General features: G+C 42.1%; 1 protein-coding gene and 1 pseudogene across 1 annotated transcript; one reads left to right on the forward strand and one right to left on the reverse strand.

The window, feature by feature from the left end:
- The first annotated feature begins 26793 nt into the window (after positions 1 to 26793).
- On the forward strand, positions 26794 to 114297 carry LOC148115915 (vomeronasal type-2 receptor 26-like; annotated as a pseudogene).
- Positions 114298 to 117860: 3563 nt separating this feature from the next.
- On the reverse strand, positions 117861 to 118757 carry LOC148115916 (vomeronasal type-2 receptor 26-like). Its single transcript, XM_087885115.1, has one exon. The coding sequence runs from the start codon at positions 118699 to 118701 to the stop codon at positions 117877 to 117879; it is 825 nt and encodes a 274-aa protein (XP_087741241.1). The 5' UTR covers positions 118702 to 118757; the 3' UTR covers positions 117861 to 117876.
- Between the last annotated feature and the right edge of the window lie 25422 nt (positions 118758 to 144179).

Raw genomic sequence — 144179 nt, forward strand, 5'->3', positions numbered from 1 at the left:
GAGACAAAGTGGATTAGATTAAAAAACAAATATATTGTTGGTTCTGTTGATGATGATAGAAAAGTGTAGAACAGAGTAGAGTAGAGTAGAGTAGAGTAGAGTAGAGTAGAGTAGAGTAGAGTAGAGTAGAGTAGAGTAGAGTAGAAAAGAATTCTTTATTGGCCAAGTGTGATTGGACACACAAGGAATTTCTCTTTGGTGGATAAGGTCTCAGTGTACATAAAAAGACAAGATACATTCGTCAAGAATCATAAGGTACAACACAATGATAATCATACGGTACAAATAAGCAATCAAATCATATTAGAAAACAGCCAATAAAAATCGTAAGGATACTAGCAACGAGGTTACAGTCATACAGTCATAAGTGGGAGGAGATGGGTGATAAGAATGATGAGAAGATTAATAGTAATGCAGACTTAGTGAGTAGTTTGACAGTGTTGAGGGAATTATTTGTTTAGCAGAGTCATGGCGTTTGGGAAAAAACTGTTCTTGTGTCTCGTTGTTCTGTTCTGCAGTGCTCTATATCATTGTTTTGAGTGTAGGAGTTGAAACAGTTGATATCCAGGATGTGAGGGGTCTGTAAGTTTTTTTACAGCCCTCTTTTTGACTCGTGCAGTATACAAGTCCTCAATGGAAGGCAGGTTGGTAGCCATGGTTTTTTTTCCACTTCTAATTATCCTCTGAAGTCTGAGTCTGTCTCGTTGGATTGCAGAACCAAACCAGACAGTTATAGAGGTGCAGGTGACAGACTCAATAATTCCTTTGTAGAACTGGATCAGCAGCTCCTTGGGCAGTTTGAGCTTTCTGAATTAGCACAGAAAGATCATTCTTTGTTTTGCTTTTTTGATTACGTTTTTGATGTTGGGTGTCCATAGCAATAGCACTTAGACTTATATACCACTTTACAGTGCTTTACAGCCCCCTCTAAGCGGTTTACAGAGTTGGCAGATTGCCTCCAACAATCTGGCTCCTCATTTTACCGACCTTGGAAGGATGGAAGGCTGAGCAACCCTGAGCCGGTGAGACCCGAACTGCCAAACTTCTGGCAGCTGCTGAACAGCAGAAGTGATGATAATAATGTGATCATTTTTTACAGGAGTTTATCTATTGCTCATTCAGAAGTGCAATGCTTCATTTTCACTAGTCAAGCAAAGATATATTAAAAATGTAAAATATATTTTAAGATTGATGATGGTGGTGGTGATGATGATAAAATGAACACTTTTTATACTAGAATATCTTCCGATCAGTCTACAAGCCTACGCTATATTTTCGCTATTCAAATGGTCAGTAAGAATTCCCCGCTTCTACACAATCTCACACTTGGCTACAACATCCATGACAACTATTTCAGCACTCTTGGCACATCAGATGCCTTGCTGGACATCCTCTCTACAGGAGAAGCCAATGTTCCCAACTACGGCTGTGGAAAGAAGGACAACCATTTGGCTCTTTTTGATCAAATTGACATTGAGATCTCCATCCTGATATCAACATTAATAGCCCCCTACAAAATCCCACAGGTTTGTATGTCTGCCTCTCTATCTAGTAAATTGGGTGGATTGGTAGGATGGGTAAGCGATAAATCCAACTATATCTCCTCTGTGGAATTCAATCAATCAATCAATCAGAATAGAGCTGGAAGGGATCTTGGAGATCTGCTAGTCCAATCCTCTTCTCAAGCAGGAGACCCTACACCATTTCAGACAACTGGATGTCCAGTCCCTTCTTAAAAATCTCCAGTGAGATTTTTAAAATTTCCAGAAGCCTCCACAACTTCTGAAAGCAGTTCCGCTGGTTAATTGTTTTCACTGTTAGGAAGTTTCTCCTAAATTCCAGGTTGCTTCTCTCTTTGATTAGTGTCTATGTATTTTTTCTTGCCTTGCCTTCTGTTGCTTTGTAGCACCTTCCCAAATAGTGGAACACTGCTATCATGTCAGCCCTACTCCTTCTTTTCTCTAGACGAGCCATACCCAAGTCCTGCCACCATTCATAAAACTGTATGTTTTAGTCTCAGTCATCTGAGTTGCTCTTCTCTGCATTTTTTCCAAAGTCTCAACATCTTTTTTGTAACATGGTGACCAAAACTGGATGCAGTATTCTAGGTGTGGCCTTACTAAGGATTTGTAAGATCTTACCAATACATCATGTGAATTCAAGAGCTGTTTTTCTCCATGGCCACTCTAGGTGTGTTGTCAAAGGATTAGATTGATATTGTGTGTGTGTGTGTGTGTGTGTGTGTGTGTGTGTGTGTGTGTGTGTAGCACCCAAGCAGCCATATAATTTCATGACAACATCCCAATTGCTTTGGGGGCTCCTCCTGCACACTTGTGAAGCTGAGGAGAGGCTTTGTGTCTTATCAAAGGATTTTCTGTAGAAAAGGAAGCACTGATGGAAAGCTTCTGTTTTCTTTATCAGCTTAGCCAAAATAATATTTTCAATGATGTATACGTTCCTGTTTTGTGAAAAGAATCCCAATGGCTTATATTACCTAAAGCTTATAAGAAATATATGTTTTGGACTTACACTGACCACTCCCATTAATTAATCCAATTTATTTAAAAAGTACAAGCATATTAATCAATATGTCAACTATTTTTTACCCTAATCAGTCTATGATCAAATTCAACACAAAGGACTTGAAGAGCAACAAAGCTCCTGGAAAGGATTTTTTATTGGCTGAACGATTCAAGAAACATCCCAATCTGTGGGACCTGCAATTTACAGGTTGTTCTCCACGAATAAATAATAGATTCGTCTAATAGGTATTATGGCTAAAACCAATATATTGTTCCTCTTGAATAAAGTTCAGAGTGGAAAGATGAAGGAGAGCAAAGAATAAGAAGGATTTAGACACAGATAATCCATTGTTGACAATTGCTTTGTCATGAACAGTGTAATCAGAGGTGCTATTCAGCCGGTTCGGACTGGTTCGGGTGAACCAGTAGTGGAAATCACGGGTGGCCCACCCCCACACTGACTGCATGAAGTCCTATTTAGGCATGTTTTTGAGGCCATGAGCAAATGCTGAAGTGGCATGTGCGCTCATATTTGCGACCCGGTAGGGAAAGTACCACCCCTGCATGTAATCACACAATATGTCAGTCAGGGGGAATAAAGGTTTGTTGTCTCCATAAACCTTATTAATACTTATTAATAAAACAAGCTGAAAACTTATGGTTTTTAGAAATTGACATGGATTGATTGAGTTGGATTTATTGAAAGCTAATAACTGACCCCCAAATACAGCATTCTTCATATTTTTTTCCCAGATGTGTTCAATTGCTGCAGAAGCTCTGGAAGATAAAAGACAATTCCCTTTTTTCTACCAGATGCTCCCCAAATTAGCAATTATCAACCCAGGAATTGTCCAACTGCTCCTCCATTTTGGATGGTCTTTGATTGGTCTCTTTGCTTCAGACACAGAGGATGGAGTGAACTTCATAAGGACTTTGACACCTCTGCTTGTCAGGAATGGGATTTGTATTGTTATATCACAAATTTTATCCACCCTTGCACGTACAGCAGCCCTCAGGGATGCCATCTCCAAGTGGAAACAAGTCAATTTCTTTGTTCACTTCTCAGACTATTTTTCGTTTTCGGAGAGAATTTTTCTTTTCCATTCAATACTTCAAGGTTTGCCAGAACCCATTGAAGGAAAAGTCTGGCTATATGCAGGCTATGGGGAAATGCAAGTAAGAAGCCACACATTTCTCAAATATGTCCATAGTATTTGGTACTACCGTTTTCAATGGAAAAAAACGCCAAATGATGGTTCCTTCGAACCAGATTTCTCTCTGGAACCACAGTTCACCAAACAGTCTTTTCAGTGTTCTTTTTCAAAAGACAACATTTCTGTCAAAGGCCGGACAAGATGCACTCAGACATCCCCACTGAACACCAAAGTGGAAAGGAACAGGATGTGGAACCTGTATAACCGCCATGTTTATGCTATGATGAATACTCTGGCCCACGCCTTGAATGCTGCTTATTCCTCCATATTCAAGAGGAGAAGGAAAGATCGAGAAGAGAGGCTGGGGACTCGAAGACTGAAGCCATGGCAGGTATGGAGTCACGACAAAGATCCATGAAACTTATTTTCTTTGGAGAAGGAATACAAAGGAGGCAGGGAACCATTTCAACTGTTTTGTGCTTCAAAAGGCCAACATGTTTGACCAACCCAATCACTTGTGGATAATTTCCCAAAGAGTGGGTACTGTGACATATACATTTTGATATTAAGACAGTGTTAATTTTACAACGTAAGTATGCATTTTTAAATAAATACCTGTCCTTATGAATTTGCGATTAGCATTTTGGAATTTTATGTTCATAAATTTGAAGGTGTCCCTGAGGCCATCTAGTACAACCCCTCCTGCCTGCCGAAATCCCAGTTAAAGCTTCTTTAAATAATGGCTCCTGGATCTTTGCGTTAAAGCAATCAGTGAAGAGGAAACTTGAACTTCTCTGGTCCACTAGATCAGCTCTAAAATTGTTCCTCCATTTAGGATGCTTTTCATCTCATTCAGCCAGAATCTCTTCTCTTGTGACTGAGCTCATTTTTTCCATGTCCAACACTCTGAGACAGGGCTGTCAAACTCAAGGCCTGTGGGCCAGATCTGGCCTGTGGGGTGTTTAGATCTGGCCTGTGAGGCTGCTCTGGAAATCGTGAAGGACCACTACCAGTGAAAATGGAGCTTGGGAGGGCTGCACTTCTGGGCTCCATTTTGGCCACAATGGCCTCCTACAGCCCTCTGCCACCTCCGTTTTTGGATCCCCCCAGCCCTGCCCAGGCCACCACAGGTGCCCGCAACACAAGTTACATCAAGCTGGCCATGCCCACCCTGGTCACGCCCATGCCCACCCTTGTTCACCCAACCCCCCGAGGTCAAACACAACCCTGATGCAGCCCTCCATGAAATCGAGTTTGACACCCCTGCTCTGGAATAACAGTAAACATCCGTTATTTTTCCTTTGAGGAAAGGAAATGCCCTGGAGTTTGATTTGTGAGGGATGCATTACTTGGAACCTGACAGGTAACATCTTTCAGCTATTAGAAGAGTGCTGTATTCTCCTTATTCCAACCAAGAGATTTTCTCCATTGAAAAAGGTGCTCCCAGATTCCTTCTGATTTTCATCCCCAAAGACCAACATTACTCCTCTCCTTGTTGCCTTTCCTCCAGGCTAAGACCAGCTCCTTTGATCTCTTCCTTAATTTCATTGCCCATCTCTAAATCTGATCCAGTAGTTGTACAATGTCTTCTCAAAGGGGGGTGCCTGCAAGGGGACTTTGTACTTGAGTCAATTTCTCTCCAAACCTGCACATTTACTTCTAAGATTTTTATGGATGCATTTGCCTTCTTTCCATGAGCATCACATGGCCAACTCACATTTGGTTTGCAATCTACTATTTTGAGATCATTTCCACAAATATTCTTATCAAGAGTAGTTAGACAGAGATGTGGACATGGACATAGAATTATAGAGTTGAAATGGACCTTGGAGGTCTTCGAGTCCAACCCCCTACTCAAGCAGGAGACTCTATACCGTTTCAGACATATGGTTTTCCAGTCTCTTTTTGGAAGCCATCAGTGATGGAGCACGTACAACTTTTGAAGGCTACTCCAGACTAGTATTTCTGCTTTTAACATTCCTGGATATTTTTGTTCTAGTTCAATTCATTTTTGAAGAAGAATGAGTTTTGCAATCTTTCCCACATGAAAATATACTTGGACCAAAATGGTGATTTGACAGCAGATCTGGACATCGTAAGCTTGATAGTTCTCTCCAGGGAGGATCCCATTAACGAGCAACTAGGGGTTTTTATAAGACAGAGACTTACTATCGATCAAGATGCTATTTTACAACTAAAGTTGCTCAACAAGGTAAATTAAATATCGGTGTCTTTTCTCTGTTTTCTAAAGCCTTAGGGCACATTTCAAGTAGCTAAGCCTATTCACCAAATAGGCTTCAGTGAAAATTGAATTTGGGGAGTAGAATCCTTCTAATTTTAAAAAAATGTTTTAGGAGGCGTCAATATAATTGGCAAAGTGTCCTTTAGATGCCGTGATATGAAACATGGTTTTAAATTGATTCAGCCATGTCCAACTTGGGATGCTGTGTGTTGATGGCTATTTTGTGTCCCCTGCGCAAACTAGTATCTGGATAAAACTGCTGAAAGGGGACATCAAGTGCTGGGGATTTTAGTGCTCATAGCACCAACTTGTCTTGTTTCCTTGCTTCAAATTAGCAAAATGGAATGCAAGTCTTTTGGCCACTACCCACGTTCCTGGTGGAGTGAAAGAGGCAAGGATAACTCCAATCAAGACTGGATGCAGTTCCTGTTGATACCATTGGGAATTCAGATTTAGCTTGCCATGGTTGGGCAAGCTTATCTTCTTAAACTGACCATATATGTCAGAATTTCCCATACTTGTCTTTCATCCCAGGGGAGCAGACGAATAGGCCTTCTGCTCCTGAGGAGAAGGTCCAAGGCTTTCAGTTCACATGATATCATAATGACTGTTCTGATGTGCCCTGACCCAGAAAACTAAAGCACTGAAACATGACTTGATCCAAAGAAAAACCCTTCTTCATATTGGAAGAAATGAGGGACAAATTGGTTTGTGGGAGGGCATTACTAAGATTGGGTCTTTCCCTTATAACCTAACGGTGGTTTTTCAACAGAAAGGAACTTTTTTTGGATACCTAACTTGACCTTAGAACAGGGGTGTCAAACTCAAGGCCTGGGATCTGGATCCAGTTTATGGGGAGCTTACATCTGTCACATGGGCCCACCCTGGAAACAGCGAGGGACCCGCCCAGCGCACAGCCTTCCTGAGCTCCATTTTCACTGGCAAAGGGCTGCAGGAGACTGTCGCAGCCATAAACAGAGCCCGGGTCGGCCATACACGGCCTCCCTAAACTCCGATTTTGGTGGCAGAGGGTTGCAGGAGGCCATTGCAGCAGAGAAACGGAGCCAGGGTGGGCCACATATGGCAGCCTCCCTGAGCTCTGTTTTCTCTGGCAGAGGGCCATCATGGCTGAAAATGGAGCTTCAGTAAGTGACATTGAGCTGGTTATGCCCCCGGCCACCTCAATGTCACTCATTGTGTTTGTTCCCCGAGATCAAACACAACCCTGATGCATCCCTCAATGAAATAGTGTTTGACACCCCTGCCTTAGAAACATCTCTTTCTGACACAGGGCTCCTAGTCATGTCCCATGTGATGCAGCAAAAAATGAATGACTTACCCTTTTAAGGGCACCTCTCTCTGTCTCATCTCTCTACAGTTCTAAAAACTAGGCAGTCAGTTTAGTCTTTGTTCACCACCATATAAAATTAGCAAATAAATATACAAATAAATAGCAATAGCACTTAGATTTATATACTGCTCCATAGTGCTTTACAGCCCTTTCTAAGCAGTTTACAGAGTCAGCATATTGCCCCCAACAACCTTGTCCTTATTTTACCAATCTCAGAAAGCTGGAAAGCTGAGTTAACCTTGAGATAGTGAGGATCAAACTCCTGGCAGTGAGCAGAGTCAGCCTGCAATTCTGCCTTCTAATCACTGCACCAAATCCAACCCTAATCTGTAACAAAGTTTTCCTTTATATCTTAAATGGAAGGTTGTCCTGGTCCACTTACAAATGGGGGTGGGTTTGCAATGATATAGGTCTTCTTCTTCTTGTGCCATATCCGTCATCGGACTTTGCCAATCACGTTGGCCAATGTCCGATGACGATTATGGCACAAGAAGAATGATGATACAATGATACACGTGGTCTAGAAGAAACCTTCCCAGATCCCATTGGCCAGAAGTTTCTTCATCACATTTTTATTCTCTTTCAATAAATCTAGTAAAATAAAAAATTCACAAAGCTTTCAGAATAAATTTCATTCTAAACTTTAATAGGACTAAAGCATCATACTTTAAATTCATGGATACATGAAGAAAGGAGGAATGCATGCTAATATAACCGTATGGAGGAACCACTAATTGTCACTTCATGCTTCAATCTTTTCTCAATTGTTTCTCTCCAGAATTTATTAAATAGAAGTATCCTGTATTACAATGAGATATTCTGGAAGCCAAAGGGAGGAATTACCATATTTTCCGGCGTATAAGACGACCCCCGAATTTTCCTGTTAAAATATAGGGTTTGGGCTATACTCGCCATATAAGACTACCCCTCTTCCAATGCACACCAAATAAAAATTAAAAAACATCAACTGGCTCACCCACAATGTAAAAGCAGCTGTGCTAGACCCAAAATGGCCCCTGCAACAAGGAGGAACCTCACACAGCCACAAAAAGCCCAAAAAACAACTTTCACACTTTACACACACAAAATTCCACATACAGCTTTGTGAGATTTTGTGTGTTTGTGTAGTTAGAGTGAAACACTACAAAAACACACTAAATCTCAGAAAGCTGCACAAATATTATTTTATTTTATTTTATTTTTATTTTTATATGAAAGCTAAATTTAAAACTTCCTAAACTTTAAATGGTTAGGTCTAAAAAAGAACAACTAAAAAAAAACCCCAATTAACTATTTTTTTTAAAGATCCCAAAGGGGGAAAAAACTTACCCAATAGAACAGGGGTCTCCAACCTTGGCAAATTTAAGACTTGTAGACTTCAACTCCCAGAATTCCTCAGCCAGCTTTGTTTTGCTGGCTAAGGAATTCTGGGAGTTGAAGTCCACAATTCCCTGCCTGCTTGATGGCAGGCAGGGAGTTGCTTGCTGATAGAATGGATTCAGGCAAGCGAAGCAAGGCAAGCGAAGCAAGGCAAGCAGCTAAGGTAAGCAAGCTGGAAGGGGAAAACTTTTTTCCTTCTGCATGGCTCTGGCGATCCCAACTGAGTTGCCTGATTAGCAGATCGTGAGGGCTTGGATCGTCAGAGCCATGTGAAAGGAGAAAAGTTTTTTCCTTCTCCATGGCTCTGGCGATCCCAGCTGAGTTGCCTGATTAGCAGATCATCAGAGCTTGGATCACCAGAACCATTTAAGGCTCGTCAGAGCCTTTCGGGCTGGTCTGCCTGGTTACAAGAGAATGACACCCGGCGTATAAGACGACCCCCGACTTTTGAGAAGATTTTCATGTGCTAAAAAGTCATCTTATACGCCGGAAAATATGGTAAGTGAAGAATTTGCCGGTAGTTAGATCCCTTGCAACATTGAGAGTTAGTTAAAAAATTCTTATTTACCTAAGCAAACTACGTACCCAGGCAACTACTTGACTAATATTCATGTCTAACTCCATTTTTCAATGATGGTTATTTCTAACAAACTATGTTTGGCATTCCTTGTTTTTTCCTTAGTCTCTGCCTCAGTCCAGATGTGTGGAAAATTGTCATCCTGGATTTTTCAAGCATGGTCGAGAAGGAGAGCCAGTTTGCTGCTATGACTGTGTTCCTTGTCCAGAAGGGACTATCTCCACTCAGGAAGGTGGGTCACACCAGAGGAAAGGGTGCTAGATTCATCTAGAGCATTTTGATCAATGTGCATTTTAAAAAAGACACATAGGAGGTTGATAATTTTGTGGTTCTTAATTTTCAAGATGCCCAATTTCTTCCATAATGGGCGGGATAAGAAAAAGATCTCATCTTGAGCGATAACGTAGGAAGAGATAGAAGGACACGGTGGATTGTGCACTTGCATCAGAGGAAACTTCTCTTTTCTTGTCAGTTTGGAACTGCCCATCCATGTTGACCGTTCTTAGGAACATCTGCATTCTTTGAAATTGAGAAATCGTATCAGATCAATGCCCTTTGCTCACCCAAACCAAGTATATGTTACAGCCCAAAAGATATATGAATCAATCAATTCATGAATCAGTCAATCTTTATTAAGATCACAGAACCCCCTAAACAGAAAGATCTAATTTGAGGAACCATGGAGGGAGGGTGTTTGGGTTCAAGGGATGAGAGAAATCCTATTCTCACCTAGGCTTCCTAAAAGCACGAAGCGAATTCCTCTCCAGCAAAGTCCCAGCCAACAGTCTTTCAAGAGATATCACAAGTTCAGACCTTTATCAGGCTTGGAGAGCTACCAGGCCGATATCTTCCAAACGCCACTCTGTAGCAGGCAATACTTGGCAAGAAGTCAGGAACAGATCTCCACTCTAATGAATTGAACTAATTGTCTCCTGCAAACTCCCCTCCCTTTTTGCTCCTCTTTATTCCCTATGGGAGGAGCCATTCACCATCCATCTGTGGCTTTACTCCTGAGTCGACCATTGTTCCTTAGCTGTTCCCTTCTCCTGGCAACTCTGTGCATGCTCACACTGGGAACAGGCTCCGGCTATTCTTCTGCCCCACTGATGTCCGACTTTGAAGGCAGCTGACAACTGTCAGACGGCCCTGACTCCATCTCTGCCTCTGATGCAGAGCACTCGTCAGAGCCTTCCCCAGACTCCAGGACTGGCCCATGCTCCTCTCCAATCTCCTCACTGTCCAAATCTGCTGCCAGATCCGCTGGCGGGCCACAACAAATACACACAGAAGACTTGCCCTAAAGAAGTGGGAGAGGTCATCTGTGTGAAAGAAGGAACATAAATTTACCATTATTAGGGGTAAAAGCTGCCTTTTTTATTGTTAGTGCTTTAATTTTTCATATTATGGATTAAGAGGTAAAACACAAATATTGTTTATAGCCCAGTTTAACATTCCCAGGTTCAGCATAACCACCATCATAGTTTCCTTTGTTGGATTGCTACTGTGACTTCTCTTTTCTTTTTATCTTTCCAATTTTCTTATGAAATTGGAAGTTGAAGTTATGAAATACCAACAGTTACAACAGCAACAAAAAGGGAATACAGTTGTGGTTCTAAAATGAGTGGGGGAAGCCTTACTTCCACTATTGGGATTAAAAGGAATCAGATCTAACAGAAAGCAGGGAGAAAAGAAAACCAACTACTGTATTTTTCGGAGTATAAGATGCACCTTTTCCCCCCTAAGAGAGGGTGAAAATTTGGGTGCATTTTATACACTGAATGTTGCCCTGCTGAAAAAAGCCTCTGAAACCTCCATTCGAGAGGCTGAAAAAAAGGCCTCTGAAACGGTGGTTTTAGAGACTGAAAAAAAACAAAAACAAGGAGCAAAGCTCACAACCAACGAACCTGTTGCTAAAGTTCACCTCTGGGAACAGCTGATTGGAGGTATTCTGGGAGGGTGATCCAACCGCCAATCAGCATTTTTCTAAAACTAAGGTGTGTCTTATAGTCCAAAAAATACCCTAATCAATTATATTTATTTATTTATTTTTGAAAAATATTTTTTATTTTTTTTAAACATCTTAAACATAAAATACATCTTTTGAGAACGAAGGTTTGGTCCAGTCATGAATAGGTACAATTGCTCACACTTCTTTAACAAATTTGATTCCAAGTTTCAACGATTTACATCTTTTAAGATAAAAGTCAAACCACCAATTCTTATCACAAATTCTAACATCTTAATCTAAACATTTAGCATTCTATTGTATCACCATAAATCTTAATTCCCAAATAAACACAGCTCCTTTTTATATACAATCGTTAGTTTCCAATAAACACAATTCTAATTTATATCATTTTATAAATCAAAATTCCATATATATTCCTTAGTCTCAGGACCCATTTCATCAAATCTCTATCTTAACCTCTATTGATTTACATCTAATTTTCTTAGGCTTATCATCAATTACACTTCTCATTTTACATAAAATCATTTCAAAATCAGTTCACATTATTTAATTATCATTCATCATCTTCTTTTTCACCCCAAATGATTTCCAACATTTTTATCTTTAGACTGTTTTCCAGTATATTCTCCTCCACGTCTCCATCTATTGTTTTGTCTGGTTCTCAATATATTTTATTTTAGCTGGTTTCCAGCATATTCTCCTCCATTCCTCCTGCTGATTACCAACATATTCTCCTCCACTCCTAAACCTATTGTTTGGTTGTTTTCCAGCATATTCCCTTCCACTCCATTTTTATTGTTTTGGCTGACTCACAGCATATTGTATAGGCTGCTTTTTAGCATATTCTCCTCCATGTCTCCCACCTGTTTAGAATAGAAACGTGTTACACGAAATATATTCTCCACATATTCTTTCCTGGGCTATAAATTTTTCTTGAATTTATCCCATATACATACATATTCTTATTTTTCTATAAAAACATCATTTTTATCCACTTTAGTATCAGTTTACTTTATTTATTGCTCTATAAGCACCTGCCATGGTTGGTCAGTATCATCTGAAATCCAAAGAAGATATTTCTTGAAAGGTGAAAAGAAAAGAAATATTACTTTTTGTTTTCTCAGATACTGAAAAATGCACCAAGTGCCCAGATGATCAATATCCAACCGAGAACAGAGTCCAATGTATCCCAAAAAGAATAACCTTCCTGTCCTATGAAGAACATCTGGGCATCATCCTGGTCTCTTTTGCCTTACTCTTGTTCCTAACCACAGGATTCATTTTAATCATATTCATTAAATATCTAGAAACTCCCATTGTCAAAGCCAATAACCGGGACCTCTCCTTCATCCTCCTGGTCTCCCTCCTGCTTTGCTTCTTGTCCTCCTTTTTCTTCATTGGCCGACCAAGAAGAGCCACCTGTCTTCTCCAACAAACGGCATTCAGCATTGTCTTCTCAGTAGCCGTGTCTTCTGTGTTGGCCAAAACAATCACAGTGGTATTGGCCTTCCTTGCCACAAAACCAGGGAACAGGGTGAGAAAATGGTTGGGGAAGAGCTTGGCCAACTCCATCATCCTTTCTTGTTCTGCTGGACAAATTATCATCTGTGCCACATGGCTTGGAATCTCTCCCCCATTCCCTGACTCTGACTTGCACACCCTGCCAGGAGAGATCATCCTTCGGTGCAATGAAGGCTCTGTCACCATGTTTTATCTTGTCCCTGGCTATATGTGTTTCCTAGCTATCATTTGCTTCACTGTAGCTTTCCTGGCCAGGAACCTGCCTGGGGCCTTCAATGAGGCCAAGCTGATCACCTTCAGTATGCTGGTCTTCTGCAGCGTCTGGATCTCCTTCCTTCCCACCTATCTGAGCACTAAAGGAAAGTTCATGGTGGTCGTGCAGATCTTCTCCATCTTGGCCTCCAGTGCTGGGCTTCTGGGCTGCATCTTCTTCCCCAAGTGCTACATTATCATCCTGAGACCAGATCTAAACACTAAGGAGCATCTAATGATAAAAGTGGGGAACTGATTGTGAATTGGTTTCATAGGCTTATAACATTTAATTATTCATTGAACTTATTACAGGGTTTGTATGCTTCCTTTGCATCTCTTTGATAATTAAGGTGATTGAATAATGAAAGAATTAAAACTACAAAGTTGAAGACCATTGAAATTAAAATCCCAACTAATAATCAAAGATAAAATATGTGAATTAATAAATAAATGTATGATTCATTTATCCACACTTGTGATCGGTGTTCTTTGCTTCTTGGACACAGAAAATTTGGGAGCTGAAGCTGGTGATTGGCATGGTCATATAAATTCCTTTTGCAAATTTAAGACCAAATAATGTTGCAGGGTAGCTGACTCTGGCTGACATTTGGTATTGCCTCTTGGAAGGAATTTTGGTGCCAGGAACGAGGTTAATGGGAGAATCACAGTCTCCTTGTGAGGATAACTTCCAGTGATGAAGCACCCACTTCTTCTTTTTTTGCAAAAAGTTTTTATAAACTTTTATAAATCATAATCATATATTGTTTCAATTTTCTTTTCTTTCAGTTAGGTAATAAATGTTCAAATTATCACACTTGTTATACATATTTAAACAATATCCCAATTATTATAGCTATCAATTTTCTAATTTGACGTTTTCTTTTATCCTTCCACTGTTGATCCCAATGTACAAAGTACATCTTTGGGTTCTGGGATGACCAGAGTGGGATTGGGGGAGAACCCACAAGGGTCAAGGCTGGGTCCGGCAGAGGGCAGCGGCATTAGGGGTGCAGGACTGAATATCAGGAAGGGGGCTAGAGCTCGATCTAATGAGGGCCACATGATTTATACTGTGGGTGGGAGGGGCTGATATGGTGGAAGCAGAGGGCCATATCATGTTATGGGAGTGCGCTCTCACTATCTTCGAGCGATTGCGCACTCCGGTCCCCAAGGCTTTACTCGTTCCCCAGGTAGCACAGACTCTCAGGGCCTGGGCCATTGGCTGTTGTTGTGCAACGCCAGATCTGTGATAAATAAGCCCCCCCCCATTTACGACCTTATTCAGGAGGGGGGAGTGGATGTGGCGGGTATTACGGAGACCTGGTTGGGCCCAGAAGGGCGGGGTGCCCCTGGTTGAAATGTGCCCGCCAGGTTTCTGGGCATTTCATCAGCTGAGGGCCCAGGGTAGGGGCAGGGGGGTGGCGGTTATTATTTAAAAAAGTCTATGTCCGAGGGAGACCACTGTACCTCAGATAGCTGGATGTGAGTCCCTCCTTGTGAAGTGGAGTCGTGGGGTGCAGATGGGCCTGCTGATTACATACTTGGCTCCCTGCTGCGTGGCAGTGGCCCTGCCCGAGCTGCCTGACGTAGTAGCTGGGGTGGCGGTTGATACCCCCAGGTTTATGGTCATGGGGGATTTCAATCTGCCATCTGTCGGCGAAACGTCTATGGTGGCTCGGGAGTTCTTGGCTTCCTTGACGGCCTTAGACTTGACCCAATTAGTTCAAGGCTCTACTCACATGGGGGGACACACCCTGGACATGATTTTTGTCTCTGGTCAGTGGCAAAGTGATCTGGAAATAGGGGACTTAGTCATCGAGCCCTTGTCATGGTCTGATCACTCCCTCCTTCGCATGGACTTTCAAACCACTATACCTCGCCACAGGGAGACGGAACCGACTAGGTGGTTCCATCCCAGGCGCCTAATGGACCCAGTGTTCTGTCCCCATCTCACACACGCACACAAACAGTCAGCCAGGGGTTAAATAAAACTTGCAGACAACAAATTCCTTCGATAAGAGGATTGGCAGCAACCCAGTAGCTGCTTGCCAAGAACTTTACTCATAGAGGGAGGGGTTGTTCCTCCGCTAGATAAACCAAACAATATACACACAGTCAAAGAATTGTCAAGTCCAGTCCGTATTAAATCCAAGGCAGATAACGTTGTTTCAAAGATACAATGTGACTCACTAGTAGTTTAGTTTTGTCCATCACAGAGTCTGAATGGCCACCACATCCCCTTTTATCCCCCTGTGGGGTGTGGTCCAGTGACTCAGTTTAATATCTGGCACGCCTCCTTTTCTGCTGCGTGTGCTTGTCTCTCCGACGCTGGCATGGATCCAGCCAAGACTTATCTCTGTCACTGTCCAACTGCGAGGAGATACCTGGCTCCTGGCCAATCTCTTCTCCTTTGGGAGACACCTGAGGCATTGCCAGAGAGGAGGGTCCTGGAGAGGGAGGCCTGGCCAACTCCTCTCCTTCATGTTCGGAGCCTTCTCCCTCCGATAAGTCGGCCTCAGGGGTCGGAGTTACAACACTATCCCACACCGCAGGGCCCTTCCCCTGAGTCTGACGGTCGGGATGTGGTCGGGACGGGAACTGGTCATGAAAGGTCCGTACCAGGTCAGGGGCCTGAACGGAAGAAGCATCCTCCCAGGAGAAATCCTCAGGCCCGTATCCCTTCCAAGCGATGAGATATTGAAAACGCCCCTTCAGCCAATGGGAGTCCTGGATGCTGTCCACCTCGTATGTCGTGCAGTCGTCCTCATCGACTGTGGCTGGGGAGGCAGGCATCGTCAGGCATTGGAGATGGCACGATGGGGCCTCAGGAACCAGGGGGGACCAATGGAAAACAGGGTGGAGCCGCATGGAGCATGGTAGAGTCAACCGGTAGGCCACCGGGCTGATGACTGCCTCGATGGGGAAGCAACTGATAAAGCGGTGGTCCAGTTTCTTCACCGGCCGGTCCGTGGGGAGGTCTTTTGTGGACAGCCACACCCGATCTCCAACTTCCAGCGGTGGCATTGCCCGTCGAGAGCGGTTGGCGACCCGTTTATAGTCCTCTTTCACCCGGATCAGCTGCCAATGCACCAGTTGCTGCACTGCCTGCAGTTCTGAGAGGAAGTCCTGGGTCTCGGGAACAGGGGAATCCGAGATCGACAAAGGGAAAAGCCGTGGATGGTATCCTATGTAGGCATGTAATGGGGTCATCTGGGTGGAGGTGTGCTGGGAGTTGTTAATGGCGAACTCCACCAGGGGAAGGTACTCGGCCCAGTTGTCCTGCTGTTGGTTTAGAAAACAGCGGAGGTACTGTTCTAGGATGCCAATGACCTTCTCCATTCCCCCATCAGTCTCCAGATGATGCGCTGATGACAGGCACACCTGCACCTCCAACGTGGCCATCAGGCTTTTCCAGAAGCGGGCCGTGAATTGGGCCCCGCGATCTGAAACCACCTTGTCTGGCAGGCCGTGGAGGTGGAAGATGTGTTGCAGGAACAGATGGGCTGTGGTGCGGGCCGATGGCAGTCCATGGCACAGGATAAAATGTGCCATTTTCGTGAGCATATCCACCACCATGAGGATGGTCGTAAACGTAGCAGACGGTGGCAGGCCCGTCAGGAAGTCCATGGAGATGGCTCTCCACGGTCTCTCTGGTGTCGGCAGTGGCTGGAGGAGTCCAGGAGGTCAGCCAGATGCGGCTTTGGCCTGTTGGCACATCACACAGGATGTCACATACGTGTCTATGTCGTGCCGTACCCGAGGCCACCAAAAAGTCCGTGTCACCAGGTTTAGAGTTTTAAAGAAGCCGAAGGGTCCCGCCACGGGGTTGTCATGGCACTGGTTCATGACGAGGGCTCGGAGCAGACTTGTGGGCACGTACAACCAACGGTGTACTTGAAGTGGCCGTATCAGGTGCCAAACACCATCTTCCACTCGTCCCCCTCTCACACACGCACCAGGTTATAGGCCCCTTAGAGATCGAGCTTGGTGAAGATCGAGGCCTCCTGCAACCTCTCCATCAGCTACGGGATGAGTGGCAGGGGGTAGCGATTCACACCGTGATGGCATTCAAGCGCTGGTAATCACAGCACAGGCGTAAGTCCCCCGTCTTCTTCTTCACAAAGGGGACCGGGGCCAAGAGAGGGGAGGACGAAGGCCAGATGAACCCTCAGGCCAGTTTCCTGTCCAAAAAGGCCCATAGGGCGGCCAACTCAGGCTCCGACATGGAATACAGGCATCCTGCGGGCAGTGGCACATTGGGCAGCAGGTCCATCGGGCAGTCGTAGGGTCGGTGCAGGGGTAATCGGTCCGCCTCCTTTTCACTGAACACATTGGTGAAGGGCGTCAGTTCAGGACGCAAGGAGATGGCCAGGGTGGAGACGTCCTGGCCGGCACAGGTGTGGCGGAGGTGGTCGACACACTGCAGGCTCAGGAACGAGATGGTGTTTCTCGACCATGCCACCTGAGGATCGTGGGCCCAAAGCCAGGCCATCCCCAGGACCAATGGAAAATGAAGGTCTGCTGTCACGTAGAACTGGATCGCCTCCTCATGGGCCTCAATGGCGAGGCACAAGGGCTGGGTAGCGAATTTGATGGGCCCCACCACGAGATCCCACCCATCGATAGTCTTGACCCTCAATGGAGGGTCCACCGGAACCAAGGGGACCTTAAAATGGGCCACAAAGGCCTGGTCCATGAAGTTCATCGTGGCCCCTGAGTCCACCAGCACATGCGCCTGAAGCCCCTCTGACCGGTTGGCCAACAAAACCTGGGTGTCCAGAATCAGGTGCTGAGTGGGCTCACAGTCCACAGCCGCCGATTCCGGCGGGGCATGGCTACGTGCCTGGCCCAGGGTTTCCCCTAGGCCAGGCCTGCCCCGTTTCCCAGCTGGTCATGCCGAGATTCCGGAACAGGCTTGAGCGCCCCACTTTGCTTCCTGGGACACGAGGCAGCAAAATGTCCAGCCTCTCCGCAATAGAGGCACAATCCCCCTTGGCGTCTCCACATCCGCTCCTGGGCCGTCAGGTGAGGTCTGGCTGCTCTGAGCTCCATGGGCTCCTCAGCCATCACCACAAAATGCGGGGTGGCCCGGGGCGCTGTCAGTGCGGGATGCGGGGGTGCAGAACCTGCCGGTGGTTCCTGAAGGGGCTGACGAGGCCATCGCCGTTGGAGGCGGGCATCGATACACAGGCATTGGGTCACCAGATCGTCGAGGGTCTGAGGCACCTCCACCTGAACCAGTTCGTCCTGCAGCTCGTCTGAGAGGCTGTCCTGGAAGGCGTCCATCAGCGCCGCCTCATTCCAAGCAGAGTCCTGGCCTAGAAGTCGGATTTCAGTGATATAGTCCTGCAGGGGGCGTTTCCCTTGACGGAGGTCCTTAATGTGCCTAGCTGCTGTCTGAATCCAAAGGGGGTCCTCATACATAACACACAGGTGTTGCAAAAAGCCCTGATAGTCCAAGAGCAATAGGTTATTTTGAAGCAACAGGGGCATGGCCCATCGGGCAGCAGAGCCAGAAAGGAAGCTAATCACGAATGCCACCCGAGGCCGGTCATCCGGAAAATCCTCTGGTCTCATGGTCATGAATAATTGGCATTGTCCCATGAAGGCCGGGAACATCTCCGGCTGCCCAGAAAACCTATGTGGCACGTTCACTGGACATCTCCGACGGGGAGGAGGAGGAGGGAAGGGGAAAGCTGCAGGAGCATTCCCCAAAGCAAGTTGGGCAGTTAACTGTGCAACTTGTTGCTGCAGGAGCTGATTAGCATCTTGCAGCTGCTGTAGCTGCTGCTACAGCTATTGGTCCATCTTGGTTAAAAGATGGGTTAAATTTCAGGTGACGGACAAGATGTTCTGTCCCTATCTCACATACGCACACAAACAGTCAGCCAGGGGTTAAATAAAACTTGCAGACAACAAATTTCTTCGATAAGAGGATTGGCAGCAACCCAGTAGCTGCTTGCCAAGAACTTTACTCATAGAGGGAGGGTTGTTCCTCCGCCAGATGAACCAAACAATATACACACAGTTAAAGAATTGTCGTCCAGTCCGTATTAAATCCAAGGCAGATAACATTGTTTCAAAGATACAATGTGACTCGCAAGTAGTTTAGTTTTGTCCGTCACAGAGTCTGAATGGCCACCACATCCCCTTTTATCCCCTGTGGGGTGTGGTCCAGTGACTCAGCTTAATCTCTGGCATGCCTCTTTTTCTGCTGTGTGCGCTTGTCTCTCTGACGCTGGCGTGGATTCAGCCAAGACTTATCTCTGTCACTGGTTCCTGACAGAGCTTGGGCCATTCCCTGAGGCTCTGGCTCACGGCGCAACTGAAGAACTGGTGGCCGCCTGCGATAAGGCGGCCACCAGAGCTCTGGATCATGTTGTGCCTTTGCGGCCTCTGACCCGGTGCCAATCTCATCTGGCTCCCTGGTTTTCCGAGGAGCTGAGAGAGATGAAGCACCGGAAAAGATGCCTGGAGAGTGATTGGAGGGCCAGTCGCTCCGAATCTGACCGAACACTGGTGAGGTCTCATATTAAGATCTACCTAGTGGCGATAAAAGCGGCAAAATTTAATTATTTTTCCGCTCTTATCAGGTCTGCAGAGAACCGCCCAGCAGTCCTGTTTAGGGTGACCCACTCCCTCCTTCATCTGGGAGCAAGGGAAGACCCCTTGTAGGGCAGGGCTGAGGATTTTGTACAATTCCTGCATGACAAAGTCACTCAGATTCGGGAAGGTCTGGACTCTGATTGGGTAGATCCGGATGGGGTGATGGAGCGGGGTCTTGAGAATGTTATCTGGGAGCGGTTTGACCTTGTGACTCCCGAGGACATGGACAGGATTCTGGGGAGGCTTAGCGCTGCCACATGTTTATCGGATCCATGTCTCTTCTGGTTGGTGCTGGCCTCCCGGGAGGTTACACGAGGCTGGCTCCAGGGGATTATTAACGCTTCTTTGAGCGAGGGTTACTTCCCCCCCCCTTTGAAATAGGCGGTGGTGAGGCGCCTCCTCAAGAAGCCCTCCCTGGACCCAGCTGTGTTAGCGAATTATCGCCCAGTCTCCACCATTGCTTCGTGGTGAAGGTTGTTGAAAGTGTGGTGGCACGACAACTTCCCCAGTACCTGGATGAAGCCGATTATCTAGATCCGTTCCAGTCAGGCTTCAGGCCAGGGCACAGCACGGAAACAGCATTGGTCGCATTGGTTGATGATCTCTGGAGGGCTCGGGATAGGGGTTGATCCTTTGTCCTGATCCTATTAGATCTCTCAGCGGCTTTTGATACCATCGACCATGGTATCATGCTGTGACAATTGAAGGGGTTGGGAGTGGGGGGCACCATGTTGCGGTGGTTCTCTTCCTACCTCTCTGACCGGTCGCATTCTGTGTTGGCAGGGAGGCAGAGGTCGACCTCGAGGCGCCTCGTATGTGGGGTACCGCAAGGGTCAGTCCTCTTGCCCCTTCTGTTCAACATTTATGTGAAGCCACTGGGCGAGATCATCCGTGGTTTCGGGGTGAGGTTCCACCAGTATGCTGATGATACTCAGCTGTACATCTCCACCTCAGACCACCCCAATGATGCCCTTGACGTGATGTCCCAGTGCCTGGAGGCCGTGTGAATCTGGATGGGGAGAAACAAGCTCAAACTCAACCCCTCCAAGACCGAGTGGCTGTGGCTTCCGGCGTCCCGGTATAGTCAGCTGGTTCCATCGCTGACTATTGGGGGCGAGACCTTGGCCCCCTCAGAGAGGACTCGCAACTTGGGTGTTCTCCTGGATGCATGGCTGTCTTTGGAAGATCACATGACAGCCGTGGCCAGGGGAACTTTCTATCAGGTTCACCAGATGCATCAGTTGCATCCCTTTCTGGACCGGGATGCCCTGCGCATGGTCACTCATGCCCTCGTCACGTCCCATCTGGACTACTGCAATGCTCTCTACATGGGGCTCCCCATGAAGAGCACTTGGTGGCTCCAACTGGTCCAGAATGCGGCCGCACGGGTGGTTATGGGTGCGACTCGGCACACCGACATAACACCCCTCCTGTGTGAGCTGCACTGGCTCCCCGTGGTCTTTCGGGTGCGATTCAAGGTGTTGGTTACCATCTTTAAAGCACTCCATGGCTTAGGATCGGGGTATATACGAGACCGCCTACTGCCATCAACAACCTCCCACTGGCCAATACACTCCCACAGAGGGGGGCTCCTCAGGGTGCCGTCGGCCAAACAATGCCGACTGGCGACACCTAGGGGGAGAGCCTTCTCTGTGGGGCACCAGCCCTCTGGAATGAGCTGCCCCTAGAACTTCGTCTTAGCTCTGACCTGCGTACTTCTCGCCGCGCCCTTAAGACCCTTCTGTTCCAGCAAGCCGGACTGGCCTAGTACGAATTTTATAATGGGTGTATGTGTGTTTTAATTCGCGGGCCAAATTTTATATATTCGATTTTAATTGGTTTTAAATTTTATAAATCTATGTGTTTTAATATGGCTGTACACCGCCTTGAGTCCTTTGGGAGAAGGGCAGTATAGAAATGTAATAAACTTCAAACTTCAAACTTCATCTTTATTCCACTGTTAATCCCAGCGAAATCATCTTTATTTTTCTCACTGCTAATCTCAGTGTAATAATTTTTATTCACTGTTAATCCCAGTGTAATCATCTTTATTTTTCTCACTGTTAATCCCAGTGTACTCATCTTTATTCCACTGTTAACCAAGTGTAATCATCTTTATCTTTCTCATTGTTAATCTCAATGTAATCATGTTTATTCACTGTTAATCCCAGTGTAATCATCTTTATTTTTCTTTTATTTTTTCTAACCATCAACTTCCTCAAGTAGTATCTTTTATTTATTTATTTATTTATTTATTTATTTATTTATTTATTTATTTATTTATTATATTTTTATACCGCCTTTCTCCCGTAGGACTCAAGGTAGTGTACAATCAAGAAAAATATAGACATACAAACATCATAAAATTGCTAATTAAAATTTTTACTTAGTTTGGTCAATTAAATAAAACCCAGAATTAAATGACATTTTAAAAAATCATTCACATGTTCATATGTTTAGCTCCTCCTGTTGGAACATCAGGGTCTTGAGGGCACGGCAGAAAGCACGGAGATCAGGGATATTCCGTATTTCTGGGGGCAGTTCATTCCAAAGGGTTGGAGCCCTCACAGAGAAGGCCCTCCCCCTGGGAGTCGCCAGTCGGCATAATTTGACTGACGGTACCCTGAGTAGTCCCTCCCTGTGAGAATGAACTGGTCGGTGGGAGGCTATTGATGGCAAAAGATGGTCTCGTAGGTACCCAGGTCCTAAGCCATGGAGCGCTTTAAAGGTGATGACTAACACCTCGAATTGCACCCGGAAGACCACCAGGAGCCAGTGCAGCTCACGCAGGAGAGGTGTTACATGGGTGCAACGAGTTGCGCCCATAATCACCCCGCAGCTACATTCTGGACCAGCTGGAGCCTCTGGGTGCTCTTCAAGGGAGCCCCATGTAGAGAGCATTACAGTAGTCCATACGGGAGGTGACTAGGGCATGAGTGACTGTGCGCAAGGCATCCCGATCCAGAAAGGGACGCAACTGGCGGATCAGGCGAACCTGATAAAAGGTCCCCCTGGCCACAGCCATCATGTGCTCTTCTAAAGATAGCCATGAATCCAGGAGGACACCCAAGTTGCGAGCCCTCTCTGTGGGGAGTAAGGTCTCATCCCCAATTGTCAGTGATGGTACCAGCTGACTATACTGGGACGCCGGAAGCCACAGCCACTCAGACTTGGAGGGGTTGAGTCTGAGCTTGTTTCTCCCCATCCAGATCCGCACGGCCTCCAGGCAACGGGACATCACAGTAAGGGCATCATTGGGGTGGTCTGGGGTGGAGATGTATAGCTGTGTGTCATCAGCATATTGATGAACACTCACCCCAAAACAACGGATGATCTCGCCTAGCGGTTTTACATAAATGTTGAACAGAAGGGGTGAGAGGACTGACCCTTGCGGCATCCCACAAATAAGGCACCTCGAGGTCGACCTCTGCCCCCCCGCCAACACAAACTGTGAACAGTCAGAGAGGAAGGAGGAGAACCACCGAAGCACGGTGCCACCTATTCCTAACCCCTCCAGCCAGTGCAGTAAGATACCATGGTCGATGGTATCAAAAGCCGCTGAGAGATCTAATAGGACCAGGACAGAGGAACAACCTCTGTCCCAAGCCCTTCAGAGATCATCAACCAATTTATTAAATTAATTAACAAATTAATAAATCAATTTTTATTAACATCTTAATAAAAAATTAAGAGGAATTAAAAATGAATTAAAAATTGTTTTGTAGTTAGTAAAAAGAACTTGATTCCATTGAAATGTTTGGTTAGGATGATATTAGTTAATATTAATTTCAGAGTGAGTTTAAATCTCGGTTAGTCTTGTTTGTTGTTTGGTTTTAGTCCTGTGTTTAGGTCTTTCTATGTTTTGCTTCCTATATTGCTTTTCAACCATTATTGTGTGTGTTAATTTTATTGTAAATATTTAATAAAGATTATTTTTTTAAAAAAATATGAATTAAAAAGTTCATTATATCTATTGCTATGTTTCTTTTAATATAATCTATTTTCCATATATTTTAGCTTCAATCCCTAGTTCATTTCAAAATATCTGTAACATAGTTCTTCTTATATTTTTTTATCTCAATATAGTCATTTTATAAATCCAGGTCCTGGACTTCTTTAAATTTCTTAATATTTTCCAACCTTTTATTCTTTTATCAGTCAGTATTAATCTCCATATAATCATCATTAGATCAATTATTAATCTCAGTGTAATCATCATTATGTTATTGTTAATCTCAATATAATCTCCAGAGACCTCCTTTTTATTAGAAGTATGCACATATTCAATTATTTGTTCATATTTAATCACAATATCTTTATCTTCTTTATTTTCCACTTCTATGTCTTATTTCTCCATCTTCATTTTCTTGTCCACACATGTATACTCCTTTTCAATTTTTATATCCTCAAATTTTGTCCACTGTGCAATATTATAGTTATTTCTTTTATTTCCATTCTCCAAATCAAATAGTTGCTCCAATTATAAAAGTTCCATTGTACTCCCTTCTATTTCTTTTTTTATTCCTCCAAAAGTCAAGCCTCTTGTAAACAAGAAAATCCTCCTCCACAAGTTCTCACATCTATTATCTGGTGAAGTTCACAATTTTCCAAAACAAAAAACCAAGTTGCAATGTTCCTTTTTACTCCAGATGGTGTCTCTCTGCAATCCACAATTTCCAATTGCTTAATAAGTATCCGTTTTGTTTCCATTACATCACGATCTTACTTGACTTCTCTTTTTTCTTTTTCAATTTAAAAATAATAAATCACATTTAAAGTCCAGTCCAAATTTAAATAGCACTTCTCACTTCTTTTTTTCTTTTTTCCCCTTTATTTATACATACTTTTTTTTCTTCTTAAAGCTTATTATCCATTCTTTTTGTTTTTCTTGCCATTTAAGAAAGAAAAAAAAGGATCTCTTTATTTATTTCCAATCCTTCAACCACATCTAATTATTTGAAGTTTCCATTTAGTTTGTTCAGAAATCAATTTTCAATTGGGTTTTTGTCTCTTCCAAATTATGTTTCAAAATCCTCTTTGCCCCCATGCTCCTTAGCTGCTATTTCACATAAGGGGTCTTATAGTTGTAAGATATTTCTCTTCTTGTTATTCAAGCCTGAGTTGGCTGTCACTCACCTGGCTTCAAAAAGACTCTGTTCTGTTTCTTTCTTCTCTTCAGTTCTATACTTAGCCCGATTGTCCCAGCTTCATGGCAGCCACCATGGCTGCCGCCCGCCACCGACTCCTCACAGAGAATACCCTCTGACCTCCAAGGAACTTGCCTGTTCCTCTTGGTCGTCCGAGGTGCATCTCTTTTTTCCCCATCCCTGCAGGACGGTTCAGGTCTGAAGACCCATCGGCAGTGGTTCGGCAGCCGGGGTTTTTGCGACGCTCATCAGAGAACTTTATTTCTCCGACTGTCTCACCATGATGCTAAACCGGAAGGCTCTAAGCACCCACAACCTCTGAAGGAAAGCTGTTCCACTGGTTAATTGTCCTCACTGTTAGGAAATTTCTGCTTAATTCCAGGTTGCTTCTCTCCTTGATTAGTTTCCACCCATTGTTTCTTGACTTGACTTTTGTCGTTTTGGAAAATAAGTGGATCCCCTCCTCTTTGTGGCAATCCTTCAAATACTGAAAGATTGCTGTCATGTTCCTTCTAGTTCTTCTTTTCAATAGACAGCCTCAGAGATCTGGAGGTCAAAAAGCCCCATCATCATATAGTGCATCCACACAACCAGAAGAAGGGAAATCATGTCTCTTCAAACCAGAGGTGGGCTTCAAACATTTTAGCAAGGGGTTCTCTGCCTGGTTCCTGAGTGGGCATGGCCACGGTGGGCATGGCCTAGTAGGCCTCCTGTATCATGGTGGGGGGGGCATTTTTGCCCTCCCCAGGCTCTGGAGGCTTTTCTCGGGCCTCCAGGAGGGCGAAAACGGCCTCCCCCGGGTCTCGAGGCCCTCTGGAGGCTAGAAACGGGCCCATTTCCAGCCTTCCCAAACTTCCGGTATGCCTGTTTTTTGTTTTCCCCGAGTGTGTGCCCTGCCCTTACCTGCATCCAAAACAGGCTGCATGGGGACTCCTGGGAGGGGTGGGCTGGGCTGGGCCAGCCAGGTGTGGGATTTGGGGGTTCTCTGAACTGCACAGAACCATAGCTGGAGGTTCCCCTGAACCCCTGTGAACCCCCAGCAGCCCACCCCTGCTTCAAACCAGTTTTTTGGTGGGCATGGCAACGAATTGATGTCAAGAAAAAAATTCTATTGGCCCTCTATCTTTCTCCGAGGGGTGAAATGCTACTGGTTCGCTCTGGTTCTGGTAAACTGGTAGTAAAAAAGTCCTTGAAAAAGTTAAAAAAAAAGTTACGACGATCACAACTGTATGTGCGATTTTCGGAACCTTTTTTTTTTTTTTTACTTTTTTAAAGCATTGTTTTTCTACCCGAACTGGTAGTAAAACAATGCTTAAAAAGTAAAAAAAAAAAAAAAAAAGTTGGCCATGGCCACCCAGTCACATAACCCCCCACCAAGTCATGCCCACCAAGCCACATGCACAAGAACCAGTAGCAAAAAAAATTACATTTCATCACTGCTTTCTCCATATTAAAATTTAAAAACATTCCATATTTTCAACCTAGAGTGGCACCAAACTCCATAACTCTGGGTGGCCTTACCCAGAAGCCCCTGGAGGAAAGAAACCATGTTGAAGAGCAGCAGAAGTCAACAACAATACTTTGTCTTACTCCAGCATTATTTTCTGGACATGTCCTGACAGGAAAGACCACAACCGATACAGAATCCTGCCCTCAGGGGCGTATCTGTAATTTTTCACTAACATGCTGTACTCTGGCTTCTTTTCTGCAAATGGAGCCAAGGAAGGAGTTCATCATCCCCAGAGGAAAAGTTGCTTCCCACTGTAATTATCACCATCCTGCTCTTTGAGATGTCTTCTACTTCTCCAGTAACTGATGTAAACAGCAGACTGAAGCAACATGGAGGGAGGTTTCCTCAAGGAAAGAATAAAGGCTTTAGGTCACACTCTGTGTTATCTGAATTTTAGGACAGGTAGGAGCTGTGCTGTTAAATGTACCTTTCTCTCTTTTCCAGGTGAAGCTTGGTTTGTCTCTGTCTGAATCAGGAAAGTCACTGGCTTTTATGAGAGGGCTTTTAATTCTTCCTGTTCTTGCTTAGAAACAGGAAAGTAATTGATTCAGCCCTACGAATGATGGACCTCCTGCTTCTGCTTTTGATGCTGCTGTTGTCCCAGTCTGTCTCGGGGAAGCTGAGAATGAAATGCCCACTGAGTTTAGAGCACCAGGGTGCAAAAAAACCATGGAGTTATTACAGACCAGGAGACCATTTCATTAACATAATCATCGCTGCATCAAAACTGGTGCATATAACGCTCCCTTTCAACGCAGAGCCTTCGAATCAGTTTGACTCGTAAGTCATCCAGGATAATGCAGTTGCATTCCCTCCATTTATAATTTGAACACTCTAATTTTCTTCTCCTTATTCCACTGGCTCCTATATTGTAGCACATGTCCTATTTACTTTCCTGAATCATGTTGATTTCCATGCTTTCTTTGTCTTATTTTGAGTTAAAGACTCAAGTCCAAAGATGGGACAGAAAAAAGTCCACATTATTTTCCTCTCCCCGTTCAGTCTTGATTTTGTGATTTGAATACTGTATTGACTTTTGTTTAAATTAGTGATTATTGTGGTTTCCTCATGCCCAGTTCATTTCAAATAAAACTACTCATTGATATTTACTTCACGATCCTTATAGAAATACAGGATGACTTATTTTTTACAATTGGTTTCTGAGTCACTTTTGAAACATCCTCTTCCTTCTATAGTGATTCCACTTTAATCATTCATTTATTTCTGACCTTGGTTACTGGCCAGATAAAAATTAGTATTGTTAGAAATATTGGTGCATTTGCGATTCTTAACCCAGGAGGGGGGCTGTATCAGTTCCATCTCCCCAACATTCATTAAAATTAAATGGTGATGGGTGAGTATCATTTGTTTCTGGGTTTGGAGTCAGTGTTGTCTTAGGATTCTGTAGGTTTCGAGAGAGAAAGTGGATTACATTAAAAAACAAATGTGTTTTTTAAGTTTTTTAAGACAAGATACATTCATCAAGAATCATAAGGTACAACACAATGATAGTCATAGGGTACAAATAAGCAATCAAATCATATTAGGAAACAGCCAATAAAAATCGTAAGGATACTAGCAACGAGGTTACAGTCATACAGTCATAAGTGGGAGGAGATGGGTGATAGGAATGATGAGAAGATTAATAGTAATGGAGACTTAGTGAATAGTTTGACAGTGTTGAGGGAATTATTTGTTTAGCAGAGTCATGGCGTTTGGGAAAAAACTGTTCTTGTGTCTAGTTGTTCTTTTGTGCAGTGCTCTATAGTGTTGTTTTAAGGGTAGGAGTTTAAACAGTTGATATCGAGGATGTGGGGGGTCTGTAATAATTTTCACAGCCCTCTTTTTGAGTCGTGCAGTATACAGGTCCTCAATGGAAGGCAGGTTGGGAGCCATGGTTTTTTCTGCAATTCTAATTATCCTCTGAAGTCTGAGTCTGTCTTGTTGGGTTGCAGAACCAAACCAGATAGTGACAGAGGTGCAGGTGACGAACTCAATAATTCCTTTGTAGAACTGGATCATCAGCTCCTTGGGCAGTTTGAGCTTTCTGAGTTAGCACAGAAAGAACATTCTTTGTTGTGCTTTTTTGATGACGTTGTTGATGTTGGGTGTCCATAGCAATAGCACTTAGACTTATATACCACTTCACAGTGCCTTACAACCCCCTCTAAACGGTTTACAGAGTTGGCAGATTGCCTCCAACAATCTGGCTCCTCATTTTACCGACCTTGGAAGGATGGAAGGCTGAGCCAACCCTGAGTCAGTGAGACCCGAACTGCCAAACTGCTGGCAGCTGCTGAACAGCAGAAGTGATGATAATAATGTGATCATTTTTACAGGAGTTTATCTATTGCTCATTCAGAAGTGCAATGCTTCATTTTCACTAGTCAAGCAAAGATATATTTAAATATATAACATATATTTTAAGATTGATGGTGGTGGTAGTGATGATGATAAAATGAACATTTTTTACACTAGAATATACTCTGATCAGTCTAGAATCCTACGCCATATTTTCGCTATTCAAATGGTCAATAAGAATTCCCCGCTCCTGCACAATCTCACACTTGGCTACAACGTCCATGACAACTATTTCAGCACTCTTGGCACATCAGATGCCTTGCTGGACATCCTCTCTACAGGAGAAGCCAATATTCCCAACTACGGCTGTGGAAAGAAGGACAACCATTTGGCTCTTTTTGAATCAACTGGCAGTGAGATCTCCATCCAGATATCAACATTAATAGACCCCTACAAAATCCCACAGGTTTGTATGTCTGCCTCTCTATCTAGTAAATTGGGTGGATTGGTAGGATGGGTAAGCGATAAATCCAACTATATTTCCTCTGTGGAATTCAATCAATCAATCAGAATAGAGCTGGAAGGGATCTTGGAGATCTGCTAGTCCAATCCCCTTATCAAGCAGGAGACCCTACACCATGTCAGACAACTGGATGTCCAGTCTCTTCTTAAAAATCTCCAGTGAGATTTTTAAGATTTCCAGAAGCCTCCACAACTTCTGAAAGCAGTTCCGCTGGTTAATTGTTTTCACTGTTAGGAAGTTTCTCCTAAATTCCAGGTTGCTTCTCTCTTTGATTAGTGTCTATGTATTTTTTCTTGCCTTGCCTTCTGTTGCTTTGTAGCACCTTCCCAAATAGTGGAACACTGCTATCATGTCAGCCCTACTCCTTCTTTTCTCTAGACGAGCCATACCCAAGTCCTGCCACCGTTCATAAAACTGTATGTTTTAGTCTCAGTCATCTGAGTTGCTCTTCTCTGAATTTTTTCCAAAGTCTCAACATCTTTTTTGTAACATGGTGACCAAAACTGGATGCAGTATTCTAGGTGTGGCCTTACTAAGGATTTGTAAGACCTTACCAATACGTCATGTGAATTCAAGAGCTGCTTTTCTCCATGGCCACTCTAGGTGTGTTGTCAAGGGATGGGATTGATATTGTGTGTTTGTGTGTGTGTGTAGCACCCAAGCAGCCATATAATTTCATGACAACATCCCCATTGCTTTGGGGGCTTCTCCTGCACACTTGTGAAGGTGAGGAGAGGCTTTGTGTCTTATCAAAGGATCTTCTGTAGAAAAGGAAGCACAGATGGAAAGCTTCCGTTTTCTTTATCAGCTTAGCCAAAATATTATTTTCAATGGTATACAAATTTCAGGTTTGTGAAAAGAATCCCAATGGCTTATATTATCTAAAGTTTATAGGAAATATATCTTTGTGGACTTACACTGACCACTCCCATTAATTGATCCAATTCGTTTAAAAGGTACAAGCATATTAATCAACATGTCAACTACTTTTTACCCTAATCAGTCCATGATCAAATTCAATACAAAGGACTTGAAGAGCAACAAAGCTCCTGGAAAGGATTTTTTTTTAAAATAGTTTTTATTAATAATAAAAAGAAAAAACAAAACCAACATAAATACATTGAAACAACATACAAAACGAACACACATCAATTCAGTCCAATGACTGACTCTTAGAAGATATTACAATGGTGGGTTATTTTTCATATTTCTATTTGTATCAATATTTACAGTCATCTATTTACTTAGTTGTGTATGTACATATATAGTTGACTCCTTATTTACTTCTATGCGTTTCTATTGAGTAATCGAAAATCATCTTTATATTCCTATTTTTGCCTCCAGCCAGTTGTACCATCTTTGCCATACTAAATAGTAATCAGTGTCATCTTTCTCTTGTATTTCTTTTGTGAGCTTATCCAATTCTGCACATTCTGTGATTTTAGCTATTATTTGGTCTTCTGTGGGTAACTGTTCAGATTTCCAATGTTGGGCAAAGAGTATACGTGCTGCTGTGAGGATATGGATGATCAAATATTTTATTTCTTTGGTATATTGTGCTGTGATTATTCCCAATAAAAAGGTTTCCGGCCTCATTTCCAGTTTTTGTTTCGTGATTTCTTCAATCATTGTTTTAATTTGTTGCCAGTATTGTTTTGCCCTTCGGCATAGCCACCAGAGATGATAATATGTCCCTTTCTGTGATTTACATTTCCAGCACATCGGAGATGTATTTGGGAACATCTTGGCTAGGCGCGCCGGTGGGAGGTGCCATCGGTAGAACATTTTGTAAAGGTTTTCCTTGTAGGGTATAGACAATGTCATCTTGTAATTTATCTTCCACAGATTCTCCCACTTATCCAATTCAATAGTATATCCTATATTTTTGGCCCATATTATCATATTCTCTTTGACAACCTCCTCTTCTAATTTGTATTTTAATAGGTACTTATAAATTTTGGTAATCATTTTCTCATCTGTACTTTGTAATATTTTATCCAATTCATTTGGTTCATTTTGGAATCCAAATTGTGCCCGATCAGTTTTATATCTTGATTCTATTTGCATGTATGGCCACCAATCAATGTCTATACCCTGATTTTGTAATTCTTGTCTTGTTTGTAATTCTCCTTCACTGTTCAGTAATTCTTTATAAGTTCTCATTTTCTCTATATCCATGGCGTTGGGATATATTAGTGCTTCCATTGTCGATAGCCATCGTGGGATCTTGGTATAATGTTTCCTAATCTCTTGCCATGATTTGTACAATGATTCTCTGATAATATGTTGCTGAAAGTATCTGTGATGCTTGTCCTTTCCCTCCCACAGAAAGGCGTGCCATCCACGTTGTAATTCAAAGCCCTCTAGTGATAGCATTCTTTTATTCTTAAGGTCTATCCAGTCCCTTATCCAGTTCAGCGACGCTGCTTTATAATATAACTCCCAGTCCGGTAGGCCTAAACCTCCTTTTTCCCGAATATCTTGCATACATTTTATTTTGATTCTGGCCCTTTTCCCATTCCAGATAAATTTTGTTATTATTTTATTAAGGTCCTTAAAAAAGTTCTTTCCTGGCCAGATTGGGGTTACTTGAAAAAGGTAGAGTAATCTAGGCAGTATATTCATTTTTATGGATGCAATTTTCCCTAGGAATGACAGTTGTAATTTGTTCCACGTTTCCAGGTCTTTTCTAATTTGTTTCATTAATTTATTATAATTGTCTTCTCTAATTGTTATTGCTTTAGCAGTAAGCCAGATTCCTAGATATTTTATTCTCTTTACAATTTGTATTCCTAATTTGTCTTCTAGTATTGTCTCTTGTACCTTTGTCAAATTCTTTGTTAATATTTTAGTTTTTTGTTTGTTAATTTTAAGCCCTGCGACTCTTCCATATTCCTCTATCTTCGCTAGAAGTTTGGTTCCTGTTATTTCCGGTTGCTCCATTATAAATACCACGTCGTCAGCGAAGGCTTGCAATTTGTACTCTTCTTTCCGTGTTCTCAAACCTTTTATTTGGGCATCTTTCCTGACTTCATTTAGTAATATTTCCAATGAAATTATGAACAATAGTGGGGATAAAGGGCAGCCCTGTCTCACACCCTTTTGTATATCCAGATTTTCAGTCATATCTCCATTAATCATAATTTTGGCCGTTTGGAGGGAATATACTCTTCTAATCATATGTAAAAATTTAGCACCAAAGTCCATGGTTTCTAGTTGCAATATGAGGAAGTTCCAATTTAGATTATCAAAGGCCTTTTGTGCGTCTAAGAAGATTAAGGCTACTTGTTTATCAATTCTTTTCTCGTAATATTCCAAGACGTTGATAATTGTTCTTATGTTGTTTTTGATCTGTCTTCTTGGAACAAAACCGTTCTGATCTGTATGTATGTATTTATGAATAATTGTTTTCAGTCTTTGCGTTATAACCAACATGAAGAGTTTATAATCTACATTGAGCAATGAGATCGGCCTATAATTTTTAACTTGTGTAGGGTCTGTGTCTTCTTTAGGGATAAGTGTAATAATGGTTTCAGTCCAGGATTTGGGAATTTCTGCTTCTAACAGTGCATCATTGAGGACTTGGAGTAACAGTTCATCGATTGCATTTTGACAGTTTTTATAAAACTCCGTTGGTATTCCATCCGGGCCTGGGACCTTGTTGTTTTTTTGCTTTTTCCTTGCTTCCACCAGCTCAGACATCGTAATTGGTCTATTTAATGCTTCTCTGTGGGACTCCTCTAATTTTGTAATGTTTGTTTTACATAAGTATTCCTTAATGTCTTCATCCCGAATCTCTTCTTTCTTGTAAAGACTTTGAAAAAAGTCTTTCACTATACGTTTTTTGTCTAGGTTGGTATGGTATATTTGTCCTGTTTCGTCTTGCAATTGAAATATTGTTCTCCTTTCTTTTTCTTTTTTCAATTTATACGCTAACCAGCGCCCCGTTTTGTTTGCATGCTCAAAATGTTTCTGTTTTGCTAATTTAATTTTCTGTGCGATTTCTGTCTGGGTAATCAGATTGATTTTATGTTTGGTAAGGTTTAATTTTTCTTTTATTGTTTTGTCATGGGGCTCCTTCTGCAATTCTAATTCATATATTCTAAGTTCTTCTAACAACTTATTCCTTGACTGTCGTTTCTCTTTATTTTTTTTTGCCATATACGCAATTGTAAGACCTCTTATGTATGCTTTAATTGTGTCCCAAAGGTTTTGAAGCGATGTCTGTTCTTTAGTGTTTATTTGTAGGAACATTTTAACCTCTTTCTCAATCATCTGTATATATTCCTTATCTTTTATTATTCCCGTATCCATCATCTACCTCCTTTGCTTTCGATGTCCTTTCCATATTATTTTAATGGGGTTATGATCTGCCCAGGTGTTCGCTGCTATTTCGATATTTTTTACCTCCTCTCTGAGGTCTGAAGTCATCCAGGCCATGTCGATCCTAGACCATGACTGGTGTGGGTTCGAATAATATGTATACTGTTTCGTTTGCATGTTTGCCTCTCTCCATACGTCATGTAGGTGTAGTTCGTTGATCATGTCTTTGAAAGGTTCCGGTAGAGTTTTCTTTCTGGTTTTACTTTGTTTATTACTCCGATAGTCTTTTTCTATGTCCATGATTGCGTTGAAATCTCCTACCATACAGATAGTTTCGTATTCCAGGTCTTTAATTATATTATGTAGCTTTTTAAAAAAGTCATTTTGGTTTCCGTTGGGCGCATATATGGATATTAATAATATTGTTTTGGATCCTGTTTGTATTTCTATTATTAAGAAACGTCCTTCTGTGTCTGTATATATTTGTTTTGTTTTTAGATATTTCTTCACATATATTACGACTCCTCTCTTTTTTTGGTCTCCTAGAGCTGCATATAGACTTCCTAATCTTTGGTTGTCCAATAGTTTTTGATGCTGCCTTTTGATGTGTACCTCTTGGAGTGTTATAATATCTGTTTCTAGCTTTTGAAGTTTTGTAAATGTCTGTTTTCTTTTAGCTGGTGAATTAAGTCCGTTTATATTGATTGAAATGAGTTTTAGCTCTTTTTCCATCTCTCTTTATTTATCTATCCGTTGTTTGCAGTCTTTTTGTGTTTCTAGTAATCATTTGCGTCTTTTCCCTCGCTCCCTCTCTCTCCATTCTTTCTCTTTCCAATCTTCTCCCCTCTTCTTGGTCTCTTTCTTCTTTCTCTGTCCGCTGTTCCTCTTGCCTCTTAAGTTCCTCTTCTTTTCTGCTCTCCTGCTCCTCCTCCAGCACAAAGTGTTGGTCAAAGAAGTCATGTGCTTTTCCTACATTATCGATTCTGTATTTTTTGTCTTCCCAGGAGATTAGTAGACCCTCCGGTATTAGCCAGCGGAACTTAATTTTAAATTTATTCAACTGTGCTGTTAGAAAGTTGTAGTTCCTTCTTTGGTCCCTTGTCCTTTTTGGTATCTGTTTGAGGGTTAAAATTTCTTTTCCTTTATACATAGCTGTATCCTCTCTCATCTTCCTATAGATCTCTTCTTTTAAAGATTTTTTTGTAAATCTGATGTGTATTTCTTTTGGTAACTTATTTCTCCGGGCGTAGTTCGTGTGGACTCTATAGATTTCGTCTATTCCACTTCGTATCTCTTCCTTGTCCCTCTGGGTCACTTCTGAAAGTATCTCGGTCATGATTTCTCCTAGGTCCTCCTCCTTTTGCTCTTCCACGTTCTGAAACCTTAAGTAGAAGGATGCCTTCTCCATCTCAAGATATGATACCGTGTCCTCTAAGTCCTTATTTGTGGCTGCTTGGTTATATTCCATCTTCTCCATTCTCTTATTTGTATGTTCTATTCTCTCCTCCACCTTATAAATCCTCTGTTCATTTTCCTCTATTTTATGTTGTATCTTTCCTATCTTCTCATCCATGTTCCTAATATTATCCTTTATCTCTCCCACATCCATCCTAAGTTCCTCGTGATTTTTCCTTGTCTCCTCATGGTTGTAGGCCATGGTCTCTTGCATTTTATTCATTCCTTCCTGAATCATTGTTAATACGAAGTGAATGTTTTGCATACTAAGGGTGGGAGTTGCTTTATCTTTTTCCGTGGTTTCAACTGTTTTTTGTTGTGCTGGGGAGGCCATGAGTATCATCTGGCTTGATGGTATTTTCTTACTTAACTTAGAGATTGTTGTTGAACTTGTAGTTGCCATTTGTATTTCTTTTATTATCTTCTCCCAGAATTTCATATACTGATTACTATTTGGGCTGTTCTATTTCTTTTGGTATTTGTGTTTGATTGGTGGCTTTCAGTAATCCCAGTAATCCCAGGGAGATAAGTAACCAAAATGAGTTTCCTTGTCACACTATCACTGTCTATATATAAATTGATCTATAAGTTCTATTTTTCACTTTTCAATATTTTACAGAGTTCTTCAATTCATGATGGCTATCTGGCCTATATTACTCTCTAAACATGGGGTGAAATATAAGGGGAGGGAGTGAGGGAAAAGTCTAATACTTCAGCAATTCATCAGTTAGCTATCCTTATAATTAATTACTTACTATCTTATTTAAATTTATTATTAATTACTATTTATCAAATCAATTACCCTTAATTTCTATCCTAGATTCAATTAATCTATCTAATATAATTTTCAAAACTAAACATACAAAACAATATAATATTTAACTACCGAGATAAAATATAGCACTAAGATAAGTATAAATATATATTTAGAATAAATATGAAATTAAGTTAACAGTTATATATATAGTATATAGGATTATATATAAGATTTCACAAACAGTACATTTAATATTAATGCTTTTTATGCTTCTTAATCACTAATTTGTTATCAGCTTTTAATACAATTAATTATACTTTACAGTTGATTCTTCTTCTTCTGGATCACTCTCTTCTCTTTTTTTTTCCCCCAAATTTGTATCCTTCTTATTTATTGTTCAGAGTCTAGTGTCCCAATACTTTTAGATTGAATGTCCAATGTCCACCAAAGCTCCAAGACTCCCGAGTATCCACCTTTCAACAACAACAAAAAAAAGAAAGAAAGAAAGAAAGAAAGAAAGAATAGGGGGTAAAATAATCCAAGTCCCAATGTCTAAGTCCAAACCTCCAAATATCCAAAGTCCAAAAGTCCAAAAGTCCAAAAGTCCAAAAGTCCAAAAAAAAATATTCTGCTTAGGTTGATTTGATTTAGCTCCAAAAGTCACTAGCTTCCACTTTAAACGGAGTTTTTCTCTCTTCCGGTATCAGCTGCTTGTTAATTGTCTCGTTGTCACCTCCACAAAGGGCAAAGTCTATCAAATTAATCCCTTTCTCTCCTTAAATTCCGTCTCTCCTCTGTAGCAAAATATTCAAAATCCAAGTTTCTCTGGGATCACTTTCTCCTCCTGGGTTCTCCCTGGATTTCCTCCGCTTTCGCCGGCTGCTAATTTATGCGCTGTCACTGTCAAAATGGAAGCCGTCTCCACTTATTTCTCAGTCGCCGCTTGTCTAGCGAAGATTCGCTTCTTAGTTGGAGTTTTATCTTCTTCCGCCTTCGATTCTCACGTCGTGGGTTGTGAATGTACCTTTTGAGCTCTTTTTCTTCGCGATCTTTCCACCGAAGTCTTCTTTATTTGATTTTCGCTTCCCTCTTAGTCAGCTGTCAACGTTTCTCCCCGAGGTCCTCGGAGTTTCCCCTTTTTTCTATTGACCTCTCCGAGGTCAATAGTGCCTAAATCGGCTCCTAAATCGGAGATATTAGGGACTTGGAGAACGGAGGTCCATTCCTTTCGTCCCTAACACGCTGACGTCACCGCCGGAAGTCCAGCTCCTGAAAGGATTTTTTATTGGCTGGACGATTCAAGAAATATCCCAATCTGTGGGACCTGCAATTTGCAGGTTCTTCTCCAGAAATAAATAATAGATTCATCTAATAGATATTATGGCTAAAAACAATATCTCGTTTCTCTTGAATAAAGTTTAGAGTGGAAAGATGTAGAACAAAGAATAAGAAGGATTTAGACACAGATAATCCATAGTTGACAATTGCTTTGTCATGAACTGTGTAATCAGAGGTGGTATTCAGCCGGTTCGGACTGGTTCGGGTGAACCAGTAGTGGAAATCGCGGGTGGCCCACCCCCACCCTGGCTGTATGAAGTCCTATTTAGGCATGTTTTTGAGGCCATGAGCATATGCTGAAGTGGCATGTGCGCTCATATTTGTGAACCGGTAAGGAAAGTACCACCCCTGCATGTAATCACACAATATGTCAGTCAGGGGGAATAAAGGTTTGTTGTCTCCGTAAACCTTATAAATACTTATTAATAAAGCAAGCTGAAAAGTTATGGTTTTTAGAAATTGACATCAGTTGGTTGAGTTGGATTTATTGAAAGCCAATAACTGACCCCCAAATACAGCATTCTTCATATTTTTTCCCAGATCTGTTCAATTGCTGCAGAAGTTCTGAATGAAAAAAGACAATTCCCTTTTTTCTACCAGATGCTCCCCAAATTAGCAATTCTCTACCCAAGAATTGTCCAACTGCTCCTCCATTTTGAATGGTCTTTGATTGGTCTCTTTGCTTCAGACACAGAGAGTGGAGTGAACTTCATGAGGACTTTGACACCTCTGCTTGTCAGGAATGGGATTTGTATTGTTATATCACAACTTCTATCAACCTCTGCACATACAGCAGCCCTCAGGGATGCCATCTCCAAGTGGAAACAAGTCAATGTCTTTGTTCACTTCGCAGCCTACTTTTCGCTTTCGGACAGAATTCATCTTTTCCATTCAACACTTCAAGGTTTTCCAGAACCCATTGAAGGAAAAGTCTGGCTATATGCAGGCTATGGGGAAATGCAAATAGGAAGCCACACATTTCTCAAATATGTCCATAGTATTTGGTACTGCAGTTTTAAGTGGAAAAAAATGCCAAATGATGCTTCCTTCGAAACAGATTTCGCTCTGGAACCACAGTTCACAAATCAGTCTTTTCAGTGTTCTTTTTCAAAAGACAACATTTCTGTCAAAGGCCGGACAAGATGCACTCAGACATCCCCACTGAACACCAAAGTGGAAAGGAACAGGACGTGGATCCTGTATAACCGATTTTTTTATTCTATGATGAATATTATGGCCCATGCCTTGAATGCTGCTTATTCCTCCATATTCAAGAGGAGAAGGAAAGAGGGAGAAGAGAGGCTGGGGACTCGAAGACTGAAGCCATGGCAGGTATGGAGTCCCGACAAAGATCCATGAAACTTATTTTCTTTGGAGAAGGAATACAAAGGGGGCAGGGAACCATTTCAACTGTTTTGTGCTTCAAAAGGCCAACATGTTTGACCAAACCAATCACTTGTGGATAATTTCCCAAAGAGTGGGTACTGTGACATATACATTTTGATATTAAGACAGTGTTAATTTTACAACGTAAGTATGCATTTTTAAATAAATTCCTGTCCTTATGAATTTGCGATTAGCATTTTGGAATTTTATGTTCATAAATTTGAAGGTGTCCCTGAGGCCATCTAGTACAACCCCTCCTGCCTGCCGAAATACCAGTTAAAGCTTCTTTAAGTAAGGGCTCCTGGATCTTTGCGTTAAAGCAATCAGTGAAGAGGAAACTTGAACTTCTCTGGTCCACTAGATCAGCTCTAAAATTGTTCCTCCATTTAGGATGCTTTTCATCTCATTCAGCCAGAATCTCTTCTCTTGTGACTGAGCTCATTTTTTCCATGTCTAACACTCTGAGACAGGGGTGTCAAACTCAAGGCCTGTGGGCCAGATCTGGCCTGTGGGGTGTTTAGATCTGGCCTGTGAGGCTGCTCTGGAAATCGTGAAGGACCTCTACCAGTGAAAATGGAGCTTGGGAGGGCTGCACTTCTGGGCTCCATTTTTGGCCACAATGGCCTCCTACAGCCCTCTGCCACCTCCATTTTTGGATCCCCCCAGCCCTGCCCAGGCCACCACAGGTGCCCGCAACACAAGTTACATCAAGCTGGCCATGCCCACCCTTGTCCACCCAGCCCCCCAAGGTCAAACACAACCCTGATGCAGCCCTCCATGAAATCGAGTTTGACACCCCTGCTCTGGAATAACAGTAAACATCTGTTATTTTTCCTTTTGGGAAAGGAAATGCCCTGGACTTTGGTTTGTGAGGGATGCATTACTTGGAACCTGACATGTAACATCTTTCAGCTATTGGAAGAATGCTGTATTCTCCTTATTCCAACCAAGAGATTTTGTCCATTGTAAAAGGTGCTCCCAGATTCCTTCTGATTTTCATCCCCAAAGACCAACATGACCCCTCTCCTTGTTGCCTTTCCTCCAGGCTAAGACCAGCTCCTTTGATCTCTTCCTTAATTTCATTGCCCATCTCTAAATCTGATCCAGTAGTTGTACAATGTCTTCTCAAAGGGGGGTGCCTGCAAGGGGACTTTGTACTTGAGTCAATTTCTCTCCAAACCTGCACATTTACTTCTAAGATTTTTATGGATGCATTTGCCTTCTTTCCATGAACATCACACGGCCAACTCACATTTGGTTTGCAATCTACTATTTTGAGATCCTTTCCACAAATATTCTTATCAAGAGTAGTTAGACAGAGATGTGGACATGGACATAGAATTATAGAGTTGAAATGGACCTTGGAGGTCTTCGAGTCCAACCCCCTACTCAAGCAGGAGACTCTATACCGTTTCAGACATATGGTTTTCCAGTCTCTTTTTGGAAGCCATCAGTGATGGAGCACGTACAACTTTTGAAGGCTACTCCAGACTAGTATTTCTGCTTTTAACATTCCTGGATATTTTTGTTCTAGTTCAATTCATTTTTGAAGAAGAATGAGTTTTGCAATCTTTCCCACATTAAACTATACTTGGACCAAAATGGTGATGTGGCAGCAGATCTGGACATCGTAAGCTTGATAGTTCTCTCCAGGGAGGATCCCGTTGAAGAGCAACTAGGGGTTTTTGAAGGACAGAGACTTACTATCGATCAAGATGCTATTTCACAACTAAAGTTGCTCAACAAGGTGAATTAAATATTGGTGTCTTTTTTCTGTTTTCCAAAGCCTTAGGGCACATTTCAAGTAGCTAAGCCTATTCACCAAATAGGCTTCAGTGAAAATTGAATTTGGGGAGTAGAATCCTTCTAATTTTTAAAAAATGTTTCAGGAGACGTCAATATAATTGGCAAGATGTCCTTTAGATGCCGTGATATGAAACATAGTTTAAAATTGATTCAGTCATGTCCAACTTGGGATGCTGGGTGATGATGGTTATTTTGTGTCCCCTGTGCAAACTAGTATCTGTATAAAACTGCTGAAAGGGGACATCAAGTGCTGGGGATTTTGGTGCTCTTAACACCAACTTGTCTTGTTTCCTTGCTTAAAATTAACAAAATAGAATACAAGTCTTTTGGCCACTACCCACGTTCCTGGTGGAGTGAAAGAGGCAAGGATAACTCCAATCAAGACTGGATGCAATTTCTGTTGATACCATTGGGAATTCAGATTTAGCTTGCCATGGTTGGGCAAGCTTATCTTCTTAAACTGACCATATATGTCAGGAATTTCCATACTTGTCTTTCATGCCATGGGGACAGATGAATAGGCCTTGTGCTCCTGAGGAGAAGGTCCAAGGCTTTCAGTTCACATGATATCATAATGACTGTTCTGATGTGCCCTGACCCAGAAAACTGAAGCTTATAACCTCATAAGGAACATCCTTGAATGCAGTTGTTTGTTTTGATTATTAGCTACCTTAAGTCTCTCTGGGAAAAAGGAGTCTCCAAATGTAACTAATAATCAATGTAGCTCTCTATTTTCATGCCAGTTGGTGTTACCTAATGGTGGGTTTTCAACAGAAAGGAACTTTTTTTGGATACCTAACTTGACCTTAGAACTGGGGTGTTAAACTCAAGTCCCAGGGTCTGGATCCAGTCCATGGGGTGCTTTCACCTGTCACATGGGCCCACCCTGGATAGAGTGAACTGGCCCAGCACACAGCCTTCCTGAGCTCCATTTTCACTGGCAAAGGGCTGAGGAGGCTGTCGCAGCTGCAAACGTAGCCCGGGTGGGCCCTGCACAGCCTCCCTAAGCTCCATTTTTGCTGGCAGAGGGCTGCAGGAGGCCATTGCAGCAGAAAATGGAGTCAGGGTGGGCCACGTGCGGCAGCCACCCTAAGCTCTGTTTTCTCTGGCAGAGGGCTGAAGGAGACCATCATGGCTGAAAACGGAGCCTCAATGAGTCACGTTGAGCTGGCCATGCCCCCTGGCCAGCTCAATGTCACTCATTGTGCTTGTTCCCCGAGATCAAACACAACCCTGATGCGTCCCTCAGTGAAATAGAGTTTGACACCCCTGCCTTAGAAACATCTCTTTCTGACACAGGGCTCATACTCATGTCCCATGTGATGCAGCAAAAAATGAATGACTTACCCTTTTTAAGGGCACCTCATCTCCAGCTCATCTCTCTACAGTTCCAAAAACTAGGCAGTCAGTTTAGTCTTTGTTCACCACCATATAAAATTAGCAAATAAATATACAAATAAATAGCAATAGCACTTAGACTTATATACTGCTGCATAGTGTTTACAGCGCTTGCTAAGCAGTGTAGAGAGTCAGCATATTGCCCCCAACAATCTCGTCCTTATTTTACCAAGCTCGGAAAGCTGGAAAGCTGAGTCAACCTTGAGATAGTGAGGATCAAACTCCTGGCAGTGGACAGAGTCAGCCTGCAATTCTGCCTTCTAATCACTGCACCAAATCCAACCCTAATCTGTAACAAAGTTTTCCTTTGTATCTTAAATGGAAGGTTGTCCTGGTCCACTTACAAATGGGGGTGGGTTTGCAATGATATAGGTCTTCTTCTTTTTGTGCCATATCCGTCATTGGATGTTGGTGATCATGTTGGCCAATGTCCGATGACGATTATGGCACAAGAAGAATGATGATACAATGATACATGTGGTCTAGAAGAAACCTTCCCAGATCCCATTGGCCAGAAGTTTCTTCATCACATTTTTATTCTCTTTCAATAAATTTGGTAAAATAAAAAATTCACAAAGCTTTCAGAATAAATTTCATTCTAAACTTTAATATGACTAAAGCATCATACTTTAAACTCATGGATACATGAAGAAACAAGGAATGCATGCTAATATAACCATATGGAGGAACCACTAATTGTCACTTGATGCTTAAATCTTTTCTCAAATGCTTCTCTCCAGAATTTATTAAATAGAATGATCCTGTATTACAATGTGATATTCTAGAAGCAAAAGGGAGGAACTAAGTCTGTGATAGTGAACCTATGGTGGTGGGCCCATATTGGTGGGCACGCGAGGTCAGCTCCTCCAGCTGATTTTTGGGCCTTCTTGGACCACCGGAAGTCAGCAAACGGCTGTCTCTGGCCCCTGGAGGTCCTCCAGGGGGTGGGGAAGGCCGTTTTTGCCCTCCCCAGGCTCCTAGAAAGGCTGTGGAGCCCAGGGAGAGCGAAAAACGGGCCTACCAGGCCCATCGTGCCAAAGGCGGGGGAGTGCGGGGGGGTCGTGTGCACATGCACGGGGGCAGGACAAATAGAATTATGGGTGTGGGCACGCGCGCGCACAACTTTCCTGGGGCCGCCTCCCATTTTTGGCATGCGATAGCAAAACGGTTAGTCATCACTGAACTAAGTGAAGAATCTGCTGGTAGTTAGATCCCTTGCAACATTGAGAGTTTGTTAAAAATTTCTTATTTACTTAAGCGAACTACGTACCCAGGCAACTTCTTGACTAATATTCATGTCTACCTCCATTTTTCAATGATGGTTATTTCTAAAAAACTTTGTTAGGCATTCCTTGTTTTTTCCTTAGTCTCTGCCTCAGTCCAGATGTGTGGAAAATTGTCATCCTGGATTTTTCAAGCGTGGTCGAGAAGGAGAGCCAGTTTGCTGCTATGACTGTGTTCCTTGTCCAGAAGGGACTATCTCCACTCAGGAAGGTGGGTCACACCAGAGGAAAGGGTGCTAGATTCATCTAGAGCATTTTCATCAATGTGCATTTTAAAAAAGACACATCGAAGGTTGATAATTTTGTGGTTCTTAATTTTCAAGGTGCCCAATTTCTTCCATAATGGGAGGGATAAGAAAAAGATCTTGAGGGATGAGGTAGGAAGAGATACAAGGACATGGTGGATTGTGCAAGATCACTTGCATTAGAGGAAACTTCTCTTTTCTTGTCAGTTTGGAACTGTCCTCCCATGTTGACTGTTCTTAGGAACATCTGCATTCTTTGAAATTGAGAAATGGTTTCAGATCATTGGCCTTTGCTCATCCAAACCAGGTTTATATTACAGCCCAAAAGATATATATAAACAGTTAATCCACTTGAGTATTTGCAACCAGCATCTAAACAGTTAATCCCCTTGCTATTTCCGGCTGGCCATGATGATGTCACCCCCCAGCTATTCCCTCCCATCAATCCTGTCAGTTCTTGGGAGGCTTGACGAAGCAGATGTTGGGCTGAAACAAGGTTTGTGTTTTCCTCCCCCCACGAATGGCAGCTCCATGCCCCACGAATGGCAGCTCCATGCCGACAGCACACTGGAGCTGACATGCGGCCCCTCTACCATGGAGACGCCTTCTGAAATGGAAATGCCATGTTGTGGATTCCCGGGTCCACCCGGCTTCCCTGGGTATTTCCTATGAAACCTATCAATCAATCGGGGAGCTTGTATATCATGTTCGGGTACCCAGGAGGTCTCTGATATCCCTTCCATAAGAGAAGGTATTGGAGCTTACCCCTATGCCATCGGGTATCCAGCATCTTCTTTACTTCGTACTGCTGTTTCCCATCCACCATCAGTGGTGGAGGTGGTTGCAATGGGGTCTCTCTGAGTGTAGATAAGTGGGCTGGGCACAGCAGACTGCAGTGGAACACCGGGTGTGTTTTTCCCAACAGCCTGGGCAGTTGGAGTTTTACAGTTACTGGGTTGATCACCCTTACCACCGGGAAGGGCCCAATATATTTGGGACCTAAGTTCCTACTCGGGAGGCATAGGTTCAGATACTTTGTGGACAGGAATATTTGTTGGCCTACATGAAAGGGTGGTGCTGGCCATCTGGCTTTATTGGCCTGACGTTTGTAATTATCCGATGCCTTCTGTCAGGTTTTTTGGCGATTTGCCATACCTGTTCTGCTTGGGCTAACCACTCTTGTACATCCGTATCCACTGTGGTATTTGATGGACATTCAGGTATGGGCATGGAGTATTGGTGGCTTTCATGTGGGGGTGGATTGGGACCTAGCCCTATCCATAGATGCCGACAACCACCTCCCCACCATATGTTGGGGCCCCACTTATCCAACCAAGCCAAACCGAGGACTATCTCCTCGGTGATTCTGGATACTACAATGAAGCATATTTCCTCCCTGTGTTGACCTATTTCCATTATCATTTTGCTGGTGACATGGGTTGCTGACTGACCCCCCAACAAAGACCCATCCATCTGTTCAAAACGATGGGCTGACCTAATCGATGTAATCTGACTCCTAGCTCAGCAGCCACCCCCATGCTTATTAGATACCATGTGCAACCTGAGTCAATGAGGGCTGCACACCTTCTACGTCACTCAGCCTCTAAGACGACAGGCACCACAAATGGTTTTATGGCCATATGCACCATTGGATCTGTGTCACCCTCACTATCACTGGTCTCCAAGTCCTTGGTGGGAGGGGACCTAAAATCCAAAATCCAAATTCTTTTTTATCCTTCTAGTTGCTTTGCTGGAGTGGTCGCGACGCTTCGGTCTGCTTTAAGCAGACTCGTCCAGGCTCCGGAGTTTTGAACGGCTTTCAGGGAGCTCTCACCCTGAAAACCCCAGGCTTAAAAAAAAAAGCCTGGGGGTCTAGGGGAGCTCTACCCAGACCCTTCTGCTCTTCTCTCTCCCTTTTCCCTGGGGGAGAGTTTTAAAGCCGCTGGACAGCTGGTTTTCACTGTTCTAGCGGCTGTACGGAGTCACAGGGCTGGAGCTCCTAAAAGGAGCTCCGTCGGCGTTACGCGGAGCTACCGGAAGTGTGAACAACCAGTCTCTCAGGCCACCCCCGCACTTTACCAGCCAGCCTTCTGAATTCCCTGATGTATTCTGCTACAGGCCTCCCCCTCTGTTTTATCTTCAGTAGGTTTCCCTCGGCCTGTTGTGCTCCAGTACAGTCTTCAAACCTCTCCTGGAGGCCAGATAGAAACAGGCCTAAATCACCCAACTTGGCTGCATGATCTCTATATAGATCCGCCACCCAACCTGCTGCCTCCCCATCCATGACCGTTGTCACTGCAATAATTTATTTATTTATTTATTTATTTATTTATTTATTTATTTATTTATTTATTTATTTATTTATTGGTTTGATTTATATGCTGCCCTTTTCCGGAGACTCAGGGCGGCTTACAATGCATTAAGCAATAGCCTTCATACTATTGTTTATACCTGCTTAGTAGGGCTTTCGCCCACCCCCTCCAAAGCGGTGTTCTTTTTTATACAAAGTCAGCTTATTGCCCCCACAATCCCACAATCCCACTGGGAGGTGTACCATCTGCCGTAGCCATCAAAGTGATTGAGGACCTGGCCAAGAGACAAAGGCACCTTCTCAGGGCTGCCATCAAATGACGCTCGCAAAGGTTGCGGATCCCACCTGTCCATATATAGAGGGCCTTGCTGGGCTGGTTGGTCAGCCAGGAGGTTGGGCAGTTGGCCCCTGTACTCCTGTACCCCTGGCACCTGCGGTTCATATCGATGTCCTGTTGGCCCAGCATCCTCTGGGATGGGTTTTTGTGGAACCCCTAAAGCCCTTGGGAGGTCATATGGCCTTCCCTTCCCAAGCAGCCTTGATCAATGCCCCACAAATGGCAGCTCCATGCCGACAGCACACTGGAGCTGACACCGTATTTTTCAGAGTATAAGATGCACCTTCCCTCCCCTAAAAGAGGGTGAAAATTTGGGTGCATCTTATACACTGAATGTAGCCCCACTGAAAAAAGGCTCTGAAACCTCCATTCGAGAGGCTGAAAAAAAGGCCTCTGAAATGGGGGTTTCAAAAGTTGAAAAAAAAGCAAGGCACAGAGCTCACAACCAATGAACCTATTGCTAAAATTCACCTCTGGGAACAGCTGATTGGAGGTATTCTGGGAGGGTGATCCACCCGTCAATCAGCTTTTTTCTTATTTTCCTCCCGAAAAATTAAGGTGTGTCTTATACTCTGGTGCGTCTTATAGTCCAAAAAATACGCTAATCAATTATATTTATTTTGTATGGTGTAAAAGAATACAGCATTATTACATAAAATTAGAAGAAACAGGATATAAAAATGTTTATCAAAATATAAAACACCAGAATGGTGAATTATTTCAACAATGCATAATAGAAATGATGGGTACAATTATGAATAAAATTAAATTACGTATGAACAGTTACCAGAGTGACTAAACCTATGGCTGGATATCTAGAATGTTTAGCTATTGGGCAACAATGCCCTCAAGATGGTGTATTTAATGCCGGGATCCAGGGAACCTTCTGAGGGGGCATTTCATTGCAATATGATACTGTATAAAATTTGTGGGATGTTCCCACAGTCACAGTTAGTAATATCAACCAGCCCCCATTTGTATTTTGAATATTGGCACCTGCCATGCTTGGTCAGTATCATCTGAAATCCAAAGAAGATCTTTCTTGAAAGGTGAAAAGAGATATAAAAGAAATATTACCTTTTGGTTTCTCAGATACTGAAAAATGCACAAAGTGCCCATATGATCAATATCCAACCGAGAACAGAGTCCAATGTATCCCAAAAAGAATAACCTTCCTGTCCTATGAAGAACATCTGGGCATCATCCTGGTCTCTTTTGCCTTACTCTTGTTCCTAACCACAGGAATTGTTTTAATCATATTCCTTAAATACCTAGAAACTCCCATTGTCAAAGCCAACAACCGGGACCTCTCCTTCATCCTCCTGGTCTCCCTCCTGCTTTGCTTCTTGTCCTCCTTTTTCTTCATTGGCCGACCAAGGAAAGCCACCTGTCTTCTCCGACAAACTGTGTTCAGCATTGTCTTCTCAGTAGCCGTGTCTTCTGTGTTGGCCAAAACAATCACAGTGGTATTGGCCTTCCTTGCCACAAAACCAGGGAACAGGGTGAGAAAATGGTTGGGGAAGAGCTTGGCCAACTCCATCATCCTTTCTTGTTCTGCTGGACAAATTATCATCTGTGCCACGTGGCTTGGAATCTCTCCTCCATTCCCTGACTCTGACTTGTACACCCTGCCAGGAGAGATCATCCTTCGGTGCAATGAAGGCTCTGTCACCATGTTTTATCTTGTCCTTGGCTATATGTGTTTCCTAGCTATCATTTGCTTCACTGTAGCTTTCCTGGCCAGGAACCTGCCTGGGGCCTTCAATGAGGCCAAGCTGATCACCTTCAGTATGCTGGTTTTCTGCAGCGTCTGGATCTCCTTCCTGCCTACCTACCTGAGCACTAAAGGAAAGTTCATGGTGGTCGTGCAGATCTTCTCCATCTTGGCCTCCAGTGCTGGGCTTCTGGGCTGCATCTTCTTCCCCAAGTGCTACATTATCATCCTGAGACCAGATCTAAACACTAAGGAGCATCTAATGATAAAAGTGGGGAACTGATTGTGAATTGGTTTCATAGGCTTATAACATTTAATTATTCATTGAACTTATTACAGGGTTTGTATGCTTCCTTTGCATCTCTTTGATAATTAAGGTGATTGAATAATGAAAGAATTAAAACTACAAAGTTGAAGACCATTGAAATTAAAATCCCAACTAATAATCAAAGATAAAATATGTGAATTAATAAATAAATGTATGATTCATTTATCCACACTTGTGATCGGTGTTCTTTGCTTCTTGGACACAGAAAATTTGGGAGCTGAAGCTGGTGATTGGCATGGTCATATTTATTATTTATTTATTTATTTATCGAATTTCTATACCGCCCTACTCCCGAAGGACTCAGGGCGGTGTACAGCCATGAAATAAGACACATAAATATACAAAATTTAAAATCGAATAAAAATGAATTAAATAAATTTGGCTGAATTAATACCCATAATTTAAAATACCCATAATTTTAAAATACATTAAAAATTTAAAATTTACATTTAAAAGGGAGCAGATTTAGGAGAGGCCCGCTTGATGAAATAAAAGCGTCTTCAACTCGCGGCGGAAGGTGCGCAGATCCGGGATCCTCCGTATCTCTGGGGGGAGCTCATTCCAGATCGTCGGTGCCCCCACAGAGAAGGCTCTCCCCCTAGGGGCCGACAGCCGACATTGTTTGGCCGACGGCACCTGGAGGAGCCCTTCTCTGTGGGAGCGTACTGGTCGGTGGGAGGCTGTTGGTGGTAGTAGGCGGTCCCGTAGATAACCAGGTCCTAAGCCATGGAGTGCTTTAAAGGTGGTAACCAGAACCTTGAAGCGCACCCGGAAGACCACCGGGAGCCAGTGCAGCTCGCGCAGGAGAGGTGTTACATGGGAGCTCCATGTTGCTCCCATAACCACCCGCGCGGCCGCACTCTGCGCCAGTTGGAGCCTCCGGGTGCACCTCAAGGGGAGCCCCATGTAGAGAGCATTACAATAGTCCAGACGAGAGGTGACGAGGGCATGAGTGACTGTGCGTAACGAGTCCCGATCCAGAAAGGGACGCAACTGGCGAATCAGGCGAACCTGATGAAAAATCCTCCCGGTCACGGCCGTCAAGTGCTCTTCTAAAGACAGCCGTGAATCCAGGAGGACGCCCAAGTTACGAGCCCTTTCCGTGGGGGCCAATGATTCGCCCCCAATAGCCAGCGATGGCGCCAGCTGACTATATCGGGACGTCGGAAACCACAGCCACTCGGTCTTGGATGGGTTGAGCCTGAGCCCGTTTCTCCCCACCCAGATCCGTACGGCCTCCAGGCACTGGGACATCACTTCAAGGGCATCGTTGGGGTGATCCGGGGTGGAGATGTACAGCTGAGTGTCGTCAGCGTACAGATGGTACTTCACCCCGAAACCACGGATGATCTCGCCCAGCGGCTTTACATAAATGTTGAACAGGAGGGGCGAGAGAACCGATCCCTGCGGCACCCCACATATAAGGGGCCTCGGGGTCGATCTCTGCCCCCCTGTCAACACAGACTGCGACCGGTCAGAGAGAAAGGAGGAGAACCATCGTAAAACGGTGCCTCCCACCCCCAACCCTTCCAGCCGGTGCAGCATGATACCATGGTCGATGGTATCAAAAGCCGCTGAGAGGTCTAACAGGACCAGGACAGAGGAGCAACCCCTGTCCCGAGCCCTCCAGAGATCATCAACCAACGCGACCAATGCCGTTTCCGTGCTGTACCCAGGTCTGAAGCCCGACTGGAACGGATCTAGATACGACACTTCATCCAGGTACTGGGGTAGCTGTCGCGCAATCACACTCTCAACAACCTTCGCAACGAAGCAAAGGTTGGAGACTGGACGATAGTTAGCCAATACTGCCGGGTCCAGGGAAGGCTTCTTGAGGAGAGGCCTTACCACCGCCTCTTTCAGGGCGGCGGGGAAGACACCCTCACCCAATGAAGCATTTATAATCCCCTGGAGCCAGCCTCACGTCACCTCCCGGGAAGCCAGCACTAACCAGGAGGGACACGGGTCCAACAAACATGTGGTCGCGTTCAATCTACCCAGAATCCTGTCCACGTCATCTGGGGTCACAGGATCAAACTCATCCCAGATAACAGTCTCAAGACCTGTCTCCATCACCCTCTCTGGATCTATCGCGTCAGAGTCCAGACCTGCCCGAATCTGAGTGATTTTGTCATACAGATACTGAACAAAATCCTCGGCTCTTCCCTCCAAGGGGTCCTCCCGCACTTCCTGGTGGAGCAGGGAGCGGGTCACCCTAAACAGGGCGGCCGGGATATAAATCTCTTTTGCAAATTTAAGAGCAAATAATGTTGAAGGGTGGCTGACTCTGGCTGACATTTGGTACTGCCTCTTGGAAGGAATTTTGGTGCCAGGAACCACGTTAATGGGAGTGTTGTGTTCGGCACGTTGCCTACAATGGAGGCGCTGTTCCCTGATTGGCTGATGCAGAAGCAGCCACAAGGGTGGGAAAAAAGGTGCCAGTTGATTGGTGGTTGGGTTTGACAGCCGGCATATATAAACGCTGTCAGGGTTTTGTTGTTGGTTCGTTCAGTTCTGCCATTTGTTAATAAAATAGTGTTGTACCGCCTCAGCCCATTGTCTCGCCTCAGCCCATATCTGAACCGGGAATTTAGCACTGGCGACGAAGTGTGGACTAAGCAACGAACCCCTTTTCGCTCTCCCCATCTGGCTTGCTGTCACAGGAGTATGGCTCCGCCTACATTTGCCCCGTACGACTCGAATGCCGAGATTTGGGATGCCTATGAGGAGAGGTTTGAATGTTTTCTTGAGGCTAATGACTTTACCGATTTATCTAGCAGCTGTAAGAGGGCTCACTTTCTAAATTCCTGAGGGCCTGAGGTGTTTGCGACTGCTAGGGCCTTAATCACTCCTCAGCCTGTGCATACAGTCGCCTGGGATGTGCTGAGGGAGAAACTTAAAAGCCATTATGCCCCAGCCCCCTCCCGCATTGCCCGCCATTTTAAATTGCGACAAGTGTTACAGGAGGAGGGGGAATCTGTCAATATATACATGGCTCGTCTCCGCACCGCTGTCCTGGACTGTGAGTTTAGAGATCTTGATGATGCCTTGGTGGAGCAGCTGGTGTGTGGGGTCAGAGATGTTAGATTACAGAGACAACTATTGGTGAAGAGAACTTTAGATCTCCCAACTGCTCTTGAAGAAGCCCAAGCATATGAAATGTCTGTCAAGTCCACTGAGGACATACGTAAATTTCATTCCCCCGCTGGCGAGACTGTGGCTGTTCATATGCAGGACGTCACATCCGATGATACCTCTGATGAGGAAGCTGACATCAGTCGCCTGAAGGTATCCTCAGCACGAGCAAAAAGCCTGCCTCTGAAGAAGTGACCTTCGGCATCTTGCCTCAGCTGCGAGGACGCCCATCCTAGGGCGACTTGTCGATTTTGTTCCGTCATCTGTCGCCATTGCGGAAAGCAGGGCCACATTGCAAAGGTCTGCCGTTCCATCCCCAAAGCCACCTCTGGCCCTCAGCCACATCGTTCATCTCCAGAAGATTGTTTCGCTATTTTCTGGGGTCGCCGGATCACGGAAGTGACCACCCGCCCGGCCAGTGCTGAGAGCATCAAACTATTCCTGACCGTCAAGATCGAAGGCTCACAGACTTCCGGTTGGCTCCGCGAGTTTCACTGACACTCCTTCATGGAGTGTAAATGCACTGTAAATGCCGCCAGAACAGCCAAAAAACAGCTGTCTGGAGGCGTGAAACCCTCTCCCTGGGCAAAGGGGAGAGAGAAGAGCCAACAGGTGGAGATCGAGCCCCCCAAGTGCACTAGGAGAAATCCTGGGGCGTGAAGGGTGTGGGCTCCCTATAGAAGCCTGTCAAGCTGCTCCGGACCTGGGACGACTCCGCTAAAGCGGAGCTAGAAGCCGCAACCAAATTCTGCTGATAATAAATGAGGGGACTTTTAACATCTTTAGTTTGATTGCAGACAGAGCAAATTAGGAGAAAAAAGAAAAAAATTGCAAGTAACACTTTAACTCCGTTTTAAAATGCAGAAAATGGCGCCTGAGGGCGTGAGGAGGACGCTATTAGGGAAAGTGCTTGTTAACGCTTGTTAACACTTGTAACATTGATACAGCTACTGGATTACACCTTAAGAGAAAGTTTTAAAGTGGAAGCGGCAAGGAAAAGAATTTGGTACTGATCTCAATTAAGGTTCATTTTTAAACTGTGTGGAAAATAGTTGGAATTGTCATCCTGATAGCTGGATAAATATAAACTGTCTGAAACATGGCTGACAACAAGGCTGGAGGATCACTGTTTGGTGAATCAGCAAATTCTCAAGCTGTGACAGTAAAGGCTTTTCAAAAACTTTTAGACTCTTTCAGCTCTGCTCTTTTGGAAACAGTTTAAAGAGCTTTTCAAAAATATAGCTTGGAAAGTCATAATCATTTGTTGGATGGGAAAAAGGAGGAAATTATTCAGAGGATTCTGATTATGGAGGATCAAGAGGCTGTCAGGATTGAAAGGGAGATTGGCATAAATGGAACAGAGGTCTCGGCAGACGTTTACACTCAATTGATAGAAAAGCAACAAATAGATTCTTTATTGCAAGCTGACAAACTTTATGGCAACAAATTTTGGTTTTATGGACAAAGGAATGAACTGAATGATTACATAAGCAAGAAGAGTCGAAATGGGGACTTTAAATTAGAAAAAGTGATTTCAAGAAGAGAGCGAGTTTTCCAGATACATCAACCTCAAATTAACATTCTTAAATTTTCGAAAATACTTGAGATGTTTCTTCTTCCGTATTCGCTGTTTCGATTTCCTCCTTACTAGTTTGTTCTTCTCCTCCTCCCCTTAATTGATCTAGGAAGTCTTGGGCAGCACTTAAACAGTCGATTTTAATTTTCCTCCCTTGCCATGATATTAACATTCCTTCTGGCAAGAGCCACCTAAATATTATGCTTCTCCTGTTTAATTGATTTGTCAGAAATCTGTAATTTTTTCTCCTTTCCCTCACTCTCCTTGGGATTTGTTTTAAGATATTCACTTCTTTTCCCCCATAGATAATTTTTTCCTCCCGGGCTATATTATACAGAATGTCTCTCACTTTTTTTCTAGCGAACCGAACGTGAACCTCTCTAGGGAGCCTATTTCTTCTCACATAATTTGTTTGAACTCTGTACACCTCGTCAATCTCTGGAATTATTTCCTGTTTGTCTTGTTGAAGGGTCTCTGCGATCAACTCGGCCATCTTGTCTCCTAGGTCCTCTTCTTTGTCTTCCAATATGTTTTGGAATCGAAGGTAAAATGAGGCCTTATCCATCTCGAGTTGTATCAGGGCGTCTTCTGTATCTTTGTTCTGCGCCAACAGAGTTTGATCAACTATGTCCAGTTTCTTCTCGTTTTTTTCAATCCTTTGTTCTGCTTTTTGGATTTTATTCTCATTACTGGCAATGGAAATTTGAATCTCATTCATTTTGGAGTCTAGTGCGTGTATATCTAGTTTTAATTCAGAATGACTGTTCAGAAGTTTCTCTTGCATTGCAAGCATGGTTTCTTGTATTGATAGCAGAGACGATTGTACCGTTTGCAGCGTTGGGGTTACAGGGGGTTTATCTGTTTTCTGGAGACCTTCTACTGATTTCTGGGTGGCTGGGGATGACATTGCTAACGTGGGAATGGATGGGACTTTTTTACCGGTTTTTGCAATTGTTGATGTCAGACTTGCCATTTCTTTCAAAAGCGATTTTTGGTCTCTTATTATATTCTCTATCTTTCTCCAAATAATCATCCAGTGGCACTCACCACTTTTTGCTCAGGGGCCCTATCTTAACCCCTTGTTAACCTCCTTAATTATTTCCCAGTTAACTCTTTTGTTGATGCTTAATTTCTAAGTTAATATAATAAGATAATTCAACGTTTCCAACAAACAACAATCAGTTTTGGCAGTCTAGTCCTATACCTTTAAATATTATATCTGAGAAGTTTTACTTAACTTTAGCCTGAATCAATTAATAGCTTAGATAAATACAATAGAGATAATAGAATCACTATAATTTGATAATCACTATAAAAATTCACCGAAGAAAATATTTAGATGAGGTAGAAAATTAGTTTCTTAATTAATTAATTAATTGATTCCTAAAAAGATAATCAAAAGCATGCATAAACAGTTAATATATTATTTATGAGAGATCAATATCTATGTAAAAATATCAGAAATATCATTGCTAAATAATGTAATAATATACTATAAGTTAATCACGTTAATATAAATATGAAGATATAAAAGTTAACTGTGCATATAAGTTTTTTTTTTTTCTTCCACAAAAGCAGGTTTTCACAGCCTGGGCTCAGTAGTAACTCTTAAATCTGGACTGTCAGTGAGTCAGCACTTCCAATAGTTCTTCAGGCGAGTCTCTACAATGGCTGTACTTCCGGTCTCTAGGTTGAGCAAACACAATCCACAAAACTCAAACTGCAATCCACAAACTCCAAACCGCAGCCTCCGATCGTTCTAAAGGTCTATTTCCCCAAGAAAAAAGCAAGCAATATTCCTTGAATTCCTTATTCCTTTCTCCGATCTTCACCCTGTGTGCGTATTTTCACCACCTGAGTTTTTTTTTTAAAAAAGTTCCTCACCGGCTTGACAGGCACTTTATCTTCCTGATCAGCTCTCTCCTAGTAATCGCCGCTCGCTCCCTCTCCGAGCACTTCTCTCCTGTCTCCACCGGCTCTTCTTCAGAGGCCAATTGCAGCACAGCGGGGAAATCTCCAAATCTCCAAATCGCATAAATCTATCTCGCACTGTAGCCTCCGATCTCCGATGCTTCCTATTTAGTTGTTGGCTTCCACGGCTTCAGGCCAGCCATTAACAGGCTGGCTTGCGCGTGTTAGGTTGACAGAGCTGTCCGGCCTCACGATCAGCGTTGCACTCCACTTTCACGCTCGCCGAACTCACTCTCTAGTCCACGGGGCTCTCCAGGCACCGCGCCCCCGAGGGGATCCCCAAAACACGGCGAATAGGAGGGTTGAGGAGCAGCAGTCACTCACCCAACTCCATTTCGCCGCGAGTCACCAACCGGAAGTCTCAAGAACAAAGCACAAGGGAAGATATAGAAGAGGAGAATAAAAAGGAAGACACAGAAGAAAAAGGGAAAAAAAAACTAGACCAGTAAGAGCAATAACCTTAAAGGTAAACAAGAACTAGAGACCAGAGACTAACATCAGGAATGAACGATACAAAGATCATATCGTTAAACGTTAATGGCTTAAATGATTATAAAAAGAGGAAGATAATATTGTCGAAACTGGCTAAACAGAATCCCGATATAATCTGTATTCAGGAGGTGCATATAAAAAAAGATGAAGCCAATTATTTAAATTATACCAAATTTGGTAAAGTATTTGTTTCACTAGCTGAGAAAAGAAAAAGGAGGGTTGCTATTTATGTCAAGAAAGGATTAGAAGCAGAATGTAAATATAAGGATGAAAAAGGGAGAATACTAATAGTAGAAATAACGAGAGACAATTCTAAGATGTTATTGGTAGGGGTTTATGCCCCAAATAAAAAACAAGGGAAATTCTATTGGAAATTGCATGAACAGTTGGCAAAATGGGCACATAATGAAATACGCATGCTAGGGGATTTTAATGGAATTGTTGACCCAAATAAAGATTATAAAAGTGATATAATTAAAAAGAATAAAAGATCTCCCTTACCAAAGACCTTTTTTGATTTGGTGGACGAGATAAATCTAATAGACATGTGGCGTACTTTACACCCCCAGGATAGACAATTTACATTTTACTCAATGCCACAGAACTCCTGGTCCAGAATAGATATGGTCTGGGCTACCAGGAAACTGGGCCTAGAAATTAAAAAGGTCGATATGTGCACAAACGCCTGGGCAGACCATAAGTTTCTTGAAGTTAGTTGGCACCATGATACCAAGAGAAAACAACAGAGATGGAGCTTAAGGACCAACCTGCTAAATGATAAAGAGTTTACACTGAAATTGAACGAAGAAGCTAAGCATTTTTTTATAGAAAATGGGAATCAAGAGACAGCCAAAGAAATTGTTTGGGATACCATGAAGGCTTATGTGAGAGGGGTAGCCATCTCATATACTGCCTTCAAAAAATAAGGAAAAAAGAAAGACCAGGGAAGAGTATACCAAAAAACTATTACAAGCTGAAGACGAACTTGAGCAATGCCCGGGAGATAAGGCGATCAAACAACAGTGGTCGATGGGGAGACACAGATTGAATTTACTGGACCAGGAGGAAATGGCACAAAAAATAAAAAGATCCAAACACTATTGTTTTGAGAACGCTAATAAGTCGGGGAGATGGCTGGCTTATAAATTAAAAAAAGAGAAGGAAAAAAATCAAATATTAGTATTAGAAGACTCTCAGGGTAACCTTCTGACGAAGGAAGAAGATAAATTAGAAAGTATAAGAAAATTCTACGAATGCCTATATAATAAGGAAGAAATTGAGTCAAACAAGGTAGAACAGTATTTGTTGGAAGCCAGCTTACCCCAAATCACTGAAGGAGAAAAGGAAATGTTGAACGAAAAGATCACTTTAGAGGAATTAAAAACTGCCCTTTCTAAAATAAAGAAGAACAAAACCCCAGGCCCAGATGATCTCCCTGGGGAAATATATCAAAAATTTGATGAAGCCCTGAAACTAGAACTATTAGAAATATTTAATGAGGCCTTAGCTGGTATAACAATACCAGATACCTGGAGGGAAGCGTATCTGACGCTCATACTGAAAGAAGGTGCCGACCCGAAGCAGATATCCAACTATAGACCCATCTCACTGCTGAATGCAGATTACAAACTGTTTATGAACATAATTGCGGAGAGGATCAAAAAAATTTTAAACCGGTGGATCCACAAAGATCAAAACGGTTTTCTACCAGGGAGACAGATCAGAGATAACTTGAGAATAGTTTTGAACACCATAGAATTCTATGAACAACATCCTGAAAAACAGCTGGCCCTAATATTTGTCGATGCCCAAAAGGCGTTCGACAATTTGAATTGGACTTTCATGATTAATCAAATTGACCTAATGGGATTCGGGATGAATTTTAGGAAGATGATCGAGAACATCTGCCACAAACAGAGGGCAAACATATTAGTGAACGGAGACAAAACTCAGGTATTTCAGATCCAAAAAGGAGTGAGACAGGGATGCCCCCTATCTCCCCTTCTTTATATTCTGGCGCTAGAGGTGCTACTTAGAAAGATCAGAGCCAATAAAGAAATTAAAGGATTAAAGATCAGGAAGGAAACATTCAAAATCCAAGCTTTTGCAGACGACATAGCCCTCATAATAGAAGATCCACTAGAAACTGGTTTAAAATTAATACAGGAAATACAGGATTATGGAGAAGTGGCGGGCCTTAAACTCAATAGGAAAAAAACTAAAATAATAGTGAAAAATATGACAGATCCACAAAAGAAGGAATTGGAAGACTTATTAGGCCTCCAGGCAGTCAAGAAAATAAAATATTTGGGAATATGGATCACTGTGAGATTCTCCTCATTAAAAGAAGATAATTATATCCCCCTACTGCAGAAAATATATCAAGACCTTGAAAGATGGAAAAGGCTAAAATTGTCTCTGATTGGTAAAATTGCAGCGATTAAAATGAACATCTTACCTAAAATTCTGTTCCTATTTCAAAATATTCCAATAACCTTAGATAAAAAATTCTTTTTGGACCTGAACAAACACATTAGAAATTTCCTATGGGAGGGCAAGAAATCGAGGATCTCCTTTAAGATACTCCAAGGGAAAAGAAATTTGGGAGGATTCGGGCTCCCCGATTGGGAAATATATCAAAAGGCGGCAAAAATAATTTGGATCAAGGAGTGGATCCAGTTACGAAATAGGAGAATCCTGACATTAGAAGGACATGACCTATTAGAAGGATGGCATGCCCACCTGTGGGATACAAAGAACAAGAAGAAATCCTACTTTCATAAACACAAAATTAGGGAGACCCTTATTCGCACGTGGGAGGAAATTAGACAGGATTTACACTAAGGTACCCAACTGTCTTTCTATTATGGAAGCACTGGTGGCCCCAAACAGGAGAGATGATTATAAATTGGGCACGTACAAGGATATTCTTGATGAAAAGGGGAAGCTCAAACCTTTGGATTTATTGAGGGACCAGGGTTTCAACTTGGATTGGTGGAATTATCTGCAGATTAATTCAAGATTCCAAAAAGATAGAGACAAATTTGGTATAGAAGCTAAATATGGAAATTTTGATAAAATTATTTGGGGAATAGACAAGAAAATGTTAGCAAAAATATATAATTTTTATTAGATGAGGATAGGGCAGAGACCATAGCAAAACACCAGCTAAATATTTGGGAAAAAAACCTGGGATATAGACTGGGAGATGGCCTGGAATAGGAACTATAAAATGATGAAATCGGCAACATTTAGAGAAAACCATTATAAAATGTTACACAGGTGGTATTTAGCACCGGCTAGGTTAGCAAAAATGTTTCCCAATCTCTCAGCTATGTGTTGGAAATGTGGAAAAACTATCATCTATGGTGGACCTGTCCAGAGACCAAAAAGTTCTGGTCAAAAATTCGATACTGGCTTTGTGAAATAACGGGACAGGAGATAGTTCTAGCTCCAGAAATCTTCCTCGTGGGTATAACCGGAGACGGCTCTAACAACAACAAAACTCAATTTATAATCCAGATTACAACTGCGGCTAGATTAGCTTTTGCAAAATACTGGAAAAATAAATCCATACCCTCAGAAGAAATACTAATAAACAAAATCCTAGAGTGTGCAGAAATGGCAAAATTGACAAGTGAGATAAATAATGAGGAGAAATCTAAATATTATGAAGTATGGGGAAATTGGTACAATTGGTTGAAGAATAAGACAAAAACATGATTTCAGGATATGACTTGTTAGGCATCCGAAATATGAGTTATATTGTATAGAATATTGAATAGATAAAGATGTAGTTTATTTAACGTATGATTCCGTAAATTGTATAAACACTGTACCTCTGAAGGACATAGAGATTGTATATTTTCTTTTATAATGACAAAATTTAATAAAGTATATTTAAAAAATAAATAAATAAATAAATTTCCGAAAATAAAATTGGGGGGAGGAACAATGTTGAAAGAATTAATAAAGAAGAAGGATTGGAAAAAATATAGAAAGAAGAGAAGAATAGAAGATTAAGGTTTTTTTTTCTTTTTGGGGAAGGAAGACCCTAGTAATAAATTGAAAAGTTTAGTTACATTGGTATTGTTAAAGGCTACTCTAAGACAAAATGATATAATATAATTAGTTTTGGATAGTATAAAGGGATACTTTCTAAAAAGTTAGAGGTATTAAAATGGCTAATTGAAAATTTGAAAGATATCTTCCTGTAGATTTTGAAATTTATATTTGGTAAATATGTGTCTTAATGGTATTAAGAGATTTTTAAAATGTATAATAATAATAATAATAATAATAATAATAATAATAATAATAATAATAATAATAATAATAATAGTAATAGTAATAGTAATAGTAATAATAATAATAATAATAATAATAATAATAATAATAATCCCCTCCGAGGAGCTCTACCTTGTTGTGGTGGAGGGGCTTGCGTGCTCTAATGATCCTAAGGGCTATGCTGAACAGGTGCAACCATATCAGACAGACCTTAGGTGAAGGGCCAGACAAAATCTGCTCCACAACCCATTCAAACATGGCAAATACAGAAAAAATGAAATTTATGCCAGCTGAACCGTCGCCTGGATTAACAAGGGTTCCGTTGGATGCTATGGCTCCTGGGCATTCTACGCAAAATGAGTTACAGGGCTCAACTCCCTCTGCTAGGCAACCAGGGCATGGAGCTGACAAGCTACTGGAAGAAAAACCCAAAAAGCGAAAAATCTGGACCAGGGAAGAAAACACCTCTATTATGGAAGCTTACTATCAGTCTGAGCCAGCAAAACATGGATTTCAAAAAAGAATGTATCAGATTTGGAAGATGAACCATACGGACTGTGACACCAGTGAACAAAGGTTAATGGACCAACGACGTGTAATCCTAAACCACAAATTTTTCTCTACAAAAGAATTAATAGCAATAGAAGAGAAAGCAATTAATAGTCTGAGTACAACAACAAAGAAGAGTAACATCAAGACTCAAAAGCAAATTGAGGAAGAAAGGGAAGAAGAGGATACTGAAATGGATGAAGGTAAAGAACAAGGAAGCACTAAAGAACAAACACCAACAGATAATGCTCAATTAGCTGGAAAAATAAAGCACCAAATGGAAGATGATGAAAGAACACGTTTGCCAAAGCTGAACCAAGTGAACCGGAAAGAATTGAGAAATGTACTAAAAAAGGTCAATGAGGCTGTGCAAACTATTCGAACCACTACATTAGCTGAAACTAACCAACTGATGTATGCAGCAGCTGTCATAACCACCAAAGAACTGGGGTTGAAAATACAAAAGAACCAAAGAGGCAAGAAGGGGAAGCCTAAGTGGAAAATTCGGTTAGAATTGAAGATTAAAAAAGTACGTGGAGATTTGAGCAACTTGAAGAACCTAAGGCAAGGTCAGCTAAAGAACAAGCAGGTCAAAAGCAGCCTGGAAGCAAGATACGATCTAAGGAATAAGGAGATTGCAGTAGTAATTGAAGAGCTGAAGCAGAGGGTTGTTGCCATCGCTGAAAAGATTAAAAGGTATGAAAACTGAGTAACTCAGTTCAAGGAAAACTCACAGTTCAGAGCAAATCAGCACCAGTTTTATAAGAATTTAGAAAATGGAAATGGAGTAACAACAAATGAAAAGCCTGATAAAGAGAAAGCTCTGAAATTCTGGAAGAATTTGTGGGAAAACAACAAGAAGCACAACAGAAATGCAAAATGGATCAAACAGGTTGAGGACTCTATTAAAGTGCATAAAATGGAAGACGTGAAAATAACAAAAGCAATGGTGCAAAGACAGTCAAGAAAAGTGAAGAACTGGAGTGCACCTGGACCGGATGAGCTGCATGGCTTCTGGTTAAAGGCACTTACAAGTCTGCACAAAAGATTGGCAACCCAGATGAACCAGATCCTAAAAACACCTGAAAATGATGGATGGATGACAACTGGAAGGACATTTTTGATCCAAAAAGATAAAGAAAAAGGAAAGGACCCTGGAAACTATAGGCCAATCATCTGCTTGCCAACAACATACAAGCTTCTTACTGGTATCATTGCAAACCAAATCTATGGATACCTGGAAAGAAATAACTTGCTTCCTGTAGAACAGAAAGGATGCTGCAAAAACTCAAGAGGAACAAAAGATCAATTGCTGATCAACAAGCTAATCCTAAAGAACTCAAAGAAAAGACGAACCAACCTGTTCATGGCTTGGATAGACTATAAGAAAGCATTTGATTCAGTTCCCCATAGCTGGATCAAGAAAAGCCTGGAAATATTAGGCATCAACAGCAACTTACAAAAATTCATGGAATCTTCAATGAACCTCTGGAAAACAAAACTTATGGCTAATGAAGAAGAACTGGGTGAAGTTGAAATTAAACGAGGCATTTTCCAGGGCGATTCCCTTTCACCCCTACTTTTTATACTCTCAGTGCTACCACTGACAATCATTTTGAAGAAGATGAACTGTGGATACGAACTTGCAAAGAAAGGACTGAAAATCTCGCACTTGATGTACATGGATGATTTGAAGCTGTTTGGTAAAACAAAAGCTGAACTGAATTTATTAATTGAAAACACAAAAGAATTCAGCCAAGACATTGGTATGCAGTTTGGAATTGACAAATGTGCAACAATAGCAACCAAAGCAGGCAAGATCATAAAAGAGGATGGAATAGAACTAGAGAATGAAGAAATGATAAAGGCAGTAAAATCAGAAGAAGGCTACAAGTACTTGGGAATTTTAGAAGCCTCTGACTTAATGCATAATAAAGTCAAGGAATTAACTTCAGCCAAGTACATTCGACGAATTCGTAAGATATTAATGTCCAAATTGAGTGGAGGAAACATCATAAAAGCCATAAATACCTGGGCTATACCTGTGATTAGATACTCTGCAGGAATAATTGACTGGACCCAGATGGAGCTAGACAATTTGGACAGAAAAACAAGGAAGCTTATGACAATGAATCATGCCTTGCACCCTAAAAGTGATGTTGACCGATTATATTTACCAAGAGCAGAGGGTGGTCAAGGACTTCTACAAGTAAAGCAGACTGTGGAAGAAGAAAAACGCAGCTTGAATGATTACATCCAGAAAAGTGAAGAACCAACGATTAAGGAAGTAAATAAAGGAGGCCTTTTAAAGACAACTAAAACAAAAGCAGAATATAAGAAAGAAGTAACTGAGCAGCGAGCTGAAAATTGGAAACACAAAGCTCTGCATGGCCAATACTTGAAAAGTATTGAAGGCAAAGCTGACCAGAAACTAACTTGGAACTGGTTAAGATCAGGAGTACTGAAAAAAGAAACAGAAAGCTTTATTTTGGCAGCTCAAGAACAAGCCCTAGCCACAAACTGTATGAAGGCAAAAATTCAACATGTTACCACCAACAGCAAATGCCGCCTCTGCAATGAAAAAGAAGAGACAGTTGACCACCTGATCAGTGGGTGCAGCAAAATTTCACAAACTGACTACCTACAACGCCATGACCGTGTTGCTAAAATCATTCACTGGAAATTGTGCCAGAAGTTTGGATTTGAGTACAGCAAAAACCACTGGGAACATCAGGTTGAGAAAGTTTTAGAGAATGAGAAACTCAAGATCTTGTGGGACTTTAGGATTCAGACTGACAGGCACTTGGTCCACAACACACCTGACATAACAATAGTTGAAAAGAAAAAAGTATGGTTCATTGACATTGCAATACCTGGTGATGCACGAATTGAAGATAAGCAGCAAGAAAAAATCACAAAGTACCGGGACTTACAAATTGAAGTTGAGCGACTGTGGAAAAAGAAATCGTGTGTTGTCCTGATTGTAATTGGAGCCCTCGGAGCAATACCCAAAGGGCTACCCCGCTATTTAGAAATTCTAAATTTGCCGGATTTGAACATTTTGACTCTACAAAAAACCACCTTACTCGGAACAGTTTACATCCTCTGACGATACCTTAACAGTTCCTAGGTCCTTGGTTAGGACTCGAGCTGCTGAGCTATTAACCAGCCTCAAAGGCTGTAAATCTCACTAAAGATTAACCAATTAATAATAATAATAATAATAATAATAATAATAATAATAATAATAATAATAATAATAATAATAATTTGTGACACATTTTTAAATGTTCAGTTGACTGAGTTTCATGTTTAATGAATAAAAGACATAATAATAATACCTAGGGAATTGACTTCCGCTATGACTTGACCTGGTATATCATCTCCAGGGATTGCTGGGAAAGTTCATCCTAGATATGTGGAATGAAATGATACTATATGTCAGACCTGCTAGATATGTCTGATCCCCCTAGGAAAGCAAAACTCTCAACTCCATTTGATTTGAGTGAAAAAATACTTTTACTAAGAGATGCTGATTCAGTAGTAGGGTGGAATCTGAAGTTCACCAAACCCTCTACCTCCTTGTGATAAGCACCCTCATTGTCATCTTGAGTAAGGCCCACTACTGTTGTATCATCAGCATACTTCACAATATGGTTGGTGGAAAACCTTTCACAACAGTCAGGGGTCAACAGGGTGAACAACAGCAGACTTAAAATGCAGCCCTGAGGAGAACCTGTGCTCAAGAAAATGGTGTTCGAAATATTAGACTCAATTCGCACATACCGGGCCTGTCAATAAGAAAGTCAAGAATCCAGTTGCACAAAGGAATATTAAAGCCTAAGAAGGCCACTTTGTCAACTAGATGCCGAGGAACAATTGTATTAAATGCTGAACTGAAATCAAGAAACAGCATTCACCCATGAGTGTTTCTTTCTTCTAAGTGTGCCAAGCTCAGGTGGAGAACAGAAGAAATAGAATCCTCAGTGGAGCATTTTGGAAGGTAAGCAAACTGAAGCGAGTCAAATGCTGGAGGGAGGCTGGATACAATAATGTCCTTTATCAGCCTCTCAAAACATTTCATAATGATGGAGGTAAGGGCAACTGGACGATAATCATTGAGAGCTGTAATTGTAGACTTTTTTTGGCACTGGCAAAATAATGGCTGTCTTAAAACAGGTTGGACCCACTGCAGTGGTGGGTTTCAAATTTTTTTACTACCGGTTCTGTGGGTGTGTCTTGGTAGGCATGGCATGGATTGGTGGACATGGCTTGGTGGGCGTGGCAGGGGAAGGATACTGCAAAATCTCCATTTCCACTCTACTCCAGGGGAAGGATACTGCAAAATCCCCATTCCCTCCCCACTCCTGGGGGAAGGATATTGCAAAATCTCCAATCCCACCCCACTCTAGGACCAGCCAGAGGTGGTATTTGCCAGGTCTCCAAACTACTCAAAATTTCCGCTACCGGTTTTCCAGAACCTGTCAGAACCTGCTGGATTTCACCCCTGACACATTCCTTAAGAACATGCCCAAGGATATTATCTGGGCCTACTGCCTTCTGAATCTTAACTTTCCACAATGTCTGCTGGACTGAGTTAACATCAAAGGGCAAGTGTTATGACAAAAAAGGACTGTTTCTGAGGTTCTTGGTTTTCAGAATTGGGGAAGGGTATATAAATAGCAGAAATAAAATAGGAATTTGAAAATGGCTGATTTCCTCCCTGAAGCACCTTTAAATTTGGGAAGGGGCTAAATAGGAAGATTAAAAACACTGAGGACCAAATGCAGTGTATAAAGTACAGGGCCTAAATAGGAAAATGAGAAGTACTGAGAACAAAATGCAGAGAAAATGCATTGATAAACCTTGATATTAAATTGAAGCAACCCAACAGATCTGAATCTGAGCATATGCAACTGAAACAAGGTGAACAACAGACCTGCTAATCATGATTTGTTCCTAGATCTTTATTGGTTCTTCATTAAAAAGCAAAAGTTAGACTATTTTGGACATGTGATGTGACACCCAGAAAAATATGGCATCCTTCACTTAATCCTCCAGGAAAGATTGAAGGCAAACAAGGTCCAGGCAGAAGAAGAACATCATGGCTTCAAAACCTAAGGGACTGGTTTGGACAAAACTCAGCAGCACTTTTTCATGCAGCTGTTGACAAAAATAGAATTGCCAACATGATTACCAACATCCGATGATGAATATGGCACAAGAAAAAGAAGATGATGTTGACTTGTCATGGCCCAGGAGGAAGGAGAGCAAAAGGGAGGTTCTGCTAGGTTGGTTGTCTAGCAACAGAGTCAAGATTCTGACCAGTGACAGTTGGCTGCACTGAAGCAACATTCCGAGGAGTGTCGGCCCATAGAAAAGACTGAGTTCCCTCTCTTTTCTTTGCTGGAAATGACATTTAATGCTCAAATGTTATCTATGGGACCGCCTGCTACCACCAATAGCCTCCCACCGGCCAGTACGCTCCCATAGAGAGGGGCTCCTCCGGGTGCCGTCGGCCAATGTCGACTGGTGGCCCCTAGGGGGGAGAGCCTTTTCTGTGGGGGCACCTACGATCTGGAACGAGCTCCCCCCGGAGATACGGAGGATCCCACATCTGCGCACCTTCCGGCGCGCACTCAAGACTTTCTTATTTCATCAAGCTGGCCTGGCCTAAATCTTCTCCCCTTTTAAATGTAAATTTTAATTTGTTTTTAAATTATTGGGTATTTTAAATTTGTCTCTGCCAAATTATTTAATTCGTTTTTATTCTATTTTAAATTTTTGTATTTATGTGTTTTATTCTGTGGCTGTTCACCGTCCTGAGTCCTTCGGGAGTAGGGCGGTATAGAAATCCAATAAAATAAAATAAATAAATAAAATGTGATCCCTGTGTATGATTTTTGCTCTTGAACCTTAGACGCTTAGACTGGCTGACACTTTGATTTTGGACCAACGTTGACCTTGGACCAACTTTAGAGGACTCTTTTGCAAGCTCCTCTGTGAAAAAAAGACTTGGCAGGCAAACCCTGGATTTCTTTGACATTTTTTGGTGCATATTATTAGAAAAAAAAAATATCTGGATCAAATTCAGGGTCTTCCAAAGTGCACACAGTGTAAGCTGCTTGAGGCAGTGGCAAAGTTCATTTGATATAGTTGCTTTTATAAAGCTGCATTTCTATTGTCCCCAAACCTGCCTTCTGGGGTTTACTGGAGGGCACATAGGATCCAGCAGAGAGGAAGGCATGGCTTCACTCCGAAGAGGGGAGATGTAATATTTACTTTTTGTCAGTCAATGGTGTTGATCTTGAAGATGGGGAATTTATGTGAGTATAGTATAGTATAGCCTTTCTTGTCATTGTACATCATGTAGGCAATGAAATTGGTTTTAGCCTCACTGGTGCAATCCATGACAAAAAATACAAACAACATAAACAGTATAAAGAATAATCCCTATGCAAGTAATTAGAGGGGAAAAAAGAAAAAAAAAAGAAAAAGAAAAATTAGTCATATGTTTCCGCGTGTGCATGGAGTGATTGTGGTTGTGTTTAAGAGTCTGACAGCCCAAGGATAGAAACTATTTTTAAACCTATTTGTTCGGCTGGCTATGCTTCGATGTCTTCTGCCCGATGGTAGAAGTGCAAAGAGACCCTGACCAGGGTGTGAATCATCTCTGAGTATCTTCCTTAGTCTGCTAAAGCAGCGACGCCTGGCGATGTCATTCAGTGGTATTAGAGGGCAACCAATGGTTTCTTGTGTCGAATTGATCACTCTCTGTAGTGCCTTCCTGTCCGCAGCAGTTAAACCAGCGTACCATACTACAATGCAGTATGTGAGGACACTTTCAATCATGGACCGATAGAAAGAGGTCATCAGCCGTTGTTCCACTTGATTTTTTCGCAGGACTCTAAGGAAATGAAGTCTCTGTTGGGCCTTGCCAATCATCAGGAACGTGTTGTTTTTCCAGGTGAGATCTTGACTAATAAGCACTCCCAAGAATTTAAAAGAGAAAACCCTCTCCAAAAAGCCCCCCTTGATATACAGTGGGGCAGGTTCCTCTCTGTGCTTCTGGAAATCTAACACCATCTCCTTTGCCTTACTAGTATTTAGATATAAGTTGTTTTTTTGAGCACCATGCGGATACCTTCTGATGTCAGCACTTCAACCTGCATTTACTCTAGTGCTGACATAAGAAGGAGAAGCGAAGGTGTCTGGAAAGGGATGGCTGACTTTTCACCTACTTATTTTCCCTGGAGATAATGTTTCCGAGGAGATGAGATGGGAGGGGGGGAATTCCTTTGAGTTGGAGTAGATTAGGGGTAGAATAACTTGGAAGATGGCCAATGAGTGCAGGGGAGTGGGGAACGGAAAGGGAGGGTTTTGGGGCTGGACGTCAGTGTTGGCTTCGTTTGGACTCAGGTTAGGATGTTGTGCTCAATAAAAAGGAGTTTTTTCTTCAAAGATTTTGTTTGAAATGCATTTTATTCGAGACGACCACGAAACTTGACATCTGGACTTCTTCCCTGTATGCTGATTCGTCCCCTTCAGTTATGAGACCCAGCATTGTTGTGTCATCTGCAAACTTTATTATGATGTTGGATGGATCAGAGGATATGCAGTCATGTGTATACAGCGAGTACAGGTAGGGGCTGAGCACACAGCCCTGAGGGGAGCCTGTGCTGAGCTTCAGGGTGGAAGATGTAAAGGAACCAACCTTTACTGTTTGTGGACGATCTGTCAGGAAGTCTTTGATCCAGTTACAAGTGAGGGAGGGAAATTCAGGTCAGTCAGTTTTTCAATGAGAATGCCTGGTAAGATGGTATTAAAGGCCGAGCTATAGTCTATAGAAAGCATTCTGATATAATTCCCAGATTTCTCAAGGTGGCTCAGTGTAATATGTAGAGCAGTGGGTGTAGAAATTTAGCATTCACCCCTCCTAGAAGAATGAAATATTTTAGGAAATATTAAAAAGGCAGGATAAAATATTTCCCTTCTAAAAGAGAAATAAAAACCTTAAAGGAAATTCCCTGGCTGCATGGCAGGTTTAATTATTAATTTATTTATTATACCACTTGATAACCATTTTATCATTTGGAATTTAATTTCAGTAGTCTTACACACTACATATTTTTTATTTCCTTCAGTTTTAAATAACCTTAATTGTCAAAGTGATGTAAAGAAAGCATGCAAGCCCAATAATAACTGCAATGAAAAGTTAAACACCATGAGCCTAAGAAACAATTTCACTATCAGTTCCCTAATTTTATCATTATATGCTCCTTAGTGTTTAGATCTGGTCTTAGAAGGATAATGTAGCACTTGGGGAAGAAAATGCAGGCAAGCAGACCTGCACTTGAGGCCAAGATGGAGAAGACCTGCACAACCACCATAGATTTTCCTTTAGTGCTCAGATAGGTGGGCAGGAAGGAGACCCAGACACTGCAGAAGACCAGCATGCTGAAGGTGATCAGCTTGGCTTCATTGAAAGCCCCAGGAAGGTTCCTGGCCAGGAAAGCAACCATAAAGCAAATGGTAGCTAGGAAACACATATATCCGAGGACAACATAAAACATGGTGACAGACCCTTCATTGCATTGAAGGATGATCTCTCCAGGCTGGGCAAAAAGATCAGAGTCAGGGAATGGGGGAGAAATTCCTAGCCACATAGCACAGATGAAAATTTGGCCAGCAGAGCAAGAAAGGGTGATGTAGTTGGCCAAGCTCTTCCCCAACCATTGCTTCACTTGGTTTCCTGGTTTTGTGGCAAGGAAGGCCAACACCACTGTGATTGTTTTGGCCAACACAGAAGACACGGCTACTGAGAAGACAATGCTGAACACTGTTTGTCGGAGAAGGCAGGTGACTTTCTTTGGTTGGCCAATGAAGAGAAAGGAGGACAAGAAGCAAAGCAGGAGGGAGACTAGGAGAATATAGGAGAGATCCCTGTTGTTGGCTTTCACAATGGGAGTTTCTAGATATTTGAGGAATATTATTAAAATGATTCCTGTCGTTAGGAACAAGAGTAAGGCAAAGGAGACCAAGATGACACCCAGATGTTCCTTATAGGACAGGAAAGTTATTATTTTTGGGATACATTGGACTCGGTTCTTCATTGGATATTGATCATCTGGGCACTTGGTGCATTTTTCAGCATCTGAGAAAACCGAAAGTAATATTTCTTTTATTCTTATTTCTTTTCTTATTTCTTGCTTGGATGACACCTGATACTGATGGTCCCACAACCATCCTTCACTGATGCAACCCATCATATTCTCATCCTGCACCAACCTCTTATTCAAATATGTTTGAGAAGGATTACATCTCCAGAATTTTAGAAGGGTGGGGACCTATTGGAATTCAAGTGGAAGGGTGTTCAATAGGGCAGGAATTGCAACAGGAAAATATGACTCCCAAGGACCCACAAGATGGCTATGTTTTATGGAATGGATCATTGTCTGTTATATCTGCTCTGATGGAACAAGCAAATATCCCCATGTAGAGAAATCCCAGTGATATCCTCATCCTACACAAAGTAGAACTTTAAAGGTGAATTTAATTGCAATTAAATTAAATTCATGGGGATGCAGTGGCTCAGTGGCAAAGATGTTGAGCTTGTCGATCGAAAGGTCGGCAGTTCAGCGGTTCGAATCCTTAGTGTCTCGTAACAGGATGAGCTCCTGTTACTTGTCCCAGCTTCTGCCAACCTAGCAGTTTGAAAGCATGTAAAAAATGCAAGTAGAAAAAGAGGGACCACCTTTGGTGTTAAGGTAACAGCGTTCCGTGCGCTTTGGCATTTAGTCATGCGGGCCACATGACCCTGGAGACATCTTCGGACAGTGCTGGCTTTTTGGCTTTGAAACGAGATGAGCACCACCCCCTAGAGCCGGGAACGACTAGCACATATGTACGAGGGGAATCTTTACCTTAATTGCAATTGGAAAGAAACTGGGAACCTATGGAACTCAAACAAAGATGTAATAGAATTGAATGTAGTAGAACACAACACAGTGCTTGCAATTGCATTCTGGACCATTTGTAAATTCAGTTTGATTCCTCCCCATCCATAGCTACGGCCTCCAGATGCTCGGCTAGCAGTACAACAGCACCAAATGCCTGCCCATGAGTATTGTACTGATGATACAACAACCTATAGTAACAAATGACTCACCTATCAGTTTCATGGGTAAGAGAAAGAGAAAGAGAGAGAGAGAGAAAGACTCAAAGCACTGGGAATGCCCCATAGAAGAGACCTTAGGGCTCAAATCTTGTCCGACAACAACACCAATTGAAACCATCTGCTATGAAAGAGAGCCTATTGCAAAACAATCTCTCCCACTCTCAGTCCCCAAAAGATAGAAGGATATCTTGGTTGATGGCTTCAAAGGCCTTTTGAGAGATCCAGTATGGCCAGGCTTGTTGCAGTACCCCCATCTAGAACTCTTCAAAAGTCATCTGTAGGAGCAACCAGTGCCGTCTTGGTGCTGTAACTCAGCAATCAGCCTGGATACTTTACCTAAGAAACAACCATTCTTTCAAGAAACTGTTCTAAAAATGTTGGACAGTGTACAAAATGTGTAACTGAGAAAGGGTTGCTGTCTACTACTGTCTCCTTCAGGACAAATGATGGTACCACCCATTCCTTGAAAGCGTAATCTTGCATAATCCACCATATCCTTCTATCTCTTCCTACCTTATTCTTCAAGATCTATTTCTTAGTCCCCCTATTATGGAAGAAATTGGGCAGGTTGAAAATAAAGAACAAAAACAAAATATCAAAGCTTAGATGTATCATTTAACGTGTACCTTGATCAAAATGCTCTGGAACAATGTAGTATCCTGCCCTCCAGAGTGTCAGAGTATGAATATTTATGGACTGCAATATATCAACCAATGGGGACTGAATGGAGACATGGTAACAAGATCAGCCAATAAATAGACATGGTAACAGGCTCAGCCAATGAGGCTTATTTGGAAATAGAAACTTAAGTCTGAAGTCTGGGCGTGGCTTAGGCAACTGAGTCTGTGCAGAAGCTTACTAGCCCTGTATAGAGGAGGCTCTCTTTGTATTAAGCTCTGTGCTCAGCTCTGAAATGAAACAAGCCTGGGCTTGTCTGCTCTGCTGAAATGAAACTAACTGTTCTCTCCTGCCTTGTGTTTTGCTTGTAACTGCTACTATGTTGAAGAAGAATCTATATTGGTATCATACATTTATCTTCATGTATTATATGTATATAAAAAAGTTAATGAATCCTGCTGAATCAGTTTACCTATATCTATATCCATGATTTTAAAGTATGATGATCGGCTCATATTGAATTTTAGAGTAAAATTTATTGTATAAGATTTATTATATTTTGATTCTATTATATTTATTAAAGTAGAATAAAATGTGGTGAAGAAAGAAAGTTCTAACCAGTAGAATCTGAAAAGGATACTTCTGGACTTCATAAAATAGTGCAAAGCCTCTCTCCTTTGAAAGCAGTGCATAACAGTCTTCCAGTTAAGATACAAAATGAAAAAAATCCTTAAAAATAAGGACTGGGGATGATCTTTGTTTATCAGTACATTTATTTGTTCAATACAAATGGCTGCCATGTTGTGAAATAAGACTAAAACTGACTCCCTTGTAGTTTCTGGAATTTTAGTGAGCTGAGATGGAGGTGAGGTCATGAGAATGTGCCCCTGAACAGGGTAAGTCAGCCACCTTTTGTAGCAGCAACTGGGTCATGAGTATGAGCCAGAGGTGCTATTCAGCAAGTTCTGACAGGTTCTGGAAAACCGGTAGCGGAAATTTTGAGTAGTTCAGAGAACCGGCAAATGCCACCTCTGGCTGGCCCCAGAGTAGAGTGGGAATGGACATTTTGCAGTATCCTTCCCCTGGAATGGGGTGAGAATGGAGATTTTGCAGTATCCTTCCCCTGCCATGCCCACCAAGCCATACCATGCCCACCAAGCCACGTCCACAGAACTGGTAGTAAAAAAATTTGAATTCCACCACTGGCATGAGTCCTGTGTGGGAAAGGGAAATCTCTATCCAAAAGAAGATCCTTTTTTATAGAGGAACTAAAATTAGGTATTTTTTTATTTATTTTATTTTATTTTACAGAATTTATATGCCACCCTTCTCCCGGAGGACTCAGGTTGGCAAATACAGGTTAAAAACATACAATAATAAAAACCCACTAGTATCACCCACTGGCATGGAAAGATAGGCCGACTTTATTATTAGTTACATTTTGAGACTCCCTTTTGTTTAGAGCCGTGATGGCGAACCTATGGCACGCGTGCCACAGGTGGCAGGTGGAGCCATATCTGTCGGCATGTGAGGGTTGCCCTAGCTCAGCTCCAGTGTGCATGCGTACTCCAGTCAGTTGATTTTCGGGCCTTTCAGGCCCACCAGAAATTGGGAAACGGGTCGTTTCTGGCCTCCAGGGAGGATGGGGAAGGCCATTTTGGCCCTCCCCAGGCTCCTAGAAAGCCTCTGGAGCCTGGGGAGGGCAAAAAACAGGCCTACCGGGCCCACCGGGCCATCATGGGCCAAAAGCGGTGGGAGCGCGGGGGGGTCGTGCGTGCATGCACGGGGGCAGGGCACATTGGATTATTGGTGTGGGCACGCGCACACTCAACCCCCCGCACTCCCCCCCGCTTTCGGCACGCAACGGCAAAAAGGTTAGCCATCACTGGTTTAGAGAGTTAAAGTAGCTAGCAATCAAGATAAACAATTGCACTGAAGGAGTTTTCAGACAAAGTACCCTCTTAAGGCCAAATCTAAGAAGAATTGTCATTCAAATGGTCTCTCATTTAAGAAATCAGGACAGGCCTTTCTTTAGTTCAAGGTCATGTTTCAGTTCCTCAGTTTTCTGGGTCAGGATATTATCTCCCATCAGACCAGTTGATATGAGTGTATTTGAACTGAATGCCTTGGTCTTCCTTCTTAGAAGCAGACCTATCACATCCCCTCAGTGGGGTGAAAGAGAAGCATGGATGACTCTGGCCAGGTTAAAGACTGCTTAAAACCTCACAGGCAATGGATCCACCCTTTCAGGGGACAATCTCTCCAGTCAGGATAAACTGAGTTCTAATTCCAAAGCTTATTTCCCACTCAGACCGACAAGAATTTTACTGGATTCAGTTTCATTGGATTCAGTCTGAACACCAAACTCAGGAACTATTCAGCGCAATTGCATTTTTATTTTCTATTTTAGGACGAGGATCAAGTGAGGCAGGGGTCGGTTCTACTTACCTCTGCTACTGGTTCACAACAGGAGCATGTGCATGTGCTTCTGTGCATGAACAGAGGCTTCTGTGCATGCGCAGATCGTTCATGATGACGTCCGGGTGGGTGGGCAGAGCCTCCTGCCGCCATTACTACCGGTTTGCCAGAACCAGACTGAACCGGGAGCAACCCACCACTGAAGTGTGGCTGTCACAGGGGTGGGTTCTACTTACCTTTACTACCAGTAAAGTATTCTGCACATACTTCTGGTATACTGTGCGCATACCAGAAGTATGCACGCAGCGGGAGCGCATATACTTCTGTGCATGTGCAGAAGCTTCTGCACATGCGCAGATCACCCATACTGACGTCGTGGTGGGTGGACAGAGCCTCCCACCGGTTTTACTACCAGTTCTATAGAACCAGACTGAACCGGGAGGAACCCACCATGGAGCTGTCAGTACCACAGTTCCAGCACCTGATGGCCTCTTTCACCAGTTTTATGTGGCATCACCACTTTACAATTAAATGACTATGATTAGCTTACTTGAAATGGGTCCTATAGCTTTCAAATATAGAAAAAGACACCAATATTTCACCCACCTTATTGAGCAAATTTAGCCACATAAAAGCATCTTGCTTGATAATAATTCTCTGTCTTTCAAAACTCCCCAGAATCTGAATCCTGGGATTCTCCTTGCAAAGAATAACCCAGCTCATGATGTTCAGATCTGCTGCTACATCTCCATTTTGGTCCAAATATAGCTTCTTCTGGGAAATATTGTAAAATTCATTCCTCTTCAGAAAACGATGAAACTGGGATGGAAACATCCAGGAATTTTAAAACCAGAAACCTTGAAAAAGGTTCAGCAAAATGTGTCATTCATAGATTAAAAAAATATGCCCTCCTTCTCCTTTAGATTCATTCTCCAAAGGAAATATGTTTAATGGATCCTTATTGAGTCCCCATACCTGCCATACCTGCAACCTTGGAGCCCCTAACTTCCCTTCATCCTTTTTCCTTCTCTTCCTGGATCTCGAGGAATATGCAGCATTCAAAACATGGGCCAGCGTCTTAATGATACTGTAATCATAAGGGTAATTGTGGATCTTGATCCTGTTTCTTTTCTCTTGGGTCTCCAATAGTGATTTCTGGGTGCATCTTTTTCGTCCTTTCATAGAACAAACATGCTTTGAAAAAGAACAGTGAAATGACTGATTTTCAAACTGGAGATCTAGAAAGAAGTAGGGTTCAAAGGTATCATCGTTTGTCCTTTCTTTCTCCTGATAAATAAAGGTCCAAATACTATAGACGTATTTGAGACTTCTGTGCTTTGTCACAGGATATATTCCCAAGACTGTCATGAGCTAGATTTTCCCTTCAATGGGTCCAGGCAAAACTTCAAATATTAAATGGAAGGAAAGAATTCTTTCCAAAATGGAATCATATTCTGTGAAGTGAACAAAGACATTGACTTGTCTCCACTTAGAGAGGGCATCCCTGAGGGGTGTTGTATGTTCAGTTATTGAGAATTGTTGAGATACAGCCACACAAATTCCATTCCTGACAAGCATAGGAGTAAAAGTCCTCATGAAATTCTCTCCGTTTTCTGTGTCTGTAGCAAAGACACCAACCAAGGTCCATCTGAAATAGAGGAGCACTTGCACAATTGCTGGGTACTGGATCCCTTCTTTGGGGAGCATCGGATGGAAAAAAGGGAATTGATTTTTATCACTCAGTACCTCTGAAGGAGTTATATAACTCATCTGAAAAAGCAATGAAAAGTGCTGTGTTATATTTGGAGTCAGTTTGGATACAAAATATTTTTTGTAATAAATTCAACTTTGTTCTGATGTGAACAAATTAGAACAGCTTATTGTTGATTAGCTATTAGGCTATATCAAGATGCAAATTATTAAATACAAAATATTAACAGGACGGAATATAAAATGGAATACAATAAACCAAGGAAGTTTATTGTAAACCAAAGCAGCTCCTGAATTCCATAGAGAAGATATGGTTAGATTTATTAGTCACACTCATTTTGCCAGTCAGAAAAACACATACAAACCTGCGGTACTTTGTAGGTGCCTCCTAATGTTGACATTTGGATGGAGATGCCCCTATCAGCTGCATCTAAGAGAACCAAAAAGTTGTCCTTCCTTCCACAGCTGTAGTTGGGAACATTGGCTTCTCCAGTAGAGAGCATGTCCAGCAAGGCTTCTGAAATGCCAAGAGTGCTAAAATAATTGTCATGAATGTTGTAGCCAAGTGTGAGATTGTGCAGGAGCTGAGAATTCTTACTGACCTCTTGAATATTGAAAATAAAGCGTAGTATTCCTAACCTATCATAAGATAAACTAGTGTAAAAAATGTTCAAGTTAATATCAGTATCATCATCAACAATAACAAAATAGTTTTAGTTCTCTTTTTCTCCATGAGACTAGTAAGTCTTAGGACAATATTGATCCAAAACCAGAGGCAAATAATAATCACTCTTCACCACTTAATATTTGTGAATGTTGAGAAGATGGGGTAAAGATAGTCTTCAATCAGAGATAAAGATCAGGATTACAACATATTTTGTAATGGCACAGTAGTTAGAATGTATTTCATACTTCCAAGGTTGGTAAAATGAGGACCCAGATTGTTGGGGGCAATATGATGACTCTGTAAACCACTCAGAGAGTGCTGTAAAAAGCACTATGAAGTATACTGTATGTCTAAGTACTATTGCTGTTTGTAAGGTAAAGGTAAAGTTTTCCCTCGCACATATGTGCTAGTAGTTCCTGACTCTAGGGGGTGGTGCTCATCTCCGTTTCAAAGCCGAAGAGCCAGCGCTGTCCGAAGACGTCTCCATGGTCATGTGGTCAGCATGACTAAACGCCAAAGGCGCACGGATCACTGTTACCTTCCCACCAAAGGTGGTCCCTATTTTTCTACTTTTCTTTTTTACATGCTTTCGAACTGCTAGGTTGGCAGAAGCTGGGACAAGTAACAGGAGCTCACCCCATTACGTGGCACTAGGGATTCGAACCGCTGAACTGCCGACCTTTTGATCGACAAACTCAGTGTGTCTTAGCCACTGAGCCACTGCGTCCCTATTGCTGTTTGTAGCAGTACTAATTTTCATTGCCAAGTAACCAGGATTCAAATTCATTTGATCATTAAAGTAGAACACAAAAAGAAAAAGATGTTTTATAAGTGTCCCTCTAAAAACAAATCAATCTGTATTCCTATTTATTCCTATTTACTTATTTTGTTTATTTTGTCGCATTTCTATGCCGCCCAACTCACAAGGGACTCTCATCCTAGGATGATCAGGCTTTGGATTTCAGCGAATGTTTATAAACATATGGAAATGGGCTGGGCAGAGGCAGCTACACCATTTGCAATGCCTACTTTAAACAAAGATGATTAGTTTTGCAATGAACTCAGGATTGTATGAGAGAGGAAAATGTGGAGATTTTTTTTTTGCCCCATTTTTGAATTTGAGTCTCTCCCACAAAATAAGACCTAAAGGGAATCTATGGAAATGAAATGATTTGGGAAGCCAGACAGATCCTGCAATAAAGAAGTAAGTGAAATAAGAAGAAAAGAAGGACCGTGTTAGAACTGGAAATGGAGGGAGTGCAACTCCATCATCCTGAATGACTTACCGGTGAGACTCACCAGATGGAGCTATGTTGAAAAGCAATGTTGTATGTGATATTTTTGTGGCAGACATGACTATACTAATCAGATGGCCTCCTGGCCTGTAATAACTCCATGGTTTTTTTCTATCGTGGTGCTCCAAACTCAGTAGGCACTTCATTTTAAGCTTTACAGAAACCGGCTGGGACATTAACAGCATGAAGACCAGAAGCAGAAGGCACATAATTCATAGGACTGAATCAATCCTCTTCCAGTTTCTAAACAAGAACAACGGGAAGAGTTAGGAGATCTCAAAGCACTCTCACAAAATGGAAATGCCAGCGGCTTTCTTGATTCAGACAGAGACAAACCAAGCGTCACCTGACAAGATGAGATGAGGGAAGGATACATTCAAGAGCACAGCCCCTTCCTGTATTACATCTTGTGCAAAATACTCAGCAGGACATGAGGCATTTATCCTTTTGTGTTGCAAGATCCCTTCCTTGTTGCTTCAGACTGTTGACTTCCAAGGCAGTCGCTAGAGAAGTAGCGGAAGAGATCTCCAAGGCCAAGATAGTGATAATTACAATGAGAGGCAATTTATTCTCTGGGGCATCTTCTAGAGCTCAATGGGAAGAGGAGCAGCTGGAGAAAAGCAGCTGCTCCTCTTCACATTGAGAAGTTTTATCTATGTTGGTCAATGTGTAGGTCGATCATCAAGGTATAGGATTCAAATGGCCATCCTATGGACTGTCTTTCTATCAATAACTCTTATTTAACCTTAACCCATTGTTTCATTCCACCTGGGGAATCTTTTTGTGCTGTCAAGGTAACAAATTGGGATTTTGTGTTCAAAACATTCTTTCTATGGACAGTTTTTGGAGGTGCTTTGTATTATTTCATAGTTCCCCCCCCCACACTCCATGCAGAAACTTTCACCCACCCTTAACTTTCCAGGGCAAAACATTTTCTATGCTGCGTCTGCTCCCACCAAGCACCGGTGGATCAACCAAGCATTCTAGAGGTGTGGAAACCAAAGGCAATTTGCAGGGAAGCAACTGTGTATGATCCAGGGGTGAAATTCAGAAGGTTCTGACAGCGGAAATTTTGAGTAGTTCAGAGAATCGGCAAATACCACCTCTGGCTGGCCTCAGAGTGGGGTGGGAATGGAGATTTTGCAATATCGTTCCCCCTAGAGTGGGATGGGAATGGAGATTTTGCAGCATTCTTCCCCTGCCAGGCCAACCACCACCACCAAGCCACACCCACAGAACTGATAGTAAAAAAAAAATTGAATTTCATTACTGGTATGATCGCTTAATTGCCATGACAAGAACACATGCCTTTTCTCACCACAAATTGAAAATTGCACACATGTAATACAAATGGCTAGTCTACTGAAGAGAAGGACCAGGGGAGACATGATAGCAATGTTCCAATATTTGAGGGGCTGCCACAGAGAGGAAGAGGATCAAGCTATTTTCCCTGAAGGCCAGACAAGGAATAATGGATGGAAACTGAACAAGGAGAGATTCAAACTAAAAATAAGGAGAATTTTTCTGACAGTGAGAACAATCAACCAATGGAACAGCTTGCCTTCGGAAGTTGTGGAAGCTTCATCACTGGAGGCTTCTAAGGAGAGATTGGACTGCCATTTGTCAGAAATGGTGTGGGGTCTCCTGCTTGGGCAGGGGATTGGACTAGATGATCTACAAGGCAGGGGTGCTATTCAGCAGGTTCTGACAGGTTTTGAAGAACTGCTCAAGAAATAATCAGGCACGGGGAGGGTTTTGTGGCTCCTAGTGTTTTCTTTTCTGTGGGAAATGGGTCCATATGGCTCTTTGAGTGTTTAAGGTTGCAGACCCCTGAGCTAAGCCAATCATAGAACTATCCCCCCAGAAGTTTTTGGAATTGGATTATGTCAGTTTGCCTGGGACAGGTTGGTGTGAAACTTGGCTCTAGAGTTCCCAGCTCTTCTGGCTGGCATTATCCCAGTTACTCTGCCCAGGACAGTGCTTAGTAGGGATTTTTAGTTATTGTTTCAAAGAGAGTCTAAGGATAAGAGTCCTGTTCTCTTGTGAAATACATATGTTGATCTTTTTGAGATCAGAATGGGGGAGAAGGACTGTGAGGAAAATCATTTCTTAGATGAGTGGATTTGATTAAATCAACTTGATATAAAGCGATATAAGGCCAAAATTTGTTATTTCATTACAACAATCCCATAGATTTGCTATGGGAAAACTTTTCTTTTGGGGGCCTGGCATTTTCAAAATGGCTGTGAGAAACGGACAAATAGCTTATTGGACTACTAGAGTCCTTAAGTCTCAAAAAGATAGCAGGCCCTAAAAAAGCTACATGAACCAAAGTTTTAGATAAAAAGATTTCAAAGTGTATCAGAACTATTTGTAATCCTGCTGAGCTGTTGCTATGAAATGTGAAATGTGATTTTGCAAAGTACATAGTTTTGAGATATATTTGGAATCAGAGTGTTGAAAAAGTGAGAAATAGGGAACTGAAAGTAGCTGATGGATAGAGGTTTGAAATGTACACGGGTGTTTGTAGAGAGTGTCAGTCAGTAAGAATGTAAGAAAGAACAAGGAAGTGAAAATATGGAATGCCTATGTTAGTAAAAAAGAAGGTATAAGAAATGTGAGTTGAGATGGGAATGGTGTCCTTTGCCCAATAGCAGTTCTTGTAGGAGCTGATATGTGTCATTGGACCCCATTGCAATGGTTTAATGATGTAAGTTTTGTTGTGAAATTGCATTGCTATGTTGGCTATTCATGTTCCATATTGCTCATGAAATAATCCTCTGAATCTTAAAGTAAGATTTATTGCTTGTGGTTTCGTCTTTAGTTTTTTATTGGAATATTTTTATAACATGGCTCCTTCTTTTGATTTATGTTTTCTTCCTGTTTTATTGTTTGATTGCTATTTTGCTTTAGACCCTTCCCCTCCTTTGGTTTCTGAAGGAAAACAGGCAGAATTACTAACCTGAGCTCAATTATTTATAGTAATTTGACATCAATTACCTATGAATATGTATGCTTATGTCATTTGTTAATTATGCATTAGTCTGCCATTTTCAGATGCATCAATATGAGTGAATTGTGTGTGGGCCATCTCTCAATATTCTTTTAGGGTGTCCCATCAGCACATGCTAATAAACACTGCAAAAAGTGTTCATTACTTGCTTTGGGCCCTACATTTGATTCTGAATTCTGAAAGAACCATTAAGTTTGAGACCCTCCTAACTGACTTTGGAGATATCTACCAAACTTAAAGCATTTCAAACAGTGGTGGGATCCTCCTGATTTAACAACCGGTTCAGTGATTGTGCGCTCTGCGCACAAGCATAGTTTGAAGAAATCTTAACTTCAGAGGAGAAGCATAGCATCTGCTCTGCCACACAAATCAATTGAGAAGATAAAGTTAGGAAAATAACACGGGTGGGACCATCTGATTGTCGGAGCAAACCGGTTCACTCCCAGATGATTGTCAGAGCTACCAGTTCGCCTGAACTGGTCCAAACTGGTAGAATCCCACCCCTGATTCCAAAGCCCAGGACATGGTTCACATGTGTCCTCTCTTAAAGGGTTGGTAAAGGCAAATATAGGCTAACCTGTCTGCTGAGGAAAACAAAGCAGGTTAACAACACAAATATTAATTATTATTTTATTTTATTGTTTAGTGATTATCTTGGATTATAATTTCTTTGATCTAACTATTCTTATTTCCTTAGGTTTTAAATAAATGAACTTAATTGTCAAATAGAGGCAAACAAAGCATGTAAACCAACAACAATTGCAATCAATAATTAAATGCCATGACCCCAAGAAACAATTTCATTATCAGGTCCCTACTTTTATTACTAGATGTTCCTTGGTGTTTAAATCTGGCCTCAGGATGATAATGTAGCACTTGGGGAAGAAAATGCAGCCAAGTAGACCAGCATTGGAGGCCAAAATGGAGAAGACCTGCACGGCCACCATGGACTTACCTTTGGTGCTCAGGTAGGTGGGCGGGAAGGAGACCCAGACACTGAAGAAGACCAACATGCTGAAGGTGGTCAGCTTGGCTTTGTTGAAGGCCCCAGGAAGGTTCCTGGCCAGGAAAGCCACTATGAAGCAAATGGTAGCTAGGAAACCCATGTAGCTGAGAACAATGTAAAACATGGTAAGAGACCCTTCATTGCATTGAAGGATGATCTCTTCAGGCTGGGAATGGAGGTCAGAGTCAGGGAATGGGGGAGAAACTCCCAGCCACGTGGCACAGGTGAAACATTGGACACCAGAAGAAGAAAGGATGATGAAGTTGGCCAAGCTCTTCCCCGACCACCTTCTCATCCTGTTCCCTGGTTGTGAGGCCAGGAAGGCCAGTACCACTGTGATCGTTTTAGCCAACACAGAAGACACAGCTACTGAGAAGACAATGCTGAACAAAGTTTGTCGGAGAAGGCAGGTGGCTTTTCTTGCTTGTCCAATGAAGAAAAAGGAGGACAAAAAACAAAGCAGGAGGGAGATCAGGAGGATGTAGGAGAGGTTCCGGTTGTTGGCTTTGACAATGGGAGTATCAAGGTATTGAAGGAATACGATTAAAACAAGGCATCTGGTTAGAAAAAGGAATAGAGCAAAGGAGACCAGGATGATACCCAGATAGTCTTCATAGGACAGGAAGCTTATTCTTTTGGGGATACATTTGACTCGGTTCTTGGTTGGATATTGATCATCTGGGCATTTAATGCATTTTTGAGTATTTGAGAAAACAAAGTAATATGGTCTTTTAAATTTCAAGAAAATCTTTGGATTTGATATGATAGTGAGAGACAGAAAAAAATCAGTAAATTGTATATACTTACACTTTAGCAAAACAGCTCCACAATCAATCCAAGTATAAATACAAGAACAACAAGGATATAAAATTAAAACAAGAAATATCTAGTGCCACAACCTCCCTTCTCTGCGGTAATTCACCAGATTCTTATCTTGCACTGATCTTAAAAGGTAACGGTAAAGGTTCCCCTCACATGTATGTGCTAGTTGTTCCCAACTCTAGGGGGCGGTGCTCTTCTCCATTTCAAAGCTGAAGAGCCAGCGCTGTCCGAAGACATCTCCATGGTCATGTGGCCAGCATGACTACATGCCAAAGGCGCATGGAATGCTGTTACCTTCCCACCAAAGTGGTCCCTATTTTTCTACTTTCATTTTTTAGATGCTTTCGAACTGCTAGGTTGGCAGAAGCTGGGACAAGTAACGGGAGCTCACCCTGTTACGCGGCACTAGGGGTTTGAACTGCTGAACTGCCGACCTTTCGATCGATAAGCTCAGCGTTTTAGCCACTGAGCCACCACATCTACTTACCTTATCCCAAATGCCTGGAAGAAGTAGCAAGTCTCCAAAAGTTTAAGACTATGGGGACCTATTGAATTTCAAGGAGGAGTAGGCTCCAATGGGACAGGAGCTGCACCAGAAAAGGCAAGCTTCTGAGGACCCATAAAAGTGGGGAATGTTTTAGGGAATGGACCTTTTGCATGCCAATTATATCTGCTTTGATGGAGAAAGCAGGTATCTTCCAGGAGAGGAAGACCTGAAGATACCCTGGTTCTGTCTCTTGTAGGGTTTTAAAGGTAAATGTAGTTGCACTTGGAAAGAAATTGGGGACCTCTGTATCTTGCACAATAGGGATGAACTATGGCAGAACATAGGGACACACAACACCGTGCATGGCATTGCATTCTGGACCATTTTGTAAATTCCAAATAGTTTTCAAGAGCAACTCCATGAGTATGAGATAGAAACATGGAAAGAGAAAACTGATTGCAGAAAAAGATACAGTGCTCCATTGAGTCTGCCTTTTACATCTTTCTTTCTTTCTTTCTTTCTTTCTTTCTTTCTTTCTTTCTTTCTTTCTTTCTTTCTTTCTTTCTTATTTTCACCATTTCACCATTTTTGTCAGATGGTGATCATAGGTTGATCCCAATTTAACAACAAAGAAAATTGGAAAGCTAAGAAAAGATGGGAAAGGAACTATCCCCTTGATAATTTTATGGTACATCCTCTATGTTGCTAGTTTGGTTATCCTGGTTAGGCCCATATATAAGAGACTGTAGGCTTTCTTGTAATAGTAATATTTATTTCTTTTCTTCCTCAGGAACACAATTAGACAGGCACTAATCTGGGAGGAGCAAGAACTTATATACAGAGAAGGCGGGGCTAATGGTAAGTACTAACCAATGGTAAGTGACACAATGACATCACACAATAACATATAAACAAGCACACATATTTACAGATATCAGGTTAGGTATTTTCATCTGTAACAAATCCCCCTCTAAAATACCTAACTAATGGTGGGTTATTAAGATTATATATGCACATCAAGTTTGGAAGTCAAATACATATGTTGTTTGGTCGGCAATGGCTTAGTGAGGATATCAGCAATTTGTTCACTAGTATTGCAATGGATAGCTTTAATAAATCCTATACTTGACAGTTGTCTTACATGTTTATATTTTATATCGATATGTCGAGATCGTTGACCTATTGCTTCGGAAGCTGATATATCAATTGCTGCCTTATTGTCCTCATTGATAATAATTGGATAAACAGGTTCATCCCACACATTGGTTAACAAGTCATCGAACCAAGTTAGATTGTTGACCGCTTTGGATAAACAAACATATTCGGCTTCCGCTGTGGAAGTGGCAATTAAATTCTGTTTGCCTGTGTACCAGTGCACCGCACAGCCATTTATAAGAAAAACATATCCAGAAGTACTTTTTCTGGTTTTTGAATCAGTAGCCCAATCAGCATCAGCGTAGCAGGTCAAAGTTGGTTTTTCAGAAATGAATGGTTCTAAGAATAAGCACATATCAATGCTAGACTTTAGATATTTTAGAATCCTCTTAATTCCTTCCCAGTGGTATGAGTTAGGATTGCTTACATGTCTTGACAACAAATTTACAGCAAGGGTGATATCAGGCCTGGTCCAATTAGATATGTATAATAAGGACCCAATAATTGATCGATATAACGTGTTATCCTTGAATGGTTCGTACTCATTATACACATTCCTATAAAAATCAGTTGACATAGGAGTATCACAAATTTTTGAATTAATTAAATTACATTTTTGTATGAGTTCCATAATCTTGTCTTTCTGAGATAATTTGAACCCCTTATCTGTTTTGTCAATTTGGACTCCTAGATACTTATTTACCTTTCCTAATATTTTTAAGTTGAAATTTTTGCCTAGTTGTTCAGCGAAATTATCACATTTAATTTTGTCGTGTCCAAAATACAATATATCATCAACATAAATCAAAACATATTCAATAGAATCATTATTTTTTTTTGTGAAAAAACAAAAATCAGATGAAGTAGCTACAAAACCCATATTTTTAAGTATCTTTGATAAGCACTCATACCACCGCTTACCGGACTGTTTTAGTCCATAAAGGCTCTTGTTTAATAGCCAAATTTCTCCCTTTTTTGTATCCTTTCCTGGGGGTGCTTTCACATAAATTTCTTTATCTAGATCAGCGTGCAGATAGGCTGTCTGCACGTCAAATTGATATACTTCCAGATTTAAGATAGAAGCTAACACTAGTGCTGTTTTCACGCTTTCTGATCTAACGGTTGGGGAATAAGTGTCTTCATAGTCATCCGGAAATCTTTGGGCAAAGCCTTGAGCCACCAACCTGGCTTTGTATAGGAATTTACCATCCTCTAGCTCCTTGATTTTATAGATCCACCTAGTGCCAATAGGGGATTTCTCAGTGGGCAGGTCTGTTGGTGTATATACATTTAGTTCTCTCAAACTGTCCATCTCTTTTTTCATTGCTTCCTCCCACTTACTTTTTTCTTCTAGGGGTAGCTTAAGTATGTCATCATATGTGTTAGGAGTCAGGTGTTTAGCTTGGATAGACAGTACGTAATCATCTAATCTTTTAGGAATTATGCCCCTATTGGATCTAATGGGCCTATTCTGGGGATGTTCATCGCTATGCATATACTTAGCTTCTTTTTCGGTTAATTGATCTACTTTCAAAGTGGGGTGTCCTTTTTTCCATTCATCATTAACTATTACTGGGCATTTGATTCTGTTAGTAGATGTGGATTTGGGGTTCGTATCTGATGTGTGATGTTTTGCGTGCGTGTGTGTAATATTTTTTGATTCTGGGTAAATTTCATTGAGATGTAATTTTGACCAGTTCATGTGTTCATGAAACACGGCAGATCTGGATACAATGAAGTGATTATTTTTATCAATGAAGCGATATCCCTTGGTTCCTGATTCGTACCCCATAAATATCAGTCTTTTGGATACTTTCTCTCCTTTGCGTCTTAACTGTGAGGGCACATATACATCAGCAGATACACCAAATACGTGTAAATGCCCAATTTTTGGTTTCCTTCCATACATGAGTTCGTATGGGGTCTTATTGATTGTACTGGACCATAAGCGATTTATAGTGTAATTGGAATAATTAAGGGCTTCAGCCCAGAATGACTGGTTTAAACCAGCATCATCTAACACACATTTAACCATGGTTTGTAGCAAACCATTCTTCCTTTCAGAGACTCCATTTTGGAATGGGGAAAATGGACAAGATTTAAAGTGCAATATTCCTTGTGATTTTAGCCAAATTGAAAATTCGTTGGATAGGAATTCCGACCCCCTGTCAGTCATTATTTGTTTGATTTTGGTATTGTATTGTGTTTCTACCATTTTAAAGAACTCCTTAAATTTTTTGAAAACCTCACTTTTGTGGTTAAGGGTGTATACAAAACCAAATCTACTATAGTCATCGACTATGGTCAGGAAGTATCTTTTTTTGTATTTAATTGAAGGTTTTAATGGGCCTACTACATCCATATGAATTAGTTGAAAGGTTGATTGTGTGGTGCGGGTGGCTTTTTTGGGTTTTGGCTTGTTTTTAATTTTGGAAGAATTGCATACAGAGCATTCTAAGTAATTTTTACAGTTCTTTATTTTTAAATCTTCGGAACACTCTAACATTTTTCGTATGACTGGAAAGCTCGCGTGTCCTAGCTTTCTGTGGAGTAAGTGACTACAATTATCGTGAATAGGTTTTCCATTGTTTAAATTTTCAGACATATTAGTATCAGTGTTTGATGCATTCTTATCATTATTTTCATCATGGCTATCTGAATTTGGTTTTTTGTTTCTTAATTGATAGTTTGCATAGACTAGTTCGTTATCTTGTGGCAGTAGGTATGTTAGTCCATCATTTGTAAATAGTTTACCTATGTTTCTGTTGTTCTTAGTCATGAATACCTTTCCACCTCTGAAAGTGGTTTCTATTGCATTGTCTAAGCTTAACTTTAGGGTTGCCAATATGTTATTTGGAATTTCGGGCACAAATAGTACCCCCTCTATTTTTCCTATACCTTTTATATGCGTGTCTCCTATTCCTCTCACTAGGACTCTATTTTGGTTTGCTACTTTAATATAATATTTCTTTTCAGTGAAGTTACTTAATATTTCTCTATTATGAGTTGTATGGCATGTGGCTCCTGAATCTATGAGCCAGGTGTTGAGTGAATCAGATATCAAAGTGTTATTATTTCTTATTCCATATAGTGATCCTTTCTTATTTTCTCTAGGGTTATTTCTGTATGTTTGTCTTTCTCTAGAGTGTGGTGATTCTCTTCTCTTATACCTGTAATCTGGGGAGGTTCTGTCTAAAAAGTGTATTCTTCTATCCTTGTGTTTATATGAGTCACTGTATCCTATATTCTTGGGACAGTCTCTACTCTGATGTCTTTCAGATCCACATGTGAGACATTCATGTGGGTATCTGTCTCTGGCCCTGAAATCAGTCCTTCTTTGATTTCTACCTTCTCTTTGTTGTGTATATCGCTCTCTTCTAAGTCTATCTTCAGTAATAAGCTTATTGGTAAGGTTTTCTAAAGTAATTTGCTCTATACTTAGGTTATCTATTAGTGTAATGTAGTTATCCCAGCTGTGATCTAGTGAGTTAATTATAATGCTTTTCATGGTGTTGTCAGAAATGGTTTCTCCCCTTTGAATAAGGTCTGCTCTTACAGCGTTTAAATTCAAGATATGCTCACTCATGGATGTATCATGTTTTAGTTTGGCAGAATAGAATTCCCTAGAGATTTTTGTGGTAGTGGCTACATTTTTGCTATAGAACAGTCTGAATAATTTTTGATATACTTCAAATACAGTTAAATTATGCTCTATACTGGGGAGTATACTTGGGGAAATAGAAACAATTAACATATAGTATGCTTTGTGGTGGAGGCAGTCTATTTCATAGGTCCAAGGCTTATTTGGTGGGTTATCAATAAAAAATAAAACATTTTCTTTCATATATACAATCTGTAAACACTGATCCCATTCCATTAAGTTGCTTCCATCTAATTTCAATTTTATAAAGTCTGGAGGTATTGTCCCTGAGTGTAGTGAGGTGTTATTCATGTTTAGTAGCTGTCCATGATTTAAGACCTTAGCATACTCACAATAAGGCCTGGGTATGGTAGATGTATGTCTGTATTTACTTATCTCTATGTTGCGCTGACTTGTATTTATGTTTCCTTCTTCTTTCTTTGCAGGCTCGTTCTGGGCATGCTCAGTCCTCATTTTTCTCCAGCAGTCGATGAGGGAGGTTCCTGTGTCTGCAGCTCCTGGGGTGAAGTCCCAGACGGCCTTCTGTTGCTCTGCTTTGTTTCCGGAGGGCCTCTGGTGACTGAAGAATGCCTGGGGTGCTGCTCTGCTCATCGGGGAGTCTTCTCTGAGGTCGTCAGTAAGTGGAGCTTGAGGCGGGCCGCCATTGCCAATGGAGCCGGGTTGTTCAGGGAGCTGCTCTTCAGTAGGTAAGTATGATTGCCAGCTTGTCTTTCTTCGGGTGGCTAGGCCTTTCTTTAGACAGTCTATTTCTTTTTGGCCTTTGGTAGATGGTAGTTTAGAATTTTCTATTTCATTTTCTGGTTGTTTGTTTGGTATTGTTAGTTTAGTCCCGAGTGCTGCAGTTAGCACCTGTATAGCATTGTCTATTTCTACTTCAGTAGGTTGAGCTTTGTTTTGTTTAAATAATTGTTTTTTATTTGTTTTTGGACTCGGGTAATCATCTTCTTGGTAGGTTTTGTTTTTTATTTCGTAGTTTGAGGTTTGGAATTCTTTTAGTAATTGGTCAGGCATTTTAGAGGTATTAGGTGGGTAAGATGGCTGCCATGAAAAAGGCGGGAAGCTGTCGCCATCTTTGGTGTCATTTTTGAAGTCAGGGGTTGAATTTCTTACCTTGCAGTTTTCTTGTTTGTTATTTTCGTTATCTGCTGCTGTTCCGTGGTCGTTTATTATGCTGCGGATTTTCACAAGCAGATTTGATTCAGCTGTAGTTGTTTCTATTAATTCTAGTATTTTTCTTTTTACCTCATCTTCTTTGTTTGGTGTTAGCAGTTCATTTTCTTGTAATTGCGTTTGTTTCTTAATATTTTCAAGTGGTGTATATTTGTCAGGAGTTAGTTGAGCTGCCATTCTTTTCGTTATGTATCTGGTGGCAGGTCTTCTTTTGTCGTTATGTGAGTCTTGCATCTTTATGTTCGGTTGGGCCTACCAAACCATCCTCTGCTACCAATTTGTTGCTAGTTTGGTTATCCTGGTTAGGCCCATATATAAGAGACTGTAGGCTTTCTTGTAATAGTAATATTTATTTCTTTTCTTCCTCAGGAACACAATTAGACAGGCACTAATCTGGGAGGAGCAAGAACTTATATACAGAGAAGGCGGGGCTAATGGTAAGTACTAACCAATGGTAAGTGACACAATGACATCACACAATAACATATAAACAAGCACACATATTTACAGATATCAGGTTAGGTATTTTCATCTGTAACACTCTATTTGGTTTTCATTTGTTCCTTGAATCCAATATCTCTCCCTCCATTGATCCTCCAAATTAGATATTTTATCTTATGAGGATTTGAGATCTTCATAAAGATTGACTGATTAATGGAAGGATTGGTTGATGTGTTTTTTGGCCTGTAATGTAAACTTGGTTTGGGTGCACAAAACCCATTGATCTAAAATAATTCCTCAGGTTATTGTCAGGTCCTGCCAGGTCCTGCCATCAAAGGTCAGAGGGGGGAGGGGGAGGACAGATGTGCAATATGATGGCATGTACATGATGGGAAATAGAGAGGGGGGAATGACAGGTGATAAAGACCAGAGAATCCTGGGACTGGTTTGTACCAGAGGCACCAAGGCCATGAACTCTGAGAAAGGAATGTGACTTGTCTATCTCAGTGTTTTCATAATATCTTAGCGAGCTCTGATAGGTGAAGCATGGAGTGGTCACAGAGGGCAGGGGAGAAAGGAACCTCTTCTGTATCTTTTTCGCACAGGAAAACCTTAGAGCTAGCCTAACTTTAATGCAACCAACTTCCTTAGTAAAAGAATCTTTTGCTTCAACCTAATGGAGTTGAGAATCTTTTTTTCCTAAGGAACCAGAATGGGTCAGGTCTGACAGTTACAAGAATTCAGATGTTCCTAAGAAAGATAAAGTGGAAGGACACATCCAAACTGCCAAACAGAAATGATATTTGCAACCCAATCCACAACAACCTCCCTACTTCATCCTTTTTATCCCTCCCATTATGGAAGAAATTGGACATCATGAAAATTAAGAACAAAATAATTTAACTTTCATATAGATCAAAGTGCTCTGGATGAATCCAGTTACTTTCTCTGTGATGTCACCCACCTTCCTGAGTGGAGATGGTCCCCTCTGGACAAGGAACCCAGTCATAGCAGCAAACTGGCTCTCCTTCTCGAGCCTTCTTGATAAATCCAGGAAGACAATATTCCACATATTGGACAGAAGCAGAGACTAAGAAGAGAAAAAAAAAAAGAATGCCAAAGAAAATGTGTTAGAACTCACCATCAATGGAAAATGGAGGTACATATGAACATTAGCCAAGTAGTCTCCAGGCTTCACATAGGCAAATGTAAAACCTCTAACTACTTTCAAATGGTTGTAGGAGATACAATTGCAGTCTGTATCATTTAGAATAGAATAGAATAACAGAGTTGGAAGGGACCTTGGAAGTCTTCTAGTCCAACCCCCTGCTTAGGCAGGAAACCCTACACCACTTCAGATAAATGGTTATCCAATCTCTTCTTAAAAACTTCCAGTGCTGGAGCATTTACATCTTCTGGAGGCAAATCCTCCCACTGATTAATTGTTCTGTCAGGAAATTTCTCCTTAATTCTAAGTTGCTTCTCTCCTTGATTAGTTTCCACCCATTGCTTCTTGTCCTACCTTCAGGTGCTTTCGAGAATAGCTTGACTCCCTCTTCTTTGTGGCAGTCCCTGAGATATTGGAACACTGCTATCATGTCTCCCCTAGTCCTTCTTTTCATTAAACTAGACATACCCAGTTCCTGCAACCGTTCTTCATATGTTTTAGCCTCCAGTCCCCTAATCATCTTTGTTGCTCTTCTCTGCACTCTTTCTAGAGCCTCAACAACTTTTTTTCATTGTGGTGACCAATCCTGATTGTTAGCTACCTTAAACAAGCTGGTAGTCAAACTCATAATAAATATGGGTGTGTTATTTCCCTGTCAGTTTGTGTCACTTAATTGTAGTCTTTTATTATTTTCCTTATTTTTGGATTTGAGCTTCTCCCAGAAAATAAGACAAAAGAGAGAAGCTGTGGAAATCAAAAGGATTTAAGAAATTAGTCAGGTTCTGCAATACAGCAGGAAAATAAGAAGGGGGAAAAAAGAAGTGTTAGAATTACAAATGGAGGGAAAGAAACTCCATCACAGTGAATGACTTACATCCAAATCTGACTAGAAGGAGCCAGGTTGAAAGGTAATATTGCAGGTGCTGTTATTGATGCAGAGATGACTATACTAATGAGAAGATCTCCTGGCTTATAGTAGCTCCACAGTTTTTTTCCATCCTGGTTGTCCAAACATAGTGGGTACTTCATTCTAAGCTTTTAAATTTTGTATTGGGATGTTTTTTATTCTTGGCTGTGTATGGCTCTGAGTCCAGCAGGAGAAGGGCAGTATAAAAATTTAATAAAATAAATAAAATAAGCTTCCCAGAGACTGGCTGGGACATCAGCACCATCAGAACCAGCAGCAGAAGGTCCATATTTCATGGGTCTGAATCAATCTCCTTCCAGTTTCTAAAGAAGAATTAGAAGAAGAATTAGAACCACAGGATGGAATATCCAATGGCTTTCCTGATTCAAACAGAGGCAAACCAAGATTCACCTGGAAGAAAGGGGAAAGTACATTCAAGAGCACCACTCCTGCCTGTCCCAAACCTTGAGCCACAAATAGTGTAACCTGTGATATTTATCCTTTTCTAATACAAGATCCCCTCCATGTTGCTTCAGTCTGATGTTTACCTCAGAGAGAACTAGGAGAAGAGGTCTCAAGGCCTGTATGGAGATAATTACAGTGAGAAGGAACTTTCCCTCTTGGGACCATGAACTTCCATGTAAGCAGGGGTTGTTGGAGAAAAGCATGTTAGTGAGAAATCAGAATAAATCCCTTTAGGCAGGGGTGGGATTCAGCCATTTTGGACCAGTTTGGGTGAGCCAGATGCTAATTTTACATATGGTTCGCCGAACTGGTAGTTGCAAGGACTGGCTGGCCCTGCCCACCCCGGCCCTCCCCTTCCAGGAATCTCCATGTGGCCTGTTTTGGATGTCAGGTAAGTGCAGCACCTGCGTGGAGGCTCTGGGAGGGTGAAAAATGGGCCCATTTCTGGCCTCCGGAGGGCCTCCGGAGACCGGAGGGGGGGGAGAGGCATTTATGCCCTCCCGGAGGCTAAACAAAAGCCTCTGGAGCTTGGGGAGGATGAAAATGCTGGTTCTCTGCCATGGTGCAGGAGGACAAGTAGGCCACGCCCACCATGGCCACACCTACCCAGCAACCAGGCAGAGAACCAGTTGCTAAAATTTTTGAATCCCACCCCTGCCTTTAGGGGACTGTTCTGTAGTGGCTATAGCCCTTCCTGTAAGGTCATGTCCAGAAAGTGGTGCTGGAGGAACATAGTTCAACAGCCATGAAAGTGGCTTCTGCTGTCCTCTAATGTGGTCTCTTGCTCCAGAGACTGCTAGGGAAGATCACCTAGAGCTGTGCAGTTTGGTGCCAGTCTAAGTTGGTGACACTTAACTCTAGTACTGCCTGTGCTTTAACTCCATGGAAGCACTCAATATCCTTGAACCCAGCCTAATGTTAAGAGTAGGGCCTGTTTGGATTTTCTTTTCAACGAGATCTCCATGCATTAATCCCATTTTGGAGCTATATTTTTTTTATAATTCCTTGTAACTGAAGTGAAATTTCATTTGCCATCTGTTCTAGAAATATCCTTTTTTGCATGAAAGCTGAGTGAGAGGCAGGAACTGTCCTAATGTTTCCTTTTATTCGTATCCATTTCATGTATTCGTAATTATGTTTACACTTGTACCTGTTATCAAATACATGCTTGATGAAATACATAAATAAAAATAAAAAAATAAACATGACTGCCTATGGACTATATCATTGACTAAGAGAGAAAATTGTGGATTTCATAGAAAATTTTGTTTTAGTTTCTTTGACACTTCCTGTGTTGTCTTTCCATGCTGATAAAAACACTGAGATACTTTAAATTTTGAAGTTTCTTGGTTTCTTAAATAAACAATGAACTGTGAGTTCTGCAGCTGAGATGGGGGCAGCGCCCACAGTGCACAGGATGGTATGACCTAATTTCTTGCCACAACCACCCAGAAGTTATTAGGGGGAACCTGGTGGCAGTTCCTTTGGTTGTGTAGATGCTCTTGGTATGATGTGACTCCTTGACATTCCCATCTCTGAGGCTTTGTTTGAAACTCCACCGCAGAAGACTTCCAAGTGCTTCAAAGGACCAGTTCAGAGTCTTTGTATTATGGTTCATCCTGGTCAATTGTTGATAGATTATGTTTCCTATCTGGAGGGGGAATGTTAATACGTACAGCTTGGCCTAGAAGGGAAAACTGGGGATTTGAGTTAAAAGGGGTGCTGATGGAATTGACGCGTCTATCCTTACAAGGAAGAGCATAGGATGACCAATATCCATTATTGAAAGTTATTCTACTGTACAGTCCTCAGCTTTCACTCTCAGCACCTGCTACCAGATCTTTGGTGGCTCTGGGTTCAGGCTGTTGCTTTTGAATGCCAGGTTGATGTGTAACATGGATGTTCTCGTCCATGATGTTACCAGCCATATCTCACTGAAGTCCAATTGTCCCTAGAGAGGAGAAAATCTCTTTTCAGTTGGAAATGTGGCCACCTAGTTTGTGGGTTTCCCTCAGATGAGAGCCCAGAGAAGTGGAGGAAGAATGGCTGTTGTCATGCATAGTTTGTCATAGGCTCTCAGGAGGCTGAACTTAGAGCTGCCTTTTGTCCCAGGGTGGCTACACAACAGGGGTGAAATGCTCCCTGTTTGGACTGGATCACTCGATCCGGTAGCGATGGAGGTGGGTTGTTCAGAGAACTGGTAGCAAAAATCCCTGCCCATCCCCCGCATCCCCCTGATGCCCATCTGAGTTGCACAATCATCAGAGGCTTTTTTTTTTTACTTTTAAAAGCATTTTTTCTACAACCTCTTCCACCGAAAAAATGCTTTTAAAAGTAAAAAAAAAGCCTCTGATGATCGTGTGGCTCAGCTGGGATCATCAAAGGCTTTTAAAAGAAAAAAACCCTTTTTTCCTTCTAAATGCCTCTAACAATCCAAGCTGAGTTGCTTGATCGGCAGAGGCATTTAAAAGAAAAAAAGTCTCTGCCGATCAGGCAACTCAGCTGGGATCGTCAGAGCCTTTTGAAAGGATTTCTTTACAACCTCTTTGCCGAAGAGGTTGTAGAAAAAATGGTTTTAAAAGTTAAAAAAAAATTGGCCCGCCCACCCAGTCACATTCCCACCACCATCACCAAGCCATGCCCACAGAACCGGTAGTAACAAATTTTAGATTTCACCACTGCTACACAAATATTTCCCCAGCCTGGTGAAGTAAGTTGTTTGAATGTGGCCCTTACAGGAAAAAATGTGTCTCCAGCTTATTTCTATTATAAATGATGGTTCAGCTAGTCCCTGATGAATCACTGATCCATTGGCCAACAGGTTCAACCTCTGAAAATAAACTATGGTTAAAAGTTGCAAGTGTAGATGCAGCCATTGGTGTGACCAGGTTAAATGGGTTGCATGGCTAGTGACCAAGAGACCATAAATGCTAGTCCTGCCTTGGGCACAAAACCATCTGGGTAAACCTGGACCAGCCAATCTCTCAGAGCCCTAGGAAAGAGGCAATGGTAAACCACTACTAAAAAGTCTTGTTACTTGTGATCTTTCTGATAACCTCCATTCACAGCTGGCTCAAGCTGTGGCCTTCCTGAGTCTGGCTTCAGCCTTGTAAAACCAGCCAAGTGGAGTCCAACTTGCTAAATTCAGATTTTTATCTGGTTGCTCTGTGTTGAAATGGCAGGAAAGCTCCAATCTTGACCATGAGAGTAAGTTTCAAGTCCTCTGAGGCTGCAGAGAGGGTGATGAAGCTGGGGTCCTGGAAGGCCAGGAGGGCTGCAGGAGATTTATATCCCTTCCTGTCAAGGACAGGGAGGGCATGCTGAAAAAGAGGAAGGCAGATGGAGCCCCCTTCATGATCTGGCTCAGGCAGCCTCAGATATAGTTGGAAAATGTTGTGGGGTTTTATTTGAGGGAGGAGCCCTCCTAGTGCATGACAAGGGTGTGAGAGCAGCAGCACATCAAAGAATTGGGGGCTTCATGCAGTGAAGAGTCCAAGTCAAAGCACCTCTTTCTGTTGGCACCCCAGTGCACCATGGATGGTCAGCCAGGAACACCTTCAGGAGGCAAGTCCCAGGTACCTCCAGGCTAGGAGAGCTCACCAGAGTCTATGGTGTTTGCAATCATGTTTGCATTCGGCTAGCCTCAGCACACCCAGATTTGGTGGGAACCCCCCCTCCTTTGCAGGACTCAATTGCAGAGCCCCTGCAAGTGTGTTGTGTGAGTGTCCCACCAGATGGCTGACAGTTGTGCGTGCTCTGAAGAATTGAGATGAGTGAGTCAAACTCCATTGACCATCATGGAAGCATGTGCTCTGTGGTAGGAATGTGTTAGGAACCCTCTTTCTTGAGCTGTGTGGAGTCCTCAACTGAATTAATGGGGTAAAGTTCACAGCTCATGTAGTTCATCCAAGATTTTCCTCCCAGGAATTTCTGCAGTAGTTTTAGCAAGGTGGGGAACATCACAGCTTGGCACTGAGGGAGTTGCAAAAGGTGTTGAACTTCAGAGGGAACCAGATCAAAAGTGGCTTCTTTCTCCTTTGCATCCCCGAAGTTTTCTAGAAAACAATGGAAATAAAAATTGATGATGATGATGATGATATGATAGAAAACAAAACCACAAACAGGCCCAACTCTTAACATTCAACAGGGGTCAAGGCTACTTTATAGTGTAGGAAGTTAGCACCCACCCCTTTCCTGGAAGAGTGAAATATTTTAGGAAATATGAAAAAGGCAGAAATATGAGAAGCATATTTTACAAAGCAGCTCCCACCTTCCTGCCCCCCACCCTTTGTCAATGGGCCATTAAGGCCTGGGCCAGTCTACTCTACATAACAAAGATCTACCTCCTTCAGGCAGAGCCATAGTAGGAATTGCGAAAGATAGGATTAGCCCTCTACACAATAGCAGCAGAAACTCACCACATGTGACCCGGGAAGCACATCTGACCATCAGCCAGCAAGGCTCCCACCCCCTGGGAGTCTGACAACCAATCAGGATACTCTTTCAGGGCCCCAAGAAATGCAGAGCCAGAGAGAGCATAAAAACCTGAGGATTTACTGTATCTGCCCTTTTCTGTTCAGGAACTCAAGCCATGTGATCCTGTCCACCATTAAACCATCTTTCCAAGCAGTCTCCATGTTTCCAGTGTCTGTTTTCCCCACTTGGAGCAGAACCCAGAAGGATGTTTCTTCCAACAATAGGTATTAGAAGACAGCCATCACTAGAGTTAAGTGCCACCAATCTAGAATGTCACCAAACTCCATAGCTCCAGCTGACATCTCCAAGTGCTCTCTGGAGACAAGATACCACATTGAAGGACAGCAGAAGTGCTGAACTATCTTCTTCCAGCATCACTTTCTGGACATGTCCTGACTTGAAGGACCTCAGCCACTACAGAACACTGCCCCCTGAGGTGGATTTGTGATTTTTCCCTAAAATGCTAAGATTCTGCAGCTTTACAACATGGAGCCCTGGAAGAAGATTTATTTATTTATTTATTTATTTATTTATTTATTTATTTATTTATTTATTTATATGTATGCCGCCCTTCTCCGGAGACTCAGGGAGGCTTACAATGCACTAAGCAATAGCCTTCATACTTTTGTATATTTTTATAAAGTCAGCTTATTGCCCCCACAAACTGGGTCCTCAATTTACCTACCTTAGAAAGGATGGAAGGCTGAGTCAACCTTGAGCCTGGCAAGATTCGAACTTACTAATTGCAGACAGCTGGAGTTAAATTACAATGCATTAGTCTGCTGAGCTATCCAGGCTCATATCCCAAGAGGAGAAGTTTCCCAAGTTCAGTATCCCAAGAGGAGAAGTTTCTTCTCACTGTAATTTTGATAATTCTGGTCTTTCAGACCTCTTCTGCTACTTCTTGCCTTTGATATAAACATCAGACTGAAGAAAGATGAAAGGGATCTTGCATCAGAAAAGGAAAAATGCCACAGGTCATGCTATATGGCACAAGTTAAGAGACAGACAGAGATTGTGCTCTTGAAGGTATCCTTCTCTCCTTTCCAGATGAAGATTGATTTGTCTCTGTCTGAATCAGGAAAGGGAAGGTACTTTGAATTCTTCTAATTCTTGTTGTTGTTCATGTTTAGAAACAGGAAGGAGATTGATTCAGCCCTATAAGTTATGGATCTTCTAATTGTGATGCTGCTGGTGTTTCAGGCAGTTTCTGCGAACCTTAGAATGAAATGCCCACTGAATTTTGAGAACCGAGATAGGGAAAAACCATGGAACTATTACAGGCCAGGAGACCATTTCATTGGCATAGTCACCACTGAAACGACATCATCACCTAGAACGTTGCCTTTCAACATGGCTCCTTCTAGTCCGTCTCGCTCGTAAGTTATTCAGTCTGATGGAGTTTCATTCCCTCCATTTGCAGTCCTAACACCCTTCTTTTCTTTTGATTTGACTTACTCCTTGCTGATATTGCAGGACCTATATAATTTCTTGAATCATTCTGATATCCATGGCTTTCCTCTTTTGTCTTCTATTGTGGAAGAGACTCAAATCCAAACATGGGGCAAATAAAACCTGAAACATGTCCAAATTATTTATTCATTCTCATATATTAAGTTTGGTTTAAAGTAGTGACTGAAAGGGTTGCAGATTCTTATGCCACCTCATTTTCATATTTATATAACTACTCATTGATACAGTATTTAATGCCTGATCCTTAAAAGAATAGAGGATGAGTTCTTTTTGCAGTTGCTTTTCTGGATCGCTTATAAAGCATCCTATCCATTTTATGGTAGTTCTATTTCAATGATTGAATGATTTTGAAAACAGGTTCCTGGGCAGATGACTATTAGGACTGGTAGAAATAAGGGTGTATTTATGATTCTTAACCATGGTGGAGGACAATCTCAATCCCATCTTCTCAATGCCCATAAAAAGTACCTGCTGATGGGTGGCTATCATTTGCCTTTGGCTTTGGATCTGTATTGACTTGTGACCCAGTAGACTTGTGGAGATAAAGAGGATTAAACTGAAAAAAAATAATAATTGTGTTGTTTCTGTTGATGATGATGGTAATAAGATGAACATTTTTTACAGTAGGACAAGTTATTTTAAACAGCTAATCCTGATTTTTGCCATTCAAATGGTAAACAACAATCCCCAGTTTCTGCACAATCTCACGCTTGGTTACAACATCCATGACAACTATGCCAACACCCTTGGCACTTCAGATGCTTTGCTGGACATTCTCTCTACTGGACAAGCCAATGTTCCCAACTACAGCTGTGGAAGGAAGGAAAACCTTTTGGCTGTTGTTGATGGAGCTAAGAGGGAAATCTCCATTCAGATGGCAACATTAGTAGGAACCTACAAAGTCCCACAGGTTTGTGTGTGTGTTTCTCTATCTGGTAAAGTGGTAAAGAGTGTTTCTCTATCTGGTAAAGTGAGTGGGGAGTGATAGAACCAACCGTATTCTTTCTATGGAATTTAAGAATTGCTTTTCACCATGATCATGGCTATGGACATATTCTCTTATGACACCATCCCCATTGCTTTGTGGGCTTCTGCTGCGCACTTGTGAAGATGAGGAGGGGCTCTGTGTCAAATCAAAATGTCTTCTGATTGCTAGTTGGTGTTCATGAATGTGGTCTGTCTGTCTTCTGCCTGTTTGTCCTATGTAGTGTCTGTTGCAGTCCTTACACTCTATGTTGTACAAGACTCCTTTTTTTCTTTTTCTGGGGCTGCTGGATCTTTTGGTTTACTTGGGATATTTTGGAGGGCTTTACTTGATTTCTGTGCTACAGTGATACCATGTGCTTTTACTAGTTTGTTGGTGGTTTCTGAGATGTTTTTGATGTATGGCAGTCTTATCTTTTTCACAGCTTGTGTTAGCTGTGCTATATTAGGTTGGGTGGTTAGGCACTTTTTAATAAAGTTACGTGGATATCTATTTTGTTGGAAAATGTTGTATAGATGATAGATTCAACCCTATAAGTTATGGATCTTCTGTTTCTGATGCTGCTGGTGTCTCAGGCAGTCTCTGAGAAGCTTAGAATGTTTCCTTTTTGTGATGTTCAGTGTTGCTTCAATGTGCTTGTCTAAATGATGTCCAATGAAGGAACCACTACTTCACTGCTCTGACTGGGCAGAATTTTTTTTAAAAAATGTGAGCAAACCCCACTCCATACGAGCACTGATGAAGTTACCTAATTAGGTAATGAAATGTCTGCAAGAAAATATCTAGGCTCAAAAAGTACCAAGGAACTTGCATTTCAACAATGAGTTGTAAATATTCTTCTCCATCCATTCTGTGATTATTAAAAAATAAAACTCTTTTTTTTTTTGTCTTTGGAAATGACACCATAGCCATCGATGGCTGTTTGATGATGAGCCAATAGAGTGAATTAACATCTTTTCTTATCTAGGGGTAGTTTTCCCTGAGACTGAATCTACGCTCCCACTTCATCAAAAGAGCTGATTTAGAACAAGGGTATGAAAATTTACTGCATAACATTAAAAAGAAAACCCAAACTTTTCAGTTTCCTTATCCCAATGTATTACAGTCTATAATCCCAAGGTTACCGAAATGCTCTTATGTAGAGTGGATATTTAGTACTTAAAATATATCACTACTAGAATAAATAAAATCACAACATCTTAAAAATATTTTATAGATGGATAAAAGAACTTCAGCTGCTGCCACAGAGCTGATTTCTGAATTTATGCACTTTTTACTTTTTCTAAAATCAGGAAATATATTTAGTAGTCTAAAATTAAAGCTGTGGAAAATGAGAGAATCCCAAAATTCTTTTTTAGAACAAACACAATTTTAATTAAACACCTCTTGGTTTGTACAACTGATAAATTGTATCAGGATCATTGGTCTCTCTCTCTCTTTTGCACAACTGGAGAACGAGCTAAAAAGATTGCTACAGAAAGAATTCTGGATGTCAAAGTAGAGAAAGGTAGGACCATCCTCATTAAGGTTGGCACCTTGAAATTGATGAGCCACTACAAATGGACCTTCCAAATTGCCAAGAATTTCAATGCAAAGATATGTTAGCATGGTATTTACTCAAACAAGATGCAATGGTTAGTTAGAGTAGATTTAACCAATCTGTTATAGAACATGCTTATATTTGCATAGCTCAAGAGAAAAAATAACATTCTTCTCAGAGGTGGGTTTCAGCAGGTTCTGACCAGTTCTAGAGAGCCAGTAGTGGAAATTTTGAGTAGTTCGGAGAACCGGTAATAAAAATTCTGATTGGCCCCACCCCCATTTATTCTCTGCCTCCCAAGTCCCAGCTGATTGGGAGGAAATGGGGATTTTGCAATATCTTCCCCTGCCATGCCCACCAAGCCACACCCACCAAGTCATGCCACGCCCACTAAGCCACAGAACCAGTAGTAAAAATTTTTGAAACCCACCACTGATTCTTCTCCTTTCTTCAATTGTATAAGGAAAAGAGAGATCAATATCTTGGACTGTGCAATAGACCAATGTCATATTGTGATCCTTACATTAAAATAAAACTCACATTTTCTGTGTGTTCAGAATTCAAAAACAACATATAATAGAAGCATGTATTTGAACAAAACAGTTCGGGTGCTATGTGCATATGTGGTTCGATGATGTTGGTAATTTTAGTTGTGTCCATCTCTTGGTGATTTTATGGGATGGGTCTCTCCACATCTTCTGATCTTGGACTAATTCTTTGAGCTGTTCTATACTTTGGCTGGTGTCAGCTTTGATAGTGTCCAACCACTGTGTTCTATGGAGGCCTCATTTCCTTTTACTGCTAATGTGGTACAGAAATATGATTTGCATTCTTTATTCTTTTTTGCTTTTAACCCTTTTTTTTTATGTTTATCTACAGTCTTGTCAATGTTCTGTATTTTGTATGCTGTATCTTGATATGGTTTGATTAATCAACAATATACTATGCTAATATGTACATGAGTAGCAAGTTGGATTTATTAAAATCTAGTATTTTGGACTCGATCTGCCCGCAAATATAGCCTAGCATTCTTCATTGCTTTTGCAGATCAGTGATGCAATTGTTTCAGAGGCTCTCAATGACAAAAATCAATTCCCTTTTTTCCACTGGATTCTCCCCAAAAAAGGAGTCACTTATCCAGCAATTGTCCAACTCCTCCTCCATTTCAGATGGACCTTGATTGGCCTGTTTACTTCCGACACAGAGGAGGGAGATAATTTCATGAGGACTTTTACTCCTATGCTTGTCAGGAATGGAATTTGTGTTGTTATATCACGACGATTCTCGGCGACTGGACATACAACACCGCTCAGGGATGCCATCTCTAAGTGGAGACAAGTCAATGTCTTTGTGAACTACATAGAAACTGTTAACGTTTGGGAGAGAATTCATACTTTCCACTTAACATTTGAAGTTGTTCCAGGACCGATTGAAGGGAAAGTCTGGATATTAGAAAGCATTGGACATTTGGTATTGAGACAGGAAAGCCTTTACAAATATCTCCATAGTATTTGGAGCTTTGCTTTTCAGGAAAAAGGAAAGGCAAAAGATGATGCCTTTGAAACCAAACTCTATGTGCAATTAGAAGATCAGTATTTTCACTGTTCTTTTTCAAAGCACATTTCTTCCGTCAAAGATCAGAAAAGATGCACCCAGAGAGCACCACTTGAGCCTACAGAGGAAAGTAGGAGTATATGGATCCCATTTCACCTCCATTTACATAGTGTTATTAAGACTCTGGCCCATGCCTTGAAAACTGCATATTCTTCCAGATCCAGGAGAAGCAAGAAGGGCCAAGAGAGGTTGGATGCTCCAAGACTGCAGCCATGGCAGGTATGGGGTTCCTACCGGAATCCATGAAACTTTAAGGGAGGGTGAGGAATGTTCTCAACCTCTTCATGCTACAAAAGGCCAACAGCTTGGGCAAACTAATCACTCAGGGAATAAAGTTGCAGGGATGGAAGACAACAGGTTTTGGTTGAACCCTGGCAAATGGCTTTAGCTCCATGGATTTTCAAGATCTGCTTAGTTTAACGCCTTTAGTTTTGAATACTATCCCTGAAAAACCTGATCCACAACTTTGGGATTCTCCTAATGACTCCTACTTGAAGGGGCATCCTGAGTTTCCCATTGGTCAAGGAATTTTGGCTGGCAGAGTCCAGGAAAAGAGCCTTGTCTATCATAGATGCTGCCCTTTGAAACATCCTTTCCCCCTGAAATGAGATCTGGATTCACCCATCTGACCTTCCATTAGGGCTTGAGGACCTGGCTTTGCCAGGTGGCTTGGGGTCCTCCTGGTGGGTATATCATGCTAAAGGTGGTTGACAGTTTGTTTGTTTGTTTGTTTGTTTGTTTGTTTCTTTATTTATTTATTTATTTTATTTTATTTTATTTTATTTTATTTTATTTTATTTTATTTTATTTTATTTTATTTTATTTTATTTTATTTTATTTTATTTTATTTTATTTTATTTTATTTTATTTCTATACCGCCCTTCTCCCGAAGGACTCAGGGCGGTGTACAGCCTCATTAAAAGCACAAAGACAGACAAAATTTAAAAATAATTAAAATTATTAAATGATAGGCTCAATTTTAAACCCCAAATTTAAAATCCCATTTTTAAAAACCCAATTAAAATCTTTACCTTGATAGCCCAGCCTGGCGGAACAACAAGGTTTTGAGGGCACAGCGAAATACACGGAGATCAGAGATTTTACGAATTTCTGGGGGCAGCTCATTCCAAAGGGCATTCCAAAGTTTAAGGGAAGATACCACCTTTCCCTTCATCAGCAATATCAACATATATGCTAATTTTAAAACAATGTCTGCATTTTAAAATAAATTGCTGTATGTAGAGTTTTATGATTAGCATCTTAGAGCTCTACATTTATAAATTTGAAGGACATTGGGAGGCTGTCTAGCCCAACTCCACTCTGTAGGATTCCAATTTCATGTTCTTCTGGCAGATGACTTCTCAGTTTTTCCATTAAAACAAACAATAAAGGGGAGATGGACCTTGTCTGGTTTACTGGCTCAGCTTTAAAAGTTCTACTCCTTTCAGGAAGTACATTGCTAATACTTTGGTGAAATCAAGTTATGTCACCAGCATTCACACAACCTATCAAGAAAGTATAACAATATTTACAAATTTGGCATGGGATCAAATTAGATATATGGGATTGTGAGTTCCAATGTTGCCTTAAAACCATGAAAGCCATCTTGGTGACTTTGACCAGCCACTCACTCTCACCTCAAACAATCCCACAGGGTTGTTTTTGTGGGGAAAATAGAAAAAAAAATAGGTTGAGTTATTTATACAAATAATAAAGATTGTGTGTGTGTGTATAAAAATAAAAAAAAATATAATTTTTAAGGATCCTTCTTAACTTCCCAGTCTGTAAAAAATTTTAGTAGGAGGTTTCTACTTTCAGACTTGCAAGATTCTGTTAATATCGCCTTCCAATATGGTGGAATTAGTTTCTGTGGTCATGTTTCCCATATGGTCTACTTGGGAGAAGATTAGCCTGGCAACTTTCTTCTTAAGAATGCCATGCTTTCTTGGTTTTTCCAATGCATTTATGAAGAATCTCACTATTTGTTTCTTTGTTCAATTTATTTCTGATGAGCTCTAAAATCTTCCCTTTAAAAGGCAAATTTGGTCAATTACATTTTGTCAATACATATATTTTTTTCAATATATGACTGACCAATTTATCAGAGCCTTTTTTACTTTTGAAGAAAGTGATAACACTTGTTCTCCCAACTCACTATATTTGCAAGTTTGACTTGCAAACTGTAGATGAAAGTTTCAAAAGTGAAAAGACCACCTGGGATAAGAAACCAAGATTTCTGCTTTTAAAATTCCTGGATGTTTCTGTTCTAGTTCCATCCATTTCTGGAGAAGAATGGATTTTTCAATATTTCCCATCAGAAATTGTATTTGGACCAAAATGGAGATATAGCAGCAGATCTGAATGTCCTAAGCTGGGTGTTTCTTCCTGGGTGGGATCCCATCGATGAGCAACTGGGGAGTTTCGAAAGGCAGAGATTTACAGTCAATGAAATTTCTTTGTCACTGCTAAATGCACTCAACAAGGTGAGAGAAATATTGGGGTCCATTCTCTATCTTCAAAAGCCTGAGCACCCATTTCAAATTGGCAAAGCCAAATCACCAAGGTGGTTGACCTTCACTGAGAATTGAATGTGGGGAGTAGAAATCTTAGTTTTGTTAGACTGCTTGAAAGGCATCAGTACTATTGATCAAGGTGTACTTTACATGTTAAAATATGGAGCACTGTTTTAAACTGATTCCACAAAGTCTGACATGGGGTTGTTGTTGTTAGTTGCGAAGTCATGTCCGATCCATCGCGACCCCATGGACAATGTTCCTCCAGGCCTTCCTGTCCTCTACCATCCTCTGGAGCCCATTTAAGCTCACACCGACTGCTTCAGTGACTCCATCCAGTCACCTCGTTCTCTGTCGTCCCCTTCTTCTTTTGCCCTCAATCTTTCCCAGCATTAGGCTCTTCTCCAGTGAGCCCTTCCTTCTAATTAGGTGTCCAAAATATTTGAGTTTCATCTTCAGGATCTGGCCTTCTAAAGAGCAGTTAGGGTTGATCTCCTCTAGGATTTACCTGTTTTATCACCTTGCAGTCCAAGGGACTCGCAGGAGTCTTCTCCAGCACTATAGTTCAAAGGCCTCAATTATTTGGCACTCAGCCTTTCTTATGGTCCAACTTTCACAGTCATACATTGCAACTGGTAAAACCATAGCCTTGACTATACACACTTTTGTTGGCAGGGTGATGTCTCTGCTTTTTAGTATGCTATCTAGATTTGCCATAGCTTTCCTCCCCAGGAGCAAGCATCTTTTCATTTCTTGGCTGCAGTCCCCATTTGTGGTGATCTTGGAGCCCAGGAAAATATGACATGGGGTACTAGATGACAAATGTTTAGTTCTCAGATGAGGGGTATGTTGTGCATCCTCTGCAATCTGGTATCTCCATCAAATGGAGAGGGAGGCTCTCAGGTGCTGGTGATTGTGGTATTGATAGACTCAAATTTGCTTGTTTCTTATTCTAAAACAGCAAAGGAGAACATAATTTGGGTAAACAGTTCCCAAGTTCAGGTTTGTGCTGAATCAAATGAAATTGAATCAAGACTGGATAGATACATTCCTGGTTCCTGTGGCAAATATGCCTTGGGATTTAGATTCCCCTGGATGAGGATAGTGTCCCCTGAAAGGGAAGGTCCATAGTTCAGATGTGGCAAGAATTATCCTTGGATTCCATTCAACCCAGAGGGATAGAGCAATAGTCCTTCTGCTCAATGAAAGGAAGTCCAACTCATTCAGTTCACCTGAAATCACAATGACTTGTTCTGATGTGAGATAATGCCCTGACCGAGAAAACTGAAGCACTAAAGCATGACTTTCATCCAAAGAAAAGCCCTTCCTGATATTGGAAATAACAAGGGACAATTGGAAAGGAAATGTTACTAAGATTTGGTGTGGCTTGTAAGCGGGCATTTCATCTGATAACCCTTGAATGATATTGTTTATCATTCCTAAATTTTGCCTAAATCTCTCTAGGCAGAAACTAATTCCAAATTTAATTAATAATTTAGTTAGTCCAAATTTAACTAATCATGAACATGAGTTTGTCTTTCCATGCCAGTTGGTGTTATCTAGTTGTAATTCTTCAACAGAAAGGACCTTGTCTTGGTTATCAAGCTGGGCCTTAGCACCTTTTCCAGCAAAGTGTTATATTCATGGTCATCTCCTACAGCAAAAGATGCTTGAATTTTTGAGGGAAATATTTTGATGACCTTAACTCTTTGTCATCTAACTACAAGTTCTAGAACCTAGGTACTTCAGTCTCATTTGATTAAGATGGCAGCCATATAAATTAAAGAAAAATATTCAAATAAACAAAGACCCTTTCCTTTAATGTTGACAGCTCTAATTTGCAAGGAGATTTTTTCCTATTTACTGTATCTTAACTGGGAAACTATTTTAGATAACTTTCAAAGGGAAATAGCTTTGCAATGTTTTAGGTAGTCTTGAAGAAACCTTTGTAGATCCTACCAGTTTTAAGGTTCTTTCTTCATCACAGTTTTATTCTATTTTCATACATTTAATGAATTTAATGAATAAATATTTAATAAATCTTTTAGAATAAATGTTGTTCAAAAATTTAACAGTATAATCATCATACTGTAAAATCATGTGCAGAGAAGAGCAACAAAGATGATTAGGGAACTGGAGGGTAAAACATAGGAAGAACGGTTGCAGGAACTGGGTATGTCTAGTGATGAAAAGAAGGACTAGGGGAGACATGATAGCAGTCTTCCAATATCTCAGGGGTTGCCACAAAGAAGAGGGAGTCAAACTACTCTTCAAAGCACCTGAAGGTAGAACAAGAAGCAATGGGTGGAAACTAACCAAGGAGAGAAGCAACCTAGAACTAAGGAGAAATTTCCTGACAGCTAGAACAATTAATCAGTGGAACTTTTTTATTTTTTTATTTTTTATTAATCATATTTCTATGCCACCCACTCTCCAAGGACTCTGGGCAGCTTACACCAAAGACAGTATACTAAATAGCATATTGCCCCCAACAATCTAGGTCCTCATTTTACCCACCTTGGAAGGATGGAAGGTTGAGTCAACCTTGAGCCGGTGAGATTTGATCTGCTGATCTGCTGAACTAGCAGTCAGCTGAAGTAGCTGCAGTACAGCACTCTAACCACTGCACCACCTCGGCTCTTTCTAACTTGTCTCCAAAAGTTATGAATGTTCCAACACTGGAAGTTTTAAAGAAGATGTTGGATAACCATTTGTCTGAAGTGGTGTAGGTTTTCCTGCCTAGCCAGGGGGTTGGACTAGAAGACCTCTAAGGTCCCTTCCAACTCTGTTATTCTATCAAAACTAGGAGAATGGGTTTCAAGTCCCATGAAGGTAACTGGGGTGGTGGTGGTGGCAATGAATCACAGGTCCTGGAGAGCCAAGAGTGGCAGAGGGGCTACAGGAGGTCTGTGGGCCTTCCTGGCAAGAGCATGGAGGGAGTTCTGGAAGAGAGGAAGGCAGGCAGAGCCCCCAACCCGATCCAGCCCAGGTAGCCTTGAGTGTGATCAGAAACCTCTCTTCTCAGGGATGGGCCCTCCTCACATGCAGCGGGGTAGTTAAGCAGCACTGACAACACAATCAGCATTGTCAACCTTTATTTTAATGTGATATTCTAGAAGTAAAAGGGATGAACTAAATGAAGAATCTGTCTGCAGTTATATCTCTTAACAACTGTTTGGAAAAAGTTAGAGAGTTCAAACTTATCTAAGTGAAGAACAGAGTCTCTTTGGCTAATGTTCACTTTCACCTTTATTTTCTATGGGTGGTGATTCATAACATATTTTCTTTGGCATTAATTGTTTTCCTGCTTAGTCTCCTCCTCAGTCCAAATGTGTGGAAAATTGTCATCCCGGATTTGTCAAACGGGCTCGAGAAGGAGAGCCTGTTTGCTGCTATGATTGTGTTCCTTGTTCGGAGGGGACCATCTCTACTCAAGAAGGTGAGTGATGCCAAAGAAAAGGGCCGGCCTTGTAGAAGTGGATTGATCCAGAGCATTTACATGGAAGTGCAAGTTAAAACACAGATTGAAGCTGAATTGTTTTCTTCTTTATTTTGAAAGTGCACAATTTCTTACATAATGGGAAGAACAGCAAAATGATCTTGAAAGAGAGGCTGAGATGAGATGAGAGAATTTGCCATATTGGACAACTTGTCTTATGGCCAGATAAAATATCTCTTCTGTCTTTAGTTTGAATATTTCCTTCTATATTTTGACTTCTAGGAATTTCTTTGAAACTTGAAGAAATATCTTAGTATAATTTTGGGAAGGATCTTTCAACGTATTCTATATGGGCCTCCCTGTGAGGATCACTGGGAAGCAGGGGTGAAATGCTCCCGGTTCAGACTGGATTGCCCGATCCGGTAGCGATGGCGGCGGGTGGTTCGGAGAACCGGTAGCAAAAATCCCTGCCCCCCCCATGCCCAGCTGAGCCGCGAGATAATCAGAGGCTGGTTTTTTTTTTACTTTTAAAAGCATTTTTTCTACAACCTCTTCGGCCAAAAAATGCTTTTAAAAGTAAAAAAAAAAAAAAAGCCTCTGATGATCGTGTGGCTCAGCTGGGATCGTCAGAGGCTTCTAAAACCATTTTTTTCTGCAACTTCTTCAGCTGAAGAGGTAGTAGAAACAAAAATGCATTTAAAAGCCTCTGGTGATCCCAGCTGAATTGCCTGATTGTCAGAGGCTTCTAAAAGCATTTTTTTCTGCAACCTCTTCGGCCAAAGAGGTGGTAGAAACAAAAATGCCTTTAAAAGCCTCTGGCGATCCCAGCTGAGTTGCCTGATCATCAGAGGCTTCTAAAAACATTTTTTTCTGCAACCTCTTCGGCTGAAGAGGTTGTAGAAAAAATACTTTTAAAAGTAAAAAAAAAGAAAAAAGTTGGCCATGCCCACCCAGTCACATTACCCACCATCACCAAGCCACGCCCACAGAACCGGTAGTAACAAATTTTAGATTTCACCCCTGCTGGGAAGGTATTGCTGGTCCAGAATGATGTGCTGTGGACAGTTATGGGGACATCTCACTCCACCCATATTTCCATTGCTCCTGTTAGCCATTCTAGATTATTTCCATAACTTGCTTTCTCTGCCACCTTGTTAGATTTCACAACATAGACATCCTCTGAGTTCAGTATTAAGAAGTACCCTCATGCAAGACTCAGGAGGGGTATCTAGAAAGACTAACTGATTCATTATTAACCTCTAATGCTGTAGGTTCTGCACATTAACATGAAATCCTCAGGTCCTAAGACTACCTCGAATTCCATAGATATAAGCTATATATTGTATATATATATATCAGTTATTCATTTATTATTAAAGGAGAATATTCATAGTCCAGGCAAGGGTGGGTTCTAAATTTTTTTACTACCGGTTCTGTGGGCGTGACTTATTTTGTGGGTGTGGTTTGTGGTCATGTGACAATTCTTTAGGATTTAGCAGAGATACTGGTCTACCAGGCTTTTAACTGCTTGCAGAGCTGTACCAGTCTACCCATTTGTTTTTGGAGGCACTGGTCTACTCATTTGTTTTTTGAGCACTCTGGTCTACCACCACACTGCCTTTTAACACTGATCAGCTGTAGGGTGGCCCTTTGAAGCCCCGCAGCAAGAGTTTAAACAGTTTTTTTCCTTCTAGCTGATCAGCTGGGACTCGGGAGGCAGCTAATAGATTGGGGGCGGGGCCAAATAAAAGGTAAGAATAACGGGGGGGGCACCCAGCTCCCGAACAAAGAGAACCGGTTTGGTGACCTCATATCGTCACCGCTACCGGCTCGGCCGAACCGGGCCAAACCGGGAGGAACCCATCACTGAGTCCAGGGTTGTAATGAGGGGTCCTTGGTGCTCTCTGAGCTTGCATATTTTCTAGAAGACATTTCATTACTCAAACTAAGTAACATCATCAGTACAAGACATCAGTGCAAGAAATGTCTGCAAGAAAACAAGCAAGCTCAGAGAGCATCAAGGCCCCTCATTTATTTATTAATTTTTTACACAACCCATCTCCCCTGCAGGATGACTCTGGGAGGCATAAAATACACATACACATATCAGTAGTGGGTTTCAATTTAGTTTGCTACCAGTTCGCTCGTGGGTGCGTGCGCATGTGCACGATGGTTCTGCACATGTGCAGAGACGTCCGGGTGGGTGGGCGGAGCCTCCCGCTGCTGCCGCTACCGGTTCACCCAATCTGGGGCGAACCGGTAGCAACCCACCACTGACATCTATGTGTGATTGTGTATATGTACTGTATGTATGAAAATAGTATTGTTATCTTATCTTATTATCTTATTTTCCCTGGTATGAGATTTTGTCCCAAGAAGCTACTTCTTAAAATGTGAATGGAGAGGTTGTTAAAAAAATCCTTTTGGTATTCTCAGATATGGAAAAATGCAGCAAGTGTCCACCTGATCAATATCCAAATAAAGACCGAATAAAATGTATCCCCAAAATTATAACCTTCCTGTCTTATGAAGAATATCTGGGCATCATCCTGGTTTCTTTTGCCCTATTCTTGTTCCTAACCACAAGTCTTGTTTTAATCATATTCATTAAATACCGAGAAACTCCCATTGTCAAAGCCAACAACCGGGACCTCTCTTACATCCTCCTGGTCTCCCTCCAGCTTTGCTTCTTGTCTTCTTTTCTCTTCATTGGACGACCAAGGAAAGCCACCTGCCTTCTCCGTCAAGCAGTGTTCAGCATTGTCTTCTCAGTTGCCATTTCTTCTCTCTTGGCCAAAACAATCACAGTGGTCCTAGCTTTTCTGGCCACAAAACCAGGAAACCAAATGAAGAGATTGTTGGGAAAGAGCTTGGCCAATTCCATCATCCTTTCTTGTTCTGCTGTCCAAGTTATCATTTGTTCCTTCTGGCTGGGAGTTTCTCCCCCATTCCCTGATTTTGACCTCTATTCCCAACCTGAAGTGATCATTCTGCAATGCAACGAAGGCTATGTTGTCATGTTCTACATCACCCTCAGCTACCTGGGCTTCCTGGCTGCCATCTGCTTCACGGTGGCTTTCCTAGCCAGGAATCTCCCTGGGGCCTTCAATGAAGCCAAGCTTATCACCTTCAGCATGTTGATCTTCTGCAGTGTCTGGGTGAGTTTTGTGCCGACCTACCTGAGCACCAAAGGAAAATACATGGTGGCTGTTCAGGTCTTCTCCATCTTGTCCTCCAGTGCTGCTCTGCTGGGCTGCATCTTCATCCCCAAGTGCTACATTATCATTCTGAGGCCAGATCTGAACACAAAGGACCATCTTACAACCAGAAGAAATGTAGAAATGTGAGACAGAGCAATATTGACTCTCAACATATTCCAACAGGCGAAACCTAAGAAATTAAGGAACTAACTAAGGAATTTTAAGTCTTAACTTTTTCCAATAGTCACCACCAAGAAAATGGTCCAAGCTACTCTCCATACCAATGATTTTGCTTAATATGTTTAAAGAGTCTTTGGAAGATAATGTCCCCAACTGGATAAAGTAAAATTCAAAGATGCCTAGTGAGCTTTTTTGAATCCTTAAAGCAGAATATCTGCCAATGTCCTTAGCCTACTTGAGGCCTGAGATGCCATACCCAGGTTTTCTAATCATGACACTTGTGCAATGGGAATCTTGTTACCATGCCAGAAATATATAGTTGGGGGAGGAGACCCTAAAAATTCCACTATTTTGGTTGTGGTTTTTAGGTTCAAGAGCCTTTCAATCTCCTCCTGGGGGAGAGTCCAAATCATTCTAAATGAGCAGCGGTGGTGCAGTGGTTACAGTGCAGTACTGCAGGCTACTTCTGCTGATCACTGGCTGCCAGCAGTTTGGCAGATCGAATCTCACCAGGCTCAAGGTTGACTCAGCCTTCCATCCTTCCGAGGTTGGTAAAATGGGGACCCAGATTGTTGGGGGGGCAATATGCTGACTCTGTAAAGCACTTAGAGAGGACTGTAGTCTAAGTGCTAATGCTACTGCTATTCTTCATGTGCTTTGTGGCCATCTTGTCCAGCCTTCCTATGAAAATTGATGTTTCAAATAAGAAAAACCAAATGCTTTATCTGCAAACTGTAAAATAGAAATGGGAAAGGCCTGAATGTCACTGAATTCTGTTCTTCCAAAACAGAGCTGACATGAAAAAATAATGAAAAGATGACATTAACAGTATGCAATAGCATGAACTGCTTTTTGATAGAAAAAGAAAAGTAAAATATTATAAATATGGTGGTTATTATGAAGAAGCAAATGATTTCTCCTCTTGCAGATAGAAACTTGGGCACAGGGATCGCTTATCCCTTCATTCTACTCAGATGTTGCAGCACTACTGATCCCTATAGCATGGGAAGGAGGCTAAAGAACCTAATACACAAACCTCTGGGATTTTGTAAGTGGCCAACATGGGGGCAATCTGGGAGAAGAGGTCAATCTTAGTCCCTTCATGTTCTTTCAATACAAGGAACTCCCATTGTCAAAGCCAACAACTGGGACCTCTCTTACATCCTCCTGATCTCCCTCCTACTTTGCTTCTTGTGTCCTTTTCTTTTCATTGGTCAACCAAGGAAAGCCACCTGCCTTCTCCGACAAGTGGTTTTCAGCATTACCTTCTCAGTTGCCATTTTGTCTCTCTTGACCAAAATTATTGTGGTGGTGCTGGCTTTCCTGGCCACAAAACCGGGAAACTGAGTGAAGAGATGGTTGGGAAAGAGCTTGGCGAACTCTATCATCCTTTCCTGTTCTGCTGCCCAAATTATTGTTTGCTCCATCTGGCTTGGAATGTCTCCCCCATTCCCTGATTTTGACCTCCACTCCCATCCGGGAGTGATCAACTTGCAATGCAATGAAGGGTCCACTGTCATGTTCTACATTACCCTTAGCCAGGGGTGAAATGTAAAATTTGTTACTACCGGTTCTGTGAGCATGGCTTGGTCGTGGTGGGGTAATGTGACTGGGTGAATGTGGCTATTTTTTTTTTAACTTTTCAAAGCATTTTTTCTAATGCTTTGAAAAGCCTCTGCCGATCAGGCAACTCAGCTGGGATTGTCAGAGAGGCTTTTTAAAAAATACCTCTCTGATGATCCCAACTGAGTTGCCTGATCGGCAAAGAGGTATTTTCTCAGCTGGGATCATCAGAGACTTTTCAAAGCATTTTTTTAACCTCTTTGGCCAAGAGGTTGCAGAAAAAAATGCTTTTAAAAGCCTCTGATGATCCCAGCTGAGCCACACGATCATCAGAGGCTTTTTTTTTTTTTACTTTTAAAAGCATTTTTTTCGTTGGAAGAGGTTGTAGAAAAAATACTTTTAAAAGTAAAAAAAAAAAAAGCCTCTGATGATCACGCAGCTCAGCTGGCCATGGGGATGGGCCGCAGGGATTTTTGCTACCGGTTCTCCAAACCGCCCGCCGCCATTGCTACCGGATCGGGTGATCCGGTCCGAACCGGGAGCATTTCACCCCTGCCCTTAGCTATATGGGCTACTTGGCTTCCATCCGTTTTACTGTGGCTTTTGTGGCCAAAAAACTCCCAGGGGTCTTCAATGAAGCCAAGCTGATCACCTTCAGGATGCCGATCTTCTGCAGTGTCTGGGTGAGTTTTGTGCCCATCTATCTGAGCAGCAAAGGGAAATGCAAGGTGGCTGTTCAAATGTTCTCCATTTTAGCATCCAATGCTAGTCTGCTAGGTTGTACCTTCATCCCCAAGTGCTACATTATCATTCTGAGGCCAGACCTGAATACAAAGGAGCAATTTACTACAAGAAGAAATGAAGAAATGTGAGAAAGAAGAATTTTAAGTCTTAACCGACCACACCTAGAAAATGGTCCAAGCTGCTCTCTGTACATAAGTTGGTCAATGATTTTACTTGAAATAATTAAAGTGGATTTGGAATATATTGTCCCCAACATTGTACGGTAAAATTCCAAGATATCCATTGAGTTTTTCTGAATCCTCAAGGCACCATGTCTGTTGAGTGCCCTTAGCTTATCAAGACATGAGATGGCGCACCCAAGTTTTTGAAATATAACAGTTCTGCACTGTATAAATGAATAAATATGATAAAGAAAATAAAAGGAATTGATCACATGTTCCATTACATTGAACAATGGAAAACATTGATTTTAAATAACATTGCATAAATGGCAAATGTATGGGTTATATTAGTCTTTTTAGGCTATTTGTATCTTTTTAAAACTATAACAACTAGTAATAAATAATAAAATTCTGATGATAAGATTTGTAACTATTAAATTTCTTATTTTGTTGTTCATAAAATATTCTATTTTTTCACACGCACAAAAGAGAAAGGATTGTGAGATTATAGGTAGACCATACCCCCTATATGCCATGTTTACTATGCTTCTTACTTGACCTTCCACTGAACTTTGGACATTAAAACCAAGGACCAAATCAGTCTTTTAACACCTAGGCTACAATTAACAAAGGGCATCTTTACATAGGTGAAATTTATTTTTTATTTATTTTATTTATTTATTTTGTCAAGCATGTATAAGATAACAGATATCAGTATAAACATGATTATGAATACAGGAAATGGGGACAAATAAATGTGGACAGTAGGACAGGGATGGTAGGCACATAGGTGCACTTATGCATGCCCCTTACTGACCTCTTAGGAATGGGGTGAGGTCAACAGTAGACAGTCTAAGGTTAAAGTTATGGGGGTTTGAGGATGAAACCACAGAGTCAGGTAGTGCATTCCAGGCATTAACCACTCTGTTGCTGAAGTTGTATTTTCTGCAATCGAGTTTGGAGTGGTTTACCTTAAGTTTGTATCTACTGTGTGCTCGTGTATTGTTGCGGTTGAAGCTGAAGTAGTCATTGAGAAGTAGGACATTGTAGTAGATAATTTTGTGTACTACACTTAGGTCAGTCCAAAGACGGTATAGTTCTAAATTTTCTAAACCCAAAATTTCAAGTCTGGTGGCATAAGGTATTCTATTGCGAGTAGAGGAGTGGAGGACTCTTCTCGTGAAGTATCTCTAGACTCACTCAATTGTATTAATGTCCGATATGCAGTGCAGCTCTGGGTCTGCCATAATGGCTGACCTCCATCTCATTAGATTTGAAGGGCTTCCCTTCTTCATAACAGGAGGTCGATTTTCTCCACATTATCACCCGGGCTTCCCTTCTATTCCTCAAGCCCCTCCAGGGTTTGTGGTGCCTCGACAAGCCTCCAGACAAGAAAAATCATGCAAAGAGGACGGAGCCCCATACTCCTTTCTTCACACTGATGCAATGTCACCACCGGAAGTCCATGTTGCTTGTCTTCTAATGACAAGGAAGTTATCAGTACCCTTGAACCCTGCCTAATATTAAAAGTTGGGCCTGTTTGTAATTTTCTTTTCTGTTAGGTCTCTATATGTGAATCCTGATTGGAGCTGATTTTAACATTGCTTGTGACTGAAGTGAAATTTTATTCCCCATCTTTTCTAGAAATACCAATTTTGAGATGAGAGCAGAAAAATGACAACCTATGGGGTGTACCATTTGCTTAAAGGGGAAAAAAAGTTATAGAGTGGATTGGACTTCTTTATTTTTTCCTTGATACTCTCGTATTGATAAACTGAAGTTATTTATTTTACTAAATATAGACAGGGCTGTGAGTCTACAGCTGTGATGGTAACAATTCCCAAGTGTGGTTCATGGTGCAATCTGATTGCATGTTACATCCTCCCAGAAACTTTTTAAGGGGATCTTCTTCTTTTTTGTTGTGGGTAGTTTGGCCTACCCATCTCTGAGACACTGTGTTAATTCCCCACCCCCAAAGATGGCCAAGTGCTTAGTAGGTTTGGTTGGGAGTCCTTGTGTTCCTGATGTCTCTGTGTTATATTTTCTCTTGGGATTACATTTTTTATATGGAGTGGGACATTGATATGTACACCTTGGTCTATAAGAGCTACTGGGTGAATGAGAGAGGAAGCTGGCAGGATAGATAGAACCATCCTGGTTATGACAGGTAGAATGTGGCTCATACTTTATGACATCTGATCTGCTACTCAAAGGCTGTCCCATTGTATGGCCCTTGGCTTCTACTTACAGTGCCTAGTTACCAGTTCCTTGGTGGCTCCAAGATCGGACTGTTATTTTGAATGCCGGATTGATGCCTAACAAGGTTGCTTTTACTGGATCTTCTGATCCAGGTAAGGCCTCAGTTGCTGGGCAGGTCGATTTGTCCTTGGATCACACTTCAGTTTTTTGCTAATGCTGGAGTGTACTTTGATTTACAGAGAAACTCCAATAAATGAAACACCTGAAGACTGTCTGGAGACTATTGGAGGAAAGCTCTAGGGGAATCTGATCAAACACATGTAAGAGCCCACATTAGATGTCCCACTGTAAGGCCATTGGCTCCGTCTGTTATTTTGAATGACAGTTGATGCCTAACATGGATGCTTTCAATCTGGATCAGAAGAGATCCAGATAAGGCTTCAGTTGCTGCCTAGATTGGGCAGGGTGGCAATTAATCCGATTCTGCTTTTGGGTAATTGCACCTTGATTAGAGAATGGATCGTGACCATTTCCTTGAAGTATACTTTAAGAAAATAAACCCAAAGATATATTTTCTAAGAAAAACTCATTTATTTGTTATAAAGAAAATAAAACATCTTACTAGCTAATTAATTACATCTTGGCAAAGCTTTCCCGGCCACCTCTTCTGGCTGGAGAACAAAGAAAGATAGAAGAAAGTGAAAGAATGTGGACATGCGCAGTTAGCTTACTGATAAGAATTTGGCAAGCTACGGTAAGTCTGAAAGTTCAAAAATAAAAGCTCATCTGGTAAATACAAAAGCACAGTGACAGTCCTTGGATCTCCTTTCCGTCCTGTACTAATGCTGTGGTGCACTTTGATATACAGAGAAGCTCCCAAAAATGAAACACCTTAAGGGTGTGTAGAGAACTTTGGAGGAAACTCTAAGGGAATCTGATCAAACACATGTAAGAGCCCACATTAGAGATTATCTCATGTGATAATGGCAGTGAGACAGCAATTTCCTCTCTCCTTGTGCCTTCTTATAGTCATGCAGTAGCCATATTTAAGGTGACCTGGTCTTTATTGGTTAGGGAGAACCCATCAGAACATCTGCTGGGTCAGGTGAGAGGATTATTCAGACCAAGTGAAGGATAAAATTGCTTAGATTTGCCCTGATCTGGGCAGGAAAGGTCAAGGTGCCCTGGGGCAAATTCTGGTGGTGTGAACTAGGAGGAGTATGAGCCAGTCACTAGTAAGGAAGTGAACACATTTCCCTGAAAGATCCACAAGGCCCCCACAGTGCTTAAGGGTTTTGAACACTTCACTCCTCACCTAGGAGATTGAGAAGATGAGTGATGACCTTCCCTGGATTGTGTGGATTTCTATTAGGTTCCTACCCTGGACTCTGTTAACCTTCCAATCTTCTTCATAGTCTCTTACTATTCCTCCAGTTTGACCTCAAAGTTTATTAATATAATTTCTCTCAGCTTGTCCTCAGTGCTCCTCATCTAACCATTTAGCTCTTTCCCAAATTCAAGTGGGTAGAAAGAGCAAAATGTTTAAAACCCTTTTTTTTAAAAAAACAGCATTCTCTCTCAAGGAACCTTGTCCATTTCCTTCAGAGTTGCCAGCTCTGTTATCTGTGAAGAAAAGTAGTCTTAGATATAAGAAATATTTGCATTTTCAGATTCAGGGGTTGCTATGGAGATGTTATGATGAAACTTACCACAAGTCACTAGGAGCTGCAAGGTCACATTCCTTATGTCTCCATTTGCCTACGAAACAGTCCAATTCATCTGGAAGCTGATTTTACTAACACTATTGTGATTAAAAATAAGACTTGGTGTACCCTGTTTTCCCCAAAATAAGACATCCCCTGATAATAAGCCCAATCAGGCTTTTGAATGCATGCGCTAAAATAAGTCTCCCCCCCGAAAATAAGCCCTCCCTGAAAATATTTAAATGCAGAGCTGGAAATCAGGTAAAACAACAAGAGGAGCCCCATCTTTCTCCATGTGCCCCAAAATAATAAGATCACCCCAAAAATAAGGCCAAGCGCTTATTTTGGGGTTCAAAAAATATAAGATAGGGTCTTATTTTTGGGGAAACATGGTATTGTTATTAGATTCTTTAGGAATATAGAGAAAAATAAATAGGAGTAGATTTCGGAGTAAGAGGAATATCTCATCCCCATGTGCATCTTGCTTCCTTCCTTCCCATCTTTGTCAATTTTGAACCAGTTTTAGAGGTACTATTTATTGTTTCAATCATTCTTCTTCTATTTTATTGTAAACTGCCTAAAGTCATCTCTAGCCAAGACGGGCAGCATGTCAACCCTGAAGTTGGCTGAACTGTGGCCATTTTCCTTTCTGTATTTTCTCTAGGGTGCTTCTTTTCTCATTGCTTCAGAGCTGACACAGCCTCGAGTAAAAGGGCCAGGGAAAGGTATGTGGGGATAGCTGGAGTATTGTAGCCAAAATAAAATTCCTTCCCATGGGAATCAAAGACTTTGGGGCAGGAGTTTGAAAGGTGGAAACTGAGGTCACCTAGCAACTGGACTGTATGCTGATTGGGCTATGTGACTGGAGACTCTGGGAGGAGCTGACAAAAGTTTTGCTTTTAATTGGGTGAAAAACCAGTGGGAACTTAGAGCCTGTTTTTCACCAGGAACGTGCCAATTAGGTATGTCCCAATAAAATGTTCTTTGAGGAAATTTCCTGCCTTGGAGTTCTTATTGAATGGGATGTATTACTTGGAATCCTGACACAGCATTTAGGTTTAATAAATAAATAAACAAACAAATATCAAATGATTAGAAATCAAGCCCACTACATGACATTTCTGAAAAATAATAAGATTTGTAAAAGTCATTTTTTAATTTTATTTTGACATCAGATATTCTTTGTTATTCAGATCTGGCCTAAAAATAATAATGTAGCACTTGGGGATGAAGATGAAGCTCAGCAAGCCAGCACTAGAGGCCAAGATGGAAAAGATCTGAACAGCCACCATGTATTTCCCCTTGGTGCTCAGGTAGGCTGGCACAAAGGACATCCAGACACTACAGAAAACCAGCATGCTGAAGGAGATCAGCTTAGCTTCATTGAAGGCCCCTGGGAGATTCCTGGCCAGGAAAGCCACTGTGAAGCAGACAGCAGACAGGAAGCCCATGTATCCTAGGGCAACATAAAACATGGAGACAGAACCTTCATTGCATTGTAGGATGATCTCTCTAGGTTGGGAGTGCATGTCAGAATCAGGGAATGGAGGAAAAGTTCCCAACCAGATGCTGCAGATAACAACTTGGAGGCCAGAACAAGAAAGGACAATGGAGTTGGCCAAGCTCTTCCCCAGCCATCTCTGCACTTTATTCCCTGGTTTTGTGGCCAAGAAGGCTAACACCACCGTGATTGTTTTGGCCAAGATTGAAGAAATGGCAATTGAGTAGACAATGCTGAAGGCTGTTTGTCGGAGGAGGCAGGTTACTCTCCTTGGCTGGCCAATGAATAGGAAGGATGTCAAGATGGAAAGAAGGAGGGAGACCAGGAGAATGTAAGAGAGGTCCTGGTTGTTAGCTTTGACAATTGGTGTTTCCATGAATTTAATGAAGATCCACAAGCCAAAGCCTGAGGTTAAAGAGAGGAACAAGACAATGGAAGTCAGGATGATCCCCAGATTTTCCTGATAAGAAAGGTAGGTTTTCATTTTGGGAATACAGTGAACTCGATTGGTGTTTGGATGTTGATCTTCTGGACATTGGATACATTTGTCTGCATCTGAAAAAGAGCAAGAATAGGATCCCCCTTTAACATGTCCTTTCATAAAATACATTGTTTTGGTACAGTTGTTTTTGGTGTGAATGACTGTGTGTAGATTAATTCAATATTTTTCTTCATTTTCTTCCAGCTTAATAGCTGTTCTTGCTTAATAGAGCAAGAATAGGATCTCCCTTTAACATGTAATTTAATAAAATGGATTGTTTGGGAAATACCATTGTTGCTGCAAATGATTTTGTGTTGATGAAGTCAATATGTTCTTCATTTCCCTCCAGCGAGAACCTCTTAATATTAGTTTTCTTTCTTTTTCTTTTCTTTTTTAATGGCACTATTTCATCAATGAACTTGTTGAGAGAGAAGGAGGGAGGAAGAAAGGATTCAAGAAAGAAAGGCAGTTCCACTATTTTACCTTTCCACTTTTGAACCTCTTGAAAATTGGACCCCAACATTTTGTCAATGCTTTAAGGCACTAATGAGAACCAGCCTACAATGAAATGAAGTACATGTGAATGACCACTTATCATAGCCTATGCCAGCTGCAGTGGATAAACTCTAGTTTTGCCATGGAGAAAGAAATGTTGGGTGGAAATGAAGATGAGTTGAATATGGAGTGAGTACATCACAATGCATTTATAAAGAACAAGAGGACTATCTTCACATAAGGTCAAAAAGGAAGTTTGGCTCAACCCCAACTCATGATTCTCCTCTCCTCTCCTCTCCTCTCCTCTCCTCTCCTCTCCTCTCCTCTCCTCTCCTCTCCTCTCCTCTCCTCCCTCCCTCCCCTCCCTTCCCCTCCCCTCCCCTCTCCTCTCCTCTCCTCTCCTCTCTCCTCATCATCATGGGCAAGAACTCAGACAATAATTTTAAAGAAGAGCCTCCAGCAGAACCTGTGGAATGTCAGTCAGAAGAGACACAAACTCAAGAATCACCTGAAGCTGACCAAAAAAGACACTACTTGAACGGAGCAGTCAAAGGATTATTACATAAGGCTGCCTAAGCCCAAGTAATATGAAGAGACACTCCATGGGACTAATTATAATTAGCATTCTTTTCCTTTAGCAATTATTTCCTGGAAACTGGGAACTCTCACTAATCAGAGCAATGAAGTAAGTAGTGATGTGAAACAGGGAAGATGTGTTGTAAAAGATAAAGAGCAAGAGATGTCATCTCTCTCACAATACTCAGACTTATCCTGTATCTTTGTCCATGATCCGTATCCCTGTTTGCTTGACTTATATACCAGATTAACCTACAAGATAATTTCTTATAATTCACTATGACATAAATGTATATCTTGATCAAGACTCAAAGAGGTGGGACCCATAATGGCCAAGCCTTTCAAAATGCACATTCATGTAAAATCTCAGGATTTATGGTCCTCCCCAAAGTCTGCCCCTTTCTCCTGCTGTCACCCACCTTCTATGGTGGAGATGGATCCTTCTGCACAAGGACGACAATTGTAGCAGCAGATGGGCTTCCCTTCCTGAGCCACCTTCATGAATCCAGGAGGACAGCTTTCCACACACCTGGAAAGGGACAGGGGCTGGTAAGAGAGAGAGAAAGAAATTGCATCCATAACATGAATCTCTCTCTCTATATAAAAGCAAAAACCACTCATGTATTAATCTCAAAATCTCCAGAACCGTAAAGCCTACAAACTTGAAATTTGCCACTTATGTTACTCTTGGCTTCTAGGTGCTCACTAAGAAAGGATTTTTTGAAATGACCATCAGAGCATTAGTATTTCCTATATTATTATAACACGCTCTGATGCTAATTAGTTAGATGTTCTACTCCCCCTCCCAACTTGAAAATAACTCTGGAGAGAACGGGATAGCATAGGACAGACTTCTATAGGGCAAGCCTCATGGAGAGAAGGAGCTAGAAAGCCTGAGGGAGGGAAGGGGATAGGATAGGGGAAGATTCAAGCTGTAAGTGTCGATTTATCAAGTCCGATCACACAGTTTCGTAGCGAAGCATTGGGATCCAGCTAGTTAATGTATACACTAAAGGAAGTAAAAAGAGAAGTTTGGGCATCTTTAGTTCAAGGCTTTCATTTGCTAAAATTGAAGCCTACAAGAAACTTAGAGATCATCAAATTTATTTGGCTTCTTGCTGTTTGCCTGTTTATCTTCTCTTCTAACGTTTTCCACAGTACAACTTTTAGTTTAAATTCTCAATATATCTACTCAAGAGAAAGTTGAATGGATTTCTGCTTTGGCAAAATCAGTCATTTTGTGCCTTGATTTAAATCTAGTTCCCTTGAAGAAGTCTGATAAAGATCAAGTGGAATAACTGGAAAAGTTAACTGGAGGATATTTTTCTGATAGATACCAGAACATCTAACAAAAATAACAAAATATTTCCACTCTGGGAGAACTGAGATGACATCCCAAGCCTGTCCCTGTCCTGACTCTGCAATCCTATTGGTAAGATCTTTTTAAAAAAGAAAAGAAAAAGTATTTTCCCACCCTGTTCAGCATTTCCATCTTTGCAATAGCATTCTGGTTCATCATCAACTTGGAATCTGAGGACCCCACTCTTTCTAGCCTCCCAACAGCCTCTTGGCTAACAGAGAGATTGTAGAAAACCACCGTATTCACAATGTCCAGGTCTGCTACCAGCTCTCCAGTCTCATCCAAATATACCCCATTGATGGAGTTATTATAAAACTGAGCAGTTCGAAGGAAAGGATGAAGCTGGAGTGGAAGAGAAAATGGGCAATGTTACATAGACACAGGAAACTCTTTGGCAAGACTCCTCCATTTGGACTGTAATGAAGGATCCGTACTGAAGAATATAGAATAAAAATCTTCTTAGAAGAACCCAAAATGACTTGGAAAATGACGATGGTCAACGATGTCCTTTATCTCTTCCATTCATTGTTGTCACTACAGAGTTTGGAAAGACAAAGGGAAGTAGAGCAAAGGATACATCCAGTGTGAACTAATGAGGTCCAAAATTAAAACCCAAAAGAAAATGGACATTGTGCACCTTAACCCTGAAGGAATTCTGCTAGTGAGGTCAAAATGAAATCAGATGCCCCACACAGAAACAATGCTACAAACAATTGGTGTACAGATCAATGGGCTGATAGGAAGAGAAAAATCTTTGCTCACTTTGAGGTTGACCATGGGGGTTTCTGCTCTACTAGTAGCATGGGTTGCTACCAGTTTGCCCTGAATTGGGCAAACCGGTGGCGGTGGCAGGAGGCTCCGCCTAACCACCTGGATGCTTGTGTGCGCGCATGAGTGAACTGGTAGCAAACTAAATTGAAACCCACTACTAACTAGTAGGTTGTGGTTATGAAACTCTGCACTGAGGTGAAGATGGGTCACTTGGCATAGAGAAAAGAAGACCCCAGATCTTCAATGTGAAAGATGATCTCTCATACCAGTTAAGGTCATAGCCTTGCAATTTTATGGAATATTTATGAAATATTTTACAGGACATTCTTCACTCTTTCTGCTTGTGCATTTTTTTCCAGTCCAATCCTTCATCTTTTCACCTGACCCTAACCTGTTTAGCTCCTTGGCCCAAAGAGGCTTCCTCATATGCTGCTGCTTGATGAGACATTTTGTTATCTGTGATCAGGGGTGAAAGCCAGCAGGTTCTGACAGGTTCTGGAGAACCAGTAGTGGAAATTTTGAGTAGTTCGGAGAATTGGTAGCAGAAATTTTGGGTAGTTTGGAGAACCGGCAAATGCCACCTCTGGCTGGAAATTTTGAGTAGTTTGGAGAATTGGTAGCAGAAATTTTGAATAGTTCGGAGAATTGGTAGCAGAAATTTTGAGTAGTTTGGAGAACTGGCAAATGCCACCTCTGGCTGGCCCCAGAGTGGGTGGGAATAGAGATTTTGCAGTGTCCTTCCCCTGGAGTGGGGTGAGAATGGAGATTTTGCAGTATCCTTTCCCTGGAGTAGGGTGGGAATGGAGATTTTGCAATATTCTTCCCCCAGGACTGGGGAGGGAATGGGGATTTTGCAGTATCCTTCCCTTGGAGTGGGGTGGGAATGGAGATTTTTTTTTTTAATTTGATTTATATGCTGCCCTTCTCCGGAGACTCAGGGCGGCTTACAATGCGTTAAGCAATTTTGCAGTTTCCTTCCCCTGCCATGCTCACCAAGCCACGCCCACAGAACCGGTAGTAAAAAAAATTGAATTTTACCACTGTCTGTGATTCTACTGAGAGTTTTGAGCTAGGAAAGAAAAACCGAAGGGATTCTTAGCCAAAGAGTGAAACCCACTCTGGGTAAAGGCTGTCCTGGAGCAGAAGGGCAGCTAAGGAAGTGAGAGGATCAGAGATATTAGATAGCTTAATATACCTAGCACACATTTTTGGCTGTGTGTGAAATGGTAATGGTCCCGCTTGTAACAACAACAGCAAAGAGTCAAAGAAGAAGGAGGTGGAGGAAAAATATTTTTTACCTTAGAAACTTGTAAAAAGAAATTGGAAAAGAAATTTGCAGGGTGAAATGAATTGCAGAAAAGAGAGCAAAATTGGAATTTGAAAAAATTCCAATTTTGGAAATTCAAAAATTGGAATTTAATTTTATATTCAGAATACAATAAAACTATCAGAATTGTTAGACGGTTCTTACAATTGTAACATTGATTCTCAACTGCTATGGAAAGCTGTGCAATAGAAAACAAGTACCTGCCATGCCTTCAGCATGGGAGTTTTCAAATTTTTACCACCTTTAAATGTCCTCCTGGATCTGGATAAATAAACTGCATTGAAGGCCCGTCCCACAGCCCAGATTGTGTTGTAAATAAAATAGTTGTCCTGAGTCAGGATTTGATCCATCTCCTCTTTCCTCAGGGCCTCCAGTTCTTCTCTCTGTCTGCACCGTCTCCAGACTTTCACTGAAAAGGCATCACTGTTGTAGGAACACAGGAAGGAGCTGTCTACAAAGTGTCTCATAAAAGAATGAAACTTCAAACGCCCATCAAACTTTGCAATTTGATTTTTCTTCATAGGAAAAGAAAATATGCTGTGGATATATTGAACAGGAAGGCTTTTCCCCCCCAAATAAATAGTGAAGTCCCAGCGGATTGTGGTAATCAGGATGTTTCCTCTAGGAGGTTCAGGAAGCCTCTTAAATATCTGATGCAAAAGTATAACACCTGCATTGAAAGTAGTCAAGTCTGCACCATAAATAAAGACCTTCACCTTTCTCCAATTGTGGTATAAAGGCCAGTCTATGGACACTGTCCAAGAAGCTGGAGAAAAAGTTTGTGATAAAACTGGGCAAATGCCATTCCTGATCAGCATGGAGGTCAATGTCCTAGTGAACCTTTGTCCGTTCTCAGTGTCTGGAGCAAGGAGACCCACCAAGGTCCACCTGAAATGGAGAACCAGCTTCACCATCCCTGGATACTGGACTCCTTCAGTAGGAAGCATTGGGTAGAAGAAAGGAGTTTCATCACTCAGAACCTGGGAATCAAAACTGTAACTGATCTGAAAAGGGGGGAAAAAGTTAATTTTATTTTTTGAGAGACCATAAAAACAAAATCTAGCCCTAATGGAGGAATCGTTCCACTCCTTTCAATGAAGACCTTTTGTAGGGAGTCTCTGGTCATTCTGCCTTACATTGTTTCTGTCCTCACTTCAGTGCAGCATTTGGCTGTTGGAAATAGTCGGCAGAGGCGCACAATCTGTATTATGGGTGTGCCAGGGAGAGGACTGTCTGCTCAGATCCTTCTCTTCCATTTGATAGAACCTTCATCCTTACTTCATGCAATTCCCATAATAGAATTTTGCTCTTCTTTTACATCAGAGGATGTCTGGCTGTAAGTTGCATGTCTAACAATGGTCTTCCCAACAAAGACACACCTGTGGGATTTTGTAGGTTCCCAACATGGTTGAAATCTGGATGGAGATGTCAGTATCAGCCCCTTCGAGAACAGCCACTGTGTTGCTCTGCCTTCCACAGCTGTAGTTGGGAACATTGGCCTCCCCTTCCGAAAGCTGGTCCAGCAAAGGATCTGAAGTCATTTCTGCTCTGAAATAATTGTCATAGATGTTGTATCCCAGGGTGACATTGAATGAAATGTTAGGATTCTGGTTGATCACTTGGATTGCAAAAAGGAAGGATAGAATTTTCCAGTACTCTGTTGATGCTTTCCTGAAAGTAGGAATATATCAGGACATAATCAATGGAAGGGACATATTATTTAATTATTCTTTCAACAATTGTATTTTTAAACCTCCTAAGGCTGAGAGGCTTGGAGTCATTTCAAATCTCCAAAGAATATCTCACCTATCTGAATGGAACTTTGGGATTCTTTCTTACTATTAGCTTTCTCTAATTCTTTTTAAAATTTATATTTATTAAGATTTTTTTTTACAGAAAATGAAATATTAAAAGGAAAAAGGAAAGAAACAGAGAAAGGAAGAAAATATACAAGAAATTAAAACAGAAAAAAACTGATTTCCACCTTCTTTTCAACAGATAATTTTTCATTTCTGCAAATACTACATTTTTCACAATCTAGTCCTCAGTAGCAGGAACAGAGTTGGAGGGGACCTTGGAGGTCATCTAGTCCAACCCCCTGCTCACGCAGGGGACCTGTACTAGGGATTCGAACTGCCGAACTACCGACCTTTCTGATCGACAAGCTCAGTGTCTTAGCCACTTGAGCCACCTAGTCAGACCTCCACTGTGGAAATTCCGTGTTTCTTCCATCATTATGTATATGCAAATCTTGTTGCAATTACAATATATAAAATCCATCCACTATGAATGTTTTCTAATTCATTCTTCAAAAGTCCCAATAAAAAGTATTCTGGTTTCTTCACAATTATTAGTCTGTCGAATTCATTGCATTGTTGTGTAAATTTGTTTCCAAAATTTCTTAGCTTTCTCACAAATCCAGCCTGAATGATAAAATATTCCCTCATGCTTTCACATTTTTCATAATTTCAGTGGTGTCATACACCAAGAATACATCATTTTATTTTAAAATTTTAACTTATGACGGTGTAAACTGAATACCAGTTACCCAAATTCACTCCATATCTATTTAATATTCAAATTCAATAGTTTATTCTGTCATGGAAATTTCACCTGTGCATCTTCCATTTCACATCCTTACTTCATACATTATATGTTTATCATCTGTACACAATTCAGTTTCAAATTCAGTTTGGTTTATTCTTCATATTGTCCTTATTTTTGTTGTTGTATTAAGATTTCAGACTTTCACTCTCTTTCTGTCCCTTTGCCTGTTTATCTTCTCTAATAATTAATAATTGGAAGTTGTGACCTATTATTCCACATGAAATATAGAATCATTAAAGGTACAGACAGAGATACCCTCATTGACCCCATAAAATGAGCAACTTTGACTGTTAACAAATGGAGCAAGTGCTCAGTTCTGGAGATGTTTATTTGGCCCTTATGTCAACCACAGATACTTAACTGACATGTAACTCATTATATGATTATGTCATTATATGACATGTAAGAAAAGTCAATTCTGAACTGAGATCCATTCATTTAATTGGTGACTCTTGGTACAGAATAAATTGTGCAAGTGATCTCATTTTTACTGCAGAGAAAAGGTCAACATTTTCTGCATTTTCTACCCATGTTTATGACTTTATTCGGCATGAGTAGATGAGAAGAATCATCCTCTCATGTCCATCCACAGTCCAGTTCTGCTGAGTGGATGTCAAGAAAAGCAGATGCTGCTTCTTCAAAGTCAAGAAAAACAGAATACTGATTATTTGAGAATTTCAAATCAGGTTCATCAGCTGAAAAGGATGAACCAAGGATGAAATGAGACAGAAAGAGAGAAATGAGACAGAAAGAGAGAAAAACTAGCAGATCAATGAGTTCCTTCATTGTTAAGAGAGGCAGATGAAACTTTAGAACTTAAGGTGGAATGGAGGGGCTCTAATTCTATGCAGGAACTTTGACATACAGAGAAATTTGAGTCAAGGGAGATTTGTTGAAGCTTATTGGTAGAAGAACCATCCTCATTGCGGAGACAATGCCACCAATGAGAAACTCTCCTGGCTTGTAATAGATCTGTGGGTGCACCTCGTCCCTCTTCAGAGTCAGGATGCATTTGGCTCTGAGACTTGCCAGAACTTCCTGGGGCAGCAGAAGCAGCAGAAGCAGCAACATGACTTGTGCTCCTGATGGAGTCTCCAGCCTTCCTTTGAAGACACAGCAATATGAATAGGTGGAAGAAACCAAAGCCCTCTTCAAAGGCAGACGCTCCAAATGTTTCCTAATCCAGACAGAGTCCAAATGAGGCTTCACGTCTGAAGGGGAGGGGAATCAATGCAGCCCCTGTGTATCCTAAAAGCCTCCCAGTTTCTCCCTTTCTCCAGAACTATTTATGCCACTAAGATTTTTCAGTGCAAAGACATTAGCCAACAAGGCTTTGATGTGATATGAACATGAAAACAAATTATTGCTATGTTTGTGTGATATCAGAAAGCTTTCAAAAAATGTCTTTAGAGATTTAGCACCCAGACAACAAATAAATCACTATGATTTGAATAATGGCAACAAGGAGAGGCATCATCTGTCTCAATCTTGAGTGAGTCAACAGGCAGGTGCTCAATGGAAGGAGTCATAGATGAGGTGAAACTCTGAAAATGAGTTGAGTGTCAGGGAATTTGCTCCCCAAATGTCTCTTAGAAAATATCTTAGAAATAGAATAACAGAGCTGGGACCTTGGAGGTCTTCTAGTCCAATGCCCTGTTTATTTATTTATTTATTTATTTTATTTATTAATTAAATTTCTATACCGCCCTTCTCCAATAGGACTCAGGGCGGTGCACAGCCAAGATAAAAACAAAGCATACAAAATTTAAGAACAGTATTAAAATAATTAAATATTTTGGCCGAAATTAAGATAACCCAATTTAAAATCAATTTAAAATTTAACTCAGGCCAGCCCAGCTTGTTGAAATAAATAGGTTTTCAGGGCCCGACGAAAAATCCGGAGGTCTGTTATTATACGTAACTCTGGGGGAAGGTTGTTCCAGAGGGTGGGCGCCGTCACAGAGAAGGCTCTCCCCCTGGGGGTCGCCAGCCGACATTGTCTGGCGGACGGCACCCTGAGGAGGCCCACTCTGTGCGAGCGTACTGGCCGGTGGGAGGCTATTGGTGGCAGAAGGTGGTCTCGTAAATACCCCGGCCCTAAGCCATGGAGCGCTTTAAAGGTGGTCACCAACACCTTGAAGCGCACCCGGAAGACCACTGGGAGCCAGTGCAGCTCGCGCAGGAGAGGTGTCACATGGGAGCGCCTCGTCGCCCCCATAATCCCCCGCGTGGCCGCGTTCTGGACCAGCTGGAGCCTCCGGGTGCACCCCAGGGGGAGCCCCATGTAGAGAGCGTTGCAGTAGTCCAGGCGGGAAATGACTAGTGCCTGAGTGACTGTGCGTAGAGAGTCCCGATCTAGAAAGGGGCGCAGCTGGCGTATCAGGCGAACCTGATAAAAAGCCCCCCTGGCCACGGCCGTCAAATGATCTTCTAAAGACAGCCGTGCGTCCAGGAGGACGCCCAAGTTGCGAGCCCTCTCCGTGGGGGCGAGTGATTCGCCCCCAATAGCCAGCAATGGCGTCAGCTGGCTATATCGGGACGCTGGAAGCCACAGCCACTCGGTCTTGGAGGGGTTGAGTCGGAGCCTGTTTCTCCCCATCCAGGCCCGCACGGCCTCCAGACACTGGGACATCACTTCAAGGGCATCGTTGGGGTGGCCTGGGGTGGAGATGTACAGCTGGGTGTCATCAGCGTACTGATGGAACTCCACCCCAAAGCCACGGATGATCTCACCCAGCGGCTTTACATAAATGTTGAACAGAAGGGGCGAGAGGACCGACCCTTGTGGCACCCCACAAGCAAGGTGCCTCGGGGTCGACCGCTGCCCCCCCGTCAACACAGATTGTGACCGGTCAGAGAGGTAGGAGGAGAACCACCGCAGAACGGTGCCCCCCACCCCCAACCCCGCCAACCGGTGCAACATGATACCATGGTCGATGGTATCAAAAGCCGCTGAGAGGTCTAACAGGACCAGGATAGAGGAGCAACCCCTATCCCGAGCCCTCCAGAGATCATCCACCAACGCGACCAATGCCGTTTCCGTGCTGTGCCCAGGCCGGAAGCCGGACTGGAGCGGGTCTAGATAGACAGCTTCATCCAGGTACCGGGGAAGCTGTTGCGCCACCACACTCTCAACAACCTTCGCAACAAAGCGAAGGTTGGAGACTGGACGATAGTTAGCCAAAACAGCCGGATCCAGAGAGGGCTTCTTGAGGAGGGGCCTCACAACCGCTTCTTTCAAAGCGGCCGGCAGGACCCCCTCACTCAAAGAAGCGTTAACAATCTTCTGGAGCCAGCCTCGTGTCACCTCCCGGGAAGCCAGTACCAACCAGGAGGGACACGGGTCCAATAAACATGTGGTCGCGTTCAGCCGTCCCAGGACCCTGTCCATGTCCTCGGGAGCCACAGGATCGAACTCCCCCCAGATAACACTCTCAAGACCTGCCTCAGTCATCCCGTCCGGACATACCCAGTCAGAGGCCAGTCCTTCCCGAATCTGAGCGATTTTGTCATACAGATACTGCACAAAGTCCTCGGCTCGGCCCTGCAAGGGGTCATCCCGCGCTTCCAGATGGAGGAGGGAGCGGGTCACCCTAAACAGGGCGGCCGGGCGATTATCTGATGACGCGATAAGAGCGGCAAAATAACTAGATTTCGCCGCTTTTATCGCCACTAGGTAGGTCTTAATATGAGACCTCACCAGTGTTCGGTCGGATTCGGAGCGACTGGTCCTCCAACTACTCTCCAGGCGTCTTTTCCGGCGCTTCATCTCCCTGAGCTCCTTGGAGAACCAAGGAGCTAGGTGAGTTCGGTGCCGGGTCAGAGGCCGCAAAGGCACGACACGGTCCAAGGCCCCGGCAGCCGCACTATCCCAGGCGGCCACCAGGTCCTCAGTCGAGTCATGAGCCAGAGTCTCAGGAAATGGCCCAAGCTCCATCTGGAACCTATCAGGGTCCATCAGGCGCCTGGGGCGGAACCACCTGGTCGGTCCCGCCTCCCTGCGGCGGGGTGCAGCGGTTAGAAAGTCCAGTCGAAGGAGCGAGTGGTCAGACCATGACAAGGGTTCGATGACTATATCCCCTGTATCAAGGCCACTCAACCACTGACCAGAGACAAAAACTAAGTCCAGAGTGTGTCCACCCGTGTGAGTGGGGTCATGAATTAACTGAGTAAGGTCCATGGCCGTCATGGAAGCCATGAACTCTCGAGCCACCTCAGACGTTTCGCCGACAGATGGCAGGTTGAAATCCCCCATGACTAGAAGTCTGGGGGTACCAACCGCCACCTCAGCTATGACATTGAGCAGCTCGAGCAGGGCCGTTGCCACGCAGCAGGGAGCCAGGTACGTGATCAACAAGCCCATCTGTACTCCACGACCCCACCTCACAAAAAGGGACTCACATCCGGCTATCTGTGGAACAGTGGTCTCCCTCGGATCAAGACTTTCCTTTATAATAACCGCCACCCCCCCGCCCCTGCCCTGAGCTCTCGGCTGATGGAATGCTTGGAAACCTGGTGGGCACATATCCACGAGGGGAACCCCCCCCTCATGGCCCAACCAGGTCTCCGTAATACCTGCCAGGTCCGCTCCCCCCTCCTGAATAAGATCGCAAATGAGGGGGGCTTTATTTACCACGGACCTGGCATTGCACGACAGCAGCCGAAGGCTCGGGCCCTGAGAGTCTGAACAGCCTGGGATACGAGAAGGGCTATGGGGACCGGGGCGTGCCACCGCTCGAAGATAGTGAGTGCGCGCCCCCACTACATGATGCGGCTCCCTGCTCCCACCATATCTGCCCCTCCCACTCAACACATTGATAGAAAAGCCCTCGACAGAATGGACTCTGATGTCCCCCTTACCCCCGGAATCTACACCCTCCGTGGCCCCACTAACAGCTGGGCCGGACCCCTCGCCCCGTGGGTTAACCCCCAAACCCACACAACCCTCCCGCCCCTTACAGCTGAGTATCGTCAACGTACTGATGGTACTTCACCCCGAAACCACGGATGATCTCGCCCAGCAGCTTTACATAAATATTGAACAAAAGGGGCGAGAGGACCGATCCCTGCGGCACCCCACATATGAGGGGCCTCAGGGTCGACCTCTGCCCCCCTGTCAACACAGACTGAGACCGATCAGAGAGAAAGGAGGAGAACCACCGTAGTACGGTGCCTCCCACCCCCAACTCTTCCAACCGGTGCAGCATGATACCATGGTCGATGGTATCAAAAGCCTCTGAGAGATCTAATAGGACCAGGACAGAGGAGAAACCCCTATCCCGAGCCCTCCAGAGATCATCCACCAACGCGACCAATGCCATTTCCGTGCTGTACTCAGGCCTGAAGCCCGACTGGAACGGATCCAGATACGCCATTTCATCCAGGTGCTGGGGGAGCTGTCGTGCAACCACACTCTCAACAACCTTCGCAATAAAGCGAAGGTTGGAGACTGGACGATAATTTGACAACACTACCAGATCCAGGGAAGGCTTCTTGAGGAGAGGCCTCACCACCACCTCTTTCAAGGTGGCGGGGAAGTCACCCTCACCCAATGAAGCATTTATAATCCCCTGGAGCAAACCTCGCATCACCTCCTGGGAAGCCAGCACTAACCAGGAGGGACACGGGTCCAACAAACATGTGGTCACATTCAGTCTCCCCAGAATCCTGTCCACGTCATCAGGAGTCACAGGATCAAACTCATCCCAGATAACATTCTCAAGACCTGCCTCAGTCGTCCCCCCTGAACCTACCCAGTCAGAGTCCAGATCTTCCCGAATCTGAGTGATTTTGTCATGCAGATAATGTACAAGTATCTGTACAGTTATGGTCTTGAAAAGCTTGACTTCTGGTTCAATTATTAGGGCATTGCAATTTGCGGGGGGGAGGAAAGTAGCTTTTGTTCTTCATTGGAGAAAATAAAAGCTGTTCTTTATTTGTAAAGATAGAATTAAGTCATAAAACAAAACAGAAGATGATTATGGTCAGAGACCAGTGCAAAATGTGTGAGAGAAAATACAGCAAAATATGTACATCTTTAGAGATAAATTATTGAATATATAAAATTAGGATAACATAATATTTTTAGATATAAAACCTATGAAACCTGTTGAGCTGCTCTTTGCAACTAAACCTAGTAAAATCTACCATCTATAAAACATACCTACTTTATTTGACTATCTGCAGTCCTTGGTTATACGCATGTAAAGAATCAGTCAGAAAGTGGAATGGGTTAAGTCAATAACTTTTTGGCATCCAATATGGCCCAGGGAGATTCTTGTCATCCTCTCTATAAAACTATATCATCTTGCATTGGTCGCATTGGTAGATGATCTCTGGAGGGCGCGGGACAAGGGTTGCTCCTCTGTCCTAGCCCTGTTAGATCTCTCAGCGGCTTTTGATACCATTGATCATGGTATCATGCTGCACCGGTTGGAGGAGTTGGGGATGGGGGGCACCGTATTACGGTGGTTCTCCTCCTTTCTCTCAGACTGGTCGCAGTTCGTGTTGGCAGGGGGGCAGAGGTTGACCTCGAGGCCTCTCATTTGTGGAGTGCCTCAGGGGTCGGTCCTCTCGCCCCTTCTGTTCAACATGTATGTGAAGCCGCTGGGTGAGATCATCCGTGGCTTTGGGGTGAAGTACCATCAGTACGCTGATGACACCCAGCTGTACATCTCCACCCCAGGCCACCCCAATGATGCCCTTGAAGTGATGTCCCAGTGCCTGGAGGCTGTGCGGATCTGGATGGGGAGGAACAGGCTCAAGCTCAACCCTTCCAAGACTGAGTGGCTATGGTTCCTGGCATCCCGATATAGTCAGTTGACTCCATCACTGACTATCGGGGGTGAGTCTTTGGCCCCCGCGGAGAGGGCGCGCAATCTGGGAGTCCTCCTGGAACGCAGCTGTCCTTGGAGGAACATCTGACAGCTGTAGCCAGGGGGACCTTCTGTCAGGTTGGCCTGATTCGCCAGTTGCGGCCCTTTCTTGATCGGGATTCCCTATGCACAGTCACTCACACCGTCGTCACCTCGCGCCTGGACTACAGCAACACTCTCTACATGGGGCTCCCCTTGAGGAGCACCCGGAGGCTCCAACTGGTCCAGAATGTGGCTGCGCGGGTAATCACAGGAGCTGCCTGGTGCTCCCATATAACACCGCTCCTGCGTGAGCTGCACTGGCTCCCAGTGGTCTTCCGGGTATGCTTCAAGGTGTTGGTTACCACCTTTAAAGTGCTCCATGGCATAGGACCTAGTTATCTTCAAGACCGCCTGCTGCTACCGATGACCTCCCACCGACCTGTGCACTCCCACAGAGAGGGCTACCTCGGGGTGCCATCAGCCAAACAATGTAGGCTGCTGACCCCCAGGGGGAGGGCCTTCTCTGTGGGGGCACCTACCCTCTGGAACCAGCTGCCCCCAGAGATAAGGAGAATCCAAGACCTTGGTGCCTTCCGCCGTGCCCTTAAAATGTTCTTTTTTCAGCAAGCCGGGTTGGCTTAACATATTTTTTAGTTTAGTTTAGTTTAGTTTATTTTGAATTTGTATACCACTCTTCTCCCTGAGGACTCAGGGGGGTGAACAGCCAAATAAAAACATCAAATACAAATATTAAAATACAGTTAAAATATATATATAAATTTGGCCCCATTAATTAAAACGATAAACAAAACAATTAAAAACACTTAAAAAGAATTAGGCCAGCCCGGCTTGTTGGAAAAAGAAGGTTTTAAGGGCACGGCGGAAGGCACTGAGGTCATGGATTCTCCTTATCTCTGGGGGCAACTGATTCCAGAGGGTGGGTGCCCCCACAGAGAAGGCCCTCCCCCTGGGGGTCACCTGCCTACATTGTTTGGCTGATGGCACCCCAAGGAGGCCCTCTCTGTGGGAGCGCACGGGTCGATGGGAGGTCGTCGGTGGCAGCAGGCGGTCTCGAAGATAGCTAGGCCCTATGCCATGGAGCGCTTTAAAGGTGATAACCAACACCTTGAAGTGCACCCGGAAGACCACCGGGAGCCAGTACAGTTCACGCAGGAGCGGTGTTACATGGGAGCGCCACGCTGCTCCCGTTACTACCCGCACTGCTGCGTTCTGGACCAGTTAAATATTTTTAATTGGTTTGTTATTTTAAATTGGGGCCAAATTAATATATATCTTTTTAATTGTTTTTAATGTTTGTATTGTATGTTTTTATCTGGCTGTACACTGCCCTGAGTCCCTCGGGAGAAGGTGCGGTATATAAATTCGAAATAAAATTAAAATAAAAAATAAATCTTAAACTGCTGTATAACATCTTGTACTTGTTGAAAGAGCACTGCATCTTCCCTTGTAAAACTAAGATGTTTTGTACATTTGAAAAATGTTCCCAGACTCCTGATTTTAAGCTCCTGTAAACCAACATGGTTCTTCTCCTTGTTGTCTTTCCTCAAGGATAAAAGCAACTCAATTCATAACTCCTTTGATATCTTCCTCATCTTCTGGAAGGCGAGGAAGTTGATGGAAATTTTGTGAAATGTCCTCTCTAAGTGTGGTGCCTTCAAGGGGATTTGTTATGATTCCACTGGATCATTAATGAAATTATCATCAAATTAATAATAGGATTATATAAAATCATTAAAATACTACTACTGCTTTATTATAATTGGTTACCACTCTACATACAGAAAAACTACAAATGAAATCCTAAAGAAAGATCTAGATTGTGGCTGCCATCCATTAACTCAAATTTATACAACTCAGTATAAGATAGAACCTTGTGTCAAGTCTTAGATGCTAAAAATTAGTTATTTTCCAACTGGTTTTTACTTATGCACCTCTCTCTATCATGAAATTATTTTTTTTCCCCTGGAAGCTGGGAATTTTTAAAAAGAGATCACAATAGAGTTATAATTCTTGCATCACAAAATCATGATTTATCTGCTTACTTTCCTTTATTAATGAAAATGTAGAAGAATCAATGACCAAAGCATAACTGTTGTTCATAACTCCCCATTCTTATGAGTAAAATTAAAATTTATTTGAGTACAAATGTTAAGATAGCTGTATCCATTTAATTATCACACTATCCAGCACTCAATTAAGTAGATTCCTACTCATCATTTCATGAAGCATTTTGTTAATTATTTGCTAAAATCAAGTTATACCACCAGCATTTGCTCAATCTATTAAGGAAATTTAAGATTATGTGGGAATGATTTTGGAAGACCAGAGAAAGAGATGCTGCATAGGGAAGGGTCAGAGAAGATGGCAGAGAGGGAACCATGACTGCATTAGAGGCACAGAAGGAAACTCAAAAGATCCTTTCTAATTTTTAGACTAGCAAAAGAGGTGATGAAACATTCGTACCTTCATATGGTTCATATAGTTTTACAATAAAGTAGAATTATTATATCTGATCATTTTTCCTGTCTGCTCTATCTGAATGAAGGTTAACCTTGCAACTTTCTTCTTAAGAAATCCTTGCTTTCTGGTAATCATCCTGTTGTTTTCAAGGAATTTAGGATTATTCTAGTTATTTGGGGTTTTTGTTCAATTTATTTGTGACCTTTCCTAGCATGTTCCCTATAATTGACAATTTTTGTCAAACATCTTTTAAATATACTTTTTGTTAGTATACTGTATGACTGAGAAATACTCAAACTCTGTTCTTTGTTCACCTGACTAGGTGGCTCAGTAACTAAGACACTGTTGATCAGAAAGGTCGGTAGTTTGGCGGTTCAAATCCCTAGTATAGGTCTCCTGCATGAGCGGGGGTTGGACTAGATGACCTCCAAGGTCCCTTCCAACTCCGTTACTGTTAGTTTTGAAGTTATTGGTGATGTTTGTTCTCCCAACTCACAATATTTGAAGGTTAAACAACCATAGAAGAATGATTCAAATGTAAGAAGGCTATGTGAGATGAGATAATGAGATAAACCAAGATTTCTGCTTTTAAAATTCTTGGATGTTTCCATTCTAGTTCCATCCATTTCTAAAGAAGAAGGAATTGTGCAATCTTTCCCTGATGAAAGTCTATCTGGATCAAAATGGGGACATAGCAGCAGATATGAAGATTATTAGTAAGGTGGTATTCCCCAAGAAGGATCCCATCACGAAGAAATTGGGGAGTTTTAAAAGACAGAGGCTTATAATCAACCAAGATGCTTTGTCACAGCTAAAGTTGGTCAACAAGGTGGGGAAAATATTCATGTCTTTTTTTCTTTTCTTTTTTTTGAAAGAATTAGGATTCATTTCAAGTGGGCTCAACCCAGTCAAAAAGGTGGGTAACCTTCACTGAGAATTGAAGGTGTGGAGTAAAACATGTATAATTTTCTTAGTTGAAAAAGGAGGCTTCAGATCTATTGACCAAGATATCTTTCAGAGCAGTGGTGAAATGTAAATTTTGTTACTACCGGTTCTGTGGGCGTGGCTTGGTGGGGGGGTGTAATCTGACTGAGTGGGCATGACCAACTTTATTTATTTATTTATTTATTTATTTATTTATTTATTTATTTATTTATTTATTTGTTGGTTCAATTTATATGCTGCCCTTTATTTATTTATTTATTTATTTATTTATTTATTTATTTATTTATTTATTTGTTGGTTCAATTTATATGCTGCCCTTTATTTATTTATTTATTAATTAATTTATTTGTTGGTTCAATTTATATGCTGCCCTTTTCCGGAGACTTTTTTTTTTTTTTTACTTTTAAAACCATTTTTCTACAACCTCTTTGCCTGATTGACAGAGGCTTTTTCTTTTTTTTTAAAGCCTTTGATGATCCTAGCTGACTTGCCTGATCGGCAGAGGCTTTGTTTTTACTTTTAAAAGCATTTTTTCTATAACCTCTTTGGCTGAAGAGGTTGTAGAAAAAATGCTTTTAAAAATAAAATAAAAATAAAAAACCCTCTGATTGTGCGGCTCAGCTGGGCATGGGATGGGGGGGAGGAGGGCAGGGATTTTTGCTACTGGTTCTATGAACCACCCGCCTCCATCGCTACCGGATCGGGCGATCCGGTCCGAACCAAGAGCATTTCACCCCTGTTTCAGATGTTACAATTCTTGTTGTAAGCTGATTCAGCTGTATCCAAAATGAGATTATGGGTTGATTATTATTTAGGACACAAATCATAGCCATTTAGTATCTCCCTAAAACTAGTGAGAGAGGGCATCATCTGCTCAGGATTTTGGTGTTAACAGTTTCATGTTCACTTGCTCCTTGTCTTCCAATATCAAAGATAAAAGCAATTCTATTGGCCAGAGCCTGAGTTCAGATTTGAATTGAATTCAATAAAATGGAATCAAAGCTGAACGGAGGTCCTGTTGAGCTAAGTGGGAAATTATCTTCATCTTGTCCTGGTTGAGGACAGTGTTCCCTAAACTGGCAAGTCCATGGTCCATGTTGTTTTTAAGTATCCCAGACCAGGTCATAACTGTACACGCCTCTCTTTAACCTCACTGGGATAGGATGATTTAGGAAGGAGCTCCAATGCTTTCAGTTCACCTAAAATCATTATGACTAGCCCAGTGGTGAAATCTGAACTGGTTTACTACCAGTTTGCTGGCTGCACATGCACCCTGCGCACCAAACACACACTGTGTGCATGCATGCACAGTCCGCACCATGCACCAAATGCGAGGTGTGCGCGCATGTGCAGTGCACGCCAAAAGGAGCCATGGGGTAACTAGAACAGCACACAGGGGGGATCAGCTGTGGCTCGCTTTTTTTTTTTTTTTTACTTTTACAATCATTTTTTTTACAACCTATTCGGGCAAATAGGTTGTAAAAAAAATGCTTTTAAAAGTAGAAAAAGGCTCTGACGATCGCGCAACTCAGCTGTGATCGTCAGAGCCTTTTTTTTACTTTTAAAAGCAAAAAAGCACAAGCTTCTGCGCATGCGTAGAGGGTACAAAACACATTACTTCCTGGATAAAACCAGGAAGTAACGACAACCGGGAGGGTGGGCAGAGCCTCGCGCCGCGATCGCTACCGGTTCTCCAAACCACCCGCCACAATCGCTACTGGATTGGGTGATCCAGTCCGAACTGGGAGCATTTCACCCCTGGACTAGCCCGATATGAGCTTATTTATATTTATTTAATTTTATTTATTAAATACATTTGCTACCCATTTTGCTACAATAATGCCTTGAAAACTGAAACATTGAAGCATGATGTTGATGCAAAGAAAAACAATTCCTAATATCAGAAACAATACGGGACAATTTCGAGGGAAATACTACTTACTTCATGTCAAGGGTGCTATTCAGTTGGTTCTGACAGGTTCTGGAGAACTGGTAGCGGAAACTTTGAGTAGTTCAGAGAACCGGCAAATACCACCTCTGGCTGGCCCCAGAGTGGGGTGGGAATGGAGATTTTGCAATATCCTTCCCCCAGGAGTGGGGAGGGAATGGGGATTTTGCATCATCCTTCCCTTGGAGTGGGGAGGGAATGAAGATTTTGCAATATCCTTCCCGTGCCACACCCACCAAGCCACGCCCCAGAACCGGTAATAAAAAAAATTGAATTCCACCACTGCTTCATGTCTATCCCCATCTTACATGGATGGCGAGTCTCAACATATTTTCTTTGGCATTTCTTCTTTTTCTTCTTAGTCTCTGCCTCAGTCCAAATGTGTAGAAAAATGTCATCCTGGATTTGTCAAACAGGCTCGAGAAGGAGAGCCAGTTTGCTGCTATGACTGCATTCCTTGTCCAGAGGGGACCATCTCCACTCAGGAAGGTGGGTGACACCATAGGGAAAGCTACTGGATTCATCCAGAGCACTTTGATCAATATGCATGACTTTTGAAAGAATCTCATGTCAAGGAATTTCTAGGAGGCCTCATAGTTTGGAAACACTCTCAATTTCAGGGTAGGTAATGATTTCTTTTTTTCTGGAGTGGGCTGTACCACCTGCCCTGAAGAGAGCAGTGTCCTTCTCAAGAGATTCTCCATGGATCCAACCATGTTAAGACAACTTTTATCCTGTGTCCTATATTTCTAGAGCAGTTTATTGAGAGCATGGTTGGTGGGTCAATCATCAGAAACTATGTTTAAACATTCTTGGAAGGACCATGTGTGTATCATCCAACAAGAATTAAAACATTAAATAAAATACAAATAATAAATAAATATATTTTTAAAAAAACCTCAGAGGGCAAAGTCGATGGAGTACTAGATCTTTTTTGCTGTCACTTTTTGGTTTCTATCAGTGGTGAAATCCAATTTTTGTTACTACCGGCATGGCTTAGTGAGCGTGGCTTGGTGGGCATGGCAGGGGAAGAATATTGCAAAATCCTCATTCCCACCCCACTTCAGGGGAAGGATACTGCAAAATCCCCATTCCTTCCCTACTCCTGGGGGAAGGATATTGCAAAATCTTCATTCCCACCCCCCTCTGGGGCCAGCCAGAGGTGGTATTTGCTGGTTCTCCAAACTACTCAAAATTTCCGCTACCGGTTCCCCAGAACTTGTCAGAACCTGCTGGATTTCAACCCAGGTTCCTATGTTTCCATCCCATATTCATGGAGTTGCTCTTGAAAGCCATCTGGAATTTACAAATGTTCCAGAATGCAATGGCATGCACAGTGCTGGGTTTCCCTATGTTCTTCCATAATACCTCCTATTGTGCAAGTCTCATAGGTTCCTGGTTTCTTTCCAAATGCAATTAAATTCACCTTTAAAATCCTACATGAGACAAAACCAGGGTAACTGGAGGCTCCAGCTGGTCCAGAATGCAGCCGTGCGGGTTGTTCCGGGAGCCTCCCGTTACTCCCGGGCAACACCTCTCCTGCGTGAGCTGCACTGGCTGCCAGTGGCCTTCCGGATCCACTTCAAAGTGCTGGTACTCACCTATAAGTCCCTTCATGGCATGGGCCTGAGGTACTTGAAGGACCACCTTCTACTGGCCTCCCACCGACCTGTGTGCTCTCATAGAACTGCCCTCCTCCGGGTGCCGTCAGCCAGACAATGTCAGCTGGCGACCCCCAGGTTTAGGGTGTTCTCTGTGGCTGCACCGACTCTCTGGAATGGGTTACCTACCGAGCTCTGGACGACTCCCGATCTCTGCACTTTCCGTGCTGGCCTGAAGACATGGCTTTTTCACCAAACTCCCTGACCGATTATGGGGTTTTTAACCTTGGGGATTTTAGACTGGACTGTATTTTAGAATTTTATCATTGTTGTTTTAACTATGTGAGCCGCCGCGAGTCCCACGGGAGAAGGGTGGCATATAAATTTTAATAATAAATAAATAAATAAATAAACTACAGGGCTTCTTGTCATTGAGGATATCTGTTTGTTCTGCCAGAGCAGATATATTAATGCAATATCAGGGGGTTTTCAATTCAATTGTACAGAATGTGAAGGATGCGTGTTTGCGTTTTATTTTTATAGTTATAATGTACACCGAAGATGTTGTTTAATTTCGTTGTACCATGTGCAACAACAATAAAATAAAACTATAATAATTGGCATGTAAAAGGTCTGTTCCCTAAAACATTTCCACTATGTGGGTCCTCAGAAGCCCGCCTTTTCTGGTGCAGCTCCTGCCCTATTGGACCCACTCCCCTCCGAACTTCAATAGGCCTCAGAGTTTTCTTTTGGTGGGGGTGTTACTTGGAACCCTGACACTACCATCAGGGGTGGGCTTCAAAAATTTCCGCAAGGGGATCTCTGCCCAGGTGCTGGGTGGGTGTGGCTATGTTGGCATGGCCTAGTTGGCCTCTGGCACCACAGTGGGGGGGGGGTGTTTACCTCCCAGGGTTCCGGAGGCTTTCCTCAAGCCTCCAGGAGGGTGAAAATGGCCTCCCCAGGCTCTGGAGGCCAGAAATGGGCTCGTTCAGGTAAGGCCCATTCCAGTAGATCCAATTTTCACCCTCCCCAAGCCTCCATGCATGCCCTGTATTTACCTGCATCCAAAATGGGCTGTGTGGGGATTCCTGGGAGGGGCGGGGTGGGGTGGGCAGGGCCAGCCAGGAGTGGGATTTGGGGGTTCTCCGAACTGCACAGAATCTTAGGTATAGGTTCTCCCAAACCCCTGCAAGCCCCGACCAGCCAACCCCTGACCCCCATCCTCTTAAATATCTGGAGACATGCTACTTCTCCCAGACATTTGGGATTAGGCAAGGTCAGTGCAAGATCAGAATCTTTGGATTACTTCAGAGAAAGTCGGTTGTGGCACCAGATATTTCTTGTTTTAATTTAATTTTGTTCTTGTTTCTATAGTTGTATTTATTGGGGATTTATTTTATATTTTTGCTGGACTATAAGTACTGAGACTTTCCTGTCTCTGAGAATCACATCTCACCTTTAAATGATTTCTTGAAACATTTCTATAGAAATATTTTTAGAAAAGAAATATTACTTTGTTTTCTCAGATACCGAACAATGCACCACATGCCCAGATGATAAATATCCAAGCAAGAACCGCATCCATTGTATCCCCAAAAGAATAACATTCCTTTCCTATGAAGAAAACCTGGGTGCCATCCTCATCTCTTTTGCCCTACTCTTATTCCTAACCACAGGATTCATTCTAATCATATTCATCAAATATCAAGACACTGCAATTGTGAAAGCCAACAACCAGGACCTCTCCTTCATCCTCCTGGTCTCTCTCCTGCTTTGTTTTTTGTCCTTCTTTTTCTTCATTGGTCAACCAAGGAAAGCCACCTGTCTTCTCCGACAAACAGTGTTCAGCATTGTCTTCTCAATAGCTGTGTCTTCTGTGTTGGCCAAAACAATCACAGTGGTGCTGGCCTTCCTGGCCTCAAAACCAGGGAACAGGATGAGAAGATGGTTGGGAAGGAGTTTGGCCAACTCTGTCTTCCTTTCTTGTTCTGCTGGCCAAGTTCTCATCTGTGCCATGTGGCTGGGAATTTCTCCCCCATTTCCTGACTCTGATTTGCAATCCCAGCCTGGAGAGATTATCCTTCAATGCAACAAAGGCTCTATCATTATGTTTTATATTGTTCTTGGCTATATGGGTTTCCTGGCTGCCATCTGCTTCATGGTGGCTTTCCTGGCCAGGAACCTGCCTGGGGCTTTCAATGAAGCCAAGCTGATCACCTTCAGCATGTTGGTCTTCATTAGTGTCTGGGTTTCCTTCCTGCCCACCTACCTGAGCACTAAAGGAAAGTCCATGGTTGCCGTGCAGGTCTTCTCCATCTTGGCCTCTGGTGCTGGACTGCTGGGTTGCATCTTCTTCCCCAAGTGCTACATTATTATCCTGAGACCAGATTTAAACACCAAGGAACATCTGATGACAAAAGCAGGAAAATGACTGTTAAATTGTTTCTTAGGCTCATAACATTTAATTATTCATTATTATTGGGTTTGTGTACTTCCTTTGCATTTGTTTGACAACTTCAGTTTATTAGAACTGAAGGAAATAAAAATATGAAGTTTGTTAGTCAAATGAAAATTTGAGCTAATCATCAAGCAATAAAATAAATGAATTAATAATGTTCATGTGTTTTAAACTGTCAGTAGTCCTCCTTTTCCTCAGCACACAAGTCACCCAATAATTGGCTTAAGGAACCCTTCAAGAGAAAAGACATAGGAGCCATTTACTGGGTGTTAGAGTGGTGTAAACTGGGCAGTTATCTTCAGAATTAATTAGAAAGGTCTCAATCTCATCTCTTTCATGGTTCTTTGTGAATTTGGATTTCTGTTCCCACAAGGTATGGGTTGTACTGGGAAGAAAGGGTGAAGATGACATGTGTTGCAACTTCAACATCTCTCAGTGGTATTGGTGCTCCTTCTCTTACTCCTGATATGCTCTTTCTCAGCAATCTCCATGTTAGGTTCCGGAATGGCGCTTTGAAATAAGACTCCAGACAACCAGGATCCCAGGTATAGAGATCTTGATCAGGCCTTCGGCACGTTCCAACAATCACCAACTTCCAAAGTGAAATATTGTCAGTGCTTTCACGCAGTACTCCCCACTACCATTTTAAAGGCTCCCGTGCGTCACCTGTGACTCCACCTCTTGGCCCCACCCCCATCACACGCTGCTTTTTTAGTCAAGCCACATCTGACCAAGCAAGCCAATCAACACCAAACCTAGCATGCTTTAGCTCCACCTTTCCCCTCGGCTCATCAGACCAGGCGAGGCCCCGAATGTCAGCTGTTTCCAGGGCCTGCCTCTCAGCTGTGTGGCCATGATTGTATGAAGGCCGATGAAGCATGGCAGCAGCGGCAGCAGCAGCGCAGGCTTTGGCGACCACAGTGGACATGGTGGCGATCACAGTGGTGGCAGTGGGCTCCTGACACCTAGGCTAGGTGACCGGACATACTTCCGAGTGTCGCCAATTCAGCTCCCTGGTCCCGCCTGAATGACAGCCCCGAGCCGTGAGGTGCGGCACGGCCAGGCTGACACCCCATTCATTTCAGCTCCAGATCAAGTTCCATCTTCTTCCTGGCTTCCTGTCTCATAGCTTCCAGTTCCAGCTTCTCTGGGCTCAGGTGCTGAACAGACTTTCTGAGTTCTGCTGAGGAATTTCCTGTAGCAGACATTTATAGCCTGTAACATCCTGACAGGATTGCCATGCCAGTGTTTATGTTAATTTGACTGTAGAGGATTGAAGGTAAATTCCATCCTGGTCTGGATTTGAGAATCAGTAGCTCAGCCAAGATGAGACAGTACAAGAAGTTCATGGGTCAACTCCAGGATTTAAGTGAAAATCAACTTTACTAAAGATGCCAAAAGAAGATAAGGTTTCACTCAGAGAACACAGTTTATCCACAAAGGATAAAAAGAAAACCCCTAACACAATTCTAGCCACTGCCAAACAACTCAGTGTCCATCTTTGCCAGCTTCACCCCCTCCTTCAGGACTGCAGCCAATTCTATCAATGGACCCCAAAACTCTCCCGACATTCTTTTCCATTATTAACTTCCTGGTAAGTTAATTACCATGGAGTCCATAGGCTGGTTTGATCTTTCAAGGGTCAGCTGCTCGCTACTACCACTCTCCTTGCCTTGTGCCATATCCTTTGCTTTCTCTTTCTTTTCTCTCTTTCAATCTTCCCAGTTATTTGTTCAGCCCAATCATCTGCTAGAATCACATTTATGCCTGTCAATCACTGCTTTAGAACCGGAATCCCAAAATTTCATATTTCATATTAAGAAAATTCCCCTCACAGAAGTTATTTTAGAAGCAAGGAGCAACTCATCTTGAAGCTCTTTCCACATTCCGTGCATTTATAGGATTTCTCTCCTGAGTGGATTATGTTAGAGCTAAGGGAACAGCTCAGCCTGAAGATCTTTCCACACACCAGGTATTGGCAGTTTCTCCTCCATGTGGACTTTTCTATGAAAAATAATTCTCCTGTGATAAGTTTTTTTTCCCCATTATCCATTC

This window comes from Pantherophis guttatus, chromosome 2 (assembly GCF_059756535.1).
Source record: "Pantherophis guttatus breed Tessera chromosome 2, ASM5975653v1, whole genome shotgun sequence".
Taxonomy (NCBI): Eukaryota; Metazoa; Chordata; class Lepidosauria; order Squamata; family Colubridae; genus Pantherophis; species Pantherophis guttatus.

Excerpts from the sequence above, each read along its gene's own strand:
- LOC148115916 (XM_087885115.1), bottom strand. The coding sequence starts at position 118,701 with ATGAAAACCTACCTTTCTTATCAGGAAAATCTGGGGATCATCCTGACT.